General features: G+C 47.1%; 3 protein-coding genes across 5 annotated transcripts in view; 1 reads left to right on the forward strand and 2 right to left on the reverse strand.

Annotated features, from left to right (window-relative positions):
• Positions 1 to 912, reverse strand: part of ENDOD1 (endonuclease domain containing 1) — a 14762-nt gene extending 13850 nt beyond the window's left edge. Inside the window, exon 1 of the mRNA XM_083170104.1 lies at positions 374 to 912. Coding sequence (XP_083026230.1) covers positions 374 to 667 — 294 coding nt within the window. The 5' untranslated portion in view covers positions 668 to 912. The remainder of the gene's footprint in view (positions 1 to 373) is intronic.
• A 25834-nt stretch (positions 913 to 26746) lies between these two features.
• LOC146059235 (uncharacterized) lies at positions 26747 to 29005 on the forward strand. The gene is made up of 2 exons (XM_083171342.1): positions 26747 to 27355; positions 28208 to 29005. Exons 1-2 carry the CDS (start codon positions 26939 to 26941, stop codon positions 28778 to 28780), a joined length of 990 nt encoding a protein of 329 aa, XP_083027468.1. The 5' UTR covers positions 26747 to 26938; the 3' UTR covers positions 28781 to 29005.
• Positions 29006 to 44392: 15387 nt separating this feature from the next.
• On the reverse strand, positions 44393 to 110700 carry SESN3 (sestrin 3). Of its 3 annotated transcripts, none has more exons than XM_083170108.1 (10): positions 110682 to 110700; positions 67942 to 68004; positions 62001 to 62198; positions 60581 to 60763; positions 58588 to 58824; positions 56669 to 56816; positions 51477 to 51595; positions 48677 to 48867; positions 47847 to 47991; positions 44393 to 47497 (listed from the first exon to the last, which is right to left on the reverse strand). In XM_083170108.1, the coding sequence occupies exons 3-10, from the start codon at positions 62106 to 62108 to the stop codon at positions 47411 to 47413; spliced, it is 1218 nt and encodes a 405-aa protein (XP_083026234.1). In that variant the 5' UTR covers positions 62109 to 62198; positions 67942 to 68004; positions 110682 to 110700; the 3' UTR covers positions 44393 to 47410. The 3 variants fall into 3 exon arrangements, with proteins under 3 accessions (XP_083026234.1, XP_083026232.1, XP_083026233.1); XM_083170106.1 differs by lacking the exon at positions 110682 to 110700 and adding an exon at positions 103306 to 103521; XM_083170107.1 differs by lacking the exons at positions 67942 to 68004; positions 110682 to 110700 and adding an exon at positions 103306 to 103521.
• Between the last annotated feature and the right edge of the window lie 33479 nt (positions 110701 to 144179).

Consider the following 144179-nt stretch of genomic DNA (forward strand, 5'->3'; position numbering starts at 1 on the left):
TTCCACAACACTGACTGGGGCCCAAATCCCTGTGGTGCATGCAATGTGCAGGTCAATATTATTATAACAATATTACTAAATGCCGACAAAACTGACAATATATTGCCAATATTATAATGCAATTCCCTGCAATAGTACACAAGGTGCAATTGCAATATACATACACATAATAATGGGAGCATTGTATAGCTGATATAGTAATCAGACAACAATAGTGCTATGATATATATATATATATATATACACACACACACACACACACAGAGTTGCAGGCATCTGCAGAGTGCAATGATCGTTACAGCATAGTACATGAACAGCATCTGGGTCTCCCCCCATTGTTCCCCTGTATGAGCAGCATGGATGAGGCACGTACCTGCGGCTCCAGCAGCCAGTCATCCTCTCCCCCGGTTGCCCCCTCCCGGTATCTGAATGCAGAGTAGACCGGGATCCGGTGCTCGGTGCTGTACAGGGTGGCGAAGCTGGCCTCTCCCCGGTGCCTCTGGCAGAGCCTGGCATGGGCCGGGTGGCTGAAGCCCTCGGGAGGGCTGCCCTGGTAGAAGAAGTCATTGCACTCGGCATAGCCGTCCTCAGCGTCCTGCAGCAGCCGGGCGTGCAGCACACAGGGCAGCGCAGCCAGCCACAGGAGCACCGCCGCCGCCGCCGTCATCTCTGCCCCGGGTCCCCGCACTGCTGCTGCTCGCACTGACTATACACCTGGCCGGCCGGGGATGTGCGGCTGCTGCTGGGCGAGGGGCAGGAGGAATGCTGCGCTGCTGCTGGGCGGGTGCGAGTGAGGGAGGAATGTGATCCAGCTGCTGCCCGATCCCCTCCCACACTCAGCCCGGACTGTGGTGCTGCTGCAGGGGGCGGGGAGATCCCTCTCCAGCGCTCGCTCACTAGCCGGCCGTCTGCAACCTATAGCACACTGCCCATGTCATCTGCATGCTGTGCCAGGGGGCCTGCGTGTGTGCCACACTACCCACCTCTTCTGCAGCCTGGCTGTGCCACACTACCCATATTATCTGTGCCACACTACCTATATCACCTGCAGCCTGTGCCACACTACCCATGTCATCTGCAGGCTGTGCCACTGGGCACGCGTCCACACTGCCCACCTCTTTTGCAGCCTGTGCCACACTACCCATATTATCTGCACCTGTGCCACACTACCCATATCATCTACATCTGTGCCACATTATTTATATCTTCTGCAGCCTGTGCCACACTACCCATGTCACCTGCAGCCTGTGCCACACTGCCCATGTCATCTGCAGGCTGCTGTGCCATACTTCCCGTATCATGTGCAGCCTGTGCCACACTACCCATATCATGTGCAGCCTGTGCCACACTACCCATATCATGTGCAGCCTGTGCCAGGGCCTGTATGTGCCACACTACACAGAACATCTGCAGCCTGTGCCACAATACCCATATAATCTGCAGCCTGTGCCACACTACCCACATACTGTCTGTCAGGGACCTGTACTCACCACACTGCCCTGTGCTGTCTGTGTCAGAGGCCTTTAATCACCGCACTGCTCTGTGCTGCCTGTGCCAGGGGCCTGTCATCACCACCACACTTCTCTGTGCTGCCTGTGCCAGAGGCCTGTCATCACCACACTGCCCTGTGCTGTCCGTGCCAGGGGCCTGTCATCACCACCACACTGCCCTGTGCTGCCTGGGTCAGTGGCCTGTAATCACACTGCTCTGTGCTGCCTGTGCCAGGGGCCTGTTATCACCACACTGCTCTGTGCTGCCTGTGCCAGGGGCCTGTCATCACCACACTGCCCTGTGCTGTCCGTGCCAGGGGCCTGTCATCACCACCACACTACCCTGTGCTGCCTGGGTCAGGGGCCTGTAATCACACTGCCCTGTGCTGTCTGTGTCAGTGGCCTGTAATCACACTGCTCTGTGCTGCCTGTGCCAGAGGCCTGTCATCACCACACTGCCCTGTGCTGTCTGTGTCAGGGGCCTGTAATCACCACACTGCTCTGTGCTGCCTGTGCCAGGGGCCTGTCATCACCACACTGCCCTGTGCTGCCCGTGCCAGGGGCCTGTCATCACCACCACACTGCCCTGTGCTGCCTGGGTCAGGGGCCTGTAATCTCACTGCTCTGCACTGATTGTGCCAGGGGCCTGTAATCACCACACTGCTCTGTGCTGCCTGTGCCAGGGGCCTGTCATCACCACACTGCTCTGTGCTGCCTGTGGCAGGGGCCTGTCTGTCCTCACCACACTGCCCTGTGCTGCATGGGGCCTGTCATCACCACACTGCCCTGTGCTGCCTGTGCCAGGGGCCTCTCATCACCACACTGCTCTGTGCTGCCTGTGCCAGGGGCCTGTCATCACCACACTGCCCTGTGCTGCATGAGCATGGGGCCTGTCATCACCACACTGCCCTGTGCTGCCTGGGCCAGGGGTCTGTAATCACCACACTGCCCTGTGCTGTCTGTGCCAGGGGTCTGTCATCACCACACTGCCCTGTGCTGTCTGTGCCAGGGGTCTGTCATCACCACACTGCACTGTGCTGCCAGGTATGGTTCATTGGATAGACAGATATTAGGTCTACAAGCATTAGGTCGACCACTGAAGGTCGACATGTATGAGGATCGACATGACTGAAGGTCAACATGCATGTAGGTCGACAGGGTCATTAGGTAAACATGGGGAAGGTCGACAGTCAAAAGGTCGACATGGGGGTTTTCACCTTTTTTTTTGTCCCAAATGTCGACATGGATACTAAAAAAGTGCACTTTGTGTGGTGGGACAGACAAAGGGGGGAGAACAAGAGTGGCTTTCAAAAAAAAAAAGATTGTAACATAGTAACATACATAGTAACATAGTAATGAAGGCTTAAAAACGACGTTAGTCCATCGAATTCAACCTATCACCTATTGTGGTTATGTGGGCCTTGGTTGGCTGGTTTGTGGACACACCTCTCCCTACGGCCCTGATAAAAGGCTAACATCTCTTCCATTTCCCCCATCAGCTGTACCTTTACATAGGGGAGAACCAGCAACTAAGGGATACGGTCATTAGGTCTACAACTAGGTCGACAAGCATTGGGTTGACATGCAGCAGGGCCGACATTTGTTAAGGTCGACATAGGTCAAGGTCGACATGGATCTAGGTCGACGTGACATTAGGTCGACACAAGCATTAGGTCAACATGGGCTAGGTCGACAGTTAAAAGGTCGACATGGGTTTTTTCACTGTTTTTTTGAGCCGACATGTGCCAATAGGCGGTATTTCATGCCTGAAGCATCGCGAGCGAAGCAAGCGATGCGAGGGTATGCGGTGCACTTGAACCTGTGTCCGTGTCGACTGTGTTGACATTCGGGCCAAAAACAGTGAAAACCCCATGTCGACCTTTTGACTGTCGACCTAGCCCATGTCGAGTAATGCGTGTGTCGACCTAATGCCATGTCGACCTTAACCCATGTCGACCTTGCTGCATGTAAAACCTAGTGGTATCGACTCAATGCTTGTCGACCTAGTTGTTGTAGACCCAACGTTCCCAACTCGCAACTAAGTGCCTCCGTTCTGTGACTGGCCCGCGGTGGATTGCATTTCATAGCTCCCTCAGCTGTGTGTAAACAATGGGTGCAGCGTGAGTATATTTGTGTTGACCCATAAAGACGCCTTCCTCCTGCCTCACACATTCTCATTCATTAGTCACCACAATATATATCCTATTATAGAGCATTGTCCGTCATCTATAAGAGGAGCGTGACCTGTTCTTTGCTGTGTTTGGACCTGACACCACGTTGCCATCACATTTGTTGCACCAAAAAATAATATTGACTCTGACAGGAATAATGTTGACATGAGAGTGGTAGTTTATCTGTTGGGTGTTTATCTTGCATGTCTGTCATCACATAGTCAGCAGAATAACAACGTCATGCACATTATCATCCTTTCTGGAAGTGAGCGGCAAACATGGTGAGGAAGAGCTGGCCATCACACTAACTAAGACATGCACACTTCATGCTATCCAGACATCCTGCCATGTCAGGGAGTAATACACATGTCAGTGTCTGTTAGTAAATCGGTCTGCAGATAAAGGCATTAGGCTGACATGAGCAGGGGCTGAGGTATCCGCTTACTATAATAACCGGGGTCATTATATTCACTATGAATAATTCATGTGATGAAGCTGATTTCCTTTGTACAGCCCAGAAGCCGCTAACTGTACATCCATTCCATGCAAATGTCATCTTCATGTCAGGGATCATTTCATTGGTACGGATCCAGGTACAATCTGACGGTCAGGGTCACAAATGAGCTTAGCTTACATAGATAATAGATAGACATAGATAGATAGATAGATAGATAGATGGGATGCAGTCAAAATACCGACAGGGTCAAAATCCCGACAAGGACAAAATCCCGACATTTAAAATCCCGACAAGGTCAAAATACGACATATAGTATGTATAGGTGAAACAGTCAACATGACTTTCGGTTGACAGGTCGCAAGGTCGACATGGGTTTTTTCACAGTTTTTTTACCCGATATGTGCCGACAGGCGGTATTTCATGCTCTACCATCCACTAGGGCGTGGTGGGAGAATAAAATAGTGTGCCCGAAGCATTGCGAGCGAAGCGAGCGATGCGAGGGGCTGCGGTTCACTTCCAACTGTTTCCATGTCAACTGTGTCGACATTCGGGTCAAAAAAACAGTGAAAAAACCCATGTCGACCTGTCGACCGAAAGTCATGGTGACTGTTTCACCTGTACATTCTATATGTCGGTATTTTGACCTTGTCGGTATTTTGACCCATTCGGGATTTTGATCGTCGGGATTTCATACCGAATCCCTATAGATAGATAGATAGATAGATGAGACAGGTATGGATCATCAACCTAAGGACCTGTTGACCTACACCCATGTCGACCTAGACTCAGGTTGACCTAAACACATGTTGACCTAGACCTATGTCGACCTTCCTGCATGTCGACCTAGTGGTGTCAACCTAATGACTGTCGACCAATTTATGGTCGACCAAATGACCGTTTCCCATTTTGATACCGATGATTGCCAACTGTACCTAGCAGACCGTTGTCATGATGCCATAGTGACGGGCCTATTTTCATGTGGAGGCCTGGAGCTGGAGATCCTTCTTTCCCATTGTTGCAACAGCACTACTGATGCGTTTCGCCGCTACAGCAGCTTTATCAAAGGTATACCATACCTTTGATAAAGCTGCTGTAGCGGCGAAACGTGTCAGTAGTGCTGTTGCCCCTTTTCCACCATTACCACTTTGGATTGTAGTCCGGACCAGCCCAGGAAAATTATTTGCCTTTCACTATCAAATTGGGACAGTGAAGTCCGCAACTTCACCATACCACCCCACATTTCAACACCCAGGTACCTGAGGACAATACCAACTGTCCTATATCCTTCCAGTGGATTTCGGTTATTTGTGCCAACTTGGGCCGACCACGTGGACATCAGGACATTCCTATCACTGTGTGTGGAGCGGTAAATATACCATCTTCTATTTCCCCATCTGGGCCCAATAGGAACGGACTCTCCTAAACTGCTTTAGTGTGGAATCGGGCATCGAATTATTGTATATTACATGCAATTATTTTTATCATATATGTTCATGTCTATGTCATTGTTTTTACTGTAGTAAAATATTCTATGTAAAGATCATCCAATCATAATATTTTTATTTTTAGCGCTGCTACTACCCCCTTCTCTCTTTTTTTGTGTACATCCATACAGGTCTAACTAACCTGTTCTTTGAGCAGCTGCTGGGAAGTCACTCCTACCAAGCGCCCCCTAGATCCCCCCCCCACACACACATTTGGGGCGGGTTCACCCCACTTTTTATATATCAATCAGTACTGTTACTGGCTACCTAGCTGGCTGTGCAATCACCATGTGGCGCCGCTGAATGGCTGCCTGGGTGCTGTACAGCTAAGTAATTATATGTTCCCCATGTTTGTGTCCCTTATTAGAATGCGTCTAGTGCATATCTGTATGTGTGATGTACATCTGTACTGCCAGTGTTGCCTGTTCCTTGTACTGATAACCCTTTGTATTGCAGTATGTGCATTGTTATTTTTAATGTCTGTAAAGCGCCTTGAGTCCTGTTGGAGAAAGTGCGCTATATAAATAAAACTTACTTACTTACTTACTTACTAATCTGGTCCTGCTCTAAACAAAAGGCCATAAAAAGTCATTATCATCTGTACCAGCCAGTGAGCCGATAGATGTGCGATTCTTATCGGAACCATTGTGCATGCTACATATCGATACTACAGGTTTTCATCTGGTACTGATAACCGAGACTAAAGGTGCATACACACTGAGAGATTTTTGCCTGATTAAGCAATATTCCCAGGGGTAGACGATTGTCCATAGCAGGACACTATGGAAGGCCATCCATCCCATCGTTAATCTGCTAGTCATACAAGCAGATGAGTGTCAGCTGCCGGCGATGATGCAGCAGCTGATTGGGTGACCTCATGGGTTACTCAGCCAGCCGATGGTGTTACCAAGAGACTGGGACACACGCTGGCGGGCGCCAAGCAAGGGCAAGGGACGCTCCATCTGTATATATCCCTGAACCAGGTCTTGGGGAATCAGGAAATTGTGATGCATTGCAGATGAATTGGGGCCATTACATACTACTGGAGAGGAGAATCTTAGCCTCTCCCCTACTTTTCTCTACTTACCCGGTAGCCTGCTGTTCACATCTCTCACCTCGGTTGTACTCACTTATGCATGCACACTATGGCCACAGAACAACAGCTGGAGAATGCATCAGCATTAAAAATTGTCTGGGAGGCTGCAGAAAATCGGCTTCCCCTCCCGGCCCCCGGGATGGGGGCAATTCTCCCGAAATCTTCCCAGAGCCCCCGACCCCCCCTTCCCTGCATTTACAAATGCTGTAATTCCCGCTGTCCATTGGAGGGGCTAAAATTCTGTAAATTGCATAATTTCACATCATCTAAGCGCTGCCCCCTCTTCACAGCCCGGAATTACAGCGTTTTGTGGAATGAGGGCGGGGCACAGTGACAGGCTCCCGGAGAGGAAATTTAAAAGGTAGGCAACTGTGAGTACAGTGTATGTAAAGCTTTTCTGTACTTCGTTGTTCCTGAACTGTATTACATTCACTCAATCTGTTAAGCGCCTTAAGTCCTATTAAAAAAAAGAGCGCTATATAAATACAATTGTTAATATTTTTTATATAATAATAATATGATGTCTGGGACTTTTCAATTTTATGCCCTCATGATGCCCAGGCTGATAAGCAGGATATCGGATTCTACGTCTGTGCTACAGGAGTAAATAAAGTACTAGGCCACACACTGCTGTCTGGTTACACGAGGCCACGTATGGTAATATTGTTTATAATATTGGGATTATTAGCCAGTGTGTCTGTGCAATGTCAATCTAACTTACTATTAGATTATAAATCCAGCCGTAATGATCTCTTGTCTGCAATAAGCCCGCCCGAATCCGCGGAGCTCACACCACTGGGCTGATGTCATCACAGGACTCAGCATAAGGCTTTATATAATGATAACAGGTTGAGTATCCCTTATTCAAAATGCTTGGGGCCAGAAACATTTTGGATTATTGTTTATTCTGTATTTTGGAATATTTTTTCAATGCGGTATCTTGAGGACGGGACCCTGTGAACACAAATGCATTTATGTTGTATAAACACTTCTAACATCATACCCACACACTAAATTCCACATGCACTTATAAAGTCGGTGTTTAAAAGCCGCCGAACTGCTGGAGTCAGACAGCCATCTATAGTCCGTATCACTGATTTTAACCTTCATTTTATCTAGCTCCATTGATGATTGCTCTATAACCAAGACCATAAGGTCAAAGGTCATTTATTAAGTATGGCGATCCAGGGTGTACGGAAAGCTGGATTGTATCTGCATATGGTTGCAGACGCTGAAGCCTCTGGGAATTTTTTTCACTATATACCCTATTTCCCCGATAATAAGACCTACCCTGATAATAAGCCCTACCCTTATTTCTGGACAACGGTCAAAAATAAGCCCTACCCCGAAAATAAGCCCTGGCTAAATCCACCATTTTGCCGAGTCCATGTGCTAAACTTCCAGCTCCGCCCCCTCCTCTCCACCACACATGAAATAGATGCTGCTGCTACGGTAGCAGCCCTGGTACCGCTGAAACCTCTGCTCAGAGGCGGAACTACCATTGGTGCAGCAGGTGCATTGCACCGGGGCCCCTGAGGACTAAGGGGCCCATTGCTGTCTAGACCAGCAGCTTGTACCCCTGTCACCCACTGGTGTGGGGCCTAAATTGTTATTTTGCCCCTGGGCCCACCACTCACAAGTTCCGCCATTGCCTCTGCTGGCATCAGCTGTCCCAGGGATGCATTGCACATGTGACGTCACTGCGCAGCTCAAGGACCGAGTGGCGTCTGTACACAGGCGGGAGCGGAATGACTGAGCAGCGGCGGAAAGGCTGCAGTTGTGCTTAAAGCAAAACGTGATTGAGGGGCATGATGTGGATAAAAGCAGGGACTGTGGGGCTAAAATAAGCCCTACCCCGAAAATAAGCCCTATGGTGTTTTTTGGACAAAAAATAAATAAATAAGACAGTGTCTTATTATTGGGGAAACACGGTAGTAGTCACCTGATGACAAACAATTTAAGTGGAAATCGACCGCCTTTTTCTTGAAGCGCAGTAGGTCACGGTATATGACCTCACTGCTCGCAGCTTCTGCTTCATCCTCTATTCCCTTGGTGCAAATCATAGCTTCAGCCTCCGGCTCGGAGAAAGTGAAAATATCCCCTATGGGGAATTGCCTCTAACCCCATGGTTCTGTTCCTCCTTCTGCCATCGATAATGTGCAAAAATACTGCCATTTAAGGAGCAAGCTCTGCAACAACTCCACCAAGTGATAGTGCAATGTTGCTGTTGAGCAAATAAAAACAATTGGTTTGCACCGTGTTGTGTCAAAACCAATGTACAGTATACTTGTGTGCAGTTCTCTTTTGTAGATTGGGTGCCTAGGACAGTTGCAGACACTTCCCCAAAGGCTGCAAAACCATACACTTACCATACACTCCCAACAATCCTGATGCTATCCGCCCAGTGCCCTCACACAGGATTGGAGTATACACACATATATATATATATATATATATATCCCACACTACCATTTCCCCTTCCTCACTGTTTAGGTTCAGTGGTAAAGCCTTGCCTCTGTTGGTGCCAGTTACAAGCAGTAGATCCATCATCCCAATTATACCCCCCTCCCTCTAAATGTTTGCCTCATTAATGATAGCCATGCTGCAGCTGCATCATGGCTGTCGCTCCTCCCACCATCGCTCCCTTCCCCCCAGGGATTGGCTTGTGTGTATGCACTTGCCGATGCCAGCCCCCTGCCGGATCCCCGCTGCTGCCAATTGTGACCTTGGCGGGGACACGTTTAGTGTGTGCGGGGCTTTAGTTTCATTATTAACATTCAAACAGTAATGTAAACATAGTTCTGGAATATACAGTGATCCATTTGCCCTTTAATTCAGTCTGTGTATAAGAAAAGGGTGTGCTTATACTTATGCAAACTGTACTTGTCACAACACGATTCTATGTAAAAGGGAAATAAATACAGTACAAGCCAATAGACATACATACCTCCCAACTGTCACGATTTCTGCGGGAAAGTTCCGATATTCGGGGACGTTCCCGCGTCCCGCCCGGGGCCGCCATTGTCCCGCGGTGGGGGCGACAGTTGGGAGCCCCCCCAGCTTGCCGAGAATAGACGCTGTGCGCATGCGCACAGCGTCTATTCAGCGCCGACGAGCGGCGAAAACGGGGGCGTGGCCGGAGTTCGCGGCACCCCCGTGAGGCCACGCCCTTTTCTTAAGGCCACGCCCCCTTTTCGGGAGCGCGCGCGGCTTCGCCGCGCAAACGTCCCGACCTCCCAACTTTAAAAGTTGGGAGGTATGGACATACGTATGTGTTTGTGGAACTAGTGATAGTAGTACACCCCCCTTCCACACCCCTGTAAAAGATGGCTGACACACAAGAGGTGACAAAGGAGAGGCCCTTTATATTGTTCCTTCACATGGTGGGGTAGATCAGAGCCGGATTAACAATGGGCCTGATGGAGCTACAGATCCAGACCCACTCTCTAAATAGGCCTATTTTGTAGCTGAGGGTCAGGGCTTTCCAACGAGCCCAGCCCCGAGTCTCTAGCCCCCCCGGGAACCAGAAGGGGGGTTACTACTCGCACAGGACCCTCATAGTGGTTTGAGGATTATGGGTGGACCCCCAATATTATGTATACACTTGAAATTATGTAACGTATACTGTAGGGGGTGTGCTACCTCTGGACATCAAAATTGACACAAACAAGAAAGAGAAAAGTATGTCCTGATGTGGTGCACCTTCTAGGACTCAACGAATAAAATTTAACTTTTATTAAACATTTTTAAAGATAGCGAAGTATAAAAACACACAAACAAAAAACATGAACGTGTTTAAAAAACGGCGGCTCCCTAATCCCACACTTAGTTTGGGCTGTAAATAGTGTTAATACAGGAATACTGTTGCCGACACCATTCGTAATTTTGTGAATCTTAATATCTTGGTGTTTATCGGCTGTAATCCTCTGTGCATAGGCGCAGTCTCGGTGAACCCCCGGGAACCGAAGATACTGCCAGGCAAAGCTGGAACGTTTTCCCCATAGGATAACATGAGACCCACAAATTCCAACTCCCACCTGGTTCCAACGGCATCACAGAAGCTCAAGGTTGATCTCAGTCTAAACCAAATTGGGCCTTTAATCTGATACCAGGCTGGTCCATATGGGTTCATTGGTTCTAGAGATATTTCGTGCAAACCGATTTTTTTTTTTTTTTCATTTTTGAAATGTAATTTCATGGTTGTTCATGTTGTTTGAGGACAGATTTCTCTGGAACCAAATGGCCCAGTTTCACGGGACCAAAATCATTTGAAAATAATTTGAATCCCTCGTGTAAATGGCTCAGTTGGTTCCGAAGATATAGCTGGTTGTTTAAAGGCGGGAGGGTAGTTTTCTCTCCTCCTCACGCCAGAAAATGCAGGAACTAAGCTGGTGTAAAAGGGGCCAATCCGGGAATGTCCCTGCATGATCCTGGGTCAATATTCCTGGGTAAATCCCTGCATTTTCTGGTGTGAAAGGGGTATTATATCAAATAGCTGGGACCTATATTGCTCTGAATACAGCCGGGCAGCCCCCTGCTCTCTGTCCGGCAGTCAATGGCTGTCATTTCTGCCTGGCGGCGGCTGTCCCTCTGTTACCACAAGCATGTATTCCCCCTTGGCAATGAGCATGTAATCCCACATGGCAATGAGCATGGAAACTCTGGCAATGAGCATGGAACCCCTGGCAATGAGCATATAGGTAAGCAGCACTTATGTAGCATAATTTTTAATAGGCATTATGGTGTTTGGCTTAATACATAATGGACATTATGGTGTGTGGCTTAACATGTAATGGATTTTATGGTGTAATTTTTAATGCACACCTTTGGCGCGCAATGCCCGTTTATGAATCATATTGTGCATTATTGCTCAATCTGTTTGGTATAGTGTGTATTTTGGCTCAATCCATGTGGCAGAATGTGAATTTTTGCCTTAATCTGCGTGGCATAACGTGAATTTTGACTCAATCCGTGAACCATAGTGTGAATTTTGGCTCAGTCAGTGTGAATTTTTTTCTCATTACATGTGGCATAATGTGTAAGAGTATAAAGGGGTGTGTACAGTATAAAGGGGTTACTATTGTGTTGCATGATTTGTCTAAGGGATATATGGGGTCCGGTATGATATGCTGGCGGTCGAAATACCGACGCCGGACTCCCGACCGCCGCAATGCCGACAAGGGGGGGCTGTGGATCGCTCCCCCTTTCGGGTTCGCTGCACTCACCAAGCAGAGGGCACGGTGCCTTGCTACGCTTGGCACAATATTTTATTCTGACTGGAGTGCCGCCTCACCCCGCAAGTATCTTAGGACATCGGCATCCTGCGGGTGCACCTTTGGATATCTCCCTGCATTTTTCCTATGTCAGACCCCTGCTTTTTCCAGGCATATATAATTAGTAATTATTTACAAAAATAGAGACACACCCATGAGCAGACCACCCAACCAGAACACTGGTCACGCCCCCCACATTATTAGGCGCTGGCCACAACCCCTATTATTGCGCATAATAGGCCCTTGATCATTTTCAGCTCCAGGCCCATTTAGACTTCAATCTGGCTCTGGGGTAGATGTATTAATATTGCCCTAGCGTTTGAATAATAACAGGTCACCAGCATAATGAGGAGAAGCGGGCACCTATAACAGCCAAATGTATTAATCCCCCTTGCACCCATCCTGTGTGCACGGCTCTCCTTATCAGCGCCCCCAGCAGCCTTGCACAAAACCCTCTCTCCCCCAGCCAGCTGTAATGGGCACGCATGAGATCTCGCTATTACCGCGAGATTGCGAGCACAGCCCAGACCCAGCAGCCGGACCAGCTTTGTACCTGCAGTGGGAATAGGACAATACTAGCCCATGGCTGGCAAAGTAGCCAGGGCGGCTTAACGGGTGATGTATGCCTGGCAGTCATACATCTCCTGAGCCATAAATGACTGGGGGATTGAATGGGACAGCCTTGCCAAACATTAATCTGGGGGCTGTGCCTAGCACACATAAGGTGCGCTGATCACAAAAAGTTATCCCCCCAGATAACCAGCGGTAAGTGCAGCATATGCACTTACCTGTGGTTAATACATCAACCCCGCCAACAGGGGGGTGCTATGGGTACAACTGTCCTGGGCCCGGTCACTCTGACAAAGGTTAGGGCCCGGGCAGAAGCCCATCTGCACCCCCATTCACTGCAGCCACCCCTCACCCAAGGGTCATTTGTCTGCTGTACCCCACTACACAGCGGCAGGCCGCGGGTCCTCAGCAGCCCGCTGCACACACACAGCAGTCCCCAGGCCCGGCCGGATCCTCCTGCTGCCCGGGGACATACACAGGCAGTGCAGTGGGGAACAGGAATGCTGGGTGCCCGTACTGTAAGCCGGGCGTGGTGTGACATCATCGCGCGGCTTACAGTGCGGGCGCCCAGCATGCCAGATGACTTGGGAAAAGCCGCTGCAACCGCCGCAGGTATCATTTTAATACATGACAAGGGGAGGGGGATTTTGTCAGTCCCCGGCCCCACAATTTCTGATGGCAGCCCTGACCCCGGTGTCTCTATAATGAATGCAATCAGGTTCCCGGTAGTCGGTATCCTGCCGGTCAGAGTATTGACAGCAGCATCCCAACGGTCAGAATCCTGAAGGTAAATCAGGGGGGGGGGGGTGTTAGGCCGCAGGGTTGGGGGTTAGGAATAGGGCTAGGTTTCGTTTTGGAGATAGGAATATAGGGGGAATTTTACCAATATGAAAAACCTAGTTTTTCGTATTGGTATTTCCCCTACGACTGCATACGACTGTTTCAGTCGTATGCAAAGTCGTGTTCCGGAGGGGAAATTACAAAGCAGTCATATACGACTGCTTTGTAACCCTCCGATGGTGTAACCATTCGTATTAGCTGGCCATATATACGGCCGCTAATACGAATTTTTCTAGCAGTCTGCACGGATCAGTCAGATCCGTGCAGGCTGCAAGGTGTAAAAAAATATAAAAAAAAAAAACAGCGTGGGGTCCCCCCCACAGCTATAACCAGCACCAGGCTGAAGGAGCCGGGGCCGGTAATTAAAAATCAGGGAACCCGACAAATAGGGGTTCCCCGATTTTTAACAACCAGCCCCAGGCTCCTGCTCTGGGGCTGGTTCCCAAAATACGGGGGACAAAATGAGTAGGGGTCCCCCGTATTTTAAGAACCAGCCCCAGGCAAAACCAGCCAGCAGGGTAATGCCACAGCCGGGGGGAGACTTTTTATACAAGTCCCCTCGGCCAAAGCATTCATCCCTACCGACCAGTCAGCCTGGCCAGGGGCCCTGGGGGAGTGGGGACCCCCCCAATGAAGGGGTCCCCCCCCCCTCCAGGACTTACCTGACCAGGCTGAAGCCTGGTACTGTCCCCGATGCCCCTGGGCGGTGGGCATCGGGCTGATTCAAGTGTAAAAAAAAGATTAAACTATTGTTTTTTACTGTGGCACTACAAGTGCCAGCAAGCTGGGACTTGGAGAACCACAAGTCCCAGCCTGCTGGGCATTAAAGGGCCCGCTGGAACTTGTAGTTCCACAGTTAAAAAAATAGTACAATAAACACACACTGACACAATGAAAATAAAAGTTTAATACATACATTACGCACATACTGATACTTACCTTTCTTGATCCCGTAGGTAGCCCTCTGTCCTGGTGTCCGGTGTCGTCCTCCAGGTCCATGTCGGCGGTCCGTGTCGTCCTCCAGGTCCATGGCGGTGTCCGGGTCCGAAGAAATCCATGTTGGAGCTGTGGAAGGAAATCCTACTCACCTGGTCCTGTGCTGAAGAAGTCTTGTCTTGGTCCGCCGTAATCCAGGTAATCTTCATGCTGTCGCCGGTCCCCGCACTGTCCGCATCGCACTGAGGAGAGATGCTGAGATATTTCATACTCGGCGCCTCTCCTCAGTATGATTTCTATTGGCCGCCTAGCGGCCAATCAGGAGCCAAGAAAGTCGGCTCACTTCCCACCAATGATTTGACACTGGGAAGCAGCAGCCTACTAGCCCATCAGGCATAAGTCTACTCGCTGTCACGCTGACACAGCACTCCCTTTTATCTTTCAATTAGCACTGTCATCTCCACCCATCTAAATAACGGCAGGACCCTGCACTGACAAGGTCAACAGGGCACCTATTTGGTGGGGAAGAGACAGCAGATGCTATTTCTCTATACCTCTCTAGCATAACTCCATATTTTACGGTTTAAGCACACATCCTGTCTACAGTGTCGACTTAGGGCTAATTACTAGTCGGTCGACAGAGCATTATTGTTGTTTTATGTGTACCACCGTGGAGTTCTATACCCCTGCTAGACCAGAAGTAAAAATCACTCTCTTGCTGTGGCTATCACTGCGTTACCTGTCTTTACCGCTAGTATTTGGAGCTCTGTGTTTGTCATTACAAATTATTGCTGATTGAACAAATTGTCATGGTTTTTTGTTGCAATTGGAAAACATAACAGATACACACCATACAATTTGTTGGATGAAACCCATTTATTGAAATTAATCCATTTCGCTACCAGCATTTTTACTTTAAAATCAGTGTATCACTTCGATCCACATCAGTGGTGAATTATCCACCCACAGTGGTGGAATACTACCAGCGACACAACGCTGGAGGGACTCTATTGAGTCCAAATAGTGTTTTTTTCCACTCATTTATGTTGTATGTAATTTGTACTTGTGTGTCTGTCCAATAAGCCCTTTTTAAAATTGTTTATTAAAAGTTATATTTTAAACTAAATAACCAACACATAAAGATTTCTTTTGACAAGCGTGCCCCCAAACAAAGGAGAGTACTTTTTCTTGTTTTCCCCTATACCATACAAAACACATACCCTCCAACTGTACCAATTTTGCCGGTACAGTACCGTTTTTTTTTAACGGTCTGTACCGGCAAAAAAACAAAGTGTACCGATGTACCCATTTTCAGCCAGCCTCGGCCGCGGGTAGTAAACAGTAGCACCCGTTCCCAGTGGTGCTTTGCGGGCCCCGGCCAAAGTGCATCGCGCTGAAGTCACGCGGCTCCGGCGCCGGCGCGTACCCTCCCGCACTCCTCCGTCGGTGCATGCTCTGCTGAGGCACCATGGAGCAGAAGGACCACCCGCACGCCTCCGCGGGCGCATACTCTGCAGAGTATACAAGGCGCTATGGAGCAGAAGGACTGTGGAGCACCTGCGGCGGCTGGCGGGAGTTGAGACGCAGTGAGAGGGGAGCAGTGAGCGACACACAGTGAGTGGGCAATGGCATATACAGGAATTTAACTTGACATTATTCGGAAAGGGGGTGTGACCATGCCCCGTTTTCCCATGGTCACGCCCCCTTTCCGTATGTGTACCGGTTTTTGAAGTCCAAATGTTGGAGGGTATGCAAAACAGTGCTTTATACAGGTGAACCACAAGTCCCACATCCCACCCAGGGCCAGCTAAAAAGTGCCAGTGCACATGTGCACAGCGTCTGTTAACTGAAAAGAGGGAGGGGCATGTCCATGTCCAGGAGCTCTCACAGCACTGGCCATGCCCCCCAATAGCAGCAAAATGGGGGTTGTGGCCTCACGGGGGAGACCTGAGTATAAGCCACACCCCCTATGTGCATTTGTCCCGGGTCCTGGCTGCTCAGTGTTGGGAGGTATGCATTTCCCTAGATATTTTCATCAAGTGCACTTCTGATACATGCGCAGCTCATTTACAAAGTCATGGGAAGCAATGCGATTTCACGCGGTAATTCTGCATGCACAGGCCACCCACCATCAGAGTTGTACACAAACAATAAAGCATACCTCCAAACTGTCCGGCTTTTCAAGCAACCATCCCGATTTTTGGGGAGACAGTCGCGCATCCTGTGAGTGTGTGTGTGTGTGTGTGGGGGGGGGGGGGGGGCAGTTGGGAGTCCCCCCTGCTGGACAGGGGAGCATGGCCAGCAGCTCGCACAGCACTGGCCACACAGTGATGAAAATGGGGGTGTGGCTTTACCATCTCAAGCATCCCGCGAAGCCACATCCCCCTTTTGAATGAAGCCACTCCCCCTTTTTGGTCCTGTTCAAATGTAATGCTTTTCTGTTAGCATTTCTGTGCCTCCCCATTATAGGCGGTGGAAACCAGTTCCACCCCACTTTGGGATTGATAGATCTACAGTGTTTAGTCAGTAGGTGACAGCAAAATGTGAATAGGTCAACAGGGTCGTCATGGTCAAAATTTTGACAATCAATAGATCGACAGTAAAAGATCAACACTCAAAAGGTTGACGTGACTTTTTAAAAAAAAAATTGTGTCAACGTCCACACCTGTCGACATGAACCATCAAATAGTGTAATGGCTTGCTTCACTGGCCATGTTTCAGGCACAGTACCTCGCCCTGCTCGGCACACTATATTATTCTCCCTCTATGCCAACATGGATGGTGAATTATGAAAAAGTCCGGTACTCTTTACCTAGAAGGGCGCCCACGATTTTGATCTGGGGCATCGTTAGTAAAAAAAAATCGCGTCGGTCGCATCGCATGCGACCAAAAAATCGCATGCGATGCGACCGACGCGATGCCCGCGATTTCCCATAGGGAACAATGTTAAATGTCCCAATTGACCCGATTTTCCTGTTCAATGTCTCAATTGACCCGATTTTCCATAGGAAACAATGTTAAATGGCCCACAGAGGCCAAATAGGCCCCCTGAAGTGTGAAATGGCCCCCACAATTGTTAACGGCACCCCACGATCAACGTGAACCCGAAGCGTGGCGAGCCCGCGAGGGGCGGCGGTATGCGTCCTACGACCTTTTCATACCCCCACTATCCACGTCGGCGAAAGTGTGGCGAGCGCAGCAAACCACCGAGCCCAAAGCGTGGCGAGCGCAGCGTGCCCCGCGAGGGGACGCGGACAGCTGTGAAGCCCGCGAGGGGACGCGTATACCTGTAAAGGTGTCTGCGTCCGCTCGCCACGCTTCGGGCTCGGTGGCTCGCTGCGCTCGCCACACTTTTTATTCTCAACTCCACGCCGACGTGGATAGTGGTGGTATGAAAAGGTCGTAGGACGCGTACCGCCGCCGCTCGCCACGCTTCGGGTTCACGTTGATCGTGGGGTGGCGTTAACAATTGTGGGGGCCATTTCACACTTCAGGGTGCCTATTTGGCCTCTGTGGGCCATTTAACATTGTTTCCTATGGAAAAATCGGGTCAATTGGAACATTTAACATTGTTCCCTATGGGAAATCGCAGGCATCGCGTCAGTCGCATCGCATGCGATTTTTTAGTGCATGCGATGCCCGCGATGGGCGACCTTCTAGGTAAAGAGTACCAAAAGTCCAAACATTTTTAAAAATTGTGGAAAAATCATTTCAACAGTTTAATGTTGAACTTTTGACCATGTCAACCTTTTGCCGTCGACCCCAGACAGTCTATCTAGAGACTGTAGATTTATCAACTGGATGCTATGGTTTGTTAAAATCCCAGCACCTAAATAATCCCTGTAGTGTTCTTGTTAGAGTAATACTGCCACCTACTGCATAAAGTATATATTACATTAGCCAACATCTTGTGAAGCCAGTATCTATATAAAGGATAGCCTTGTTCAGACATTTAACTGTCCTTGTTTATTTCTGTGTGTATTGCTAGATATATAACTGCATGTGCTAATAGAAATAATAGATAAATATAATCTATATACTTATAAAAAAAAAATAGTCCTGTACATTTATTAAGCTCGGTGAAGTGATAGTGTCTGTTTTTTATCACCGGCCAATCACCACCTACCTGTAATTTTCCAAAGCAAGCCTGTAACTTCACAGTTAGGATCTGATTGGCTGGTGATAACAACCACACATTTTATCACTTCACTGAGCCTAATAAATCTGCCCCTTTATCTCTGCATAGTATAAAATAGACCCCAGTTGGCGTCTGACTGTCTGGATGGATCTTGATCCAGTTTTAAACAGATCTATAACACATTTATGGGGTAATTCTGGGTGTGAGCCAACTAAACGCCACCCGCGCGAACACCTGACACCCCCCCCCCACTCGCATGGCGAATATATTTGCATATACATCCTTTCACAGCCTTGGGTGCAGGCTCAAAATCATTTGATGGTCACCTGCTGTCGAATGATTTCTTAAGTGCTCGCAAATCTCGGGTGACTCAAATTTGCGGCGCCCTGCTATGTAAACAGGTGGTGTCGCTGCCCGCCCGCATGTCATGGTGCTATTTGCATGGAAACACCCATAGGTGCAACCCGTGCCCGCCACCCCCCCCCTCCGCCCGCACTGCTCCGTGCGACTATGCAAGTCCATTTGCAAATGGAGCCTGCACATGCAAACACATGGGGGGAACTAAGCAATCAGAATGACCTTAGGTGAATGAAACATTAATCTATGACAAAAGCAGGGCTGGCGCCACCACTAGGCAGCCTTAGGCATTTGCCTAGGGCGCCGGCCAATGGAGGGCGGTACTGAGCTGCAGTCAGTGCCGCCCGTCGCGTGAGGAGCAACAGCAGCAGCAGCAGAGCTCCCGCCGAGGAGAGCAGGAGAAAGCTGCAGCAGCTGCCAAGACTCCAGCTATTCAGTAGGTGAGTGTGCCGTACGCCCCCACCTTCCCCCTTCCTCGCTGGTAGTCATCTTTGGCGGGGGTATCGGCCGCAACCAACCCACCCCGGGAGCCCCCCCCAAGTAGTCTGACTCAAAGGCAATTTATTATCCGCGGCAAGCTCCTGCTGCATCCACAGTGCTGGACATCAGCAATCCGACCGTGGCAGGCACCCGCTGCCCCTTCCCCCTTGCTGGTCACTGTCAGCTGCAGAGAGGCAATTCGCAGCTGCACCCACCCCCGTGGGGCACGTTAATCCGTGGGTGGTCCCTGTTGCCCCCCCACCCCCAGCTGGTCAGTGTCATTTAAATCAGAACCCCCCCCCCCTCTTCTTTTTATTTGGTCAATGGCATTTTTTATATATTCATTTTTAAATGTGTGCCATTTTTAATATTCATTCATTCAATTGTGTATGTGAGAAGCTGGGGGGGGGGGGGGGGGTCGTGGAAACAGGTATGGCATCCTGCAGATTTGCCTAGGGCGCCTAGATGCCTTGCACCGGCCCTGGACAAAAGGGATCAGAGCATTAACAATTTATGTAATGTGAGTCAAAATAAAAATGGCCGTTGCAACACTTTATTTACACTGCCTAAACATGTCACAATGGTAACAGTATTTCCTACTGTGTAGAAACTGGTCCGTATTAAGGGGATGCGGTTAATTTCCCGGCGGTCGGGATCCCGGCGGTCGGAATCCCGACACTGGAATCCCGACCGCCGAAATCCCGAAACTTTCTCCCTCCGTGGGTGTCCACGACACCCATAGAGGGAGAATATAATAGCGTGCCGAGCGTAGCGAGGCACCGGGCCCGCAAGGGGGGGCGATCCATGTCCCCCCCTTGTCGGGATTTCGGCGGTCGGGATTCCAGTGTCGGGATTCCGACCGCCGGGATCCCGACCGCCGGGATATCATATCGGATCCGTATTAACCAGTTTCTCCAGAAAAACTGATGTAAGCTCAGTTTACTGATAGAAAGTTTCAGTTTGTTTCTGTTCCTATTTCATTTATGTGAAAAAAAAAATTGTAAGACCTTTAATAGAGTAAATTCAAAATCTCTCCTGTGAATCTGGGATGGGTGGCTACTATGAGCATTTTGGTTGCCCTTGCCCAAGCAAAGTGCGCAGTCTGGGCCCAGCGGTGGACCTACATTTTTAGGACCCTGAACTGTAACGGGGGCCCCTTCACAGGCAGCAAATATCACAGAGCTAGACTACAATTTCCGGCAGCTCCAGTGGTACTGAGCGACGCACTTCTGAGCTGTAATAGCAGGGGATGTGTTCAGCATCCTGGCGAGACCGGCCCCGAAATACGACATCAATAAGGATGCCAGCACCGGAAAAATGCTGACTGCAGTGGCGTATTTATAATTGGTGCCCCTGAGTCCCCGTGGGAGGCCCACACCACACACATTGCACCCATTTTTTAAACCCTTACCCTTCAGAGTTCAGCGAAGGCAGAAATCACAGGGAAAACCACATTGCTGCTGGTGTCAAAATCACCAGAAAAAATGTCCCGGAGATCTGTGCATCAGGGACGTGCAGTCAGGGGAGGCAGTGCTTCCCCTGTCATTTTGCTTTAAAATAATACAAAGAATATACCTATGACACATATTCTGTGTCATAAGTATTTTCTTTATATTATTTTACTAGTTTGAACTATTTAACCTAGTTTGGGAGGCACGATAAGCGTGCCTCCCAAACAGAACTGCAAGGGGATGAAGCGGGGGGCGGGGCTTGGGGCGGGGCTAAGCAGTGGGCTAAAAAAGCCCATTAAAAATAACATCAAAAGCGGCACTTCTAGAAGTGCCTAATTGACAGGGGCTGCTGTGATTGGACAGCTGATCCAGCTGCTGTCCAATCACAGCAGCCCCTGTCATTTAAGGTTCTGACAGTGCCTCGTTTGCTCCCCCCTCCCCTGTGACCTGTGCCCCGGCTCCCTTCCTGTATGCCTGGTCCCCTGCCGGTGAGTAAATATTTTTTCCGGCGGGCGGGGATGGAGGTGGAGGCGGCGGATAGTTGCGGACAGGTGCAGGAGGGTCAGCGGTTGGGGACGGAGTTGTTAGCAGGTTACGGGTGCGCTGGCTGCTGCTGGAGTGTCGGCAGCAGCCAGGTGTGTGGGGGGGCGGAGGATGGTGGGGGCTGTGAAAGTGCCTCTCCGTTCACAGCCCCCACCGCACGTCACTGCTGTGCATGTGCAGTAGGGTCTCGGACCCCACTGTGCCAAGGTACTCCCGTTAGAGAGGAGAGGCGTCCAGATGGCAGAGCCTGCAAATGGGTTAGGATTAAGTCAGGCAAGGGGCAGGGCCGGTGGGGGAGAAAACATTGAATTATACTCACCGATAATTCCTTTTCTTCCTAGAGATCCCATGGCAGCCATACTTAGGGATATTTCCCCTTTCCTCAGTTTAGACAGGGTGATTTTTTTCCACATAGGCTCCGCCCACCTAAGGTACATAAGCCTACTCCTCCCCTTCCTCTATGTCTTTTGAATGTCTCCTAACTTTGGAAATAAATCATCCAGTACATAGGGAGGGATCTTTTTTGTGGCTGCCATGGGATCTCTAGGAAGAAAAGGAATTATCGGTGAGTATAATTCGATGTTTTCTTCTACGATCCCCATGGCATCCATACTTAGGGACATACCAAAGCAAAAAAGGGAGGGAGACCATATTAATGCAATATTATTTATTTAAGGCACTTTTCAGCACATTTCCCCCAAAATGGGCGGAAGGAATGTGTAAGGCATAATGCCTAGTGAAGGTATGCACAGACGACCAGGTCGCAGCTTGGCAGATGTCGGCGAGGGAAGCTTGAGCCTTCCTAGCCCATGAGACAGCCATAGCTCTTGTCGAGTGTGCTCTTATAATCTGTGGAACAGTTCTTCCTTCTTGCTCGTAAGCAAAGATGATGAGACTTCGAATCCACCTTGCCAAGGTTTGTTTAGAAGGCACAAACCCCTTGTTTATTCCTTCCGTAACGATAAACAAATGTTTTGTTTTCCTAATTCCTTCAACTCTTAGTAGATAAAGCGAAATAGCTCGTACTAAATCTAGAGAGTGTAATTCTTCTTCCTCAGGGTTAGTAGGATCATCATAGAATGTTGGTAATATAATCTCTTGATTCAAATGGAATTTGGATACAACTTTAGGAAGAAAGTCTGGGTGTGTTCTTAACACCACCTTATTCGGAAACATACTCAGGTAAGGTTCCTCTGCCCATAAGGCTTGGATTTCACTAATCCTTCTGGCCGATGTTATCGCTACAAGGAATACGACTTTCCAGGACAGATATTTAAGCTCTGCTTGTGACAGGGGTTCAAAGGGAGCTTGCATCAGAGCATTTAGTACAATGTTGAGATCCCAAGGTACTACCATAGATTTTTTGGGAGGCCGCATTTTCTTTATGGCCCTACAGAATCTGATCACTATCTCTTCTTTTGCTAATTTGCGATCTAGCAATATACTCAAGGCTGATATCTGACACTTTAATGTAGATACTGCTAGGCCCATCTGGAACCCCTCATAGAGAAACTGAAGAATCCGAGCTGTAGAAGTCTGTGAAATAAGAGTAGAGTCATTCTTCCATAGCAGGAATCTACGCCAAACTCTATAATATGCTAAGGAAGAAACTTCCTTCCTAGCCTTCAACAGAACGTCAGCAACTTGATCAGACATGCCATTTTGCTTCAGGAATTGCCTCTCAGCTTCCAAGCCCTGAGACAGAATATCCCTGGATTGGGATGATGTAAAGGTTCCTGGTTCAAGAGATCTGAAGATATTGGGAGGATCATTGATTCCTGTATCGCTAGTTTGAGTATTGCAGGAAACCAAGGTCTTCTCGGCCAGAATGGTAATATTGCTATTACTGATACTCCGTCCTCCTGCACCTTCTTCAATACCCGACCTATCATCTGGACCGGTGGAAATACATAGCCCAGTTGACAATCCCATTTGACTGAGAATGCATCTGTAGCTGTTGCTGTTGGAAGATAGAACCTTGAGTAAAATCTCTCTACCTTGTGATTCATATGAGAGGCCATGAGGTCTATGTCTGGTTTCCCAAACCTCTTCACAACCTTCTGGAAGACTGATGTTTTCAGCGCCCATTCTCCAGGTAGAACTTCTTTTCTGCTTAGATAGTCTGCCACTATGTTCTCCTTCCCTGGCACATACAGTGCTGACAGAGATATCAAGTTCTTCCTCGCCCAAGGTACTATCTTCTGCATAATGTTCATCAAATCTCTGCTTCTCGTACCCCCTTGATGATTGAGGTGTGCTACCACCGATATGTTGTCCGAAAAGATCTTGAGATGCTTGCCTTCTATCAGGGTCTTGAAATGGCAAATAGCTCGCCATACTGCTAGGGCTTCTCTCACGTTTGATGTCAGTTCTGATTCTTCTCGAGACCATCTTCCTTGAATGTTGTGTTCTGCAATATGCGCTCCCCAACCCACAAGGCTTGCATCTGTAGTAAGATTGATGAACCGAGGTAGTTGAAGATCTGTTGACTTGAGTTCTAGATCTCGTGTCCACCACCTTAGAGAGTTCTTTACCTCCTTTCCCAGGACAATTCTTTCTTGATTGCTCTTTGACAGCCTCACATAAGGCAGGAGCTTCCACTGAAGAGAATGCATGTTCCATTGTGCCCAAGGCACTGTTCCTATTGCCGAAGTCATCATTCCCAATAGTTGGAGACCTAGGCCTAGATTGATAGATTTCTTGTGCCGAAGTTCTGCTGCCAGAGTTTGTATCTTTACACACCTTTCTTTGGACAATGAGATTTGAAATTGAACAGTATTGATTAATACTCCCAGGAACTGTATCTTCTGTGACGGCTGTAACTGACTCTTCTTGATGTTTATAACCCAGCCGTGTTTCTCCAAGTAGTGTATCACCATCGATAAACTTTGTCTTGCTTGGTTGGCAGAACTTCCTGCAATCAAGAGGTCGTCCAGATAGGGCCATATCTGTATTCCTTTTAGTCTCAATTGTGCCACTAGAACAATCAGCATCTTTGTGAACGCTCTGGGCGACGAGGTGAGGCCAAAAGGGAGGCATCTGAATTGAAAATGGTGACCCAACAGGTAGAATCTGAGAAAGCTTCGGTCTAACTGATATATGGGTACGTGGTAGTAAGCGTCTTTCAAGTCCAGGGAGACTAAGAAATCGTTCTTCTTGATCCCTGCCAGTATGGATGTTAGAGTTTCCATCTTGAATCTTGTCTTCTTCAGATACATATTTAGCTTTCTTAGATCTAGGATAGATCTGAAATCGCCTGATTGCTTTTTTACTAAAAAGAGATTTGAGTAAAACCCTTTCTTCCACTGTGCCTTTGGTACAATTTCTATTGCTCTTGATTGTATCAATTGATCCACTATCTTCCTTAGAGCTACTCTCTCCATCCTGTTTTCTGGAGGACGAGACTTCATAAACTTGTTTGCTGGTTGATAATGTTGGAATTCTAAATGATAACCTTGTTTCACGACTGTGATCACCCACTTGTCGTGGATAGATTCTTCCCATATGCTTGTGAAGTCTAGGAGTCTCGCCCCCACCTGAACCGATTGACGATAGCCATTGTCTTGGATTTCCTCTGTTCGCACCTCGAAAGGAACTACGTGACAGAGCACCTCCTCTTCTGTTATACTGGCGCCCCGGTCGGTAACTTATCCTGGGGCAGCCGAACGGATTTTCCTCCAGTTATTCTTTGGATCATAGCATCCAATTTCGCCCTGAACAAAAAATTTCCCTCAAAGGGTAGTGACGCTAATCGATTCTTTGAATTTGCATCCGCACTCCAATTCTTCAACCAGAGAGCTCTTCTCGCCACTACCCCTGCTCCTACAGATTTAGCAGAGAAAGCTACTATGTCTAGGGAAGCTTCACATATATATTGTATAGTCTTTTGCATAATCTCAAGATTTTTCAACAAGTACTGTCTTGATATTTTATCCTCTATATCTTTGTGCATTTCAGTACTCCACAACCTGAGCGCTCTAGCTGACGAAGCCACTGCTATGCCTGCTCTCATAGAAATGGCTGATGCCATGTGTGTTTTCTTCAATGAATTCTCAATTCTTTTCTCCATGGTATCCTTAAAGGAAGCACCATCCTCTAAAGGAATCGTGGTCTTAGAGGTAACTTCCGCCACCGCAGCATCTACTTTAGAAAATTCGCACCAGCTTAACAATTGATCATCTTTAAATGGATACATCTTTTCTATCCTGGGTATCTTACCCAATCTTCTATCCACTGACAACCATTCCTTAGAAATCAGCTCCTTCATCACTCGATGAAATGGAAAGAATCTGCCAGACTTAGTACGATCTTCAAACAGAATATCCTGACTATCCACAGGCTTATCAGGCTCCTTATAGTCAATAGCTTTATGTATGTATTTTAACACGCTTTGAACTAACTCCAGATTAAAAGAGCTCTCCTCTTTAATTTCTCCAGATTCTTCACCTGAAGAAACATAAACATCCTCTTGTTTATCTTCAGATCTATTATCATAATCTAGACTTGTTTGAGACCTAGATCTCTTAGAAGATTGTAACTGAGTAAGCTCCTCCTTATGCTGGGTACACACCAGGACGACTAGGGCCCGATTCTGTCAATTTAGATCCAATTCCGACCGGTTGTATGCAGATTGTATGTACTATCGTGTGTTTTTGACATTTATTTGATCCGATTCCGATCCAATGCGCGTTCACGCCGCTCGTTTGGTCGCATCTTTGGTCCTACGTGCTGCAGGTAGGATCCGTCAATCCCAGGCCGACCGACCGTCAATCGTATGCAGATCGTGAGTGTTTTTTGCCGCCTCCGTCGTCCGTCCGTCGGTGCGTCCGTCGTTTGATCCAGCCTATTTGAGTGGCATTTCCTAAACACTCCCCCGGCGCCATGTTTTTCCACATAGCAAACAGCGCTGGCGCAGCAGTTGGACTCTCCTTCTTGTCTCATCTCCCAGAACAACAACCTGGTATGTTTGCACTCCCAATGCTCTTCTATGCATGCCCACTGATGCCACCAATGTATATAGTGTGTATAAAGCACTGGTTTGGCAACCGTGCACCCGTCCATGTCACTGTTTTTTTTGGGTGGGCCCCATGTGTGTGTGTATACATATAACCAATGTCCACCATTGCAGTATTCCAAGCACTCCTCTCTGCTAGGCCCCATTCACCTGTGTGTGTGTGTGTTTGTGTATATATAGATATATATACATAAACCATTGTCCACCATTGCAGTATTCCATGCACTCCTCTCTGCTAGGCCCCATTCACCTGTGTGTGTGTGTGTTTGTGTATATATAGATATATATACATAAACCATTGTCCACCATTGCAGTATTCCATGCACTCCTCTTTGCTAGGCCCCATTCACCTGTGTGTGTGTGTGTTTGTGTATATATAGATATATATACATAAACCATTGTCCACCATTGCAGTATTCCATGCACTCCTCTCTGCTAGGCCCCATTCACCTGTGTGTGTGAATAGCAATCTGCACAATAAAATGTATAGTGGTTTTCATAAAAGTTTATTAACATTTTAAATACTTAAAACATAAGAACTAGGTAAACTGGTAACTATAACTATAAAAATTTAAATATGAAACAAAACATGGGTATAACTATAACAACTAAAATGGTTTTATCTTTTTACAGTCCCAATGTCCAACGCAAAGGAACAAGAGTTTCTTGAAGGGTTTATTGAAAAATATCGTTCACACGAATGCCTGTGGCGAACAAAATCCAAGGAGTATTCAAACAAAATGAAAAGAAACCAAGCCTTGGAGGACTTGGCACGCTACAGTCTTCCATTTCACCCAGAGGCCAATGTTGAATGGGTGAGGAAACGCATCCAGAATCTGCGCACGGTGTTCTTAAAGGAACACAAGAAGGTGGAGGCTGCAAAGAAGTCTGGTGCTGGAGTCGACGAGATGTATCAAACATCGCTCTGGTACTATGACCGGTTGACATTCACCCTCAGCCAGGAGTCGATGAGGACAGGAGTAGTCCTTATGGTAGAACATGAAAACCAAGAAGTCACGGCGCAGGAGGAGGAGGAGAATTCGCAGTCTGCATCGGTGAGTCTATTTTTTTGGCTATCTAATTGATTCCTCCTGCCAATCCACAGCGCCCTCCCCATTAAAGTAGGCCATGTACTGTTCCCTCACCTGTTTGGCTCGTGCACTCCCTGTGTAGTGTTGTGTTGGGGTTTGCAAGGAGGATATCTGCACTACCTCCTCTGGCAGTTCTTGGTCTTCTTGGAGTGCTGTGCCTGTAGCCCTTTGCTGTGTGGCTTTTCTGCGGAGCAAATTGTGCAGGACACAGCACGCCGTGACAACCCAGTCAATTTTGTCCACCCTCAGGTTAATGGCAGTGTGGAAAATGCGAAACCGGCTTGCCAGGATGCCAAAAGCATTTTCCACAACACGCCGTGCCCTGGATAGCCTGTAGTTAAAGATCCTTTTGTCATGGTTCAACCCCCTTTGCGCATATGGCTTCATGACATGCTCGTGCAGGCCAAAAGCCTCGTCAGCCACAAAAACAAAGTTAAGCCCCTGTTTAGTTTCCTGGACAGACGGCAAGTGAAGGGTGTTCGCTATGAGCCTTTCGTAGAACTTTGTGTCCTTGAAAGTGCCACCATCCGATGCACGGCCATTCCTTCCTACATCCAGGAAGATAAACTCATAGTTCGCATTAACAACAGCCATTAGTACAATGCTAAAATAGCCCTTGTAATTAAAATAGTAGGAACCACTATTGATAGGCTGGGCTATGCGGACATGTTTGCCATCAATGGCTCCACCGCAATTTGGGAAGTTCCATCGCTGTTCAAACTCCTCTGCGATGACTTTCCATTCATTCACGCTGGTAGGGAACTGAAATTAGAAGTAAATAGAATTGATTAGTAAACATGTTCAATTTTTTTACAGCTTGGTGACTACCCACCTGCAACCCCAGACCTATCTGTCCTATCTGAGAATGCATGCACATCGAACGAAGTTCCTACTCCGGCACGCACTCCGCCACCCACCCTGGAACCCACTCCACCACTCCCCCGTGCCAAAAAAATGCGTGGCAAAGGAAAAAAAGGAGAAGCAGCGGCACATGAAGAATTTATGATGCGGGCACATCAAGTCCTGCAAAGAAACCCGGACAAACATGACAACTACTTCACTTATGTGGCAGAGTGTGTTCGCAACATGGCTCCTAACCAGCAACTTACTTTTGAAAAGTTATGCATGGAGTTGGTGTATAATGGCAGTTTAGGGTATCTCAACAGTGGCACTAAAATAGTTGGCATTGGTAGTGCACCAGACACACCACTGTCATTAGAATCACCAGTGCCTACTCCGCCTGCCACCGTAGCAGGCCAGTCGAGCACAATTCCAACACATACCCAGTCAACACCTACACAGCCTTCTCAACCCCCCCAGTACCGTCAATTCTACAGTTCTTTACTGATAGAAGATCCAGAGTGTCCTGTTTTTGAGGATCTGTCTTAAAAAATAGGCTACTTTATCATTTACCATCGACATGGTCTCAGCTGCAGGTATGTGATGGCCACTGCTCACATGGCGTATGGCGCACATCAATGGGGCCGGGACCATTGCATCTGCGCCATGCGCCATGTGGGCCGCAGCCTTTACATATCTGCAGCAGACATCCTCTGCCACACAAGGGCCACAGTGTGTATTTTTGTTTATTTATATGCTGCTACCTGTACCTGCATTACCAGAGGGAGAACAGGATTCTCCTCAATCTGGATAGCAAACTCCATTTATTGCCCTTTTTTCTTTGCCAATAGTATGGGGTACTGTGCGGCAGACATGGTCTCAGCTGCAGGTATGTGATGGCCACTGCTCACATGGCGTATGGCGCACATCAATGGGGCCGGGACCATTGCATCTGCGCCATGCGCCATGTGGGCCGCAGCCTTTACATATCTGCAGCAGACATCCTCTGCCGCACAGTACCTTATCCCTACTGTTGTAAGGGCATGTTCCAGAAGTTACCAGAGTGTGTTTTTTTTGTTTATTTATATGCTGCTACCTGTACCTGCATTACCAGAGGGAGAACAGGATTCTCCTCAATCTGGATAGCAAACTCCATTTATTGCCCTTTTTTCTTTGCCAATAGTATGGGGTACTGTGCGGCAGACATGGTCTCAGCTGCAGGTATGTGATGGCCACTGCTCACATGGCGTATGGCGCACATCAATGGGGCCGGGACCATTGCATCTGCGCCATGCGCCATGTGGGCCGCAGCCTTTACTTATCTGCGGCAGACATCCTCTGCCACACAGTAGCCCGTACTTATTGGGAAAGTTTAAACTGGGTCATACATACTTAAATCTTTATATATAGTGTGTGTTTTTGTACAATATCTTTTATATATGGTATTATAATATATTTGTGTTGACACAATCTATTTACTATTTTACATGTTTTAACCATGAAAGGCCTAAAAAACCTGTTTCTGTCCTAGGCCTAAATTATAAATAAAAATATTTTGTTTGCACAATAAAGTGTACAGTGTATATTTCATCCTTACCTTGCAATACTGGTACTGCAGCACCTTCACAATGGCTTTGCAGGTCTCCGGGATGATGAGGCCCAAAGCTTGCGGGGAGATGAGGGATCCAAACTTTAGGTCAGCAAGAGACCGTCCTGTCGCCAGAAACCTCAGGGTCACCACCAGCCGTTCCTCAGCAGGGATAGCCATGCGATACTTGGTATCCTGCTTCTCGATGTGGGGAGTCACCAGACGCAGCAATTCCTGGAATGTGGCATCATCCATCCTCAAGAAGTTACGAAAATCGTCTGGGTTATTTTCCCTGATGTCCCTGAGCAGTGGCATGTGCGAACGAGTCTGACGCTGAAGTAGCCACTGCTTTGTCCAGCATGATCTTTCTCTCCTGCGCTGGGCTCTCTGACGCCTGAGCTTCAAAACTGCATAATAGAGCAGGTACTGTTGCTGGTGACTACCCATCACTGCATTCTCCATAGTGCAGGGTTAAAAGACACTTTGTAATGGCAGGCAAAACAAAGTAATGTGTAAATAGCTATGTCCAGCAGGTATAAACCAAGCCTCACTAGTAACAAAGCAGAAATACACTGGTTTAAAATGGCTGCTGCTATTCCTATTCCCCCTCTGCTAGTCCTCCCCCTCTGCTAGTCCAGCCCCTTCATTACAATTTCAAAGGCCCATCTGACGACGGTCGCATGTGTTCTTGCAAAAAAAACAAAAACCAGCGATCCGACCGTCTTAACGACCATCGCGGGCACATCGGGATCGGATCTAGATCGTTCTGCAAAAAAACCCACAATTTTTGCTAATCGTTTGCTGGGGACTGCCTGGGAGCTCCCGGGAAGTCCAAGGGAAATCGTTCCATGGTCGTCTATCGGTCGTGAACGACGGTGGTCGTCCTGGTGTGTACCCTACATTAGTCACAAAGGATTTCTTCATCCAATCCATCAGCTGGGATAACATTTCTGATTGATTGTCTTGTGTTAGAGATTTTGTACATTCTCCACATTTGCTGCCTTTATAGGAACCAGGTAACACTTTATCACATGTGACACAATTGATTGTAGTATGCTTCTTCTTGGAAGAACATTTCTTGCTTGGAGAAGAAGGCACACTGCAATATATATATATATATATATATATATATATGTCTATTACTAACTAGAAATAAAATTCTTTACTATAGGACAAAAAAACAATCTGCAGGCTCACCTCGCTAGAGCAGTATCAGGCTTATGGGGGGAAGGATCCATGATGCGCAGAAACAGCAGACACTCCAGTACACACTGAGACCGCAAACAACTGAATAAACCAGCATGGGCTGCCTGATTTTTATCCCCAGCTGTTTACCCGGAAGTACTCTCTCCCACAGGTCACTCGACCTGTTAAATTGCCCCTCATTGGGCCGCCCTCTGGGCGCAATATCCGAGACCTCACTTCCGGTACACGCGCTCCGGCGTGTAACGCTGCCGGCATTTACCGCTGTCTCCCTGTGAGCTAAGACAGAGGAGACGCGCCAGGAGCTGTATCGAGCTGGACGCTGGAACGGGGATGTGACTCGCCGCCCTGCAAACCCAGACCTTACCCTGACAGGTGACTACTCCTTATACGCCGTTCTGACGTATATCCATAAGTGCAGGGTAGAGCTGAAACAGGTCCCCCTGCATCTTCTTCTTCCCCCCTGCTTAGGTGAGCCCTGAAAATAAAATAACACCCTGCCCTGTCTAAACTAATAGGAGACAGGAAAAAAGACATAGAGGAAGGGGAGGAGTAGGCTTATGTACCTGAGGTGGGCGGAGCCTATGTGGAAAAAAATCACCCTGTCTAAGCTGAGGAAAGGGGAAATATCCCTAAGTATGGCTGCCATGGGGATCGTAGAAGAAAGAACACCGCTCACCCACTCCAAGGCGGAGTAGCGTCGCTCCACAGGAGGGGGAAACCTGCTCCCAAGTGCCGCACCCCCCCCCCCCCCCCACAGGCAAATGCCTAAAGATGCCTAGTGGTGGCGCCGGCCCTGGCAAGGGGTGGGGATTAGGTGTAGGCATAGGTGTGTGTGTGTGTGTGTGGGGGGGGGGGGGGGGGCAGTAGGGGGTAGGTTAGGGTTGTTAGGCTGTAAGGCGATTAGGTTTAGTCGGCAAAGTACAGGGTTTAGGCACTGGCAGGGAGGGTTAGTGTTAAGCTGTGGGAACAGGTCCATGTGTTTCCAGGGGTACAGTTAGGCTGGGAAACTAGGTTCCAGGGATCCCAGGGAAGTTAGGGTTAGGCTGCGGGACTAGGTTCCAGGGATCCCAGGGAAGTTAGGGTTAGGCTGCGGGACTAGGATCCAGGGATCCCAGGGAGGTTAGGGTTAGGCTGCGGGACGAGGTTACAGGGATCCCAGGGAAGTTAGGGTTAGGCTGCGGGACAAGGTTCCAGGGATCCCAGGGAGGTTAGGGTTAGGCTGTGGGACTAGGTTCCAGGGATCCCAGGGAGGTTAGGGTTAGGCTGCGGGACGAGGTTCCAGGGATCCCAGGGAGGTTAGGGTTAGGCTGTGGGACTAGGTTCCAGGGATCCCAGGGAGGTTAGGGTTAGGCTGCGGGACGAGGTTCCAGGGATCCCAGGGAAGTTAGGGTTAGGCAGGATCTAGAGTCACCCATAGACTGAGGCTGTGGATCTGTCCGACAACAATGTGTTCTCATCCCTTCTGTAATCTGTCCTGTGACTCCCCTCTATAGACATCATAATGTACTCTGTGCCCCCTACACCTAAGTGTCCGCTATACCACTAATCGTCTCCAATACTTCTCTGCTTATGCGGTCATTAGGTCAACAGTGAAAAGGCTGACATGCATTAGGTCGACATGGAAAAAGTTTGACCTGAGTTTTCCATGATTTAAAAAAAACAACAATCCGATTTGTTCCTACTTTACCATCCCAGAGGGCAGAGATTTCCCTGTATCTCGGTCCTTTATATCTGTGTCCCATGTACCTACTGTATGTCCCTTATACCTCGGTGTCTTCTGTACCGTGTCCCTTATACCTCACTGTGTCCCCTGTACCCATGTTCCTTATACCTCACTATGTGTCCCCTGTACCCGTGTCCCTTATACCTCGGTGTCTCCTGTACCCGTCTCCCTTATACCTCAGTGTCTCCTGTACCCGTGTCCCTTATACCTCAGTGTCTCCTGTACCCGTGTCCCTTATACCTCACTATGTGTCCCCTGTACCCGTGTCCCTTATACCTCACTATGTGTCCCCTGTACCCGTGTCCCTTATACCTCACTATGTGTCCCCTGTACCCGTGTCCCTTATACCTCGGTGTCACCTGTACCCGTGTCCCTTATACCTCGGTGTCTCCTGTACCCGTTTCCCTTATACCTCACTATGTGTCCCCTGTAACCATGTCCCTTATACCTCGGTGTCTCCTGTACCCGTGTCCCTTATACCTCGGTGTCTCCTGTACCCGTGTCCCTTATACCTCAGTGTCTCCTGTACCCGTGTCCCTTATACCTCAGTGTCTCCTGTACCCGTGTCCCTTATACCTCACTATGTGTCCCCTGTACCCGTGTCCCTTATACCTCACTATGTGTCCCCTGTACCCGTGTCCCTTATACCTCAGTGTCTCCTGTACCCGTGTCCCTTATACCTCACTATGTGTCCCCTGTACCCGTGTCCCTTATACCTCGGTGTCACCTGTACCCGTGTCCCTTATACCTCGGTGTCACCTGTACCCGTGTCCCTTATACCTCGGTGTCTCCTGTACCCGTGTCCCTTATACCTCGGTGTCTCCTGTATCCGTGTCCCTTATACCTCGGTGTCTCCTGTATCCGTGTCCCTTATACCTCGGTGTCTCCTGTATCCGTGTCCCTTATACCTCGGTGTCTCCTGTATCCGTGTCCCTTATACCTCGGTGTCTCCTGTATCCGTGTCCCTTATACCTCGTTGTCTCCTGTATCCGTGTCCCTTATACCTCGTTGTCTCCTGTATCCGTGTCCCTTATACCTCGGTGTCTCCTGTATCCGTGTCCCTTATACCTCGGTGTCTCCTGTATCCGTGTCCCTTATACCTCGGTGTCTCCTGTATCCGTGTCCCTTATACCTCGGTGTCTCCTGTATCCGTGTCCCTTATACCTCGGTGTCTCCCGTACCCGTGTCCCTTATACCTCGGTGTCTCCTGTACCCGTGTCCCTTATACCTCGGTGTCTCCTGTATCCGTGTCCCTTATACCTCGGTGTCTCCTGTACCCGTGTCCCTTATACCTCGGTGTCTCCTGTACCCGTGTCCCTTATGTCTTCTGTACCAGTATCCAAATAGTAGTAGTGCGTTTATTTATAAGGCGCCACAAAGTGTCCGCAGTGCCGTACATAGCAAACAAAAAACAAATGACAAGGTAACGTACAGGGTGTGTTGATAAAATACAGTATAAATAGGGGTATAGCTGGTAGAACTAAAATCAGCATCAGTTCTGAAGTAGGTGTCGAAATTGTCGAGGAGACTGAAGATGAAGTAGGGAAGAACAGGACAGGAGCGCTGGTGAGGTAAAGAGGTAGGGTGAGTACGTGAGAAAGGAGGGCCCTACTCATAAGAGTTAACAGACTAAAAGAAGGTGGGTGGACGAACGAACGAAAAACAATAGGATAAGTGGTAACGGATGGGAACGGAGGCAGGATAGGAGGATCAAAAGAGGTTAGGAGGAGGGATAGGCTAGTCGAAAAAAGTGGGTTTTGAGGGAGCTCTTGAAGGAGGTAAGGGAATTAGAAAGCCTGTGTCTCCTGTACCCGTGTCCCTTATACCTGTGTCTTCCTATACAGTGCCCCATATTCATCCTGTGTCTCCTATATATCACTGTGTATATCGTATACTATGACTATAATGCTCCTTTACTGGACGGTCACACTGCTGGTGGTCAGTTACACCCCTTCCACTGAGGAACCAAACCCTTTAGTGCAGGGGTTCCCAATCTTTTTTGATTCACGGCACCCTAGAGTATCAGAATCTTTTTCACGGCACCCCTTGGCCAAATTTTTTTTTTATTAGATTGAGTTGATATGCGATACTTAGGGTCAGTTATGTGGTTAAGGGCAGGATTTGCTTCTGTATGCACATATTTTATGATTGGCAGCCACCAGCACTGGTTCTGCTCATAAATAATTAACCATTAATAATTTGAGTTGGTCCAGGACCACCAACCCAGGGCACCCCTGCATATGTTTTGAGGCACCCCAGGGAGCCACGGCACACAGTTTGGGAACCACTGCTTTAGTGGGACCCTATGATTGCATTTCCCTGATGGGCCCTTCATGTCCTAGTATGAAAAAGGTTAAAGCTTTAACTGTTGGGTGCCCAGTCTATTTGTACAGCCTATGCCCAGCATCATCCCAGTGTCCCTGATGGATAGAGAAAGTAACTGATTGATCAGCCAATTCTTCCCAGGAGATTTAATGGTACTTGTGAGTTATCCGGGCGCCCGATTTCTAAATCGGGTCGGATCGGGACATCGCATCGCATCGCATGCGACCATCGGATGCGATGCGATGCGATGACCCGATTTTTCCATAGGAATCAATGTTAAAATGGACTGAGTCCATTTTAACATGGAATTCAATGGGAAAAAGGGGTCCTTTTCATACCCCTACTATCCAAGTGGGCATGGAGTTGGATATAAACCTGTGGCGAGCGTAGCGAGCCACCGAGCCCGAAGCGTGGCGAGCGTAGGCGAGTTCCGGGGGGGGGAATTTCCCCCTCCGACCATATTAACAATCGCACAATAGGGCATGTCAGAGCGGGTACTATCCAAGTGGGCATGGAGTTGGATATAAACCTGTGGCGAGCGTAGCGAGCCACCGAGCCCGAAGCGTGGCGAGCGTAGGCGAGTTCCGGGGGGGGGAATTTCCCCCTCCGACCATATTAACAATCGCACAATAGGGCATGTCAGAGCGGGTACTATCCAAGTGGGCATGGAGTTGGATATAAACCTGTGGCGAGCGTAGCGAGCCACCGAGCCCGTCGCGGGGCTCGCTTCGCTCGCCACGCTTCGGGCTCGGTGGCTCGCTACGCTCGCCACAGGTTTATATCCAACTCCATGCCCACTTGGATAGTAGGGGTATGAAAAGGACCCCTTTTTCCCATTGAATTCCATGTTAAAATGGACTCAGTCCATTTTAACATTGATTCCTATGGAAAAATCGGGTCATCGCATCCGATGGTCGCATGCGATGCGATGCGATATCGCATCGCATCTGATTGTATGCCTTAACTTAAGGCATACAATCAAAAAATCGGGCGCCCAGATAACTCACAAGTACCGATTTAATACTTTCCATCCTAACCTGGACCTGGTGGAATGCAGTTAGGATGTGCAGTGGTAGGGCCTGGTGGAATGCAGTTAGGAGGTGCAGTGCTAGGGCCAGGTGGAATACAGTTAGGAGGTGCAATGCTAGGGCCAGGTGGAATACAGTTAGGAGGTGCAATGCTAGGGCCTGGTGGAATGCAGTTAGGAGGTGCAGTGCGCTAGGACAGGTGGAATGCAGTTAGGAGGTGCAGTGCTAGGACCAGGTGGAATACAGTTAGGAGGTGCAGCGCTAGGACCAGGTGGAATACAGTTAGGAGGTGCAGCGCTAGGAACTGGTAGAATGCAGTTAGAAGGTGCAGTGCTAGGACCCGGTGGAATGCAGTTAGGAGGTGCAGTGCTAGGACAAGGTGGAATGCAGTTAGGAGGTGCAGTGCTAGGACAAGGTGGAATGCAGTTAGGAGGTGCAGTGCTAGGACAAGGTGGAATGCAGTTAGGAGGTGCAGTGCTAGGACCAGGTGGAATACAGTTAGGAGGTGCAGTGCTAGGACAAGGTGGAATACAGTTAGGAGGTGCAGGGCTAGGACAAGGTGGAATGCAGTTAGGAGGTGCAGTGCTAGGACAGGTGGAATACAGTTAGGAGGTGCAGTGCTAGGACAGGTGGGGTGCAGTGCTAGGACAAGGTGGAATGCAGTTAGGAGGTGCAGAGCTAGGACCAGGTGGAATGCAGTTAGGAGGTTCAGCGCTAGGACCAGGTGGAATGCCTCAACTTGCACATGCAAGTGCAGATGGCAAGTTTTGGCAGAAGAATAAGTGGTTTCGAGTGGGAAGAATGAGTCTGGTAAGCTGAACATGGAAAAGATGAGGTCCAGGGAGTGACCATAGGTGGAAGTGTGATCATCGATGTTGAGCTTCGTAAAATTTGATTCTGGGTTGGAAGGTGGAGCAAGAGTGAGGAAATGGGGGCTGCATATCACCTCTAGGGGGAGAGGTTGCCAGAAGGTGGAAGAGATGGAGGACCAGGAAAGGTGATATGTGAATGAGGGTAGTTTATTTGAAAGGTGCACAGAGGTGAGAAAGAGGGTAGTACGGTTAAGTCATGAAAAGAGAGGGCTGAGACGAGATGGAAAGAAAGTCACTGGTCCCTTGCAGCAGTACTTTGTTCCAGGTTGAATGTTCACCTCCTGGATCTCAAACAAAAATAGACTACTCTTCACTTGGACATATATCCTTGTATATTAGGGATGTCCATATTTACGGTACAACTTTCTGTGAACCGATTTTTTTCGTCAGACCAGTAATTTTCACATTACTTTCGTAATCAAAATAAATCCCCACCCAAAAAACAACACATGAATTTAATTTTTCAATTAAATTTTATTGAACCAAAAAAATTCTACTAGTAACAACAAAAGGAATTTCAGCAAGTATAAATGTGTTACAGCTTTACAAACAAACCTCCAGAACTCCGTACCTACAGTATAAATATATTCTTCAAAACCATCCAAAAAGTGCAGGTTTTTTTTTCCCATTAAAATGGCGGCCAGCATGTTACCACACGCACTGCATCTTCTGAACCTATCCCTAACAACATCATATATGCTCATTTACAATTAGCACAAAGTCTACTTCAGTGATGAGAGTAGCAAAAAGTCACAGGCATATGTGCCGTTATAATTTTTGAGCACTGAAGAGGTTCAGAAGCACCGGTTGCCTAGAGACTCACCAGCGGCAGCCATTTTGTGGTCCTAACCAGCATTCAGCAGTATGTCCATAAGATGGCTGCCATTTCTCCATATCAGCAACAAGTGCACTTAATTCAATTTTAACGATACATTGACGTCATTTAAGCAGACTGAATTTGTGTCCTAACAAAAAAGAAAGCTGCAAAAGATATGCAAATTGTCATTTACAGCTTAAATGACACAGCTGCAGCTGGATTTTGTACATTTATTCATACCTACAGTCAGCAATTTATACCCGAATGTATAATATAAGACAATAAGCCTACACAGAAAACCCTTTGGCAATATGAACAATGGAATACACTGTGCAGTAACGACTAAACAGAACCCAGCCACTTCAAACCCAATATATTTTGTGGCTAGTACACACAGAAACATGATTTACTATTGCAAATTATTTAATTCTAAAAGCTCTCACGCGTATCTGAATCGGTTACCAATCATCAGGAGATTTGGCATGTGTTATGTTAGTCACAGAGCAATGGTTTCATCGCTGAAGGCTTATATTGGGGTTAGATGTTTATGTGACCCTAGTTGAAGGCTTAACAAGATTGGTGCATCAGAAACATGTTTCCTAGATGGTCAATATAAGTCGAGAATAGGAGCCAATACATTATAATCAGAAAATGACAGTTTTATTTGCTTAGTTTATTTTGCACCAAGATTGTACTACAATGCAGTGTAGCTGTACCTTCTGCTTTATTCTGTAAATAATCAGGTTATTTACAAAAAAGATTGGAAGAATGGCGTTACTACTACCTTGTAAGGGAGTTTCAAACACCTTTATGACTCTGGCAAAGGTGTGAGATCAGTATATTATAGATTTGCGGTGAAACCATATTTTTGGGATTCAGATGAGTATTGAATCCTTTTACAAAGATCGAACGCCCCCCCCCCCCCCTTCCCCAAAAAATCCTCATTTGCATACTAGGCCTTATCTATTATTTAAGTTCTTTAAAGTGGTCCAAACAATGAAATCTCCTAATGGGGTGATTTTTTTAGTTTTTTTTTAAAGGGCTACGTCCCGCTGCAAAAATCCCCATCTGAATTTTTCCCAAAATACCGAAATAGTTTATTGAATTAAGGTTTAATCCAGTTGACTATTTCTAGGCTATTTCGACTTTTGTGGTGAAGAATTTCCACTGTATAGGAAACTACCATTTGTTCTAACATAAAATAAATGTATAGTTTACACTTTTAACAGATGTAATACAGTAGACCAAACAGAAGTGCTGTAACCCGCAGCAACAAAAAACGGATCTTATAGTACTTCAATAGTCCTACACTAGCTTACTCGAAGCCAATTCCATTTTGGTTGCTATTGGTTACAACACTAGCCATCTTTTGCATGCATATAAAATAAGACTCAATGAAAATTTAAGTGCATCAGAACAGTATAAAAAAAAAAAGTGTCTTTATAGAAAATCACTGCATTTGAATTAACACACAAATGTAAAAAGCATTTAAATATACAGAAACATGATAAGATCTATATTTTTTGCATTCCAAAATATAATTCATTATTTCGGGAAACACAACTCCTTCTCCGAGTCTGCCAAGCGATACATGGAGTGATAAGCGCACCTTTAGTCTACACACACTATGTAGTGGGCTTCAAGCAATATTCGCAATGACGTAGCCTACTGATTTACTAAGAATTTGTGACATTGAGGCAAAGAGATCAAAGTGGTTCCTCGACAACCACCTGTGCGAGGCAGTTATCAACTCCACCCATTTATTTTATTAATGTTCTGCTACGCTTACAGTCAGCCGAGAAAGGTCTTATGACGTCACTGGCTCCTTTGCGAATGAATAGGCTGTAAACAGCTCCTAATGCTTGCACTGGTAAATGCAGGACTAATTTTAGCCACGCCTCTGACCTCCAATCCCACCCACAATTCCAGTTCCCCTTTTCCAAAGCTCCACCTATTGTGGGCACTGTAAATCGGGAACGCAGACTATTAGAGCAGAATCTCTCATGAATATCTTGGATTAGGAGACAAAACGGATACTTCAGAGAGAAAATGGCTGCCCCGGAGACAAAATGGCTACCCAGGAGATGCCAAGTGCTTAACTTTAATTCACGGATAAGGAAGAGAACACACTGTCCCATGAAAGTGACTGTGTAGGAGGTAACAATGTGTTTTGTTGCAAGTCCTGCAACTTTACAGAAACCAAGAGAAGATTCCAAACGTAAGCAATTCAGTAATTGTTATCCCTTCCCTCTTGTGTGCTTCACATTACTATACATAGACCTGCGTCAGGGAAATATCTCTTAAAGTGAGGCAGGCATAGCAGGAATTTAACAATGAACCCACAGTTAATATCAGGAACTTTTTTTTTTTTTTAGCTAATACTGATTAATTAAAATAAAGCTATTAGTCGATGATATTTCACAGCATGCCACAAATCCTGCTTGCGCAAGATAAAAAAATAGAACTCTAAATTGCTGGTTAAATTTGTAATACATTCATATAAGGATTCCGTGCAGCGAAACGCCTATGTCCAGTTCTGCTAAGGACCCAATTCAGTGCTTGTTCCCTGTGTCCCTGTGACACAGTCATGTCTAGTAGCTGCCTGGCAGTACAGTGCAGTGCTTTGTAATCCTTTGTATGGCTACGGTCCACCTAGTGGAGTAGAGAGGAACTACATTCAAACGACCAACTTAAAAAAAAAAAAAGGGCATTATAGTAATTACAAATCAATTAAAATAAAATTGTAAAATTGTGAATGGGTCTATAGGCTTATCAAGTGTTACTGCATTATTAATCTGCCAGTGAATTTGGAACCTGCTCAATGCAAACACATGAGAGCATATAGTCATACAACATAATACAGCCTATTGTTAATTATAAGTCCAGTGCTTATCAAGAACCAATAAGAACCCCTGTAATGGAAGTACAGCTATTTATCAACGAGCCGCATTACAAATGATTGCGCTATTCAGAAGTTTCCTTATAGTGATTGTCACCACGACTCTCTTTTGGAGGGATTGTCACACCTTGATCAGAATAAAAGGTATTGAGCTGATAACATCACTGTAGTCATCAAAAACTTTGTATACAATCATCCTTTAATCATATTGGATAGATGCGAAAAAGTTGATAAAATAGAGTTAGTGTCCCTTTAAATAAGTACTAACTGCACCCAATCCTTGTAAAACCATCATCCATTGGTGGTTCAAATTTCAGCTCCACCCACCTCTTTACTGAACAGACAACCAATCACAGTAAGCAGCAGAGGAGCTGGGACGGCTGTGGGCGGGGACTTATTTGTAAGTAGGCAGGTGGATTTCTATTTATTGTTCCATTATTCCCTGTGGATGCTGACCATAACCCAATGCCTACATCCACTTACATCTACCAACAAGGATTAGCTCAGCACAAGGCTACACTGGATCCAGCGGGTCTCCAGTCATGGATAATGCAGCAGTCCAAGTATAAAGTGCTGTCTGCTTACAGCCTTTGTGGCTTTCCCAGCTATTTCGTGGGGCTTATGAAGTCGCTATTTTCTGATGACTCGCTTACAAATTGGTAGCACATCGCTTGCAGCACTATACACATTATGCCTTATTCATGTTTTAAAGTACAGGAAAACAGCAAGCAACTGGGCAAAACCATGCTGCGCTGCAGGGGGGCAGATGTAACATGTGCAGAGAGAGTTGAATTTTAGTGGGGCATGTTAACACTGAAAAAAAACTAAAGTGTGGGCTACATGCAAAAGCAGCCAGTATTAACCCTGCACAGGAACAATGTGATGTACTTCCCCCTGGTTTGTTCCAGATATGGTTTCTTGCCTTTTATGACTTTACTTACAAACATGAATCAGACCGAATGGCCTAACCTTTGGATTAAATCATACCCTACGGTCAGGGAAAGTGACAGACAGAAACCATACTCTTGAGAATTCATTTTATAAATACACTGGGAATAGGGACTTCACCGAGACATTAGGCCAGGCATGGCAAAACTGTGGCACCCCCAGCTGTTGTGAAACTACAAGTCCCATCATGCCTTGCCACAATTTTGCTATTAGGTATTGCTAAAACTATGGCAAAGCATGCTGGGATGTGTAGTTTCACAACAGCTATGGGTGCCACAGTTTGGCCATGCCTACATTAGGCTATAGTAAATGCTATCCATATTCGTTCAGTTCATGGATGGTTGCCTCAACTACGTAAATACCTATTTACCAAACAGGGAACCAGTGTCTGTAAACAAATGATGCATCCGGCTTATGTGGAGAGATAGGAAATCAAAAAAATATTGGCACCCTCTTCTCTGAATAATGGAAAAAGTCACATCCCCCTTACACTGTGTACAGGAGTTTCGCAATAAGGCTGGTTTCACACACTCCGGCTCTTGCCGGACGGTGAAATCCCGCACGGCCAGGGAGCCGTGCTGCACACACCAGTTTATCATGGAGGGGATGGCCACAGCCCGGCAGCCGTCCCTTCCAGTGGCGGGATCCGGCTGCAACCGTGCGGCCGGGTCGTGGCCGTCCCGTGTGAATGGACACAATAGTGTCCATTCACAACTAATGTGTGCGGCACGGCTCCCTGGCCGTGCGGGATTTCACCGTCCGGCAGGAGCCGGAGTGTGTGAAACCGGCCTTAGAGGTAAAAGGTAGGCCAGCATAGGACGCAAATACCTGGAGCTGTTGAGTGTCTACCATTACACTTTATGTAGTTTAGCGGACAACCTCTGAACAGTCGGGTAACCAATCTTACACTGCAATCTACACACTGTAAATTACCCCTCAAAGGGCCGTATGTACCAAGCGTAAAAAGTTATAAAATGGAGTGATAACGCACCAGCCAATCAGCTCCTACCTGTCATTTTTCAAACACAGACTGTGATATGGCTGGTAGGAGCTGATTGGCTGGTGGTGTATCACTCTCCATTTTATCACTTTTTCAGGCTTAGTACATCTTCCCCAGAAAGACGCTCTAAAAAACTGGCAACCAAAGATACTTTCAATACACTATTTGGATGTATTGGTTTTAATGAAGCGTTTCCATAACTTAAAGCTGGCTACATTGGGCGTCAGGATTCGTTTCCACTTCCCGCAGGTGACCAAATCAAATGTCAAATAAGGGATCGGGGCAGTGCTTTGAAACCAAACGAGGCCGGGCATCCTGGTTGACAAATACCCCACTTACGGGCTATTAGTAAGCCACCTAAATTTGGACGTTGTCTGAACACAATCTTAACGGATTTCTGTGGGATCGTTCTCTGGCAAGACGCTCACTATTGGGGGGGGGGGGGGGGGGGGGGGGGGGGGGGCTACATGCAAAAGCAGCCAGTATTTTTCTTGCACAGAAAATCAATACCCATGCAACATCATTAAATCTGCACTGCTAAATATATATAATGCTTGAGGTTTTTATATCCAGCGTCAGCAAATGAAACATGAATAATTAATAACGCTGCAGGCGTACAGAACGTTGGCAAGATTCGCTAGCTATTGCTTTGGCATTCACATTTCTTTTTTTTTGCTGAAATTGGGGGGGAAAAGAAGCTACAATATAGAAAAATCTCCCCGAAACAAAAAAATAAACCACTTCTGTATAGCCACCACCAATCTCAGATTAAGCAGAGATTTTCAAAGGACACTTCCGCTCGATAAAAAGGGGGGGGGGGGTGGGGGGGGGGGGGGTGGGGGGGGGGGGTGGGGGGGGGGGGGGTGGGGGGGGGGTGGGCGAGGGTGGTGGCTGTTAATATTGCACTCTACTTTTGTTCACGTACATCAATGCATACAAAATATCACAGCTTGGTGCCATTATTAGTACACTTATGAATGAAGGTAAAATGATTGTGGAGTAAACATTTCAAAGAAGAAAAAAAAGGCTACAAGGTACACACACACAAAAAAGATGGTACTTGTGTAGTTTCACGGTGCCCGATATATCGGATGCGATATCGGCCAATATATTGGCCGCATCCGGTATATCGGGCGCCGCGAAACTACACAAGTACCAAAAATTATATATATATATATATATATACATATACATATACATATATATACATATACACACATCTCAAGTACAAGAGGCATCCTGCTCTTCTATAGCAAGAGAACCGATGCTAAAGTTATGTGCAAAACATATTTTTGGTCAGCTGTTCCTGACCCTTTCACCAGGCGAACGCACTGCTGCTGGGCCAAGATGCTTCTGAAAGCTTTCAATGGGAGGGTATTTAAATACTTTTAAACTTCAGCTCATTAGGCCCCATTGGGGACAATATTGCAGTGTCACATAGGAAAAAAGTGAGCAGGCCGCAGACTATTACATCAGTTATGTCGAGTAGGACTTATTGCTCTGATGCTTGTTACACAGAATACTCTCCAGGCCGGGGTTGAGTAACTTCGGCATTCCTGCTATTGCTTTATCAACGCCTTCCCTGATCATCGGCAACCAGTGGCGCCCAGAGAGGAGGGGGGGTACTAATTACCAGGGCCTAGATCTGATACAGGGGCCCATAACCAGCATCTCTTTTCAACGCAGCACATACTGCTGTGGGCTGGGCTGCAGTGGGGCCAGGGCAGTGCTTAAGTACTATTTTTTCCTGTAAGGCTGCATGGCTCCATGAATAGGCCACGCCCCCTGCAAAGTACCTGGGCCTGGCCGGGCCCTCTACAGCCCTGTCGGCAATAGTGCATGCGCCTGCTTCAAATGGGAGACAAATCAGTGTGATGTCCGTTTAGTGTCTCTGTGAACTATGACAGTTACATTAGCACTGTATATGTTCATTTTATTAAATGAAGATGGTTTGCTGCGATAAAGTAATCGGCATGACAGAAGATCCCAGTGATGACCAGGATGCATCATGTAGAACAGAACTCCACCTGTACACCCAACAAGATTTAATACGACCTCCTGACTTTGCTCCTATGGTCACTGAATGCCTTGTATACAACATACGGCTTTTATGTGAGCTGACATGATTTTACATTATAAGGCAGCTGTATCATTAACGTAGACTCATCACATGCACACGGTTTAGGCAGCCATTTTGGGGAGTCGTCCAATGCCGATACGAATGTAGACAATCAAATCCGCGACACACTGCGTGTTTTAATGATGCGGCTGCTGACCTAGTGGACAGACAGGTCCCATTTTGTGTGATGCCAATGGCTCCACTCAACTGGGGCATTCCCAAGAAAGCTGGTGCTGCCCACAAAATGGCTGCCTCCATGTGAGTGCAAAACAAATTGGCATTATGAAAAGCCTAATGCGAGTGTACACACAAATATCAAGCTACAGATGATCAAACAAGTTATCTTAGCAACCCCTATCGTGTTAGTTGATACAACAAAAAAGTTCAAATAGTAATTTTCACAAAAATATGACAACAGGAAGTGCTGCCTTATTGAAGAGGAAGTCTGCTGTGCATTAGAAAATACCTTCCTCTAGGGAACACAGCCTATTTGTGAATGTTACTGTTTTCCCTTTTTTGTCTATATATTACATTTAGTTTAATTTCAATCTACACAATAGTTTTGTGGTTGCGATATGTTTGCGTTGACACCGAGGGACTAGAGATATGGCACTATTTTATAGTATCCTACATTTGCACGGCATATACTTCAAGCAGAGCAAATCTCAAATGACCTAGATCAGAGTTGGGCAACTTTATTGGTCAGGGGCCTTATTTAGCAAAAACATAACACATACCTCCCAACTTCTGTGCTGATGAAATAGGGACACTCGCGCGGCTTCGCATCTGAAAAGGGGGTGGGGCGTATGCAAATGAGGGTGCGGCTTATGCTAATTAGCCACAACCTCATTTTCATATGAGAATAGACGCTGTGCGCATGCGTCTATTCTATTAGATTGGGGGGTCTCCCAACTGCCACCCTCCGCAGAGGGACAATGCCTGCCGCGGGTGGGACAGCGGGACAGGACCCGAAAATCGGGACTGTCCCGCTGTAATCGTGACAGTTGGGAGGTATGATAACAGAATGCGTAAAGAGATAAGAGCGGGAAAATGAGAAACAAGCAGCCCAAACGGATGAGAGAACACCACGTCCAATAATGCACTAAACCGCTACACACTCTGTAAGATCAGCATCCAATCATACACTAAGCCGCTGCACAGTCTGTGTGACTGAACTGTGGGCCTAAATCAGGTTTGTAAGTAAAGCAAAAATGCAAGCAATTGGGCGAAACCATGCTGCGCCGCAGGTGGGGCAGATGTAACAGGTGCATAGAGTTTGATTCGGCTGGGGTGAAATTGAAATTGCGGTTTAAAAATACAGCGGTCTTACATTTGGAGTCTACATGCAAAAGCAGCCAGCATTTATCTTGCACAGGAAAACAATACCCCTCCCCGCCAATCTAAAAATCTCTACATGTTACATCAGCCCCACCTGCAGTGCAACATCGTTTTGCCATGTGCTAACTCCAGCCCGGTGCTCACTCTAAGATCACCATCCGATAACACCCAATGCTACACAGACTGTGTGACCGTACACTGCTCCTTCGGTAATCTCGCCTTTCAAATCAGGACTAACCTGCTATACACGCGGTGTCTGACATTACTGTGCTCACTCTTCCATTAGAATGTTACCTAGAGGCTAAAACGAAGTACTCCCATCTAGAGGGCCAGCCGTTGCCTACCGCTAACATAGGTACTCCCATAGATACGGGTTCTGCACATGTTGCTGTGTTACTAAAAATAAAAAAAATAAAAGCTCTCCAGGCTAGAGCGCAGAGGAACTCATTAAAGTGTTAAGGAGCACAAATACAAACATAGCAGTGCAGGGCACCTCAGTAGAATGCTGCAGGGCACCTCAGTAGAATGCTGCAGTAAACTGTGTGCCATGCTACAAGGGTATCATTCACATTTGGAAGCTGGCAACCACTCTCCACATAAAAAAGTATTTCTTTCTATTTTTTGGGCAGAGTTGATGAATGAAAAGCACCAAATCGGATATCCGGTAAAAACGGACGCAGAGACTGCGTCGCTATAAAGTAATATGTAAGAAGATCTTTTTATGGCACATAAGACTGCTTTTTTTTTTAAACCAATTTGCTGGCGGGAAATTGGTTAAAATGCAACTTTTTTTTTTTTTTTTTATGAATTAGACAATACAGCTTATTCTCCTGTGTTTTTTTGTTTGTTAGGTTTCTTATATAAAAGAAAGCACTACACGTAACTGGAACAAGGCAAACCAGAATTCTATACACATGTATGTACAAAAATAAAAATAAAAAAAAAGACTAAAAAGAAAAAAAAAAATCCTGTGTTAAACTAAACTCTCTGGAAAAGCAGTAGGGGTTAATTACTGCTGAAACGTAAGACAAAAATTATAATAATAATATATATATATATATATATATATATATATATATATATATATATATATATATATATATATATAGTAGTGCCAGTTTCACTAACATTAGTAAAAGGTAAAGCATTGTCGGAAACAACACAGGTCATTGCACATCACTGCCACAAGTGGGCCAGCGCAGACGTTAGAAATGCATATATATAGATATATATGTTTGATGCTACATGACAGGCGATCGCTGTTATTGAACTGAAAAGTGAAATTGCTTTGCATGTACAAGTCTGCACGCGGGACCTCAGGTCAAATGCCGGGTGATAGCCCGCAGGGCGTAGAGAAGTTCCGCCTGCATGCGAGCCTCCATCAAGAGTAAGTTGACGTGGACCTGTGAATAGACGAGACGGGGCATCAGCTGCTGGGTGGCACAATGACATTGATACACAAGAGAAAGGCTGTTGTATGAGTTGATATCCAGTGGCTGAGTGTCATGAGCAAGCGGTGTACCGTGTAACCCCAAGGAGTGTCCTCCACCAATCATATCCCTTCATGGCAGTAGCTATCTGGACAGCAACAGAGGGGCTAACCAATGTACCCACCCCTGGGTTCTCTTTATCCCAGTAATGCCCGTCGGCTCTCGCTATGTTGCAATGTTTAAATGACACACTCCCCATTTGGATTATTTTTGTACCGGCAGACCCAGGGCCAAGTTCTTCTCCTGGTTCCGCCAAACTCACCTTTTCAGAGTGCTTGAACTGACGCCAGTAGCCGTCATACATGCGCCGTGTGGCTCGTTCAGGATAGCAGGTCACAGTTTTAATGTAAACCTTGAGGCTCCGCTCAAGTAACTGATTAACTTCACCGTAGTCGTAATCGTCGTACCTGGGGAAAATCAGGTCAGACAGTGAGAATTACCGACTCAGCTAACTACACCTCGCGTGCATGTACTGTAGACACCTTATTAATCATTACACCACATTTATCTGCACAGAAGACACCTGCTATCACGTATCCAGGAAACCGCATGGATCTGTTAAATAAGAAAACGCCTATACTGCGGTAATCCACAGAAGGCTGATGTGTATGATCATCTGCATTTTGCACCTTGGAAGAAAACTCCAACTTCTGGGAATAACGCCATGGAGCGGGATTCCCAGGAGGAGGCACATGTGAGGAAGACCCGTTGTAAGCACTGGCCCAACCCACCGATGCACTTCCTGCCTGGTGCCGGCAATCAGGTCCCCCCTCCCAAGGAGGAGGGACCTGATTGCTGGTACCAGGTTAAGTATGCTCTGGGTGGAGGGCCACTGGACAACAGGGCTTGAACACACTGGTGTGGGATGGGAGATTCACTGGTTGCAGAGAGGAGGAGAAGCGAAGCTCCTCATCTGTAAGGGCTTACATTTTTAAGTGTAGCGACTTACAATGAAGGCTGCTACAATGAAGAGGGGACTCCTAGGGGTCAGTTTTATGCTGTGGATTCTTGCATAGAGTCTGATAGGGAGAAGCAGTGTGTTATAGAGCAGCGAGTTCTAGAGTACATATACATACATACATACATACATACCTGATTCCAAACATACAGTGAACGTAATTAAACAAGGCTCTTCTCAGCATGGTGGTATCTACATCTTCGTGCATGGCCATGGTGTTGTAGGTGAGATTATAGACCATCCGGAATTTGTCATCTAGAAGGTGGCCGATGTCGGAGTAGAGGCGGTTTACCAGCGAGAAACCATGATCTTCCCAAGAGTAATCCTGTGCGGGAAAGAAGCAAGAAGTCGCGTCTAAGATGATTTACGTTCACAGACTTGGTCACACTGCGTATGAAGGCAATGGTCTTCTATCAAGTGAGATGTTGTTACAGTTTAAAGCAGGCATGTCCAAACTATGGCCCTCCAGCTGTTGTGAAACTACAAGTCCCATCATGCCTTGCCACAGTTAGCTAAAAGGGAATGCTAAAACTATGGCAAGGCATGCTGGGATGTGTAGTTTCACAACAGCTGGAGGGCCACAGTTTGGACATGCCTGGTATAATGTGTCTTTCTAGGGCAGGACATTAGGGTACACCTTCAGTTATTGCATTGCTTTACTGGGTATGGGTCATTGGCTTCACCACTGAAGGTTGACATGGGTAAGGTCGACGGGGTCAGAAGGAAAACAGAAGCATGAGGGTGACAATGGATAGTAGAATCTGTCGGATTGACTGTGACATCATTAAGCCCCGCCCCCCATTACGGGAAATAGGAAATGACTAATCTCCATGGAGGGGGCGGGGCTAAAATGACACGATTGTGCCATTTTAGCTCCGCCCCCTCCTCTGAGACCCGCGGATTGCGGCATTTACGTGCCGCGATCCGGGGGGCTCAGGGGGTCCCCCAGATTCCGGGAGGGTTGCCCACCCTTCCGGGGGGTCGGGAGGGGGACCCGATTTTCGGGAGACTCCAGGGAATTCCGGGAGGGTCGGCAACCCTGGACAATCTACAGAATAATTCTAAAGATTGGAATGATTGTCTCAGTAGAGGCTGGGCTGGCGTCAGTAGGTGTGTGGAGTAAAATGTTGGCCATACATCTACAGATCAATTGTCAGATCTGTCTGGTTGGAACAAAATCCTGGTAATATCTGAGTGACGGTTTTTTGGCAGTTTTCCAGCATTTCAAAGCAAATGGTCAACTCTCATTTGTTCTCATCCATTACCAGGATTTTGTTCCAAACAGCCAGATCTGACAATAAATCTGTAGATGTATGGACACCTGAAGATGTTAGCTCTTTAGAGTAAATTAAGGGGGTGGGGTGTCGTCAGACTTTTCTAATGCTTTCAGACTGCACTGACGGTAAAACGGAATGCACTGTTTATATTACACAGGCACAGAAAGGGTTAATGCTCACTAGAAGTTAATATTAGTATATGAGACTCGGACATGATCTTTATTCTTGGCCTAACGCACTGTAGGATTCGTCTACAGTGCGTGACTGTATCTTTTACCTTTAGCCGCGCAGGAAAGGATAAATACTGTATTGTCCAACACTGGGACAGAACAGCAAGATCTGGCGGAGTGATGAGGGTGTCCCGAAACGCTTAAAAAAAACTATTGCTTTGATAGCACCCATGTGACATCACCACCTGGTCTGGAATACATCCGCAAAGCCAGTAGACACTGCCCATAATCATAATTCTACAAAGACCCATCACTTTCTTTAAAATTAGACATTTAAATGGATGATAAGGACTTGTGATTTCATGGACCTTAATCTATTCTACCTTATACAGTATACTGTATATATGGCTTTAGGGCAGTGGTTCCCAACCTCAGTCCTCAAGTACCCCTCCCAGTTCAGGTTTTCCAAGTCACGCAGCCGGTGCACCGTGTATCACCAACTGTCACAGTTTAAAAATGCACAGGTGACCTGGAAAATGTGAACTGCTGGGGGTACTTGAGGAGCAGGGATGGGAACCACTGCCTTAGGGTGACTACAGTAGCTTCTTACCACCAGTTGCTTTTTGTACAGATATACAAGTGCTCTATGTATCCAGGTGTTACTGTGTGATGTACGGACATGCTTTGTGTGCTTCACATGAACAATACCGCTATTGTATGGGCTATCATCCATGGGCAGAGCTGCGGAACAAGCTGGGTGCCTGGACTTTGTCTCCTAATAATATTGTATTGCTATTGTTTTGCCGATGTTGCAATGCACTGGTTAGTACTAGCCGTCCAGCTCTGCTCTGTTTAGGGACCGGATTTCTTAAAAGTTTGTGTTCTGGAGTTTTAAATGCTACGGCTGATTATCACCCAGTCTTCTCGTATTACTTTACAGCACAACAGAATATGCTGGAGCTATATCTGATAGAATCGAAGACTAATGCTGCTTCCTGAAGGGGAATTCACGTGTTTTGCACACTGGTGGCCACTCAAATATACCAGCCAGAAGTATCCAAGTGCTGACATTAGGGGTATGTTGTTCCGTCACAGTGACCGGCTGGGAGTAATATTGCATTGATTGGATACAGACTTCAGTAGCCCCGTCCCCTATGACTGTACTAATGCTAGTTCTAGTGTTTATGTTCAAGAGCTCAGAAAACATTATTCCAGACTCAAGGTCTTGCCTGCCAATCGACGACAAGGGGGCGTGTCCGCATAAACGGCCGCGGATTGTCAAGATCCGGCTGTGATCGTGACAATTCACAGCCGTTCTCAGCAAAATGGGTAATGTCAGCACCCAAACGGAGCAACATTTGATTTGCTCCAGTGCCAAGACACGCACCACTTGAATTCCCCCCAAAGAGGTGAGGATTAAGAGATAGATCCGCATAAGATATCTTTCCCCAAGTCTGTGCAAAATGCTTTGTGCATAGTATACATACGTGTGCTCGGAATGTAGGCAGATGTTCCTCTCCCCGCCTTGCAAAATCTTTATATCCAAATCCGGGGTCTTCTATATAACGGGAAGTGTTTGACATTGAAACCACGTCGTCATCAAACGCTGAGGAGAGAAAGGGAAGAGTGTAAAACATTTCTCATGTCCCCTACATCGCCAATCCTAGCTTTAAAACTTGTTGCAGATTTCAGCACCATCAGATTTAACAGTCAAAGCCGCGCAAGACACAAAAAGCAACTGCCACAATTAAACCCCTATTTTACAGGTTTAGGACTTATATCTGGGTTGCAATGGACCATATAGACCCCAGACATAGGTGGGACGGGTCAATGCCTTTTGTTTATTGGATTCATTTTTTAATTCATCCAGGGTTAGCTTCTAACTTGGGTCATATTTGGAGATTGGATCTTTAACAGTAAAGTTCATTGATATTTTATTCCCATATCCAATAAAGGATGTATTCAGGTGTATGGGTCCCATACACCTGAATACATCGTTTTTTGCATGTAACCAGTCTCCTGAGTGCCGTTATTGTTCCCTGTGGAACATTGGAAGTTATACATTATTTTGTTCTGGCACCGAGAGCAAGTTGTCCCTGTAATCATTTGAGTGCCGGCAGCTATTGGATCTGCATATCCAATAAAGAGAATATTTTTCATCTTTGAAAGTCTCCAAATCAATGGGACTGCTTTGTGCTCATCGGCCCTTTAAATAACGAAGTGGAGATGTCAGTTGTACAGATTAGTCCCTAGGTAGGTAAGGAGGGATGGCAGCGGATGTGAGGCTGGTGTTTGCAGTAGCCAAGCGATGCTCGAGAGCGCTAACAACGTGTTACTAAGCAAATAACGCGGCTTTTATTCATGCAGAGGAAGGTGCCCACGTCGTGTAAGTAACAGCGATGGTGCTGATCACCGGCTGGCTGACTGCATCTGACCTTGGTGCCGACTCAGGCTGCTCTGTTGAGCTGTACCATATGGCCTTCACTAGCTGCGAACAATAATTTGTTAATACAATCACAAGACAGTATACCCAAAAGATAGCTCAGGACATGCTGGTACTTGTAATTCTGTAACAGCTGCGGCTCACCTTTGCTATGGATAAGGCAATACAGCTATTCCCATACCCCACCCTACCCCTGCACTACAGCTATCCCATACACCTCCATACCCCTGCACCACAGCTATCCCATACCCCTCCCTACCCCTGCGCTACAGCTATCCTGTACCCCTCCCTACCCCTGCACTACAGCTATCCCATACCCCTCCCTACCCCTGCACTACAGCTATCCCGTACCCCTCCATACCCCTGGACCACAGCTATCCCGTACCCCTGCACTACAGCTATCCGTTTCCCCACCGTACACCTGCACTACATTTATCCCGTACCCCTCCATACCCCTGCACCACAGCTGTCCCATACCCCTCCCTACCCCTGCGCTACAGCTATCCCGTACCCCTCCATACCTCTGCACCACAGCTATCCCGTACCCCTCCCTAACTCTGCATTATAACTAACCCGCTCCCCACCGTACCCCTGCACTACATCTATCCCGTACCACTCCCTACCCCTGCACTACAGCTATCCCGTACCCCTCCATACCCCTGCACCACAGCTATTCGGTACCACTCCCTACCCCTGCAGTATAGCTATCCCGTACCCCTCCCTATCCCCTGCACTACAGCTATCACATACCCCTCCCTATCGCCTGCACTACAGCTATCCCTTACCCCTCCCTACCCCTGGACTACAACTATCCCGTACCCCTCCCTACCTCTGCATTATAAATAACCCGTTCCCCACCATACCCCTGCACTACATCTATCCCGTACCACTCCCTACCCCTGCACTACAGCTATCCCCTACCCCGCCCTATCCCCTGCACTACAGTTTTCCCATACCCCTCCCTATTCCCTGCACTACAGCTATCCATTACCCCTCCCTACCCCTGGACTACAACTATCCCGTACCCCTCCCTACCTCTGCATTATAACTAACCCGTTCCCCACCGTACCCCTGCACTACATCTATCCCGTACCACTCGTTACCCCTGCACTACAGCTATCCCCTACCCCGCCCTATCCCCTGCACTACAGCTATCCCCTACCCCACCCTACAGCTATCACGTACCCCTCCCTTCCCTACACTACAGCTATCCCGTACCCCTCCCTACCCCTGAACTACAACTATCCCCTACCCCTCCCTACCCCGGCACTTCACCTATCCCATACTCATCCCTACCCCTGCTCTATAACTACCCTGTACCCCTCCCTACCCCTGCACTACAACTATTCCGTACCCATAACTACAGCAATCCCGTACTCCTCCCTACCCCTGCGCTATAACTATCCTTTATCCCTCCTCTGCACTACAGCTATCCCCTAACCCTCCCTACTCCTGCGGTATAACTACCCCTCACCCCTCCACTATAACTATGCTGTACCCCTCCCTACCCCCTGCACTACAGCTATCCCATACTCCTCCCCACACCAGCGCTATAACTATCCCGTACTACTCCCTACTCCTGCACTACAGCTATCCCATACTCCTCCCCACACCTGCGCTGTAACTATCCCATACTCCTCCTCTATAACTATCCCGTACCCCTTCCCCTGCACTATAGCTATCCCGTACCCCTCCCTACCCCTGCACTATAACTATCAGGTACGCCTCCCTATCCCTGCACTACAACTTCCCCGTACCCCCCACTACAACTACCCTGTACCCCACACTACATCTACCGAGCACTCCTCTCTACTCTTTAAATACAGCCCCTATTCCCAAACCACATAATTTCCTTTATACCAGTCTATTTACTATACTACTCTACACCTGCACTGCATCTATCCCGTACTCCTCTACACCTGCACTGCACCTATCACATACTCCTCCCTAAACTTGCACTGCACCTATCCCGTACTCCTCTCTACACCTGCACTGCACCTATCCCGTACTCCTCTCTACACCTGCACATCACCTATCCCGTACTCCTCTCTACACCTGCACTGCATCTATCCCGTACTCCTCTCTACACCTGCACTGCACCTATCCTGTACTCCTCTCTACACCTGCACTGCACCTATCCCATACTCCTCCCTAAACCTGCACTGCACCTATCCCGTACTCCTCTCTACACCTGCACTGCACCTATCCCATACTCCTCCCTAAACCTGCACTGCACCTATCCCGTACTCCTCTCTACACCTGCACTGCACCTATCCCATACTCCTCCCTAAACCTGCACCGCACCTATCCCATACTCCTCCCTAAACCTGCACCGCACCTATCCCATACTCCTCCCTAAACCTGCACCGCACCTATCCCATACTCCTCCCTAAACCTGCACCGCACCTATCCCATACTTCTCTCTACACCTGCACTGCACCTATCCTGTACTACGCTCTACACCTGCACTGTACTTATCCCATACTCCTCTCTACACATGCACTTATCCCATACTCCTATCTACACCTGAACTGCACCTGTACAACCTATCCCATACTCCTCTTTTTCTTTACACAGTCTAGTCCTGCACAAGTCCATAATCCGTCAAATTTTAAAACGAGAAGAAAAAAAAAATAGAAATCTACCACGAGTCACATCTAATTTGTCATCTAGATTTTTCTCTACGAAACATTGACCAAGTTGCTGAATTAAAGGCTCAACGTTAATACGTTCTTTATGCTTCTCTAATGTTTAATATAATTCCAATTAAGTACATTTGGAAAATCCATGACTGGTCTAAACTGGTATCAGTCAGAATGGTTAATTTCTCATTGAATTAATAATAATTAGTTGGAAAACTCTGCATCGCTGTCCTTGGAAACTGCAGTCTGTATTCTCTGAAATATTGATGTCTCGTGTATGTAAACGCATATCAGTAATGTCATCAGTAAACAGTGCTCCGAGTTAGGGTGTTAGCAAGAACCAGTTCAGTCTCGACAAGACGGTGAAACTCAGTCATGATCTCGAACTCCAGATAAAATACAGGCACGGAACTGCCAGCTAGCATGAAGCGCGCCAAGGGGGTAAAAGAAAGCGAAGAGACCGCACAACTATGTCCCAAAAGTGCCCTGTAACCCATAGTAAGAAACGACTTTCTTACCGATGTTCAAAATAAAAATATATTTTGAGTGGGTGTCATGGTAACTACTTCCTGCGCACCAGCATTCACAAACAACAGTGTGCAATAGCTCTTCACACTGTGCCAGAACCTCCACTTACTACAAGTGAGTGAACACTGCTGATCTGACACTAGCTCCTGGAGCGCATATGCTGTACACGGAGAGCATTATTACATTTTGGAGATGTCAATACCCAAGGCCCGAAAATCCCCTGCAGCTGACTTCATTGCAGTAATTATATAAACTACAAAGCTGGTACAGAAGAGCGTGAAAAACAGGTTTTCAATAGTAAATAAAAAGCTAAAAAAACAGTAATTTAACCAAATAGGTAAAGGACATACCAATAATCACATTTAAATATAGGACTTGTATTATATATCACATCAGCTCTGCAGGAATGGTGTATTTGCCTTACAGTGACAGATCTGCACTTTGTAACATCCCCCTGGGGTGCTGCTGGTTAGAAATGTAGGGGCCGCAACTGCGGTTGTAGGAGGGGCAGTGCTCCGGTTACGGCAGAGAAAGGTCAGGGACAGTCATTCTAGTTCTATATATGCAGTGAAATGATGAAGGTCCCCAGGTCAGATCAGCACAGACTAATGCTCAGCAATCTCATTTTCAATGTCAAACACAAGGAGCCGTTTACTCAATCAAGGTCAGGAAAAACAGACCCCTTGGGTTCCAGTGAGATTCCACAGAACGTATGCTTTAACTTAATATGCTTTATCCGCCTCCCTCCTCTGACTCGGAGTGCACAAAGGATCAGGTCTCTTATTACATAACGAGATTTATTGTCACTTTTACATAACTTAATGTATAACTAGCTGAAGGTCAGTAACAAGAGCTGGAGAATGCACGTTCCACCTGTCAGATTTTTATCTTAACGTGCTCCCATATACACGGTGGCGTCAGTCGCTACATGGTCTCAGCCGACGTCCATGGAAATTCCGGGCCGCAGGTTACGTAGAGCCGCTGCCACCTCTGGTCTGGCGACACTAGACCACCCCCTCCCTGATGTCTGGCAATCAATGAAGCTCACTCAGCGCGTATCAATTACCTGCAGAGACAACCAGAAGACTTTCCTTCTTTTCCTTCTCAAAACGTGTGGCCATCTCTTCCTGCGATGCCTCCTCTTCCTCACGTTCCTCTTGGAGTTTCTTCATTCTTTCTATCAAAGCTTCTAATTCACTTTCATAGTCCGAGTTCTGTGAAACCAGGTTATGTGATCAGTTCAGAAAATCGTACCGGCACCTACTGTTCTGCTAAACGGTCACACCTCTTATAGGGCCAAATGTATTATGGGGCCTACACATCAGGGCATTTTGTAAGTGATCTCTCGCTTCGGAAATGCCCATACATTGCTCCCTGTGTAGGGCTATAGTGATGCACGGTCGCGTGTGCGGCTATTGCCTGGCAATTAATATTCAGCATGCTGGATAGATCTACTTTAACCCTTCACTGGCACTCCAGAGAATTTTCCGGGCTATGCGAAAGTGCCTCGTTTGGCAAACCCAGGAAATTCTCGGGGTTGCCAGTGTCTGTCTCTTAGTGTTGGGCAGCGCGGTGAACTCAGTTCCAGCCGCTGCCTGGCTCTGGCTGCCCGGCCCCGCCTCCTTCCCCCCCGGCTGTGTGCGACATGGCTTGCTAACGTCACGCTGCGCGCAGCCAGGTTTCAGGGGGCGGGCAGCGGCTGATGTAGTGCTCAGCGGGGCTGCCCGGCCCGGGAGAGACAGTGGTGGGGTTGTTTTTTAGGGAGCGCTCTCGAAAAAAATCCCACCACTGAAGAGGGTTAATCGCCGTCTCAGCCAGTGTCCTCACCAGAGAACACTGGCGCTGACAGATCGCCCAGCACACAGCACTGACACATGACTCAGAACTCTCAGCAAATATCCCCAAGCCTTAACAGGTGATTAAGTGGAGAGTGATAAAAGACCAGCCAATCTACTCCTAACTGTCATTTCTTGATCCCCAGACGTCAAAGGGGTATAAGTTACAAGGGTGTCAAATCTATTCACGCTGATGGCACGGCAGTTAGGACCAGGCCGCATATGGAGCCTGTATATGGGGTTTAGGTGTAAGCAGAAAATAACATCAAATCCGGTACTTATGTATTATCTGGGCTCCCATGTTAAATGCACCCCATTTTTTCATACCCCTACTATCCAAGTACGCATGGAGTCGATTTTATATAGTGTGGCGAGCGCAGCGAGCCACCGTGCCCGAAGCGTGGCGAGCGCAGCGAGCCCCGCGAGGGGAGGCGGTCTCATAAGAAAAACGGGAGCCCAGATATTACATAAGTACCTAAAATCCTACTGAGAGTACAGGTCAGTGATGGCTAACACCAGCTACAGTTTTACTATTTGGCCATGCTAAAACTGATGCAGGACATGCTGGTATGTGTAGTTCAACAACAGCTGGAGTGTCAAGGTTAGCCATCACTGGAATAGGTAATCAAATACAGCAGCTGGGAAGTGGGGGAGATGTTTAAAAATAAAAAAAGTACTAACCAATCAGCTCCTGACATGTGTGGGGCAGATGTATTAAGCCAGAAAAAAAAAAGATAAATGCAAGGGTGACAAAGATTGATAAATGTCCAGACAATCAGCTACTAAATGCCATGTGTCAAACACAGCCTATAACAGGACAGTTGGAAGCTGATTGGCTGGACGTTTATCACCCTTGCATGTATCTTTTTAAGGCTCTATACATCTGGCCCATTGTCTGTAAAAGGGTATTTTGAAGCTAACTTGTGGGGCAGATGTATTAAGCCTGGAGAAATAATAAACTGGTTGCTGATAATGCCAATCAGCTCCTAACTGCCAAGTTACAGGGTAGGCTTGGAAAACAAGAGAGGAGCTGATTGGCTGCTGCGTTATCACCTTCCACTTCATCACTTAAAGTACCGGCTAATCCGGGAGAATGGGCGATTAGGCTAAAGTACAAGCCAAGCGCTCCCCCGCCCATCCCTTCACTGACCTCTGTGCCGTTACCCATGAGGCTCGTGTTCTCTATGCTGTTGTCATTGGCTAGATCACAAACGCAGAACTTGACTTTCTCCACTAGGTGGTGTCCGTTGGAAGGTTCCGCGTCTCTTTCAGGATTGATGCCGCTGCCAAACACGAAGCTTGCCAGCGCGTGGTAGTGAGCCAGCAGTACCACGGCGTGCACCAGCTCAGCCAGCGACCAGTTGTTCTCTCCGGTCTTCACCAGTTTCTGGGAAACACAATAGAATTGGGGAATATGGTCACAGAACAATTACTTTGAGGTAGCCGAGCAGTAGCCTAATCCTATCACCATCACAATATCTAGCTCTTTTGCCTCCACACTTCTGGAACATATAACGATAATATCAAACCATCTATAATACTTTAAACCCTAAATAATTTTTTTTAAATCATCATTAATAGAATGGTCAGTAAGAGTCCGTGGTATTATCCAACTTTTTTTGTTGCTTTCAACTTCATCTCCTGGGTTCAGCCTCCAATAGGAAACCTCCGACTATACAGCACAGCTGTCAGAGGACTTCCCTTTATTGGTGGGTTCTGACAGATGCAGCCAATCACAATAAAGATAGGAAGAAGGTGTGCTGACAACACTGAGGTTGTCTAGAAGTCCTAACGACAACTGAGGCAGATGATGTGGAACAACTGTCTGCACAGGTAATTTTAGCATTCTGGATTCCATAAATATTTTTGAAACTTATCCTTATCCATTTTCTTTAGGGATGAATGTAGAAGCGACCAATTGGCCTGGTTCAGTGTTGCAAGCAAAGCAAAAAAAATAATCAAACAACTGGGCAAAACCATGCTGCACTGAAGGTGGGGCAGATGTAACATGTACAAAGAGACTTAAGGCCCCCATACACTGTGATTTTGGGCCGATTTCACCCGATTTTGGCACGATAATTGGGTGAAATCAGCCCAAAATCGCATGTGTGTGACATATGATCCGATCCGATGCGCAGTTCCGTGTGTATCGGACCGGATCAGGAAGTCGGACGTTCAGCACATAAGATCGCATCCGACCTCCCTGTAGCCTGACCGGGAAGCAGTGGGGCGAGCAGCGGGTGCTGAGCACTGCACTAGCGGGCCAGACGCCTGGCGGTGATCATATCATCAGCGGGATGCCGGGACGGGCAGTGGCGGGATTAGATTTGTAAAATAACCTGTCAAATGACTGGCCATTCTATGATTGGCTGAGAGCTCTCTCAGGCAATCAGTGGCCGCCCAGAAGGGAGGCAGCTGATTAGCTGAGAGTGCTCTCTATCAGCTAATCAGAGAGCGGCCAGTAATTTGAAAAATCTAATATTCGCCACTGCCCGTCCCGCTGATGACATCACCGCTCGGCCCGCTAGTGCAGCACTCAGCAACCGCCGGCCCACCGCTCCTCACCGCCCACATTTTAGATTTCAGTTTGAACACACCACACCCGTAATCTAACCCTAGCGCTCTCTCTGCATGTTACATCTGCCCCACCTGCAGTGCAGTATGGTTTTGACCATCTGCGTGCATTTTTGCTTAGCTTACGACATCAGGCCCAATGTCCAGAGATCATGTGAAATGACACAAGTATACAGCAGACTTGCAGAAGCAGATAATTAAGCAGGGACAAGATAGAGTAAAGCGTGGATTATTGCCTCTTAGGTAAAGCAGGTCTTATTTTCCTCTGTTTTGGCATCAGCTAGGAGAGAGACGGAGCATGACAGGACAGCACACTGCTTAGGAAGCGAGCACCCACCAGCGGACTAGTTTTCCCCATAGTTCTAGCAGACTGGTACCTCACATGCGCTGTAGAGGTTCGGCGCAAACATCGGTACTTTGCAGCATCTGCCATAACTCTGATTGGATAAGCCCTGTAGCACCCTGGTGTATTCTGAGCTCATCACTACCTGTAACACCGTTTTCACTCCCCCTTAATCCGGTTCGTTAAGAGGAGATAAAAGCTTGACTCCCCAGGTGCGGCGGCTTACCTGTATGTGCTCTTTCGTTATTAACCAAGGCCTGTGTGCAAGCAGCTTGTTGATTTCATTGAGATTTTTTAGCCTCTGGGGAACGTACTCTAACCCGTTCAGCCACTCCGAGGAACCGCCGGTGTTCAGAAACTCATCCACGTGCATGTTTATCAAGTAGACACACTGGTGCCGTGCCGCAGCCTGAAAGGGCAAAACAACGTTATAATAAACCTACATAAAGAACTTTTGGGTGATATCAGATGCCGAGCGATGTGGACGGAGTGTCTGTGGAACGGTTGGGTGGAGTCATTCGAAGACCAATTTCTTCTCTCATCGGTCCGCACACCCCACAGAGGCGAACGGGGAAATGAGCCAAGACCTTTGGAGCAACAGCCTGCAACAACTCGGTATAGGGTATATGGCACAAAGCGATATGTGCCTATGTGGCCACGCCCCCCTTTCTGAATTTGTACCGGTTTTTGCTCTTCAGATGTTGGAGGGTATGCACCTGGTTTCAGGCACTTAGGCGGTGTTTTATTAAAAATGTGGAGGTGTTGCCCTAAACAGCCAATCACAGTCCAGCTGTCGGACAAGATTAATAGTATCAATAATCCGATTGGCTCTTTTCAGTTGTCATCTTTACAATTTTTGAATACATCTCCTGTTTACATGACTGCACTAGATAACATTGCGAACAGTTATGTGTGCACACGGATTATGAATCAACCGGTAAGATAAATGCATCTGGTCCATCACCGAGCTTACTTCTGGTTGGTCAGACTGTTGGTTGTCCCCCCCCCCCCCCCCCCCAAAAAAAATAAATGGGGAGAAAATCATGAAAAACCTATGTTGACCTTTCAAATGTTGGCATTTTGTTTGTGTCGGCCCTATGTCGATTTTTTGATGTCTACCTTTAATCCGGATCTTCCTTCCATAGCGCACTGATATTTTCATGCACTTCACAAATAATATTTGCCCATTCCCATCAGTCCCTGCCCAGGTGGGACTTTGAATTTATATTCCATACCAAGTGTACGTATTTTGGGCTTGTGGAGAAAATGAGAGTACCCAGAGGAAACCCACTCAAGCACGGTGAGAATATACAAACTCCACACAGTGGTGGGAATTGAACCCACAATCTCAGTGATGTTAGGCAGTCATGCTTACTACTACACGAACCATGTTGCCCTTATTCCTTGAACCCCAGGAATATCAAATTTGTCCACTAAAACTTACGTTATCCCAGCAAAACCATTGGTCAAGGTCATGTCGTGCTCCGAATAACAAACCGGGCCAGCAATTATCAACAAAAGCTAAAATGAGCATTATACATGCTTCCAACGCAAGACCGACTCCATTTTGAAAATGTTCTACCACTAGACAATATTGATATCAGGAATTTTTTGACCAATGTAAAATTGACAGTATGGACACTTACCATGATGGCGATGTAGTGTCTGTAATGGTAAGGCAAGGGTCCGTCCATACGGAGCATATAAAACTGGGTGCGCAGGAAGGACTCCAGGTATTGCGGGTGGAGGCTCATGACTCTCGTGATGTTGTCCAGGCGGCCGGACGTGCTGTATTCCTCCACCAGTCGGTTAATGAGCGTAACCACATCATTGGTTTGGCCAAACTAGTTGAGAGAGAGAGAGAGAACAATACTCAGGAGACTGCAAACCAGACATCCCCTTACACAAACAGCGCTCCCAACTTCAAAATTTGTATTCAGGCAAAAACCAGATCCACATTCAACAGATTCCTGAAATATCTGCCGGTCGCTGGCAGCATCCACCCAAATAATGTACAGAGAGGAACAAAGGCTACTTATTATAATATTAGCATAATCTTCAGTTCAGTGGATTTTAATCACTGATTTCGTATACAGAAAAACATTTATATATATATATAATATAAATGGGCCTAATTCCTTTCGCGCAGGGGTGCGCAGGAAAATCTGCATTATTGGGTGCCATAATTTTGGGCACACATTGTAGGGAACTTTTTATAAGAAACTTTTCTGCATTGAAGAAAAAAAAATAAAGTGATGTGCAATGTTTATGCTACTAATGACATGTACATTCCAAAGTCAGCATAACAGAGCATAAAATATTTCACATTGTAGCGGACAACAGGATTTGAGCTATTGCTATCTGTGATCAACTATTTATTAGTAGTAGCACAGTGGTGCGTTGTGCACCCAGCAATTTAACAGCCGCAGAGTGGCTGTTGTCTGTTACAGCCAGCAAATAAGCTGTTGCTGGAAATATATTACACACACAGGGCCAGATTCTCTAAGCTTCAAAAGTGATAAAATAAAGAGTGATAAACAGTCAGCCAATCAGCTCCTGTCTGACATTTTTCAAACCCAGTCTGTGACATGGCAGGTAGGAGCTGATTGGCTAGCTGTTTATTACTCTCCATTTTATCACTTTTGAAGCTTAGAGAATCTGGCCCACAATCTGCACACTGGAAACCCGGCATTAAGGTCCAATGCCAAAAGCGAACCCAGCATTGTGCAAACTTAAGTTCTACATTACACAAAACTTAAGAATGTTCAGATGGGATCCCAATATACAACACAGTCCCTGCAAAGTCAGTATTGCAGTTCCATATAGAGGGAACAGCGATAAGGACAACAGCAACGGGTATGGGATATGTTTTCCTATACAAAAAATAGATACTGGGAAAATTAGACTAAAAAATACCCCAAACGACTGAATTTTACCATTGCTCATTAATATTCTGCAGAGGAATGTTCAGATGTATAACAATATTGTGGGCTTGACCGGTTGGACCAGGGGGCTATTTCTCCTAAAAATACTATTAACTTCTCAGGTGGAGTTGGGTTACGTATACACCGGGTATGTTAAAAAGCTCCAAAAAAAAAAAAGGGTGAAAAACCCATGTCCACCGAGACACTGTCAACCTAATGCTTGTGTCAACCTACCATCCATGTTGACCCAAGCTATGTCCACCTTTTTGTGTTGACCCAATGCATGTCAAGCTTTGGTGTGTCAACCCAATAACCATATACCCTTGGTACAATCTATTATAGTGATTGCCATAGATTAACGCCTTCTTACGTGCACTTGTTAACGGAACATGTTGTAATGCCAGTCGGTTGGTAAATTCGGCATGCCGAATGCAGAGAAAGACCAGAAAACATGGCAGCCAGTAAGAACTACTACTGGGATATTAAATATTCGTAAACGAGCAGGGCAGGGGGTGGGGTATCACTTTCCGGATTTGTTGTAAGGCAGGAGATTTTCACATTAATTGTAATGTGCTTTTTCTCTTTTCAGGTCAGCTGGGAGTATTTTAGGAAGAGTGCAAACACAAAGCCCATTTTCTCCACACGACTGGAGCTGCAAACTCAGCAACTCTCTCATTTTACCAGACAAACCCAGTGACCCTCATCGCAGAGGAACTCCAAAACATGAAGAAGATGGATCGGAAGAGAGGGAACTCGCACAGAGGCCCCGTACCACAACAAAGACAAGAAACACATACAGACCGCTGGGATTTAAATCTGGGGACTGGTTTCTTTACTGCATCATAAAAATAGAAAAACCAGTTACATTACACATGAGTCAATTATTGCAAGAGAAAGAACTGAAATCCCTCCAGTTTCGCTATTCATACGGACTATACAGAAAAAAAAGCCATAGACTATAAGGAAATTCCTGCCCTCTATTACAGGGATGACTTGGCAACTCCAATACTTTTTTTCATGACAATATGACCACTAGATTTATATATATATGCACAGTTGTGCTCATAAGTTTACATACCCTAGCAGAATTTGTGATTTTCTGGCCATTTGTCAGAGAATAATGACAATTCTTTTGCTTTCCCCATGACTCAGAATCCAGACACATCAGTGCAGCGCTGGATGAAAGGTGCAAGGGTCTTTCAGGAGAGCAGAAACTCACTGACCTTTTATATACACACACACTTATTGCAAGCAAACAGATCACAGGTGAGGATGGTTACCTTTAGTAGCCATTCAAACCCGTTTATGTCAAATTGTGTGGCCTTATGAGGCCAAAATCTCCAGGGTATGTAAACTTTTGATCAGGGTCATTTGGGTAGTTTCTGTTGTCGTCATATTATGATTTAAAAAAAGTAAACACAGTTGTTTCAGTTATCATTCATATTCTCTGACAAATGGCCCGAAAATCACAAATTTTGCTAGGATATGTAAACTGTGTATTATATATACATATATATATATATACATACATACACACACACACACACACACACACACTTGCACATCACTCCTCTCCTGATATACTCTGTGCTGCTGTGGACCCTGCTCCTCCACTTTACAACTCTCAGCCTGTGGCTTCCTGCTGGCTCCATTCCCCACCTCAGGTCACTGCCCCTGTCGCATGCCTCCCTGTCCTCATGTAAACATCACTCTTCCCCCTGAAATACTCTGTGCTGCCGCGTGACCCTACTCATTCCGGAACACAGAGTTTGCGATTTCCCCCTAGCCTCCTTTCTTTCCATTAATAACACTGCCTCCGTCACATGCAGACCTGGTTACAGTCACTGGGGGGTGGATAACTGCCTTTCAAAAGGTATCAGATCACTCATTTCTTGAAATACTCTGTGCTGCTGTTAACATTTTAGCAACCAGGTCAGCTGCAAAAGATAAAAATAACAGCAGCCTCAAAAGCGAATGCAACCTCTGGGACAAGAAAATGCACTCACGGTCTTTGGTACAGAAACTTCCTACCCTGGCCAGAGCCTCATACTAAAATACATGAATGAATGTTAAACAGATAAGAGCCTAAAAAAAAAAAAAGTCGGTAACCAGAGATTAGCGTATAACCTCACCAGTTGTAAACATCCAACTGCCCACAACATTCACCTCATAGGTCAATGAGTCAAAAGTGTGCAAATAGGTTTGGCCTCTGAACATTCACGTTATACTGAGATTTTTCCGAGACCCTTGACTGCATTGCACCTTGAAAGAATTTGCAGTGCACATTTCATGCATATCTCTGTGGTAATGCCAACTGCATAATGACACATGGAAAAGTGGATTTTTCCTCAGAACTTCAAATATTAGTTAAGTAAGCCAAGACCGCTCACTTACATAACAACCAGCAGCCAATACTGGTGCTCTAGAACCAACCCGTAAAAATGTAGATGGACTTAGGCCAATATATACAATGTATATCGGGGTTGGACTAATTCCCCCAAATATTAGCAGTCAGAGAACATTCTGCAGTGTGTAGACAAGGCATGTCCAACGTTGGCCCTCCAGATGTTTTGAAACTAAACATCCCATCATGCTTTGCAATAGTTTTAGCATTCTCTAATAGCAAAACTGTGGCAAAGCATGCTGGGATGTGTAGTTTCAAAACATCTGGAGGGCCAACGTTGGACATGCCACTGTAGACAATGCCAGCAGCAAAACAGGAACACTGTATACCACACTTGCTGACTTTTTGGCTGCCCTCTCAGCCAGCTCAGTGAGCCAGAGGGGCGGGCCATCTCCAGGAGCGAAAAGGGCCGGTTCGGGTGTGGAGCCACGGAGGGGCTGACATGTTTGGGGCGTGTGCTGCATTTTAGCCACGCCCCCTGTCGTGCAATGCCGGTATTTCAGGCATTGCACTGCGGGGCAAAAATGCAGCGATCACGTCATATGACCCACGGACGCCCCCGCCAAGGGGTGGTTCATGGGAGATGGAGGGCTATGTAGGAGGGTTGCCCCCTTTCCAGGGGGCCCGGAGGGGGACCCGATTTCCGGGACCCTCCTTGCCATTCCGGGAGGGTAGGCAACCCGGCGGTATACCAGCCACCTATTCTCCCCACAGCTGGTATATGTTCTATGAATGTCCAGATCTACCCCAGGGTTGCCGACTTTAAAAAAATCCTCTCCGGGAGAAGCCTGGAGAGGAATCTTGCATTACGAGTTTTGGGGGCGGGGCTTAACTGTGACGTCATTAAGCCACGCCCCCATTACATTAAATAGCAGAAATAACTGCTATCCATGGAGGGGGCGGGGCTAAAACGTCACGATTGTGCCGTTTTAGCTCCGCCCCCTCCCCTGAGACCCGCGGATTGCGGCATATAAATGCCGCGATCGGGGGGCTCAGTGGGGGTCCCCCTGATTCCGGGAGGGTTGCCCACCCTTCCGGGGGCCGGGAGGAAGGACCTGATGTTCGGGAGACTCCCGCAAATTCCGGGAGGGTCGGCAACCCTGATCTACCCACTTCACCAAAGACCAATGTTCCCTCTAATTTTACGAAGGCTGTGTGCGGCTAAAGATTTTGGCTGTGCAACTTTGGAATGAAATTTAAATTTTTGTGCGTCACTTATATATAACTGGAAAATGACATCCAGCATTTGTGTTAACTTTACTTCAAAATGATATTAAACATTTAAACATTCAAAACACAGCACACAATGTAGTTAATGGGTGAAACACATTAATTGAGTCCACAACTGCAAAAAGGGACCACTGCTGCTTTGTGCGCTCAGTTGTAATGTCTGTGCGCACGCTCGTCAAGATGTGTGCGCGCGCACGTGCGCACAGCTTAGAGGGAACACTGCCAAAGACCCCTGGGCCTCACTGGCAAAATCTATCCCGAATCATCATAGAGCAATGCCCCGCTACAAAATGTGGTGAACGCATGGACAAGCACAAAAACCTAACTGCCATGTTACAGGCTGGTTTGAAAAAAAAAAAAGCACAGGTAGGAGCAGATTGGCTGGTTGTTTATTACTCTCCACTTTATCACTTTTTGGAGATATTGGGGCATCTGGCCCAATACCTTGCTTGGCGCGGCTGACTGGGGCCACATGGCATATTGAATATATATATATATATATATTTATATATATATATGTGTGTCTGATTACTATTACTATCCATGAAGCAGTGAAAACAATGGAGAAGTGAGCCAGTGGAGAAGTTGCCCACGGCAACCAATCAGCTGTGCTGTATAATTTTATAGAAGAATTTGGTAAATGTTACTTCAAAGAAGATTGGCTGCCATTGGAAACTTCCCCACACTCTTCTCTGCTTCATGAATACCTATTACATGAGGAGTTTTCATACTAACTTGGATTTAAGTTTTGCAGTACGCTTAAGTGGAATACAGGAGGTCAAGCAGTGTGTATGTAAATAAGATGTCTTAGGGATAGATGTACTAAGCTTGAAAAGTGATAAAATGGAGAGTGATTTACAGCCAGCCAATCAGCTCCTGTCTGCCATGTCACAGGCTGTGTTTAAAAAATAACAGGAAGGAGATGATTGGCTGGCTGTTTATCACTCTCCATTTTATCACTTTTCAAGCTTAGAACATCTCGCTCTTAGTTCTTATTCAGTTTTATAGTATTTATATATATATATTTACCTCTTTTTCAGGTATAAAGGCACTTGGTCCTCTTGATGGTTGAGAGATTAGGATTTTCTTATCCTAAAATAAAATGGATAAAAGGGCTTATAATAATATACTGTATAAAGTAAAATATCCAATTTGACCTAAGATTTGGGTAAAATTTGATTTCATTTGATTGGTTTTGTGAATGGTATTGGGAAGTGTATTGTTTGTATTATTGATGTACTGACAATCACATGGGGGGATATTGTACAGCTAAATACTTAACAAAACGACTAAAAAATAAGTAAAACTATTGCACTGACACTGCATGAGGCAGCAAATGCTAATTTTATTTAGGTGTATAACACGCAAAATAATGACAATATATGAATTATCTACCGAGACGTGAATACTGAGGTCAACACTTCATTACGATTATGGGTATTTTATAAAGGAATAACATCATCAGAATCAACAAAACAAGAAAAAAGTGACTTACAGTACAGAACATTGCAGACCATGAACTTTATTATTATTATTATTATATTCCCTACTATATATACACACACACACACACACACACACACACACACACACACACACACACACACACACACACACAAATACAAGTTATTTTGCTGGGAACCCATGACCTCATTCTGAGGTGCAGTAATGCTAACCATTACACCACGGGTAGCCAACTCCAGTCCTCGACAGCTACCAAACAGTTAACGTTTTCCAGATCTCCTCACAGAATCACAAGTGAAGTAATTAGCCCCACCTGTGGCTCTTTTAAAATGCGTCAGTCAGTAATGAGTGCACCTGTGTCCCTGCGAGGTGAGCTGGAAAACGTGAACTGTTGGTAGCTCTCGAGGACTGAAGTTGGCTACCCCTGCGTTACACCATCCGTGCTGCCATGGTTTATAAACATTGTCACTTTAGTAGTCACAAAACCCATTTAAGCAGCTGGGATGCAGGAATCAAAGCATAAGAGCCATTTTAGGCCGCAGGGAGAGGATAATAGTATAAGTCAGGGAAAGAAAGGGAGGAGGGCCCTGCTCATGAGAGCTTACTGTCTCTAAAGGGGACTGTGCTGAAAAGACTTGTGAAACTGTTTTAGGGCGAGATGTATTAAGCTGAAAATGCAGTAAAACCCCTGTTTTACCGCATTTTCATATGTACTAAAACCCGGTCACACCGATACCGCCGGGCAGGGTATCGCCACCTTTGGGTTGCGGGGGCATATAAAAATCATGAACAAAAATCCAGCACATTTAAAAGCTTGTAATTTCTGTAACACTTCCCTTAAAGCAAAATATGGGGTAACCACAAAAAAAATGGAAATCTTCTAACACAGGTTTAAAATGGCCATAGCATATTCTGTTCTCTACAACCCCATAATAACCCCCAGTAATTGTAATTCAATACAAATCCTCTTAAAGTGCATTCTCTGCCTATCTAGAGTGAGGGCAGCCATTTTGAAAATGGAGACCACATTTAAGGGAAGTCAGTGCATCAAGTTGCACTTACACTTTATTGTGCTAGGTACTTGCAACACAAAGACTTCAACATTAGGGTTTGGAAATAAGCTCCAAGTGCATGCTGGTTAACCAGCGTAACCGTAACACTACCACTGACACATGCGATTGGGCAATACAGAATCACCCCTCTGATGCGACCTGGAATAACCTATTGCAAGCGACAGGGAATCTGCAGTTGACAATGACAAGTCTTGAAGATAACATCTTTGTTCGGTTTGTGGTATGTGTGCACCTGTCATACAGCGGCTATAAAAACACCACTGACACTCACCGCAATGACTTGCCGGGTCCGCTGTAAGGTACGGCAGGCACAGAGCCACAGCAGTGAAGCTCTAGATTTGCATCTTTTCATATGATATCAGCATTACTCCCCTGACTCATTTCCATCCGTCACACAACAAGACTACTTCATTAAACAAAAAAACTGGAGCGTGGTAGTGTTCATTCTAGCCCCCCCTGGCTGAGAAGCCAGGCACAGGCCGGCCATGTTCCCGGTCGCAGTGGCTGCGTGCGACATTATGCAGCAGCAGCCGTGGGCATGCCCAGGATTAGCACGGACATGTCTGCGTTTTTTCTGCCCGTTCCCAGAAAATGCTAAGGCCCGCCGCACCAACAGCCCTTCACGTCATCGCCACCCATGTCTAAACTGAAACTGCGATCGTGAGGCGATCAATGCTTACGTGTTTACACACGCACCAGTGCGAATGTGCACATATCTGTGAAAATCGCTGAATAGTGATTTTCACGGATCTGCGAACTGAATCTGAATCCGGCCCGGCAGGTGACGATGCATCTTTTTTTGCAAAAAGTTGCACGGCATGGTGAACCAAAGGGGACTATTTGGTGCAATTTAAGGACAGGTGTAATAATGTGGACACATCTGTAAATAAATGAAACAGTGTCCAGTGTCACCTCTTTAGGCTAAGGGGGAGGGGGGGGGGGGGGGGGGAATTGCATGAAATAATATGATACTATGTACACTGTTCCTATATACTGACTTTGATTTAACATAAATAACTTTATAAATACGTTTTACCCATCTGTTATGAAAATGACAATTTGTTTTACTAAAAACGTATTTAAAAAAATTAATTTCTAGTACTTAATTTTCCCCTTATTTATTAAATTGTATAATTAACAATATCAAATTTAAAAGAGGTGTGCTTGAAGGCCAAAGAGAAGCACATGAGTACGCCATTGCCTGTACAGGGTCACAAAGGATTCTGGGAGTGGAAAAGTACAAGATTGCATAGTCAGTGACAAGACCGAACTCTTTATCTACAAAGAGTTGCATTTTTCTCTGATTTGTGTGGGTCCCAGCAACAGGGAACGTACATAATAAAACTATACAAGCAGTGATTTGTTCATATAACTATTCAACATGCTATCAATGCAAAAAAAAACAGGAGGCTGGATTGCATGCGGTCCGTAACCTTGGCCTTGTCAGAGTGTACAGATAAAACCTACAGCTTCTGAGAGCCATAAATCTACAGTACGACAATAGTTTAACTCTTACGGTGGAATACAGTAAGAGAATACATATATATACACATATATATTTCCCTCCCTCTCCTAGTGTAATAGTTGCCCATACTATTCCAACCAAGCAGCTTCTGTCATTTTCCAGGCCGATGTATTCCTCCTTTAAGAATTTGATAAATCGCCGCCTGAGAATCTGGTTGAACTCGGGTTATGCTTTAATCGGCCTTGTAGAAATACAACCATATATTTGGACGCACCTGTATAAGGGGGCCTTCTTCAACCACATTATTTTTTTTTTTACATTCAATGTTTGGATTGATAAACATCAAATGTGATTTATCAATACAAACATCGACTGAAAAAAAAAAAGGTGTCACGCAAGTCGGTGAAAAACGCAAGGCGGATTCTGGATTCTTACTAGATTCTTTCCCTGAAGAGATCATTAGTTTAATGCTATTTATAAACAAAATATATCTGTAAACCTCATTAGGACTGTAAACACCTCATATCCTGACCGCCAAATTCTATATTAGCAAGGCCAAAGTACTGTAGTACAGTCTCCATTTCAGCTGCAACTCCAATTAAAACAGAGCTAGGTAAAGTGCACAGTACTGGTGCTAGTATCCAGAGGCAGCCATTTTGTATGAGGAACCAAAATCCATTATGAAACAAGTCAAACAAGAGCGTACCTTACTGGAAGTTCGACGGAGCAGTGTTTAGTCGCTCGATAAGCAGTGAAAGGACGCTGCTTTGCCCTATGTCTGTATATACACACATATTGTAAATCCTACATATCTATTATTCTCTAAATTCCATCTGGCTGTCCAACTTCTTTATTTATACCACATCTCCTTTTGAGAACAGTGTTTCTGCTTTTATTTTTTCCCAGCATTCTGCAGACTCTATATAGAAATATATAATACATGAAGAAATGATCAGAACATACAAAATACAAACAAAACACAGTCCAGGGTTGCCTTACCCTGCCGCATAGCCCTCCATCTCCTGTGAACCGCCCCTCGGCAGGGGGGTCCGTGGGTCAAATGACGCAATGGCTTCATTTTAGCCCCACCCCCCGCTGTGCAATTATACCGGCATTGCATGACAGGGGTGTGGCTAAAATGCCACAATCATTCTAGCCATTCCTACAAACTGGTCAGCCTGTCAGTGGCTCTGCCTCCGAGCCGCCCCTTTTCGCTCCCGGTGATGGCCCCGCCCCCCTGCCTCACCGAGCTGAGGGCATCAACAGCTTACTACTGAGTAAGCAAAAATCTCGATCTAAAACACTAAAAAGTATGAAAACACTAAATATATGTTAGTAATGAAGTATATCAATTGTATCTACAAGGCAGCGTAAATAAGGCTTTTGGCTTATGGTATCAAAGCATCATGGTTATTCATAACACTGCACCCGATTGGCTGGGGGGCTGCACAACAGGTTTAAATGATCCTCTCACACTTAGGGGAACATTTACTGAAGCTTTTAAAAATGAAAAAGATGTGATGTTGCCCATATAGCAACCAATCAGATTCTGTCTATAAATTTCTAGGATGCAAAGGAAAAATGATAGACACAATCTGATTGGTTACTATGGGCAAATTAAACTCTTTTCTATTTTAGAAGCTTTAATAAATGTACACTTCAGCCATATCTCCCAACATTGGTGGCAATGGTGGAGAGGGTGTGGCCTCCCAAGCCTCTCCCGTGAGGCCACGCCCTGTTATCACAGCTGTTGGGAGCATGGCCAGTGCTGTGAGATGCCCCATACCCTTTCTGCAGTGAATAGATACTGTGCGCATGTGGGTAGCAGCCAGCCTCTGGCAGGAAGCAAGACCATCCCCCCAAAAAATCGAGACAGTTAGGAGGTATGCTTTAGCTTCTTATAATAAAGGGGGATAGGGCAGCACGGAAGGTGTAATCATTAGCATTACTGCCCCACAGCAATGAGGTCATGGGATGGATTCCCACCATGGCTCTAACTGTGCAGATTTTGTATATTCTCCCCGTGCATGCGTGGGTTTCCTCCGGGTACTCCTGTTTCCTCCCACAATCCAAAAATATACTGGTAGGCTAACTGAATCCCAGCAAATTAACCCTATAATGTCTGTGTGTGCGTGTACATGTGGTAGGGAATATAGATTGGAAGCTCTACTGGGGCAGGAACGTTCAAATATTCTCTGTACAGCGCTGCGGAAGATGTGTGCGCTATATAAGAAACTGGTAATAAATAATAATAATAAATTAGAAAGTGGACATATAACACTAATAATCTATTCATGAAATAAAACTGCAAGAATGGGACAAGCGGAACTGTGGGGTAAGGCGGTAAAAACCCATACACGCTGCAGATGGTGACATCCACAAAAGACAAATCCGGTTGTACAAAATGTTCTATTACAAAGCTAAATTCACTTTGTGATGTGGTTTAGCTATAGAAGATGAATCAACTCAATGCCCTGTATTATCGAAAACGCTCATCAAAAAGTCTACCGTAAGAAGGCGAGCAGACGGCGTCACAGGACACAAATAGAAATGTCACTTCACTTGAGAACATTAGGTTTTGTTGTTTATACAAGAACAACTAGTTGCAAGTATGGAGCCATTTTGTTTATCATAACCTGGCAGAACTCATATATACGGTTCCTCTAGGACTGTAAAGGATTTTGCCATTAAACTCTTGACCTCTACACCTTACAGCACTCGAAAGTATCCTACACCCTCCCCTCTCCCTTCTTTAGGGAGAAGCCAGCACCTATTATTAGAACAGACTAGATTAAGACCTTGAGGAAAAGACAGATGTGGTCTTTCAAATTTGGGAGAGTTACATTGCGTAATGTCACCAAATATTAAACTTACAAGAGTCTACAACATCCCTCATTGGGCGGAAGACATCAACACCAAAAAAACGGGGACAAATCTCCAAAAACATCATTGCTAGAAGCCAAGCTTTACAAAGTGAAACATGTGGACCGTGTAGGTGCTTCTTTATGTGTCGTTCCTGACTGGCATTGTTGATACCAAGGCATAGCTGTATAATTATAGACTTAATGCCTTCATTTCAGTACAGAAGACGATGACTAGCGACCACACAGGAGGGAGAGATTTACACTAATCTGGGAGCGACTGCCAGGCTGCTTTATAGATCAGCCTTTCCATGTGACATCTGCACATATATTGGAGGATAAGAACACCTTCTGCACACTGTATTGCTCTGGAGGGCTGGTACTTGTTACCGACATGATTTGGAGCTTCACTAATCAATTAAAAGCAAGCGTGATGTAATACATAATGCTGAAGAAAATGTGTAGCCTGAAGACAAAGACTATCAACTTAACCTGAGCAAACTATATACAAAAGGAAAGAAGAACCAGTAACACGTTCAGTACGGATTTATTACTTCTGCGGAGGTGTGCGGCAATGGGGATGGCAACGCCTTCAATTGTTTTAGCGCTATAGGATTTAAATGTCTGGCACCCAAACTGACTGATCCCTGGTACTAGACTCTAATAATGCAAAAACCCCAACAAACCACATCAACTGCATAATGAAAGCCCAATAAGAAATAGATCACCTCTCAGACTCGCCACCGTCAAACAATCTTCCCGATGCTGGAAATACAGGTTGAAATGGTTCTGGCTCCATTTCTGTTCCCTTTTTGAATATCAAATAAATTACGTCTGTTTTCCACCGAACTTGTGTCTCGTACAATCAAGTCCAGAACCACGAACTTCGTACCTTTGGCATAATCTGGGCCAGGTATTCCATCTTTCTTAATCTTGTTCACTTGTTCTAAGCAAGGTGGACCTCGCTTAGAACAAGTAACATTTAATGGTGCACCCAGAGTGTTTCAATGTTTACCGTTCTGTTTTTTTACAAACAATTTAAAAAAGTTTCAAACATATACCATTTTTGGTCATGACTTTATATCAGATTAATATTTAGGTTTGCAAACTTGGGAAATGTTTTGGTTTTAATTGTCCTTGGTTGGGGCCAATCTAACAATGGGGTAGATGGATCTACAGTTTCGGGACTCCAAATAAAAAAATAGGCTCATCATCATCATCATCATCATCATAACAGCAGGATGATTACAGGGTTCCAGACGGGGTCCCGACAGTCATTTACCCAACTGTTAAAACACCGACAGACGGGTTCCCAACGGCCACCGGCTATTCTGCCTCGTGGGGGTCCATGACCCCCATAGAGGAGAGTACACCGTGCCTGCAAGGGGATTTGTTTTGCGCTCGTCATGCTGTCTGAGTCTGGCCAGTCGAGATCCCGACATCGGGATAATGACTGTCAAGATCCCGACTGTTGGAATCCTATACCACACCCATGATTACCATCCTGCCTAGCTGGCCCAATTCGCCCATATTTCATAAGTATTCAAATACTTTTTCTAGCTCTAAAATAAAAAAAATTACCATGCTGTTTTTTCTTCTTTTACTGTATTTAGCGCACAGGTTCTCAAACTCGGTCCCCAGGACCCCACAAAGTGCACGTTTTGCCGGTCCCATCACAGAATCACAAGTTAAATAATCATTTCTACCTGTGGATCTTTAAAAATGTGTCAATTAGTAATGATTGCACCTGTTGGGTGACCTGGAAAACATGAACTGTTTGGGGTCCTGAGGACCAAGATTGCGAACCCCTGATTTAAGGAGATCATGGGGATGAGGTGAATGGGTTGTACAGTCTCCTTTAGGTATGCCCACACCCATTACCCTTCTCAGCAAAGGCCAGTGGTTAGCAAACATGGCCCTCAAGATACCCCCACAGTCCAAGTTCAGGACAGGTGAAATGTATGATTAATTCACCTGTGGCCATGCATGGATACACTTAAACATTGACCACTGTGGTGCCATGACAACCGCAGCACTGGTATAGGCCCTCGAACATTTTCAGGGCAAATGTGGCCTTTAATCTGGTCCTGTCCTTGTTGCATACTCTGTGTCCAGGATCAGCAAACTTTGTGCACCGGCTAAAATCTAGTTCAGATCAGTTGGTGGCAGCCAGTAAGACCAAGGTACCATCGGAGCTTATATAGAATCTGCGTCTCTCATCCACACTCATTACTCGCTCCCTCTTACACTTGCAGGATTTTTTTCGGGCAGCACCCACCCTATGGAATGCCCTCCCATGCACATTAAGACTCTCCTCTAGCCTCCAAACTTTCAAGCGTTCCCTGAAAACTCACCTCTTCAGGCAAGCCTATCATATTCAGGACCCCCACACAACCACCAGTAGCATTTATGTCTATTTGCATCCCATCAGGACTGTCTTGTAATCTGCTGGGACTGCCATGCTATGGAATTCTATCCTTATGTATCCCTCCTATTATCCCTATAGATTGTAAGCTTGCAAGCAGGGCCCTCCTACCTCCATGTCGGTTTGTATCTACCCAGTTTGTTTAATCACTGTTGTTTCCAATTGTAAAGCGCAACGGAATATGCTGCGCTATACAAGAAACTGTAAATAATAATAACAATATAGATAAATCTGGTCTGTTTCGGTTTATTTGTTATTGTTGGCTATTTGTAACTGAAGAAACAAAATGTCTCCTAGACTACTATAATACCGACACCTAAATTTATGTCTGGAACTTACATTTTGGTTCTAGCTGCGTGGCACTGAAACTACTCCACCTGTCTCATCTGGCACACGTGAGGGAGGATGCGGACCCTCTGATCTATACACTACCAATGTTCACCATGTACAATAGGAGTCATCTACGGCTGACAAAAAGCTCCAGATCTCCTCACGGGTGCAGATTCCTCATATCTTCTGTAAATATTAATTCTGCAGCTTTTGGACTCAATGCCTCACTTTGCATAAACCGCTGACTAATGAAATGTTCAAATTCAACCGAACGTTTCAATTAGTAGATTGAATTAGATCGTCCCAACGTCTTTCTTTTCGGCAGTTCCGCATTTGCAGACTTCATACAAAATAGATTACTCGGGAAACCTTTCTACCGTCAGCCAGAAAACGTAACGTGGTCGTCTCCTAGGGCCCCATTAAATAACGATCCTAATTAACAGCAGCATATGTGGTTCAATATTGCAGTGACAGGAACAATTATGCCATTGGTATCCTACTTAATAAAAGCATGAGGCTGCTCCTCACCTCCATGGGGGAATCAAAGTTTTTTGCATGTGGGGGGGCCGCTAGATGACGGATCAATTTATTGTTGCTCCATTCAGGCGGACACTGCTGCCAGTGCTGACATTACTGTTACGTTTTTTTGATGGAGGAACGTGCCCTCCCTCAAGTATTTAAAAAGACACCCATCCCCTCCACCTACAGTATGTCTTCGAATCCAGCTAAATTTGACCATTTAGCCAGCAATTGCATGTCCAGTAACGTCACTAAACGATACATTTAATGATATCGTTCAGTGTTTTAGCACTATATCGTTCGTCCCGCAGCAACGCCGTTATCACTAACTATATTGGTGATGCCGCAAGTCACCTAGTGTGCACACACCTCTGCGTCAGGCTTGCCTACCCTCCTGGAATGGCCGGGAGCCTCCCGGAAATCGGGTCCTTCTCCCGGCCCCCCCAGGAAGGTGGGCAAGTCTCCTGCATTCTTCTAATTGCCCCCAAACCCCCCTTGCCCGCTGGTGTAATTACCTGAAATCGCGGGTCCGCGGAGAGGGGGCGGGGCTAAAATGCCGCGATCACGACATTTTTACAACATTTAAGCCCCGCCCCCTCTCCGCGGCCCGCAAATCACGGAGGTTTCCTGCATGGGGGGCGGGGCCAAGTGATGTCAGACTTGCTCTCGCCCCCCTGACGTGTTGCCTCTCCGAGCTTCTCCCGGAGAGGTGAAATTAAAAGTAGGCAAGTATGCTCTACGTTCTAGTAGGAGGTCGTACAGAAGGGCATTATTTAACTTAAATGTAACTTTTGGAACTTATCGAGTAATGATGGTTATTACAAAAGATGAGGGAATAGTCATTCACTAATTGGGTTAACCAGTATTACATAAACAATATGTGGCCAATCAGATAAAAGAGAAATTAGATTTTAAATGTACTAAGGGCCTAATTTAGACTTGATTGCAAAGCTTGTTTTTTTCTTTGGACAAACCCATTCTGCACTGCAGGAAGGGCAGATGTAACATGTGCAGAGAGTGTTAGGGGCATACACACAGGGAGATTTCTGCCCCTTTTCTAAGCAATCTGACTAGATAACTTAGAAAAGGAGCACAGAATGTGCCGTGTGTATGCCCTGCAGCGATGCCGATTCGCGGTCCCGCACGTCGGTATCGCCGTAGGGAAAGCCACCTAGATTGCGTGCTTTGTCTATTATAAATTTAGGCAAAAAGTGTGCTGAGTGGGTGTCCCGCTATGTGCTGAGCGTTCATGCTGCAGCACGTCGCTCAGTTAAAGAAGCCGGGTCACCCCGTGTGTACGGGGCTTTAGATTTGGGTGCGTTATTTTGTTTATGTCCAGGGTAAATACTGGCTGCAGTCTTTTTCACTGCAATTTACATTTCAATTTGAACACACCCCACCCAAATCTAACTCTCTGCACAGGTTACATCTGCCCCACCTGCAGTGCAACATTGTTTTGCCCATTTGAGAAAAAATGAGCTTGCGATCCAATCTAAATTAGGCCGTAAATCCACTATATTGTATTTATTAGACTGTAATCCATATAATTTCATAGTGCTAAGTTATCAGGCACAATCAACTCTGGCAAGCAGGCCAATATCCCTGTAAATCAGTGCATTTAGCACTGAACGTCTGCTAATTAGAAGTCATTACTTACTTTGTTTTTGCAATGGAAAATCAAATTGCTGACAGCCCGCAGTCAGGAACACAATTACAGTACAATCGCAACCATAATATGGAAGTGGTTAATACTGAAACCAGAGCCGGGGGCAGGTTTTGTGTCACCCCAGAACACAATTCCCCTGCTTGCAGACAGTTACATTTCCTAGCGAAGTCTCTTTATCTTGCCAGTGCTGACTGCAGCAGAGATCACAATCTCTGAGCTGGGATTCCATCAGCTGTGCTGAGCCTGCCCTGGATTCCCAAACAAATAAGAACCACAGGACTTGTCACAAGTCATCCATCAACCCGGCCTTCTTGTTTAGTTCTGACTACAGCTGCGAAAAAGGCTCCCACTTTAAATACAGCATGGTGGACCTCATTTACAACGCTCAACACATATCTATAATACTAATAATAATAATAATAATAATAAACACTATAACAATATTTATATAGTGTTCTTTCTTCAATAGGACTCAAGGCGCTTAACAGACAGCATGAATGTAGTACAGTACAGGAACAATGAAGTACAGAAAAGCTTTTAATAAACAATACTTAAGAGAACTACGGAAATGCTTTAGTTAACAGAAAAGTCTTGTGTGTTTTTGAAGTATTCTAGAGTTGGGGTCTCTCAAATTGTGCGGGAGAATAAGTTCCATAGAGTCAGAGCCGCATGGATAAAAGCTCAACCCGCAATATGAATTACGGGAGATTCTACGTACTGCTAAAAGTCCTTCATCTGTAGATTGCAGTAATCGGCTGGGACAGTATGGAATAAGAAGCGGCTTCAGATAGTTTGGTCATGTAGGGCTTTGAAACTCTACAGGGCGTAGAGAATGGGAGTTATGTGGCAGGAGCGGGGCTAGTTAGTTAATAGTCTGGCGGCTGCATTTTGTACCAGCTGCAAGCGGTGCAATTCTTTTGCTGGGAGACCCAGGTAGAGGGCATTGCAATAATCTAATCAAGATGATACAAATGCATGTATGACTTTTGGCAGATCTTCAGAGGGGATTAAGAGCCAACTAAGAACAGTTACCATCCTGATATCTCCATCACTGTTGACAACTCGACAATCTACCCTACCCCACAAGCTCGTTGCTTAGGGGTCACCCTCGACTGTGACCTGTCCTTTGTTCCCCACATTCAATCTGTCTCCAAATCATGTTACATGCATCTAAAAAACATATCCAAAATACGACCGTATCTCACACAAGACACTACTAAATATCTTATCCATGCACTTTATATCCCGCATTGTTTATTGCAATAGTCTTCTAACTGGTCTTCCCAAGAACAGACTCTCGCCACTACAATCCATTTTAAATGCTGCTGCTAGGCTGATCTTCCTTGCAAGACGCTCATCGTCTGCTAATCCGCTCTGCCAGTCCCTCCATTGGTTGCCTGTATATTACCGTATTTAATATAAAACACTTCTACTTGCATATAAAGCTATTAACCATACTGTACCAGCATATATCTCTGCACTTATCACAAAATATCTCCCATCTCGACCACTCCGCTCTGCGCAAGATCTGCGTCTCTCTTCTGCACGGATCACTAGCTCCCATTCACTATTACAGGACTTTCATCGGGCTGCTCCCATCCTATGGAATGCCCTTCCACACACAATAAGACTCTCCGCTAGCCTCCAAACTTTCAAGCGTTCCCTGAAAACTCACCTCTTCAGGCAAGCCTATCATATTTAAGTTCTACACGCATAACCCTCTGAGGCACTTATGTATTATATAGCTTCCCTTCTGGACTTGTAACTTGGTGGGACTGCTATGCTATTACTGATGCCTGTCCTTGTGTTTCCCTCCTATATACCTAATAGATTGTAAGCTTGCAGCAGGGCCCTCTAACCTCCAAGTCTGTCTGTTACCCAGTTTGTTTTATCACTGTCTACTATTGTAAAGCGCAACGGAATCTGCTGCGCTATATAAGAAACTGCAAATAAATAAATAATAAATAAGTGTTTGATTCTGGCTATGTTCCGCAGATGAAATAATGAGGATTTGACTGTGGCTGATATCTGATGTTTAAGTGTCAAGCCACCTTGTGGCACACCGCATGGCAGCGGCACAAATGAAGAGGAGTATACTCCAGATAACATTCTCGGTGACCTGCCAGTGAGAAATGATTTGAACCAGCTCAGTACCATCCAGTCCAGAGACATTTTTCAGGAGCTCAATCAAAAGCCCATGGGTCCACAGTATTGAATGCTGCAGAGAGATCCAGAAGGATTAAAGGTGCCCACACACTAGAAAGATCTGCGATCATAAGATGTGCGCATAAATTAGCCTTCAAATCTTTTGTCCGATCTGGACAAAAGATTTCAGGCAAGCGCACATCTTTACCAAAGATTTTTCTTAAGATCCCGTGTGCGTTCCTATGTATCTTTTGTTAAATCTTCTGATCTTTTGTGCAGCACGTAAGATCAGAAGATTTAGCAAAAGATCCACGGGAGCGAGCATCGGACGATTTTCGACCGATTATCGGTAAATATCGGCCGATATATCGGCCGATTTATCGAAAATCGGCCAATCGGCCCAAAAATCGTTCTAGTGTGTGGGCACCTTAAGATTGAGCAGTCACCTCTGTCTCTTGCCATCAGAAGATCGTTAAGCACATATACCAGGGCCTTTTCAGTGCAGTGTCTTCTCCTGAATCCTGATTGGAATGGATCGTACATTTGTCAGGCGGGTTTTAAATTGATTTGAAACCACTTTCTCAATAACCTTTCCCAGAACAGGAAGGTTAGATACCGGTCTGTAGTTGGTCATGCAGTCGGGATCTAAATGAGTTTTTTAAGAAAAGGTCTGACAATAGCTTCCATGAGGGGTTATTCTTCAAAGAGCATTGAACAATTTTTGCAGCTCGGTTGTGGCAGGGTCCAGATCGTACGTAGTGGGACGCAAAATCCGGGCAATTGCAGCAATGTCCTTTGGGTCAATGATGGTCCATGAGGATATATATAGAATATAATGGAGAATGTGCATAAAAGCAGTTCTTCCCAAATTCAGACATTGGGGACACATTGACCGTGCATGTTTTCCAGAATTCCTCAAGTAAGGGAAGATGTAGCAAGCCTCATTACGTGCTAAATGCATCAACCAACCAGCTTCTAAATGGCACCATACGGAATACCCGGCGGCAGTCAGAATACAGATGCCGCTATCCCCATGGAGGGAATCCCAACAGGGGTCCTCTAAGTATATTTACCCTCCACCTGTCCCATCCTGCTTACACTTCCTTTCTGCAGCCTTATCCTAAACCCCCCCCCCCCCCAACCTAACCCTTCCCACTAGTGCCTGACCCTAACCCCGCTGCCTAACCTTAGCCCTCCTGCCAGGCAGGCTAAAGGCCCCCATACACCTAGCCAAGGTATCTCCAGGCGCCTCGCATGTGTTACCTCAGCAACTGCCAGCCGGCTGCTAGGTACACATACAATATTGTGTATGCGCTCCTTTCACATACGATGTATCGTATGTATGCCATTCACTGCCCCAGGACAGGACCAATCCTTGAGGTAGCCATGGTGATCTCCGTATCCGATGCACAGGACGGTGCATCTGATTGGACTCTGAAGCAAACGACATACAGAATGACACTTTTCATACGATACATTGGCCTGATGGATTAAAATCGTGTGAGAAAAAACACCATATCTTACTAGTGTATGGGTACCTTAATCCTATTTTACAAGTGCCTAACCCCAGAGAGTTGGTGATCTCGGGACAAAGGACACAATTTGCAGCAAAATGCATTATCACAGCAGTCACCGCAACGTCCATTATCACAGCAGTCACCGCAACGTCCACAGATAGCGCCATTACCCGGCCCGATCTAAGCCCTGATGGTGCGGGTTTGCGGTACCACAACCCCCTCCCCCGCCCCCAATGCAAAATCTCAAGCAGGGCTGCTTTTCAGGCTTACATTTTAGCGAATACATGTAACTTACCATTGATTCTGGTATGCTGGGGGGCTGGGCTTCAGCGGTCCTCAGACCATATCATTATATCAAATCAGACTTAAACAGATCAGTTCACACTGCTGATATTGTCCAGTTAATGCGGTGGTGGGGGACGCTACAAACAGGCCCTTGTACATGGACAATCTGCTGGAAATACTACATTCGAGCACTCGCCTGAAAACGCTCTCACCAACTAGTACATATAGGACCATCGTTCATTCAAAAAAAAAAAAAAAAAGTCCTCAAACCCTTTCCTTTAAATGACCAATAATGATTCATTAACTGACGAGTGAGTTTTAAGGGTGTAATAAAAGAAAGTCTATCTATGAGTTTTCCGCTGGTGCAGCATTTTGTTAAATGAGAACAGATTATCAAAGGGGAGAGGATTTGCTATCTGTCCGTTTCACACTTATAGACACATACACTGCGTGATAAACACCACGAGCCTAGTGAAACCCTACCCTGAGCGTGCATATAAACACACGTACACAACAACACCACAGGCCGAGGGAGAAATCTCCTCACAACATCTGCTGCCTGCGCTACACAACGTTTCACCTCAGTAGAACGTAAAACAAGATCGTTTTGCAAACGGATTTGTTTCTTGTGTCACGCAGAGCTGAGGGATTGGGGTAACCTGGACTCCCCCCAAACCCACCCCCCCCCCCCAACGGTCCTGGCGATACAGCTCCGGAGGGCCATATGGGTAGCAAAATATAAAATAAATGGATATTGTGTTGAGTTTCTTTGTCGCTCAAAATGTGCGTCATACTCGAATAAGTGAGCGACAGAACTACATTTCTAGACTGCACAGCAGCGGTGTAGCTAGGTGCCATGGTGCCCGGAGCAAGGGCATATTTCGCGCCCCACCCCCCCCCCTACCCCGGCAATGAATTGGGGGCGTGGCTAACATGTGTTTGCATGTTACATTTGAAAAGAAAAAAACTTAAAAAATAAGACACTATATAAGACGCTGTAACGGAATCTGCTGCTCTATATAAGACGCTGTAACGGAATCTGCTGCTCTATATAAGATGCTGTAACGGAATCTGCTGCGCTATATAAGATGCTGTAACGGAATCTGCTGCGCTATATAAGATGTTGTAACGGAATCTGCTGCGCTATATAACATGCTGACAGCTGTAAATAAATAAATATATATACAGCACAGCAGGGCAGCAGCAGATGTCAGAGAGATTCACTCTCCCCCCCCCCCCCCCCCCCCACCCCCCCCCCCCCCCCACGGCTTTTTCTCACGCCAAGTTCCGCTGTGTTTCATCAGTTAAAGTTTCGATGGGGGGGCGGAGACAGGCCCATTTGGGAGGTTTGGATAACGCAGGCCTGTATGGCCGCTCGGGGGGAAACCGGTGGAGACTGCGTGGCGTGGCTACTGTGCCTCGGAACATGGCTGATTTGCTTCTGGCTTTGCAGCCAGTGGGCTGCCGGTCATGTGCTCACACCTCAGCGATGCGACCGCTCCTCTGCATATCAGTGCTGAAATTCATACCACACTGTGGGTGCCGGACGACTCACCGACAGTCGGGATTCAGACAGTCATTACCCCGACGTCGGAATCCCAACTGCTCCCTCGTGGGGGTCCACGACCCCCATAGAGGGAGAATAAAATAGGCGTGGCGAGCGCAAGGGGCTTCGTTGCACTTCCCCTGCTGTGCAGTCGGGATTCCGACATCGGGCTAATGACTGTTGGAATCCCGACTCCGTGTGTTATACCACACCCCACTGTGTTAGAAGCACCACAGCAGAGAGCGACTCCCCAGACAGGGAAGAGGAACTACACAGGTTTTAAAAGGTGTAAGGTGCTCAAATGAACACTCATTAATTTGTAACAGCACAATAAGCAAATATAGGTTAAAATATATAAACAGAATCAGGCACACCTTAATCTGGGATGATAGTCATATTGAACTCATTTTACTGTAGGTCATTGATGTGTTATAGTCTAGAACCCCCTTTCCAAACTCAACTCCCCAACATCAAAGCTACGATGTCCTGGAGGCAAACGGTTTGGGCAATTAAGACTACCACCACCACCAGCTTCCATATGTAATGTCAGCAAATCCAGTGCAGAGGTGGCAGACGTGGAGTAGGTGAGCCCTTGACCCTACTACAGTGATGGCTAACCTTGACACTGCAGCTGTTCTAGAACTACACATCCCAGCATGGCATTCTGGGATGTGTAGCTCACCAACAGCTGGAGTGTCAAGGTTAGCCATCACTGCCCTACTAGGTCGGAAATAACATCTTAGTATTTTTGCTTTACCGTAACCGGTACTTGTTTCCTAGCACGGCCACACCGATTTACACCGATAAAGTGTGGCGAGCTACCGAGCCCGAAGCGTGGCGAGCGCAGCGAGCCCCGCGTATAACTTCACAGGTATACGCGTGCGCTCGCCACGCTTCGGGCTCGGTGGCTCGCTGTGCTCGCCACACTTTATATTCTCAACTCCACGCCGACGTGGATAGTAGGGGTATGAAAAGGTCGGAGGACGCGCACCGCCGCCGCCCGCCACGCTTCGGGTTGGCGTCAATCGTGGGGTGACGCTCACAATGGGGTTGCGTAACCCATGACGGGGCCATATACAATGTGAAATGGGTCATATTGGCCCATTTCACATTGTTTCCTATGTGAGATGGACTTAATCAAGTCCATCTCATCTTGTGGCATTATAATGGCACAAGACCGACGCGATGCTCCCGATTTCAATGTTAAAAATATTTTAACATTGAAGCCTATGGCAAAATCGCGGCGACCGACGCGATGCCGCCGATTTTGCCTTTGCCAGAAAAATGGACCTGATTTCAAAGGAAATCTTAACATTAAGGTACATCGTGTATCTTAACATTAAGGTACACGATGCCCGCGATTGTGGCCGTGCTAGGAAACAAGTACCCAGTAACCTACTATTGCACTGGAGCATAATGCAGCTCGGTAAAAACAGGTTAATATATGCATAGGACGAGAACAACATGAAATGATCTGCAATTGGCAACATATACCAAAATTAAAAATCACATCAAGCCAATAAATCTTCTCTAGGCTCTTCGGAAAACTTGTGACAACCAACAACAGCAGCGAAACACTCATGCCAAGAGCGCAGTAATATGTTTTTCATGTGTACAACACACCCTACGTAATCCTACGGCTCTGAGCAGTCAGAAAACATGTTCTTATACACCGAGTACAGAGTTCTAACACAGATTGTAGGGTACTAACTCCTGAGGGCAGGGTTCTAATGCAGGGAAACACATTGACATCAGGCTGTATGGACTGGAGCTTTCAAGTCAAACACCGGGGCAAGAACGGGCCTTAAATATAAAAATTTCCAGAAAATAGCAGCTTTTGGGGCCTCTCCATGGTTTGTGTGTAAGCTAGGCATGTCCAAACTATGGCCCTCCAGCTGTTGTAAAACTACAAGTCCCATCATGCCTTGTCACAGTTTTGCGAATAGGGAATGCTAAAACGGTGGCAAGGCATGCTGGGATGTATAGTTTCACAACAGCTGGAGGGCCACAGATTGGACATGCCTGGTGTAAGCGATGCCTGGCATAATTTCGATATCCATAGTCACATGTGACTTGGAACATATCGATGCACTACAGATCAGTAGACTCACTGGCGTATCTATAATGGGTGCAAGGTCACACGGACCCCTGGGTCCAGGGAGATCCACACACTGCACCCATGTAATTATACTCACTGCTCTGCTGACCAGGTGCTGGATGCAGAGCTGCAAATGTCACTGGGAAAATGGCCCCGCTGCCATTTTCCGGTGACGCACATATGCGCAATAGCGGTGTCCCCAGGAATGTGGTGAGGGGCACTATGTTCTGGAGACCTGTGCATATGCAGTAAACGGTCACAATTTCACTGTCTGCAAATTTTTTATATCACTATTTTACTGTATGTATACTTTTGAAAATTCAGTAAAGATTTAACATAAAAAAAAACTCCTCTAATTACACTGATCATCAGATTGGTGCATCGGTAATGGCTAGTCACAGAGATGGCGGGTAGCTCCCGCCAGTCCTAATATATTCTGCAGCTACAGTTACCATAATTTACGAAGGTTTGGCGCTCTCTGTACAGAGAGTGATTAACATCATAATTATAACAATTTATTTACATTCCGAGAATTCCTCTGGCCCAAGGCAGAATATATATATATATGTGTTATTGTGAATTCTCATTAAGATAATGTACATTAATGATCGCCGATCCAAATCCCTGCTTCAATATTAGTGTATTTGCATTACACTGGTGCGGTGCAGAGCAAAGCTTAAAATGTAGCAAACTTAAAAATGAAAGCTTGTTATACAATGGCGCCATGTTGTTTTACGAACTATGCATGGAGAAGAAGAACAAAAGGCCGGAGTCTGCCATGGCGAGATTTAACCACGAGGGAGTGGACTGAATTGTGTGGAGATTGTGTGGAGCCAGTTGGATTTAGTGGGTAGGCTTACTTTGTGGCGTATATAAGGTTTGGGGTCATATGGTGACCTCGCATGCAATACCTTTGCAACTGTACACGGGCTCTGTAGTGACTGGTGCAATTGATCTTTTTGGGGCCAGATGTATCAAGCGTCAAAAAGTGATAAAGTGTACAGTGATAAACAACCAGCCAATCAGCTCCTACCTGTTATTTTTCAAATCCAGCCTGTGACATGGCAGGTATGAGCTGATTGGCTGGCTGGTTATCACTCTCCATTTTATCACTTTTGAAGCTTGATACATCTGGCCCCTTGACTGTAAGACTAACTAGGCGGTGCGATGGCCCTGGGGAGTTTGGGGTCACTGCTGACGTCAGCAGAACTCCCTCCAAATAGCCGAGCCGTTTTTCGGTGACGCTCCCAGAAAGCGTTTAATTGGTATTTTCTTGTTTCTTTGTTATGATTCTATTTGATGTTATTTAGGTTATGTCACTTAAGGTGTGTACACACGGTCGACATGCTGCCGTGCGATGCGAGTCTCAATGCAATCTGATGGCATCGGGACTCGCATCGCACGGCATGAAGGAGAGCAGAGGAGAGGACAGTACCTGTCACCAGGGTGCCGGGCAGGGGCACATGTCAGCGTGCTGCGACACCCGGGGCCGCGGCACAGCAACAGCTTCCCCCTGCCGTGCAGACATCAGGCCACACCCCCCGCCCTCCTCTTTAGGCGGACTTCTTCTGGGTCATCAGCCCTGCAGTGCAGCCCCAGGAGAAGCCCCTCTCCCTCTGGCCACCGGAGCTATAGTGAGTATGGCACAAAGACTATATATTGCAGATCTGCACTATATAGTCTTGCCTGCCCTCACTATGTCGCTGCCGATTTGCGCTCACTCGGGAGTGCGCATTGGCAGCGCATCGGGCTCGCAAGCCCTGAAAAGTACACAATCGGTATGCGATATGGCTTCCGATGTGCACTAACTCGGCAACATCGGAAGCCATATCGCACCCGTGTGTACACACCATTACACACAAGACACACATTACCTATGAGGAGATTTAAGAAGACAATAAAGACACAGGAGTCTTGGGCCCTGGTGCTTTCTCGTGTATTTTAAAACTATTTATGGATGTATAGACCTTTGTGACATGTTGATCAGTATTAATTACATTAAATATAATTGCACTTTTACTTGACGGTTTATTATTGCATCATGCATCTGGAATCGGACACCTGGTAATATAAATCTAAACTAGAGACCTAGAAGAAATTTTCTGAATGATTTGAGAAACAAAGCCAGCGCTAGTTCTTCATTTATTTACCCTGTTTACTTTTTGGGGATTGACTATCCCTTTACCAGCTGCTGATAGCAAGCGCACCTTATCACCACATATTTCTTCTTACATATAGGTACGCCATGCTGGTTTGTGCAGCTATATACAGCTCTATAAGGATTGCTAATATCTGATCATCTTATTGATCGCTGTACATAATGGATGAAGTTTGCAAATAACAAAGGTAACAAGGAGAAAACAAAGGAGAAAGGTATTACAGATGGGGATAAGAGTTCCCTTCCCTACTGGATAACCTTTGGTATTCTCGCCCAGCCTGGAGTGCAAGTCATGCTATCAGCTTCCTGCTATCCGAGTGTGGCTAGAAAAACATAATAAACGTCCTTATCTCTTTGTCATTTTTAAGCATGATCACTCTGAGGAGAGGATTTTCTTCCTGTCAGTGAATGTGACCCCACGACCTGCTGAGGTGATCATCTCAAGGCCAATTAAAAGGTTCTGGGAGACGGAGGAGAGATCTGAGCAAGCCAGCGGTTCCAGGAGGAGGCGGACAATGACAACAATAACCCAGAGGTTCTTAAACTCGGTCCTCACACAGTTTATGTTTTCCTGGTCACCCAACAGATGCACTCATTACTGACTGACACATTTTGAAAAAAATCCACAGGCGGAGCTAATTATTTCACTGGATTCTGTGAGGAGACCTGCAAAACATGCGCCGTGTGGGGTCCTGAGGACCGACTTTGAGAACCTGTGCAATAACCTCTACCAGGTTCACATTACATCACTGAATGTAGGATCTCTACACGAGTCAGCTGAATGCATCAATAACCCCATGACCTTTATGACCACGTGGTAATGGAAGTAATGCAGAAACCTGGGGACTTTGTGACGTCATGCCATGCTAATGGGCACACTAGAGCCATGTCAATACATACTGTAGCTGCTGTCATTTAATTACATATAGCAGCCGTGGAACTGGATGGAGTGAAAGTCGAAATGGTCCAGAGTCCAGAACACTGAACTGGCTTCCTACAGCGACCTGTGCTGCTATTTGTGCCTGACTCACGTATGACACCGCTAATAGTGCAGGGAGGGGGAACCGCCACCCCCTGATCCACAGCTGCTGCCCTCAGGCAGAGACAATACAGGCAGTATTGCTGGATCAGTTCTGACTTCAAACCGAACCCCTTTGCGGAGTTTCAGACTGGAAGAGACATTCGCTGACTGGGGGGGGGGGGGGGGGGGAATGCAGGAGACCACCCAGCATTGTATGGGGTGCCCCAATTAAATGGTGGCCGTACCGATAAAAATGCTGGGCGGACACCTGTGAACTGGCAGGCGGCTGGCATCACGTGACATCAGTGCCCGGCGACTCTCACCGCAAAGGACAGCTCTCAGGGCCGGCGCCACCACTAGGCAGCCTTAGGCATTTGCCTAGGGCGCCGGCCACTGGAGGGCGGTACTGAGCTGCAGTCAGTGCCGCCCGTCGCGTGAGGAGCAACAGCAGCAGCAGAGCTCCCGCCGAGGAGAGCAAGAGAAAGCTGCAGCAGCTGCCAAGACTCCAGCTATTCAGTAGGTGAGTACGCCCCCACCTTCCCCCTTCCTCGCTGGTAGTCATCTTTGGCGGGGGTATCGGCCGCAACCAACCCACCCCGGGAGCCCCCCCCCCCAAGTAGTCTGACTCAAAGGCAATTTATTATCCACGGCAGGCTCCTGCTGCATCCACAGTGCTGGACATCAGCAATCCGACCGCAGCAGGCACCCGCTGCTCCTTCCCTCTTGCTGGTCACTGTCAGCTGCAGAGAGGCAATTTGCAGCTGCACCCACCCCCGTGGGGCACGGTAATCCATGGGTGGTACCTGTTGCCCCCCCCCCCCCCAAGCTGGTCAGTGTCATTTAAATCAGAAACCCCCCCCATCTCTTTATTTGGTCAATGGCATTTTTTATATATTCATTTTTAAATGTGTGCCATTTTTAATATTCATTCATTCAATTGTGTATGTGAAAGCTGGGGGGGGGGGGGGTCGTGGAAACAGATATGGCATCCTGCAGGTTTGCCTAGGGCGCCTAGATGCCTTGCATCGGCCCTGACAGCTCTTACCGCAAGAGCTGTCCTTTGCCTTAATTATCGCATATGTTACAACATATGCGATAATTAAATATGCGATGGGCGGCGGAGATTCTTAGAGAATCTCCCCCAGAGTCTGTAACATGGCAGGTAGGGCCTAAATGGCTGGCTGTTTATCACTCTCCATTTTGTCACTTTTGAAGCTTAGTGCATCTTCCCCATTGCCTGGTTAATTGATGATTTATCCAAAGAGGAATTGACATTAAATGGGGACAGGACTTTCAGCTTCATCCCTACCTAAACCTGATGTTAGGGCAAAGCTCAGGATACCCCACACATACAAAATCCATCTGCAACAAAAGGTAATGGGCCAGATTCTCTAAGCTTCAAAAGTGATAAAATAGAGAGTGATAAACAGTCAGCCAATCAGCTCCTGTCTGACATTTTTCAAACACAGCCTGTGACATGGCAGGTAGGAGCTGATTGGCTGGCTGTTTATCACTCTCCATTTTATCACTTTTGAAGCTTAGAGAATCTGCCCCACTGTCTCCTTGTCCATGCCAACCTGCAGCGTCTGGGTTCTTGCAATCAATAAGTCGTTTATTAACTTACAGTAACATTTATCACATTCTGCAATGGTTTCGTCATAACATCAGATGGGACGAGCTGGCTGCAGACCAGGTCATCAGTGCATCTCAATGAGTCAACCGCTATTTATACGTTTTTACTGTGTCAGCATTATAATACCATTCATTTCTACCACGAAAATGAAAATAAATGCAATTCTGTGGAGGAGGAAAAAAATGGGCAATAGGCATCGTAAGACGGACTAGTCACTAGGAACTGGGGCACGCAGTTACCTCTAACACTAATCATGCCCACAAGTTACCGCATTTTATTTGCAAAAGGTACTTTGCAGCTGAAAAGACCAAGGGCAGCCAGGGTGCATTCTGGGTAATCTGGCTATGAAAATTTGTGATTTTACAGCACACAGGTGTTCATAGGATACAATATCAGGGCAGCAGCTCTTTTTATCAACACAGGCGCAAACATATACACACACACACACACACACACACACACACACACACAGTTTAAAATTAGCATCAGGAAATGTTTTCCAATATAGGATTCTTACTTCATTTACTAATAATCTGTGAACTGCGTTTATCCTTTGACATATTTACCACTTATAGCAGAATATTTAGTCAGCGGAAAGCAAACAATTACTTTGATTTCAACACAATCTGATTTAACATGTAACTGTCCTAATTAAAGGCATCTCTAGGATTACCCAAAATACAGGAACACCAAAAGGGCATAATTCAGACCCAAACCCATCATCTCCACGATTTAAAATCTGCACTTTTGCAAATCTACCCCATATTACTCCCCTGGTATACCAGGATAGGATTACAGCAGATGTCTCCAGTGGTCTCTCCATTTTGGATTGCAGCCACAACACCCATACGGTTTTTATGGGGGCTCCAAAGCTTTACCAAGGTCTGGAACACAAACTGTACCTATGGGATATATTTAGCAAAAATGACAGGAACACTCCTTGCCAATCGCGGCTGGAGGTGCGTGACCAGTAGACCGTACACAGTCGGTCCCAAGAGAGAGAAGACGCCGCTGAAAATGCTCAAAATAAGGAGAAGACTTATTAAGCCTGGTGAAGTGATAAAGTGGGCAGTGATAACGCACCAGCCAATTGTCATTTTTTTAATCCCAGCCTGTAACTTGTTAGTTAGGAGCTGATTGGCTGTAACAATATCACTGTCCACTTTATCACTTCACCAGGCTTAATAAATCTGCCCCTAAATACTCTATTCCTCACAGCTGTGACAACCATTAGAAAATTTGAATAAAGTTTTTGAAAAAAAATATCAATAAAGTTTTTGGAAAAAAAAAAAAAAGTGAACATGATGCTCAAGATAAGTACATTAACCAATGCACACGCACTGAGAGGACCGGACAAATCCTAGCCAGCTTCCAGATGGAGTAGTATTCGCAGTCTGAATGGTGTAAACATGGGACCAGACGGGGTGGGGGATGGGTGTCAAGGAACGTGGGGCCGCAGAACAGCTGAAGGTGGGGCTGGCAGAGCATATGGCAGGGGGAGGGGAGACTGAGGTGACCCAGATATATTATATATAATCCACAACACAAACATATATGCTGCAGTTGTAGCCATCTTGGCTGCATGACTTGGGTCCCCACCCACAACAACTTAGGAGAAAGGGGTGGGGGGTAACCACGAAGCCTGGTGCCTTCAGCTATAGTTTAGGAACGAAAAGAAAAAAATATTAAAAGTGGAAAATATGTAAAAAATAAATAAAAAAAACACTGAAAACTAGAAAAATAATTATATATTTAAAGATAAAAATAGTATTTTCAGTGACTGACTTCTGTTCTGGCCATGTATATTTGCACTACTGTATGTGATAACTATGGATGTCAGCACAGTGCTGCTGTTCCTGCTACTACTCTGCAGAAGCCCTTATTACCTAGATAAAGTATCCTCTTGGCAGCAATCAATGCTACAAGCGGACGGCGTTACTGGCTATATCTGTTTATGGATCACGCTTCTTAGAAATCAAATCGTTCAGAGATGGGACTGTCACGCAGTATAAACAACTCTGCCTGCATGTAAAGTGTGTGGACGATTGCTTACAAAGGGCATGATTCAGACCCATTCGCTAGCCTGCATGTAATCGCAGCCTAGCGAACAGGTAAACACCGCCTACCCAAACCCCTGAATTGGCCCCAAAGTGCTTATAAAAATATATAGCAATTGCTCGTCGAAACCACTGGGGGCAGGCGGTTCGGTTAAATCAGGTGTCATGATATAGGAAAGGACAACTTCCCTTGAACATCCAGTCGGCTAACTCGCCCATACACATGTAGCGATGCGTGTGCGATTGATCTGTGCTAACCATTGTCCTTAGCACAGGCAGGGGATATGACTAGATGTTGATTACATGTAGTCATGTTACGGCGATGCATGGTCCCACTGCTTGGGGACATACACAATCAGCAACCCGTTTAGAATTTGTAAGCTATCTAGCCAGATCGCTTAAGGTGCCCATACATTAGGCCGACTTGTCCTAAGGACAAGTCAGCCCCGACTTCCCTTGAGCTTCCCCGGCAGCTCCCGGGGAGAGCTTGATAAGATTTGACAATTGCTATTTTGTACATGTGATAAATCAGATGCAATTTATCACATGTACACCCCCCGGACCTTGCTCCCTGCCGCACTGACATCTTGCAGACCGTCCACCTCCGTATCCGATCTGATCTGCACGGGACCGTCAGATGTCATACACTGCGCAATTTGGGCCTATTTCACCCGATTTCTCATCCCGATCCTCCACAATCGGGTGAATTCGGGCCCAAATTGCATAGTGTATTAGAAAATGTCAAAACTCGCCCCGTGTGTTTGCCTATCTTAAGAGTAATATGTAGCCCTTTTTAAGAGTTCACGGTGTGCCCATAACTCCATGTAGATAACGACAGCTGAAAATCTGATTGGTTGCTAAGGATAAAGGACCCCATGCGATATACCGAGGTATCACATACAGCTGCGCCTGCGATAAATCGGCAACTCCCCAGCGGCTAGATCACATGGTCATCTTGAATACGATGTAGCACATGTAATACTTTTACATACGTTTCGCTTTTGGTCTCATTCCCTGCCCACTATACCATGTATGCTTGGTGCAGTGGTGGCAATCTGTTGATCCGATCTGATGTGCGCATCGGATGGGAAGTAAATTACACAATTTTTACACCATTTATAAGTCCGATGCGTCTAAATCATATAGAAAAGGGTCGAAAATCGCACTAGTGCAGTGATGGCTAATCTTGCCATCAGCTGTTGTTGAACTACACATCCCAGCATGCCCAGCGGTTTCACTGGGCGCCCATAATACGCTGGACATTCCCATGCTCCGGCCTTGTCTGCCCCACTCCCTCCTATAACCGTGTAAACGCATACCTCCCAACTTCTTCACTGTATGAAGCGGGACCCTTGTGCGGCGGAAAGGGGACGTTCCTATGCAAATGAGGTTTGGTCATATGCAAATTATGTCTCTTGCCGGGCCACGCCCCTTTGCGGACTCTGCATCGCAGAATAGAAGCTGTGCGCATATGCACAGCGTCTATTTGTTCATTCAGGGGTCCGTCCCCCCCCCCCTCCCTCTCTGTGGGACACTGCCAGCCCCAAAAAAGGGGACAGTCCCACCAAAAACGGGACTGTTGGGAGGTATGTAAACGCCTGGCAAGTGTGATTCTCGCCGAAGGCGTTCGCACAGGGTGGGGGTCTGCACATGAGGAAACCCCCAACATCCGCTCATTAAGGTTAACACCCCCAAAGTGTAGAAGTACTGTCATTTTTCTAGCACACAGTGTACAAGGACAGAAGCGGATTGGTTGGCACAGGCAACAACTCCACTTTATCTCTCTCCAATATTTGATAAATCTCCCTCTTGTTCCCCCGAAGATGGAAAGTTCCTGGACCCAGATAGTTAAGGAGGTATTAATCCCCCCCCCCTACCCAAGTATAAGGGTTAGCAGACCCCATTCTACAGCTCTTAGAGACGTTTACGCTCAAACCCCACCTACTGCTGATTGTTGATCTCGCCAATCGGACGCCTTCAGTCTTTTTGAAAAACAACTTTAAAGTGACCCATTTACAATTTCACAGGGTATAAACACGTTCCTAGTTTCGTGTCCTTTTTTAGTTCCCCTTTCAGCGCTTTCCTCTCAGGAACAGACGTCGGCCCTTATACAAGTTGCCCGTTACCCTACGGTCTGCGTGCAATGTAGCAATAACCCGCTGTGCCAAATCCTGTGCCTGGAGCTGCAGAGAGTCTCGCCTCCTACAGTGTACATACAAAGCATTCCTGGAACGAAAAACAAGTCAGAAAAAAAAAATTGCTGTGTAAGAGTGTCTACATCTGGGGCCGGGAAGCCATGGGTTAACAAGGGCAGCAATGTGCACAATCCCACCCCCCCCCACCCCCCTTTGCTTTTTTTGCTCAGTCCAATAGGGTGGTTGAAAGCATTATATGTAATCTGATGCCGCGAGCCCAGGCAAAAAAAAATAAAAAAATAACTGCACACACTATCCTTTCATAAGTAGATAAAAACATTATTATTAGGTGTTTGTTTTTGTTTTTTTTCCCCCCTGAATGTCCGCTCCGCTGCTTTGGGAGAAACGGTCGGTCGTCAATTTGATAAATCCTCCTATCTGCAACTGTTCCATTCAACAACAAGATCCTTTTACATAGGATCCAGCTGCCAAAGGCAGGGGAAGGTTTGACAAACAACTGGTGTTGGATCCCGGCCAGGCCTATAGAAGAAAAACATCCCCCCCCCCCTAACCCTTAACAAAGAACTCAAAAGTAAGATATGGATAGGAAACATCAGCTGTAACACCCCAGTCTGGGATGCCAGAAAATGGGGGGATATCATTCGGAACGTAGACTTACGCTCATACACATTGCCCCCTGACTTTGAAAATGTTGCATACGTTTCTCGTGATGATCGCGGCGTATAGAGCTGGTTCCTGACACTATAATTCTAAAGCTGTACGCTAATGCAGCCCCCATGCGCCTGCGGTCCCACGCGCCGACATTTACATTTATTTCCTAAGGGGAGAAAACTTATTTGAGGGTTGTCGAATTCTTCTCCGTTGGTCAGGTTTGTGCATTTGCGAACCCTGGAACTAAAAGGCTTTGGGGAGGTCACATGACGTCAGCGCTCGCCCTGATAATGGCAATCTGCGGCCATAACTAGCAGGCTCGAATCAGGCACATTTTATTGAGACTCGCACTGGGCCCTTTGCAAATCGCATGCAGACGCAGCGTCGCTCATAGAGCAGTCGATTATAGGAATGCAAGTAGATCTACGGTCGTCAAAATGGCCTCATGCACCAAGACGCCGGAGACATTTTTATATTGAGTGCTGGATCACAGGCGCCGTTGGCCGATAATTGTTCACCGGTTTGGCTAAGCGCGACCCTGAGAACTGTAGTAGCCCAACATCGGTCACTGCGCAATTTGCTCAGGGCAAAGGAAAACTGCCAATGCTGGTGTCTGCAAGGTACGTTGCGGATAACGCCAAGATCTGAATTTTCACAGATTAGAGAACATAACGGCGGCTAATGGGCCCTGCAGTATTAAAATGACTTTTTAGATGGTTAGTTGTATGAAGCCTTTGCATTAAACAGATTACGCAGCTGGCCCTTCCAACACGGAGAGGGATAATCTGTCTTTCATTTTTTTTCCTTCCCCAATAAGATTATGAACAAGGCTGGAATGTAGAGACCATTGGTGAATTCACCTTTTTCGGGACCTCCAAGGTCACCAGTTACATTCTTTTTGAGAAGTAGAGCACAGACCCAGCAATACACTGTATTCCCCCATACCCCCCACCTGTCACTGCCCCCACCATGGAGCAGTATCTGATCTGGCCTGGCTACGTGACACAGAAAGGTCTATACAAGTGCCACATTGACAAGGACTAGAAGCACAGCGGAATGTCAGAGACCCAGACCAGTCTTCAGATCAACTCCTATTACAATCTACAATCGGGTCTATTAAATGGCAGTTTGACCAATAGCAGTTTCTTGATGGCTGGTGAGCTCTGTAACCCATGGAAACAGATCTTTATTTTAATACTAACCGTGGTTATAGATGTAGTCAATATATTATGTTTCGCTTACCACTATTGGCGAACATATATTCGGGAAGATTGCCACCAAGGGCATAACTACCATAGGTGCAGGGAGTGCAGCTGCTATGGGACCCAGACCTGAGAGGGGCCACCTTCCCTGTCACAGGTACATGTGTTATATACAGGGTGTAGCTACCATAGGTGCAGGGGGTGCAGTTGCTATGGGGCCAGAGCTGAGAGGGGCCACCTTCTCTGTCACAGTTACATGTGTTATATACAGGGTGTAGCTACCATAGGTGCAGGGAGTACAGCTGCTATGGGCCCAGAGCTGAGAGGGGCCACCTTCCCTGTCACAGGTACATGTGTTATATACAGGGTGTAGCTACCATAGGTGCAGGGGGTGCAGCTGCTATGGGGCCAGAGCTGAGAGGGGCCACCTTCCCTGTCACAGGTACACGTGTTATATACAGGGTGTAGCTGCTATGGGGCCCAGAGCTGAGAGGGACCATTTCCCCTGTCGCAGTTACATGTGTTATATACAGTGGTGTAGCTACCATAGGTGCAGGGGGTGCAGCTGCTACGGGGCCCAGAGCTGAGAGGGGCCACCTTCCCTGTCACAGTTACATGTGTTATATACAGGGGTGTAGCTACCACAGGTGCAGGGAGTGCAGCTGCTATGGGGCCCAGAGCTGAGAGGGGCCACCTTCCCTGTCACAGGTACACGTGTTATATACAGGGTTGTAGCCACCATAGGTGCAGGGAGTGCAGCTGCTATGGGCCCAGAGCTGAGAGGGGCCACCTTCCCTGTCACAGTTACATGTGTTATATACAGGGTGTAGCTACCATAGGTGCAGGGAGTGCAGCTGCTATGGGGCCCAGAGCTGAAAGGGGCCACCTTCCCTGTCACAGTTACATGTGTTATATACAGGGGTGTAACTACCACCGTTGTAGGGGTGCAGCTGCTATGGGGCCCATTTACTAAGCCGTGGGTGTTGGACGGTGATAAAGTACCAGCTAATCAACTCCCAACTGTCATGTTACAAGGTGTGTTTAAAAAATGACAGTTAGCAACTGGTTGGTACTTAATCTCCAACCAAAGCTTAGTAAATAGATCCATCTATGATAAAGTGCCACTGCTGATGCCATATTTAGCCCACCTTCCAGAAATGTAGTTTGTAGACCATCAGAGGTCTAGTACTGTCCAGCCCAGGCATGTCCAAACTGCGGCCCTCCAGCTGTTGTTAAACTACACATCCCAGCATGCCTTGCCATAGTTTTAGCATTCCCTAATAGCAAAACTGTGGCAAGGCATGATGGGACTTGTAGTTTCACAACAGCTGGAGGGCCATAGTTTGGACATCTGATAGGTTGCTACGGGCAACATCAGATCTTTCCATTTTTAGAAGCTTTATTAAATGTACCCTGCAATGTGGTGCTGAACGCCAACAAGGCCAGCTTAAGGCTCTCAGGCATTTCATACAGCAGAAATGCAGCGCAGACTCCGTCAGGCTCAGATTACAGAGATGCTTCTGTAATAGAAGATACGGTAATTCGCTCTTGAAAAGGGGCTTTTCTGGGCTGTAAATACTGGTTTTATGCCCAGGGTGCAGAGGATTAATGGGATCTATTGTTACCATACCAAAACAGCTTAAAGAAGCATCGGTATGCTCCAAATTGCACCCTATTAAATGTCGGTTTAAGACTTGGCTCAGGGACTGCCCAACCTGTGACCTTCCAGCTATTCTCACCGGTAAAGCATGCTGGGGATTGTAGTTTTACTACACCTGTATGTAGAGCCACAGTTTGCCCACAGCTGCTCTACTCTAACCAGAGATACCAAGATGCATACCGACCAGCTGTACCTTTTTGGCGGGTACAGTACCGTATTCTTGGGTCGCCAACTGCCCACATGGCCATGCCCCCTTTCCAACTTTGTACCGGTTGTTGCTCTTCAGATCTTGGAGAGTATTATCAATGAAATGGGGCGGGTACAGCTGACCAGGGCCATGGCCTGTCTAAAGCTGTCAGAGGTGGCGCCACACTGTGCTAGACGCACCACAGCAGAGAGCGACAACCCTGGCAGGGAGGAGGAACTGCAGAAGTTTTGAAAGATGCAGGGTGCTAAAATGTTATATGTTTATTCTGTGTGAAAATGACATCTTTTTTTCTATGGCATAGTATTTTTATTATATATGATAATCTCATGCACAAAAATTCCAGACATGTTTTGTATTTATTTTTATAGGGCAGACAATCATCTCCTTTTAGTAGCACATAAGAATAATTATTGTTAATCTATAGACATGGTATAGAGAAAATATATCAGATGAGAAAGAAATAGATGTGGGTTTGAGGCACTGGAAGATGGGGTGTGGCTAATGGTGGAGGGTGGTACTGGAAGATAGAGTTGGGCAGTAGAGCAGGATGGGGATAGGCAGTACTGGAATATGGGTGTGGCTAATGGTGGAGAGTGGTACTGGAAGATAGAGTTGGGTAACAGCGCAAGATGGGGATAGACAGTGGAATATGGGTTGTGGCCAGGGGTTAAAGTGAGGGCGAACGGGGTGGAACCGAGTTCCACCAACTCTAATGGTGAGGTGAAACATTTGATGGTAAGGTGGAACCTCCACATTGGCCCTGCACAGTAATTCTCACAGAAAAGCATTCTAGTTTGCAGGAGGATGCCAAAAACCTACCACTGGCCCTGTCTCTGCCTAATGGGGGGAGGGGGTGTAATTAGATGGCATAGAGAAATTAGTTCCCCCACATCTGCATGACCACTTTTTGCCCTGTTGAGGCTAATGGTGGAGGGTGGTACTGGAAGATAGGGTTGGGCAGCAGAGCAAGATGGGGATAGGAAGTGGTGGAAAACGGGAGTGGCACCTAAAGATGTTGGGTGGGTGATGGTGGTACTGGCTAGTATGGGTGGGCAGTAGTGGAAGATGGAGTGTGAATGATGGTAACGTGACACTGGCAGATAGGGTTGGTCAGCAGAGCAAGATAGGGATGGCAGTGGTGGAAAACGGGGGTAGGTGGCACCTGACTACAGTGGACAGATGATGGTGGTTGGTTGTACTGGAATATAGGGGTGGGGAGTAGTGGAAATATGGAAAGGCAGTAGTAGAAGTTGTGGGTAAGCAGCACAGGAAGAATGGGTAGGTGGTACTGGGATTAGAAAGCGATGAGGGAGCTGCCATTTTTTTCAGTGATTCGGGGTGACCATCATTCCATGTGATGTCACATGTGTGACACACAGTATCCTTGACTTTTATGCAATGATTTGGGAAGGAATAAAGGAGGCTTTATTTTTAACAAATGCCTTGTTTTCATTTTTTTTGTTTCATTGTAACCTTTCAGTATTCTAAGCATGAGCCTTGGCTTCACGGAAAACCCAACGACATGGACTTTGAGATGCTAATGGTTAACCCAATGCTGTAAAGGTCTTTTAGTAAATCTAGTCTATACAGTCAATACAAACATTTCAGTTCTGAGAATACTTTCTAGCTGGGACGCTCATCTTTCCTGTATGTCACCTACATATCTGAGTATTAGAGCAAAGGTTCATTCAGTGTTTGTGATAGCGACTGCAGTGAAAAAATGATATCCTTTTATTTTGATTTTACATCATTTTCATATCTTCTCCTTGAAACAAAGTGTTTGCAAAGTACAGTATTGACAGTATGTAAGGTTCCTGATCGTATATACAGTAAACTAGACTTTATTTTATTTTTTAACATATGTAAAGGATCAGGAATACATACCAGTTTGCATTACATTTCTGTGCATCTGCTGCTTTTCTAAAAATACAATCGTCTCTAGTGCTGTGTACACACGGGGGCGATAATCGCTGGGAATATGGTCGCAGGCGACCATATCGCCGGGTGCGCGCTCCCGTTTTCTGCCCCATTGTAATCGCTGGTCGCAGGAGCTTGCTCCTGCGACCAGCTAATTACCTCTGCGGCTCCCCCAGCAGAGGTTCCTTTTCATCAGCGACCATCTCTGGTCGCTGATGAAAAGGAGACACTGAGCAATATATTGCAAGCAATATATCCCCCCCCCCCCCGTGTGTACGCACCTTAAAACACTAGTAAATATAATTGCATGCAATTTTCTCTTAATCACTAGTAAATAAACCTGCACACAATTGCCCCTAAAACACTATACACAAATATTCATCCATTTATCTTAAAACACCAAAAAAATACAAATTTGCATACAATCGTCTGTAAAAGACTAGTTAGTCTTTTACAGATGATTGTATGCAAATTTGTATTTTCTACAAATGTAACTTGAAAGTGAACATTTTGTTTTTCTTTTTGGGTATAATCAAACAAAAATGCAACTGAGGTGCCAAGGGATACATAAGAAGCAATAAACTCTAAATAAGAAATCAGTGCCATCAGAAATGTAAACATTATTAGGATGTAACCAAGCAAGTGCTACATATAAAACCAAAAATGACACACGAGTCCTTCGTATGCAGGAATTTTCTGCAATCCTGCATTGGTTTTCAAAAACCATTGGCCTCAAAAAAAGGGTTAACAAATGTTTGAGAATGGGATTTCATTAGCAATCTTTTGACTGCTTAACAAACGTGATTAGTGAAAGGGGATAATGTTCGCACACTGATTTTTCAGACGCTACCCTGCCAAAAACCTGGCAAAGAAGGGAAGAGGACAGCGGTGTTCAGGAAGACCTCCTACAAATAAGACACACTGGAGACCTCTGCAAATTGTATTCTTGTTTCTGAGCATTAAACAAGCTACAATTGTGGTACAACCATCAAATCCCAAAAATAAAAACAAACAAATTACTAAAAGACGTTAACATCTCAATTCAAAAGATCTTTTAGCATAAAAACGCATATAAAAAAGTATATATATATATATATATATATATATTTTATCTGGCGAGACTTTGCGTTAATGACAAGACAGGTAGACGGGTGCCAACGAATCAAGGTGGCGTGCAAATTTTCGAAAAGGATGCTTTTAAATGTAACAATAAACTAAATATGCAGTATGACATGATCTGGATAACTACTAGTGTGCAACAATGGAAATGCAGTTCCAGTAAACAAGAGAAGTGACAAGAATCTGTCAGACACTTGGGAAACTCAGCAATTTAGCAGCAGTTCAGATGAGGGTTGCAGCAAGGAACGCACTGGGCAATGAGCGAGTATGGTTAGCAAACAAAAGAGCAATATTGGCGTTAAAGAACAATCAAGTGTATTTAAACGCCAGTCATTTGCACATAAATTAGGGCAAGGTAATGAGCAATCTGGGGAGAGTGGCATGAGGAGAAACACAATCCAACCTTGGTTGCTGATCCGCTCATCAAGGAATAACTGCACATTTCAATGTAGGCGGCTGCCAGTAGGCTAAATTAACGAAAAGGATTGTGCCTTGCACACAAGTGAAAGGATTGTTATTTCCCCAAGTCATACAGTGCTGCATTATCATGACATAATGCTAAATCAAGGAGACACAGAAAACATGCCCTGTTGCCAAACGGCTGGTAGATTTCATAGTACAATCACATGCCAATACTGCTGCCAGCTTCGCAGAGGGCATAGGTTCACCCCATAGTAAGTTTATCACCCCCCCCCCCCCCCCCCAAAAAAAAAAAAAACAAGCCGTAAAAAAAAATAGATTGCTAGCTCCATGCCCCAGTGTTTAGAATGGTGCATTGCTCCAATACAGAAGCAATCAAATAAAGTGGTTGCAATTGTGTCATTGATACATATGCTGGAGCCATGCAGTGTACAGTAACTGAGCCCCCTACATACCCCAGCCCCCCTCCTCTTTGACTCAAGTAGGAAAAATACAGCTGGGAAACACAAGTCAATGCACAGTAAGAAGGCAATTAAAAGGTATGAGATTCATTTAAGCCATTTAATGCCTGATTGGTCCTTACAGCAACATGATATATTAATCACTGTGCAATTATATCTTTAACTCTGCAATATTACACCAGTAAGTTGGGGTTAAAGGTGGGTACAGAGCAGCAGAGGGACCCTTAGGGAACCTATGGGGCCACTCAGCTGTTGTAGGACTACAAGTGCCAGCATGCCCTGACAGCAGGGGGCATGCTGAGACTTGTACTTTGTGTCTGAGTGCTGGGGGCTCACCTTCCTCAGCACTTTATGGCAGTTGCTGCAGATCAAGTAGTCGGTGCTGTGTCCCAGGTTGTCGGTGCTGTTCATGTTGTCAGCTCCCTGCCCCAGTTCCCCGGTGCTCCAGCTCAGGCTGATCGGGAGCTGTGCACTGTCTGCGGGCCGACCGGAGAGCGCACAGACCGGGCAGGGGAGGAGGGGGGGAAGCTGAGTGACAGAGGACGAGGTGGGAGGACCAGCACGCCGGCTCTCCGGCAACCTGACTCCCCGGACACGCCCACACAGCGCTGCTATTTGTATGAAACAGGACTACCACGCCCACTTCCCGCCCTTACCACGCCTGCTCGCCGCATAGCCCCGCCTTTAAATGGGATGGCCACGCCTATGTCTATGTTCGCTATGACAGATATACGCCTCTCGGCTTCACGTTTCTTGGGGCCAATGGCATACGAGCCGCTATTCGCGTCACGCCCCCCGGTAACTGCGCGCGGTGGCCAATCGCAGGCCAGAGAAATAGAAAGGCACCTCAGCCAATAGGGAAAGATCAAAAACAGGCTTAGCCACGCCCTCTAGAGCTTAGAGAGGTTCATTGCTGGACAAAGGGAAAAAAAGTGAAGAAAAACAACAAGGCAATGTACACATAACTGCAGGGGCAATAATAGGGGAGCTGTGCATAACTGCAGCGGCAGTAATAAGGTAGCTCTGCATAACTGCAGGGGCAATAACAGGGGAGCTGTGCAAAACTGCAGAGGCAATAATGAGGGAGCTGTGCATAACTACAAGGGCAATAATAGGGGAGCTGTGCAAAACTGCACGGGCAATAACGGCAGCTGTGCATAACTGCAGGGGCAATAACGGGAGCTGTGCATAACTGCAGCTGCAATAATGGGAGCTGTGCACAACTGCAGGGTTAATAACAGGCAAGCTCTGCATAACTGCAGGGGCAATAACAGGGGAGCTGTGCAAAACTGCAGGGGCAATAACGGCAGCTGTGCATAACTGCAGGGGCAATAACGGCAGCTGTGCATAGCTGCAGGGGCAATAACGGGAGCTGAGCATAACTGCAGGGGCAAAAATGAGGGCACTGTGCATAACTACAAGGGCAATAATAGGGGAGCTGTGCATAACTGCAGGGTCAATAATAGGGGAGCTGTGCAAAAGTGCAGGGCAAGAATAAGGTAGCTCTGCATAACTGCAGGGGCAATAACAGGGGAGCTGTGCAAAAGTGCAGGGGCAATAACGGCAGCTGTGCATAACTGCAGAGGCAATAACGGGAGTTGTGCATAACTACAAGGGCAATAATAGCGGAGCTGTGCAAAACTGCACGGGCAATAACAGGGCAGCTGTGCATAACTGCAGTGTCAATAATAAGGGAGCTGTGCAAAACTGCAGGGGCAAGAACAGGGCAGCTGTGCATAACTGCAAAGGCAATAATGGAAGCTGTGCATAACTGCGGGGCAATAATAAGGGAGCTGTGCATAACTGCAGAGGCAATAATGAGGGAGCTGTGCATAACTACAAGGGCAATAATAGGGGAGCTGTGCAAAACTGCAGGGGCAATAATAGGGGAGTTGTGTATAACTGCAGGGCCAATAACAGGGTAGCCGTGCATACCAGCAGGGACAATAACATGGCAGCTGTGCATAACTGCAGGGCCAACCTGCATACCAGCAGGGACAATAACATGGCAGCTGTGCATAACTGCAGGGGCAATAACGGCAGCTGTGCATAGCTGCAGGGGCAATAACGGGAGCTGAGCATAACTGCAGGGGCAAAAATGAGGGCACTGTGCATAACTACAAGGGCAATAATAGGGGAGCTGTGCATAACTGCAGGGTCAATAATAGGGGAGCTGTGCAAAAGTGCAGGGCAAGAATAAGGTAGCTCTGCATAACTGCAGGGGCAATAACAGGGGAGCTGTGCAAAAGTGCAGGGGCAATAACGGCAGCTGTGCATAACTGCAGAGGCAATAACGGGAGTTGTGCATAACTATAAGGGCAATAATAGCGGAGCTGTGCAAAACTGCACGGGCAATAACAGGGCAGCTGTGCATAACTGCAGTGTCAATAATAAGGGAGCTGTGCAAAACTGCAGGGGCAAGAACAGGGCAGCTGTGCATAACTGCAAAGGCAATAATGGAAGCTGTGCATAACTGCAGGGGCAATAATAAGGGAGCTGTGCATAACTGCAGAGGCAATAATGAGGGAGCTGTGCATAACTACAAGGGCAATAATAGGGGAGCTGTGCAAAACTGCAGGGGCAATAATAGGGGAGTTGTGTATAACTGCAGGGCCAATAACAGGGTAGCCGTGCATACCAGCAGGGACAATAACATGGCAGCTGTGCATAACTGCAGGGCCAATAACAACAGAGGAGCTGTGCATAACTGCAGAGGTAATAACAATAGGGGAGCTGTGCATAACTGCAGGGGCAATAACAGGGCAGCTTTGGATAACTGCAGGGCCAACAACAGGGGAGTTGTGCATACCTGTCGGTTCAATAACAGGGGAGCTGTGCATAACTGCAGGGGCAATAATGGGAGCTGTGCATAACTGCAGGGGCAATAATAGGCAAGCTTTGCATACCTGCAAGGGCAATAACAGGGAGCCATGCATGACTGCAAGGTAAATGACAGGGGAGCTGTGCATAACTGCAGGGGCATTAAGGGGAGCTGTGCATAACTGCAGGGGCAATAACAGGGCAGCTGTGGATAACTGCAGGGCCAATAACAGGGGAGTTGTGCATACCTGCCGGGTCAATAACAGGGGAGCTGTGCATAACTGCAGGGCCAATAACAAGGGGAGCTGTGCATAACTGCAGGGGCAATAATAGGCAAGCTTTGCATACCTGCAAGGGCAATAACAGGGAGCCATGCATGACTGCAAGGTAAATGACAGGGGAGGTGTGCATAACTGCAGGGGCATTAAGGGGAGCTGTGCATAACTACAGGAGCAATAATGGGAGCTGTGCACAACTGCAGGGTTAATAACAGGCAAGCTGTGCATACCTGCAGGGGCAATAACAGGGAGCCATGCATGACTGCAGCTGCAGGGCCAATAAAAGGGGATCTTTGCATAACATAGTGTTAGTTCTAGCACCCGCTATCTTTGAAAAAACCCATGCAGTTCCTGTTCCCTGCCTGGGGTGTCAGTGTCTGCTGTTGTGTTTCTAGAACAGGTCTGGTTTGCATATCAGTGCTGATATACAGACCACACTGTACTAGAAGCACTACAGCAGACAGTGACACCCCAACAAGTTACCAGGAACGGCATGGGTTTTCAAAGATAGCGAGTGCTAGAATGAACACTATAACAGCAGAGGTAGTAATAGGGCAGCTGTGCCAGTGGCGTAAGTTCGTCCCAGTTGCCCGGAGGCAAGATAAATATTGGTGCCCCCCAACACACACACCATCTTATATAAATATATGTATGCATGTGTGTATGTTCTGGATATTATGTTTAGAATAAAGAGAGTGGGACATCTATGGTCCTGCTAGGAGGAGGAGTCAGCCACAGAAGCGATATCAACGGCTTTCAATAAACTGATTTAAACTCACATGGGAAGAGAGGTGCCCCCTTGGGAGCAGGAGCCCGGCGGCAGATGACTCCATTGCCTCCCAGAGTTCTGCCTCTGAGCTGTGCGTAACTGCAGGGCCAAAAATGGGAGTTGTGCATATCTGCAAGGCCAATAAAAGAGAAGCTGTGCATAACAGGTGAGCTGAATAACTGCATAAGCATTAATAAGGGAACTGTATAACTGCAGAAGCAATAACAAGGGAGCTGTATAACTGCAGGGGACAATAACATGGGAGCTGTGCATAACTGCAGGGGCAATAAAAGGGCAACTGTGCATACATAGCTGCAGGAGCAACAACAAGGGAGCTGTGCATCATTGCAGGCGCAATAACAGGAGATGTGCATTACTGCAGGGGGCAACAAAAGGGCAGCTGTGCATAACTACAGTAGCAATAATAGGGCAGCTGTGTATAACTGCAGGGGCTATAACAGGGGAGCTGTGTATAACTGCAGGGGCAATAATAGGGTAGCTGTGTATAACTGGAGGGGGCAATAACAGAGGAGCTGTGTATAATTGCAGGGGCAATAACGGGAGCTGTGCATCACTGCAGGGGCAATAAAAGGGCAGCTGTGCATAACTGCAGTAGCAATAACAGGGGAGCTGTGTATAACAGCAGGACCAATAACAGGGGAGCTGTATAACTGAAGGGGCAATAACGGGAGTTGTACATAATTGCAAGGGCAATAACAAGGGAGCTATATAACGGCAAGAGCAATAACATGGTGCTGTACATAACTGCAGGGCAAATAACGGAAAAGCTATGCACAACTGCAGGGCCAATAAAGTAGGAGTGTATAACTGCATGGGCAAAAACAGGGGAGCTGTATAAATGCAGGGGCAATAACGGAAGCTGTATAACTGCAGGAGTAATTAAAAGGGAGCTGTGAAACGGCAGGGGCAATAACACGGGAGCTGTACATAACTGCAGAGGCAATAGCAGGGGAGCTGTGTAACTGCAGGGACAATAACAAGGGAGCTGTGCATAACTGCAGGGGCAATAACGGGGGATCTGTATAACTGCATGGGGCAATAACAGGGGAGCTGTATAACTTTTCCCTTGAAGAAGGCCGACACCAGGCCGAAACGCGTTGGGGGAAGAACAGCAAACCACCCCTAACCCAATCAACCTTTGAACTGAACGGAAGAAGCAGGGAAACTATTGACGCAAGAAAAACCCAAGCGGGACACGGAGCGGTGACGACATCTAAGAGACCACAGCGTCGAAGCCTAACAGCCAGCACGCGCAGACGGAAGCAAGGGAAACACGCCGGGACCGGGAGTAGGTGAGTTGGTAGGGCCGTAGGCAGGACACCGGGGCGGGAAGGAGCGATCAAAAGCTCCACCTGCCCACGGCCCCCGTCAGACGCTCCACGCCCCCCCACCCTCAGCGTCGGACAGCAAAGGAATACGGTGCACAACCGGACACCTGCGCTGTCGGCTGAACGGGTTAAGGACACAAGGAGCGCCCAGACCTACCTGCATAGACCCCCATCCCAGCGGCGTATACCATCACTCCCCACAGAGACGGAGAACGGTCCCCTCACCCTCTACAGATTCCAGCAACCGCCGGCATCTGTTTAACAACAGTGCAGCATCTGGGACACGGCACAGCGGGACGCCGCTGCCGTACAACTTCCACCAACCAGAACTGCGTCTTCCCTGGACCCATTCCTATCGGACAGTCACCCAACCCCAGGCCCCCACACAACCCCCCTACCCATAGTAGTCCAGGCTCAAAGAAGCCAGGCTGACCCCATTTCTAGTTTAATTTAGCAGTACCCGCATTTCTATCTCAGCACTGCAATGATTATGTAATACCTGTGAATGTATTTATTCTTGCACAATTTATGTATGTTCTTTTTGCACTTTGAAGTAAAACGCCTTTACGCAAGTAAAACGTCATAACAATAACACTTGCCTATTCAGTCATTTGTCAAGTCATAAACCTCGCCAACACAGTCCAACACAAAAAGGGGCGGAGCACTGCACTTAACCCCAAACACACCTGTTCAACCCCAAACCGGACCGGTCACCCGGCTAGTGAAGCAGCGCAGGGACCACAAGAAACAGTATAACTGCAGGAGCAATAACAATGGAGCTGCAGAACATAATAAAGGGGGTGGATAAGTAACAAGGAGGAGCTGTGTGTATTGTTTATGGAAATGTAAGCAGCTCAGCCCCTCCCACAAATGGGTGCAGCATGTCAACCATTCTGTACTTTGGGGCAGCACTGCTTGCACAGTGCAACATCTGCATATTATACACAGAACTCTACGGAAATCTCTGAACTAGGCAGGGGGTGGAGGCACTAACTATTGTGTCAGCCTATTGGAGATTAATCCAATTAAAAACGTTTCTATTGCTCTCGATCTACCACCTTGTAGATTATACTCTCCTATGTAAATGCACCATTGTCCATAATTTTATCCTTTTTATTATTGATATTTGTTATGGGTATTTTTACAATGTTTTTATAATGTTAAATTTAAAATTCATTAAGTTTATTCTGGTTGTTCCTTAAATCCATAAGCAATTGTAAGTATTCTGTGTCTGCATTACCCTTTGAATACTAGGGTGTGATCTGTTTACTACCCCACAATGTAGGAGGTGATTCAGACACGCTTGTTGCGGGCCGAATTCGGTCCCCCGGCCAATGGTGCGGGTTTGCGCATGTGCAAACCCGCTGAGCGAACGCTTTGGTTGAGTTTCACACTCGCCGGGCCTTTTCCTCCAGTATGGGAGGGCAGGGAGCGGGAGCAGCGGAACAGCCAGCATTTTATAGGAGTGATCATAGGAGCGCTGGGCGTACCCCTGTGAATGCAGGTGTGTCGATGCATGCTTGGGATGGGTGGCTGACATCACGTGACATCAGGGCCCACCCCGAATTTTGGCCATCTCCGACCAAGATAAAAGTCAGTTTAGAAAATCATTCAGTGGTGAGCGATCATCACCTTACCCTTCGCAATTATGTCGCCGGTGTTGTCTGCAGTCCCGTCCCGGCTCTCCTGGCTCCTGCTGCTAATGAAAAGTGACACTCACAAAATGGCTGCCCCCATGCAGCAGACCGCTTTTAAGGATGCTAGAGGATGCTGTATGGGGGCAGCCATTTTGTGTGTGTCACTTTTCATTCGCAGCAGGACTCGGAGCCAGGAGAGCCGGGACGGGAACACAGACAGATGCGGCAGTTCCTGGTAGGCGGCAGTGGCAGGTCCCGGCATGCAGCAGCGGGTAATAATAGCCCTGCAGACCCACCAGCGCCCACACTTTCTCAGCGCCTCCCCCCCACCGCGGGGTCTGCAGGGCTATTGTTACGCCACTGATGCTATTCACAGGCTGGACTGGAAATCGCAGGGGTTGAAAACATTAGAGCTGTCCACAGGTGCGTATCAGGAGTGCGCGCCTGATTGCAGATGCCATGAGGACCCCCTCCTCTCTAGCGGGGATCACAAGTGAGTAGACTCTGGAGCCCATGGCACATGCGCAATTCTCCAGGAGAAGGACACATAGGCCGCTTACCCAAATTCATAATTGAAGAGTGGAGTGGCACAGAATGATGAAGCAAAGGCCATCTCGTTGGGGGTTATTCAGACCTGAGTGCATAGCCGCGAAATCGCAACAGCCAAAGTTCAGGTAGACGTCACCCCATCATCAGAGTGAAATCCCATCTTGCGATATAATGATCGCTGTGTGAATAGATTTGTACGGCTACAAATCTTTTTGTGTTTTTGTCTTTTTTCTTGTTGAATATGTTTAAAACCATTCGTAAGCCGAATGATTTTTCCTCCGTCCCTAAAGAAAAGTAAGCCAGGACTTACCTCTCATTCTTTCTTCTCCAAATACAGGGCGGGCACCGACGTCATGAGACCTGAATGGCAAAAAGCAAACACCATCATTGGAAAGGCACTTAAGCGGGAACGCAATAATTTCCTTTTGCAGAAACTAGATAATATAACGATAGAGGCAGCGCCTACATTGCCATAGGCTATCAAACAAACATGTTTGGTCTAGTGAAAAACAAATATAATAACTTTTGGTTTATTGAAATAATACAGTCTTCAGTTGTCTTTTAAATCCTAAAAGTCACGAGTATTGCTAAACTTTGGGCAGATGCGTTGCTGAAAATAAAATCAGAAACCACAAACCTAAAAATAGGAGTAAGGTTATACAAGAGCCAGTAGTGACACTCACAATTCTATATTTAAGAGTTTCAGGAACTCATTAGAACTCAGCAAGTTTCAGATACTGTTATAGAGAAGATACACCACATGGCCATAATGATGTGGACAGCCCTTGTAATTAGGCCCTTTTTGCCCAAACCCCGGCCGGTGTATGCCCAGCGATCCGGTGATGTCAGCTGCCCGCCCCAAATTTTATCGTTTCCGACTGTTATAAGAGGGATTTGGGGAATGAAGATTTTTACACGTCTGTAATATTTCCGAACCGGCAAGTTCATGGAACTGTACAGCTGGGTTCTTGATTGCAACAATCACTAACAAATTCCTCAGATCACTGTGCAAAGAGCCACACATTGGCTGCAGTTGTGTAAAGCACATAGACATCTGGAGCAGTGACATCGGTACTCTGATGATTAGATGAATTTGGGATTGGCAGATTCCAGTAGAACGATTCTACCAAATGTGTAGTGCCAACCGTAAAGTTTTTTTTACACCTGGTGAAGGGAAATTGTAAAGAGTGTACAGAATATTTATGGCAACAACTTGGAGAACGCCCTTTACTGATTCAGTACAACAATACCCCAGTTAAAAAGCGAGGACTGTCAAAAAGGGTTTGCCAAAATGTAATGCTGAAGAGAATTACTGTCCTGTACAGAACCCTGACCTCATCCCCAATGAACACTTTTGAACTGGAACACAGGGGCGTAACTATAGCCCCGCAGCCCCCGCCATGGCGGGGAGGCGCTGAGTAACTGTGGGCGCCGGTCTCCGCTGCGGGGCTATGTTACGCTGTGTAAGGCAGGCCGGGACATGTGGGCAGACAGCGCGGCCCCCACCCCTCCCCCTCGCCCCCCCATCCGCCCGCCCTCGGACAGTTAATCACCCCCCTTACCCCTCCTCGTGCCACCGCCGCCACATTCTCGCTGCGCAGATCTCCAGTCCTTCAGGCTCCGGAAAGTCTCCTCCTGACGTACAGTGCTATTGAAAACTGCCCCTCAGAATATGGCTGCCCCCTAACAGCAGACAGTTTTTGTAGGGATGCTAGAGGAGGCGGCAGCCTCCTCTAGCATCCTTAAAATCTGTCTGCTATTAGGGGGCAGCCATTTTGTGATGGTATTATTTCATTAGCACTGTACATCAGGAGGAGACGGTCCGGAGCCTGGAGGAGATCTGCGCTGCGGGAATGCGGCGGCGGCGGCGGCAGAGGGGTAAGGGGGGGGTGTGTTTAACTCTTGGAAGACCTAGGGGGGGCGGCGCCTCCTGTAATGGCGGGGGGTGCAAAAATCCTAGCTACGCCGCTGCTGGAACACCAACTGAGCACAAGGCCTTGTCGCCCAATATCTGTGCCTGACATAAGCTAATGCTCAGTGGCTGAATGTAAGCAAATCCCCTTCCATTGCTGCCTGTGGGAGCTTTTTCAGATGGGTGGAGACTTTGATATTAACCAAGGTGATGTCAAGTTAGATGCTGGTTCTCCAGAGAATGGCATACCTCCCAACTGTCACGATTACAGCGGGACAGTCCCGATTTTCGGGTCCTGTCCCGCTGTCCCACCCGCGGCAGGCATTGTCCCGCTGCAGGGGTGGCAGTTGGGAGACCCCCCAATCTAATAGAATAGACGCTGTGCACATGCGCACAGCGTCTATTCTCGTATGAAAATGAGGTTGCGGCTAATTAGCATAAGCCGCACCCTCGTTTGCATACGCCCCGCCCCCTTTTCGGACGCTCGTTCGCTCAGCACAGAAGTTGGGAGGTATGGAATGGGGGGGGGGGGGGCAGGGGGTCTGGGTGGGTCACTACCCCTGGACCCCCCTCTATCTAGGGCCCCCCTGTGGTTGGCATGTATTTTTTAAAATTAATATTATCTGTAGTGCTGCAGCTTCACCTATTTGCCAATGTGACCCCAAGTCTGTCTGTTACCCAGTTTGTTTTATCACTGTCTACTATTGTAAAGTGCAACGGAATCTGCGGCGCTATATAAGAAACTGTGAATAAATAAATAAATAAATGTGACAACGATTAATGGTGCTGAGCATCAGGAGCCAAGGTACACTGACTGCACAAGTGTGCAGTGTATTACTGGGAGTTAACTAAGTCCCTTGAGATTTTGCACAAGAGAACAGAGGGTGAGAAGCTTGTTCTGAACTCTGATTGGTGGAGCTCATCACATGCTTCTCAGGTCCATGGAGGACAGCAGCCGCAGTGGCCTCGTCATGGGACGGTTTTTAATCAAAGGCAGCACTGAGCCTGTCAGGGCTTCTACAGAGTAAGGTACAGAGGGAGAAACATAGGCTTTTCATGTGGTATTTTATATATATATATATATATATATATATATATATATATATATATATAAAGTTCACAAGAGCTTGGTGAATCCCCCTGGTAGACCCATCATCTCTGCCAGGGGGTCCATTTTCCAACCAGTATCAGCTTATTTGGATGTGTATTTACAATCGGTTGTGCAGCACTCTCAATACTATTTACAGGATACCACAGCGCTATTACTTGCACTTAAGGAGGTGGGTAGTATCCCCCACGGTTGCTTGTTGTGCAGTATAGATGTTACCTCACTGTACACCAGCATTCCCCATCCTGAGGGTATAGCTGCCACACGCCACCTGATTTCCAACAGCTCCTGGTATTGTGGTCCTGATGTGAATTTTTTTATTGATTTATTGGAGATGGTGCTTAAGAAAAATTACTTTTATTTTAACGGCCAATTTTTTTTGCAACTGACCGGCTGTGCGATGGGGTCCTCGGTGGCCCCGTCGTACGCCAATGCTTATATGATGATGGTGGAAAATGATATCTTTTTTTTCTGATCTAGAGGTTACCAATAATGTTCTATATTACGCCAGGTATATAGACGATATGATACTGCTGTGGAATGGCTCATTAGCCTCCCTGAATGCTGTCATTGACCGCCAAAATAACAGCAACAGTCCCATTAAATTAACTTGTACATCGTCTGTTAGTCAAATTGACTTCCTAGATGTACGTATTAGTGTCAATAATGGTGTACTCAAAACATCTTTATTCGTTAAACCCACTGACAGAAATATGTTATTATCACCTAGTAGTTTTCATCCATCATCGGTTGTCAAAGGTCTTCCTTATTCGCAGATGCTGCGAGTCCGCAGAATCTGTAGTGACATCGAAGACTTGCACATCCAGTTGGACCAAATGGTCCATAAATTCTTGGAACGCGGTTATAATTATGAGCAACTTATTCTCACCAAGAAAAAGGTTCTTGCTACCCCTAGGTCTAAAGCCCTTAAAAGAAAAACTAAGAATGCCGCCACCAATAGAATCTTTTGGCCGAATAGATTTAATACTGCCAGCAGCAAAGCCAATACAGCTGTGAAAACCTATTGGCCTATTGTGACCTCGGATAGCAATTTGCCTGGTCTTCGCAACAAGAAATTGGTCACTAGTTACTCTAGGGGGCGCAATTTGCGTGACCTCCTAGTTCATAGTGACATCACTAACTTCGAGAAAACTGTCCCCGCTTCTTTTTTCAGTGCTCCTAAGCTTGGATGTGTGAAGTGCACCGGGTGTGTCACATGTAGTTATATGTGGACCGGTGACACTATCAAGCATCCTTTTAACAACACAACATTTCCTATTAAGTTCAGAGGCACTTGCTCCACACAATACGTTATATATGTTTTAGTGTGCCCTTGTGGCAAGTATTATGTGGGAAAGACCGATTGTAAATTTAAAACGCGCATGGCGCAACATCGCATGGCAATTAGGACTGCGGTTCTGAAAGGTTCAAGTGAACAACCTGTTGCCCGGCATTATGCCATGATGGGCCATTCTCCCACTGCCCTAAAACACAGGATAATAGATCATGTGCCCCCTCTGGCTAGAGGAGGTAACAGATCAAAAATCTTGTTACAGCGTGAAGCTGAATGGATTTTTAGGTTAGATTCACTTAGCCCGCATGGTCTCAATGAGACCTTAGGCTTAAACTGTTTTCTATAAAAGTTGTTGCTCTTTATTGTATGATTACAATGTTGCTTATCCATTTGTATATTTGTTTTTACTTGTAGCTTTGAAAATGTTCCCTTTTTAATTGGTGATTGTTACACGTGGTGATGTCATCATGACGGGACAACTCAGGAGGCGTGCTGTGCGCCGGGTCCCTGCGTGATTCAGATGGTGATGGTGTGCACATAAATAGGGTGAGTGTTTTTGTATTTCTTTGTCCTGACGAAAATAAGTAAAGCTTATTGAAACGTTGACGATATACAGGCTGTTGTCGTGAGTTTCTTATTCCTGAGTGCCGCCGGACTGTGCTGCTGTGTGGGAGTCATATGCTTCCTAATTTGCGGAAGGCAACAGGGACAGTTACTATCTTTAGTGAGTGCCAGAGCCCACTTCTGCTATATATATATACAGTATATATATATATATATATATATATATATAACAACAGTGGTAAGATGGCACCTTTGCACCTTGATGTATTAAATCGGTCCAGTATTTGCTCACTTACAAAGTCTCTGAGTGCTTTTGTATTCTTCTGCCTATATATATATATATATATATATATATATATATATATATATATATATATCCCCCTCTGGAGTTACCCATTGGCCAATTTATACTGCCTTTACTCTGTGTTTTGACAGTGTAAAATTCTCCCGTGCAGTTTGTGGCCAGTAATGACAAGTGGGAGGGGGCCCCCCTGTCTAAACTGACCCAGGCCCCTCCGGCCCTGATGCCGTGTGCTGTAATTCCTCACTGCAGGTCATTGGAGATGAGTAGAGGATGAGGGCAGTGTTGTACTGGGGCAAGATCCCACCGTCAAATTCAGTGGTAGGGGCCTAAGCTGAAGGGGTGTGGTCAACCACCATAGAAGGACTTGTCCATCCATTAAATTGGGCATGCACAGAATAGGGTCCTTTTTTAAAGGAGAGGACAAGGGGGTGTCAGAACCACCCACTTTCAATGGCAAAATGGCTAAGCTTTGTGTAGTTTCAACAGATACAAACTCATCCATGATCCTGCTCCACCAAGTTACTAACCCATAGAAGAGGGAGTGGGGCCCACTAGGATTTTCCATGTACACCTATGGGTCAGTCCAACTCTGAAGGGTAGTAGTGCATTGGGGATCCTGTCCAGAAGTGGGTCAATCCACCCAGTACAATGTAAGGACTACCACCAAGCATTCTTAGTTTTATGCGATTAATGCCTCTAGTTTGACATACTTTAGTTTCACCTAGCTCTGCTGTCTGATTATTATATATATTTGTTAGCAGAAACACTATGTAGGAGCAGGGCTGCCATCAGAAATTGTGGGTCCAGGACTGGCTAATAGGCGGGCCTTCCGGGAGGAAAAGGTGGAGCATAATGTGGATGGAGCTACAATGAGGGTGGGGCATGTACAGTATATGGTTCTGTTACAATATGCTAGACCATTGTGTACAGGAGTTCTCTTTTAGCTCTCTGAAGTGCCCACATTCACCCTCTCTGTCCGAGCTCAGGGCTCCAGTGCTGACAGCCCCCCTCCCCCATCCTATCCCCTGATTCCAAGGTCACTAGCACTGCACTCTACATACTTTACCGTTCCAAGACATATTCCATGTAATACATGTTGACCAATAGTGGTTGGCATCTACATTATCAAAGATGAGTTTATGTAGACCATGAGAAGGGTCATATGAGGGTAAATAGATCTCTCCCAATACTGTATAAGGCTAAGCCAAGGTCACCAAATGTGCTGCGCATACAAACACAGGGCACGATTATGGCTACAACACTTGTTGTTTTTGGTGTTCTCGTTTTATTGCTTTTATTTCCTATGACACGTTTCATTTTAATTCCACACAACATTGGCATCATCAATCTCTTGCATGCTGTTTTGGTTTGCTTAAAATTGGTGCAACGCCCTCTCAGATCACGTGTGTGGCCACATGCTCGGGCGTCCTGGCAGACCTGAGTCACCAAGGGGCGTGGTCACACAGTGCTTCCTTACTACACACACACAAAAAAAACCGGACGCTTTGTCAACTATTGGGACACTATATACCCTAAAGCAGGACGTTGTGAGTATGGTCCAACTTCTCAAATAGTTGGAAACGATTTATCCGTTTAATATCTGTGGAAATCTATACAGCTAAAATACAGCTGAAAATCAGTCCCGGACCCCAAAATTGCTGGCGGCAGCCCTGCTTATGATTGGCGTGGATGTAGAAGCACATGCCTATAGATTGTAAGCTTGCGAGCAGGGCCCTCCTACCTCCATGTCAGTTTGTTTCTACCCAGTTTTTTTAATCATTGCTGTTTCCAATTGTAAAGCGCAACGGAATATGCTGCGCCATATAAGAAACTGTAAATAAATAAATAAATTACACCGCCTTTGGACTTTTCTGGAGAGTTAGGGGCAGATTTATAAAGCTTGGAGAAGAGATAAACTGGAGATAAAGCGGAGAAAAGGTAAAAGGAGATAAAGCACCAGCCAATCAGCTCCCAACTGTCTTTTTCAAACACAGTTGATTGGCTGGTGCTTTATCTCCTTTTACCTTTTCTCCGCTTTATCTCCAGTTTATCTCTTCTCCAAGCTTAATAAATCTGCCCCTTAGTTCCTTAGTGGGATCAGCCTGGAAGAGACCAAGCCTGGCAGATACCGAGGGGAAAGCAATGTTGTCATCCAGCCATGGCTCTGTGACCCCACGGTGGTGGGGAGGCGCTGAGTAAATGTGGGCGCTGCGGGGGGGGGGGTGTCTGAGGGGCTATCGCCACACCGCTGCTGCCTATTCGCCTGCAGTCCTGACTGTCGGCACTCCTCCTGCTGCTGCTAATGAAAAATGTCCGCCCCTAACAGCAGACAGGTTTTGAGGATTCTAGTGGAGGCGACCGCGCATGTGTAAGAGACACGTACACGTGCCGCGATTTCTGACACAACCATCGATTAATCATAATTACGGATGGTTTATGGTATGTAGAATAGTTTTGCCATCGTTGGGGGCGAACCACATGGTCCCATCCCCCCATAGATGGTACAGCATAACCAAATAATATTTTTTTTAATTCTCCTGAAGGTGCAGGGACACGGAAGCAAAGCTCCGCCCCTGACACCCATGAAACCACGCATCTATGTTCTGATTGGCCCATGGGCCAGTCAGTCAAGGACAATAGATGACCATCGATAGTCAAAAACATTGATGGTCATCCATTAGATATTATGTTGCCATTGATGAATTTTGTACTATCGCCATCGATGGCGACCACAGCGATGCCATCCCTAGTATGTATTTCTGTATAAACAGGATGACTGAGACAACACATGCCGCAAACTGTAATGTTCTGCTTTCAGCAGTGAAGGAAAGGAGAGAAGGAAGCACCTTCCATAGCAGTCTGGATAAACTCACCCCCTGGGTGGTTTCTGTCTTTATCAGCAAATGATCACTGACACATACAGCACTTACCGACTCTCTCTGATTGTCAGAGAAACTCCCTGAAATAACAGCAATCTCCCTGACTCCCTGAAGAGATTAGAAGCGTCCCCGATTGCACCTTACCCCATTATGTTGCTGTTTTATTAATACGCCAGCGATTTGGGCCTTCTCTACACAATTGTGACGCATCAGGCTGATGAATCATGCGAAAAGTGTCAAGTCGTATTTTATATAGTTACGATTCCGATTCCGATGTGTGGCCCCGTGTGGCGGACATCGCATCCACAAATTGCTACAGCTGCAATAAGGATTTATCTTTTAATTTGGGTCATCAGTGTAATTTCCCTGTATTGGTTATCTATATATTAAGTTGAAGAGTGTGTGTGCGTGTCTGTCGCATTGCGGACACACCGAGGCACCCAGAGCCACCAAATTTGGCAACAAGGTACCTCTGGTGGTGTGCACCTCGAAGCCATTTTTTTTGGGAAATTTCGCTTAGAGTTTTAAAAAACACCAAGGGCAGTATTCAATGAGGCTGATTCAACATGTTCTACGGCGAATGTGTGCTATTTTCATGCTCTAAGGTGAATCTTTTTACTGAAAAAGTGAATCACCTTATTCAACGTGCAATATTCGCCGACACTGAACAGTGAATGACGGACAATTCGCCGCAATTCGCTGTGGTTTTTCAATGGGTTTTTCAATGTGATTCGTCGTGAGTGTATTCAATGATCAGATGGCGAATTGCTTTCTAAGTGATTTTCGCCATGTGTCACCGTGTAGCAATCGCCATCTTTTTATGGTGAACTGGAATGTGAAATTTTAAAATAAAGGTTTTTTTTTTTTTTACATTTTGTGTGCATTAATATATATTTAATTTTTAAAATTATTATTTTTTTTACACATAACAGCCAGCAGGGGGCCGAGAGCTGCTCATTAGATTTTCATATATTCACTGCTCCCGATCATTACGTATGCACGATCGGGAGCAGTGCAAGCGGCTCCCTACTCCCTACTTGCGTCCCCTGCTAGCTCTCCGGGGGGGCAGCTTGTGCTGCCTGGGTCCCGGGGAGCCCTCCTCACCCCCACATACATTCTGGGGCAGACAGGGAGACTTCCATCTCCCTGCCGCCGTCCCCTGGCTCCCTGCGGTATCCACCGCAGGGGTTAAGAATCGCCGTCAGGGGCAGCGAGCCCCTGCGGCATTGAATACTGTGACAGCGAGGGCTGGCAGCGAAGGCACCAGCCCTCCGGAACACAGCGACTGTGCAGCGAATCCTAAACAGGATTCGCTGCACATGCCGAGTATTCACATTGGATACTGCCCTAAGGTTCAATTTGCCTTGATTGATGATCTGGAGAAAAGATTGACGATCTGGGAAACCGATTACAAAGGAACAACACCACACCTGATTTCATTGCTGTCATTGAGTATGAATTGAGTATGAATGCAAACACATTCTAACATTATGGTGGAGGCTTTCAACAATTAGGAATAATTGGGGATATACATAGACCACACATCACAGACATGTACACATTGTATACACACACACATCACACACACAGTACACCACATACGCACACAGAGCACACCACACACACACATTTATTTGCATACTTGCCTACCTGACTCTCTCCATGATGGAGAAATTGCTCTGTTCCTGGACTTCCTTGGTAATGTATGATTGCCATAACCTGTAGGGAAACACCTGTCTCATCAATTACCTAGCTCAACACAGGTGATGACAATCATACATTACCAAGGAAGTCCAGGAACAGAGCATTTTATCCCTCATGGAGAGGGTCAGGTAGGCAGGGCCGTCTTAAGAATATAATGGGCCCCATGGCAAAATAATTTGAGGGCCCCCCTCCCCTCATAACCCCCCTCCTTTCATAACCCCCCTCCCCTCACAAACCCCCTCCCCTCACCTATGTGCAGCAGCAGCGGGTGGTGGGGATCCGGGCAGCGGTGGGTGGAAAGGTCCGTCCAGGAAGCGGCAACTTAGACCTTGATGTAGTGCTTTTTGCCGCCGTGCGGGAAGCGCTGCAGATTTTGGAAATTATGGCTGGGCGCTGATTGGCTGAGCGTCCGGCCAATCACCATATGGCCAGTCTTTTCAAAATCAGCACAGCAGCGCTTCCTGCCCGGCGGCAGACAGCACTACATCAAGGTCATGAGAACTACATGAGAATGAATATGAAAACATAAAAAAAAAAAGAAAAATAAATCTTCAAAAACTCATGTCAACCTTTTTCATTGTCGGCCATAGCCATGTCAGTGTTTTGCATGTGCCATTTAATCCTGGGGTTGCCGTGAATCGCGCGCGGGTGGGGGGGAGGGAGGAGGTGAGGAGTGTCCGCGAATCACGGGAGGAGGGGTCGTGGGTGGATGCCGTGAATTGCGGGAGGGGGGGGGTCACGGGGGGTGTGGGTGCCGCGAATCGGGGGAGGGGGGGCGGGGGGTTGCAGTGAATCGTGGGAGGGTGGGTCGCGGGGTCGGGGGTTGCCGCAATGACTGGAGGGGGGTCAGGGGGGATCGTGGTAGGGGGGGTACCGCGAACCGCGGGAGGGGGGGCCTGTGGGGTTGGCGCGAATCGTGGGAGGGGGGGTCGCGGGGTGCCGCGAATCGCAGGAGAGGGGTGTCACGGGGTGGGGCCGCGAATCGCGGGGGTGTGCTGCGAATCGCGGGAGGGGAGTGGGCGGGGGGGTGCCGGGAATCGCCACAAGAAAAAATCAATAAAAATAGAAAAAAGAGCGCTATTTCAGTGATTATGTTGAAATATTATTATGGGGTGCTGATTGATGTTAAGGGGTGCTGGGTATATCTAAAGAGTGGTACCTGTAAGGAAAAAGGTTAAAAGCAATGTTTACACCCTTTTGGGGAATTTTTGCGTTTTAAGATTAAATAGCTCCGTGCGGCACTGTCCCTAACTCGCCCCTCACAAGAAAAAATCAACACAGAAAGGTCAACACATGTAAATGTTGACATAAGTGTGGCACTTCATTGGTGTCCATGTCGACACATGAGAATGAATATGAAAACATTCAAAAAGTGAAAAATAAATCTTCAAAAACTCATGTCAACCTTTTTCATTGTCGACCATAGCCATGACAGTGTTTTGCATGTGCCATTTAATCGTGGGGTTGCCGTGAATGGGGGGGGGGGAGGGAGGTGGGGGGTGTCTGCGAATTGCGAGGGGGGGGTCACGGGGGGTGCCGTGAATTGCGGGAGGTGGGGTCGTGGGGGGTGGGTGACGCGAATCGTGTGCGGGGGGAGGTACCTCGAATTGCGGGAGGGGGTCGCTGGGATGCCGCAAATCACCACAAGAAAAAATCAACACAGAAAGGTCAACACATTAAATGTTGACATAAGTGTGGCACTTCATTGGTGACCATGTCGACACATGAGAATGAATATGAAAACAATCTTAAAATGAAAAATAAATCTTCAAAAACTCATGTCAACCTTTTTCATCGTCGGAGGGTGACGTGAATCGCGGAAGGGGGGGTGCGCAGGGGGTCCGCGAATCGTGGGAGGGGGGGCACGGGGCGCGATGAATCACCTAGTTGGTTATATATTCTTGTAGAAGGATGGTAGGATGTTGCTGTCATTCAGAATGCATTTACATAAACAGTAATAGTAGCAGTAAAAGATCTGACTTAAAACACCTACAGTAAAACAGAACAGGTGTTATATATTATACAAAGAATTGGTTGATGATGTCTAGGTTGACGTGCACATAGTTGTCACTGGAAAAAAATTGCCACAAGAAAAAATCAACACAGAAAGGTCAACACATGTAAATGTTGACATGTGTGGCACTTCATTGGTGTCCATGTCGACACATGAGAATGAATATGAAAACATTCAAAAAGTGAAAAATAAATCTTCAAAAACTCATGTCAACCTTTTTCATCGTCGGAGGGTGACGTGAATCGCGGAAGGGGGGGTGCGCAGGGGGTCCGCGAATCGTGGGAGGGGGGGCACGGGGCGCGATGAATCACCTAGTTGGTTATATATTCTTGTAGAAGGATGGTAGGATGTTGCTGTCATTCAGAATGCATTTACATAAACAGTAATAGTAGCAGTAAAAGATCTGACTTAAAACACCTACAGTAAAACAGAACAGGTGTTATATATTATACAAAGAATTGGTTGATGATGTCTAGGTTGACGTGCACATAGTTGTCACTGGAAAAAAATTGCCACAAGAAAAAATCAACACAGAAAGGTCAACACATGTAAATGTTGACATGTGTGGCACTTCATTGGTGTCCATGTCGACACATGAGAATGAATATGAAAACATTCAAAAAGTGAAAAATAAATCTTCAAAAACTCATGTCAACCTTTTTCATTGTCGACCATAGCCATGACAGTGTTTTGCATGTGCCATTTAATCGTGGGGTTGCCGTGAATGGGGGGGGGGGGGAGGTGGGGGGTGTCTGCGAATTGCGAGGGGGGGGTCACGGGGGGTGCCGCGAATTGCGGGAGGTGGGGTCGCGTGGGGGGTGGGTGACGCGAATCGCGTGCAGGGGGAGGTACCTCGAATTGTGGGAGGGGGTCGCTGGGATGCCGCAAATCACCACAAGAAAAAATCAACACAGAAAGGTCAACACATTAAATGTTGATATAAGTGTAGCACTTCATTGGTGACCATGTCGACACATGAGAATGAATATGAAAACAATCTTAAAATGAAAAATAAATCTTCAAAAACTCATGTCAACCTTTTTCATCGTCGACCATAGCCGTGTCAGTGTTTTGCATGTGCCATTTGATCCTGGGGTTGCTGTAAATCGCGGCGGCTGGGGGGGGGGTGTCCGCGGGATGGGGGGTTGCGTGCCATGAATTGCGGGAGGGGGGGTCACAGGGGTGGGTGCTGCGAATTCGGGAGGGGGGGGTCAGGGGGGGTGCCGGGAATCGCGGGAGTTTCGCGGGGGGTGCAGGGGGGATGGGCGCGGGGGTTGCAGTGAATCGCGGAAGGGAGGGGCGGGGGAGGGCGTCTCACTGGACTGGTTCTCTGTCATGTGAGTCAGAGACTCCACCCAGCGTTAGAGAGTCAGACACACTTTGAGTGACAGATGTAGCCAAATATATAAAAGATGTAGCACACCTCACACATTTACACATTGGACAGATACACACAACACACACACACATACATAACACACCACATGCAGTACAACACACACCCACATACACTACAACACACAAAAAAAAACAGAACACACACTTAAACATTGCACAGATACACACAGCACACTACACACACACACACACACATGTAGCGCACCTCAGATACTTACACATTGTACAGACATAACACACCACTCGAAGTACAACATACACCCACATTCACTACAACACACACCCAAAAACAGCAACAACACACACACTTAAACATTGCACAGATACACATAGCACGCTACACACAGTGCTCTTCTGTTGCCCCACTTTTGCAGCCACTTCTGCTGGCCTCTTTCAAAGTGCAGCTTCCATCCAACCCCTGCCTTACCCCAGCTGTCTCCTGCAATGGTATCCTCTCACATGTGCTCATTATAATATATATTGTTCCTGCATCAATGTTCTCAACATCTGCCCTGTAATTGCTGCCCTCACCCTACAGCATGACCAGTAGCAGGTGGGAGGAATGTGACATGTAGTGTGACATAGGGGTGCATGTCCCTGTGTCACCCCAATATCTCTGTCCCTGCATCACCCCACCATCTCTGTCCCTGTGTCACCCCACCGTCTCTATCCCTGCGTCACCCCTGCCTAGGGTTACCACCTAGTCCCTTTAATTCCGGACACATGTTAATTACACAGGTTCTGTGGCAGTTTAAAATCAGATGAAGTGGAGTCTTGAAGTCAGCCAGCCACAGAACCTGTGTAATTAATATGTGTCCGGAATTAAAGGGACTAGGTGGTAACCCTACCCCTGCCATGTGGCATTATGTGAATTTTGGCGCAATGCGTGTGGCATTATGTGAATTTTTGCTCAATCCGTGTGGCATAAAGTGAATTTTGGCTCTTTCAGTGTGGCATAATGTGAATTTTGGCTCAATCCCGGGAGTCATGATGTGAATTTGGACTTATTCCAGGTGGCATGATGTGAATTTTGGCTCAATCCGTGTGGCATAAAGTGAATTTTGGCTCTTTCAGTGAGGCATGATGTGAATTTGGGCTTATTCCAGGTAGCATAATGTGAATTTGGGCTCAATCTGGGTGGCATTATGTGAATTTTGCCTCAATCCATGTTGCATAACGTGAATTTTGGCTCTTTCAGTTTTATATAACATGAATTTTGGCTCAATGCGGGTGGCATAATGTGAATTTTTGCTCAATCCGTAAGGCATAAAGTGAATGTTGGCTCTTTTAGTGTGTCATCATAATGTGAATTTTTGGCTGGAGGCATGATTTGAATTTGTGTTTATTCCAGGTGGCATGATGTGAATTTTGCCTCAATCTATGTGCCATAACGTGAATTTTGACTCTTTCCGTTTGGCATAACATTAATTTTGGCTCAATCCGGGTGGTATAATGTGAATTTTGGCTCATTCCATGGTAATTTTTTTGCTCATTCTGTGTCATATCAGGGGAATTTTGGCTTTTCCGCGTTGGATAATGTTTAAGGGGCAAATATAAGGGGGTCAACTACTGTGTTGCATAATGTGTATAAGGGGCATATGGCATGGTACACTACATACAAGGACATGCCCCCTTTTGAGTGGCCGCACCCTCTTTTTCAATATCCCATACCCCCCACTTCAAAATTTCCACTTTGACCACTGCACACACATATCTCTTATATATTTGGCTACATCTGTCACTCAAAGTGTGTCTGACTCTCTAACGCTGGGTGGAGTCTCTGACTCACATGACTGACTCACATGACAGAGAACCAGTCCAGTGAGACACCCTCTGTCTCCCCATTTTACCCAGCAAAGACACAGCTACTCACCAGACACACCAGGTGAGCGCCCCCCGCCGCCCCCCTCCCGCGATTTGCGGCACCCCCCCTCTCGTGATTCGCGGCACCTCCCCGCGACCCCCACTCCCGTGATTCGCGGCAGCCCACCCCCCGCGACCCCCCCGCAATTCGCGGCACCGCCCCCCGCGATTCGCGGGCCCCCCCCGAGACCCCCCTCCCGCGATTCGCGTTAAAAACCTCCCCCCCGCCCCCCGCGATTCGCTGCCCCCGCCCCCCCCCGCGACCACCCCTCCTGCAATTCGCTGGGCCCCTCCCACCATTCGCGCGCTCCCCCACCCCCGTGAAAACCCCCCCTACCGCAATTCGCGGCAACCCCCCCACGATTTGCGGCAACCCAGCCCCCACGACCCCCCCCCTCCGGCGATTCGGGGCACCCCCCCCCCCCCCCCGCGACCCCCCTCCTCCCGCAATTCCTACAGCATGACCAGTAGCAGGTGGGAGGAATGTGACATGTAGTGTGACATAGGGGTGCATGTCCCTGTGTCACCCCAATATCTCTGTCCCTGCATCACCCCACCATCTCTGTCCCTGTGTCACCCCACCGTCTCTATCCCTGCGTCACCCCTGCCTAGGGTTACCACCTAGTCCCTTTAATTCCGGACACATGTTAATTACACAGGTTCTGTGGCAGTTTAAAATCAGATGAAGTGGAGTCTTGAAGTCAGCCAGCCACAGAACCTGTGTAATTAATATGTGTCCGGAATTAAAGGGACTAGGTGGTAACCCTACCCCTGCCATGTGGCATTATGTGAATTTTGGCGCAATGCGTGTGGCATTATGTGAATTTTGCTCAATCCGTGTGGCATAAAGTGAATTTTGGCTCTTTCAGTGTGGCATAATGTGAATTTGGCTCAATCCGGGAGTCATGATGTGAATTTGGACTTATTCCAGGTGGCATGATGTGAATTTTGGCTCAATCCGTGTGGCATAAAGTGAATTTTGGCTCTTTCAGTGAGGCATGATGTGGAATTTGGGCTTATTCCAGGTAGCATAATGTGAATTTGGGCTCAATCTGGGTGGCATTATGTGAATTTTGCCTCAATCCATGTTGCATAACGTGAATTTTGGCTCTTTCAGTTTTATATAACATGAATTTTGGCTCAATGCGGGTGGCATAATGTGAATTTTTGCTCAATCCGTAAGGCATAAAGTGAATGTTGGCTCTTTTAGTGTGTCATCATAACGTGAATTTTTTGGCTGGAGGCATGATTTGAATTTGTGTTTATTCCAGGTGGCATGATGTGAATTTGACTTATTCCAGGTGGCATGATGTGAATTTTGGCTCAATCCGTGTGGCATAAAGTGAATTTTGGCTCTTTCAGTGTGTCATCATAACGTGAATTTTAACATAGATATGTGCCATAACGTGAATTTTGACTCTTTCCGTTTGGCATAACATTAATTTTGGCTCAATCCGGGTGGTATAATGTGAATTTTGGCTCATTCCATGGTAATTTTTTTGCTCATTCTGTGTCATATCAGGGGAATTTTGGCTTTTCCGCGTTGGATAATGTTTAAGGGGCAAATATAAGGGGGTCAACTACTGTGTTGCATAATGTGTATAAGGGGCATATGGCATGGTACACTACATACAAGGACATGCCCCCTTTTGAGTGGCCGCACCCTCTTTTTCAATATCCCATACCCCCACTTCAAAATTTCCACTTTGACCACTGCACACACATATCTCTTATATATTTGGCTACATCTGTCACTCAAAGTGTGTCTGACTCTCTAACGCTGGGTGGAGTCTCTGACTCACATGACTGACTCACATGACAGAGAACCAGTCCAGTGAGACACCCTCTGTCTCCCCATTTTACCCAGCAAAGACACAGCTACTCACCAGACACACCAGGTGAGCGCCCCCCCGCCGCCCCCTCCCGCGATTTGCGGCACCCCCCCTCTCGTGATTCGCGGCACCTCCCCGCGACCCCCACTCCCGTGATTCGCGGCAGCCCACCCCCCGCGACCCCCCCCGCAATTCGCGGCACCGCCCCCCGCGATTCGCGGGCCCCCCCGAGACCCCCCCTCCCGCGATTCGCGTTAAAAACCTCCCCCCCGCCCCCCGCGATTCGCTGCCCCCCGCCCCCCCCCCCCGCGACCACCCCTCCTGCAATTCGCTGGGCCCCTCCCACCATTCGCGCGCTCCCCCACCCCCGTGAACCCCCCCCTACCGCAATTCGCGGCAACCCCCCCACGATTTGCGGCAACCCCAGCCCCCACGACCCCCTCCCCTCCGGCGATTCGGGGCACCCCCCCCCCCGCGACCCCCCTCCTCCCGCAATTCCCGGCAGCCCGCCCCCGCGTCCCCCCCTTCCGCGATTCGTTGCAACCCCCGCGACCCTCCCGCGATTCCCGGCACCCCCCCTGACCCACCCTCCCGTGATTCGCGGCAAACCCCCAAGCCCCGCGACCCCCCTCCCGCGATTCGCTGGAACCCCCGCGTCCCCCCTCCCGAAATTCGCAGGACCCACTCCTGTGACCCCCCCTCCCGCAATTCATGGCACACAAACCCCCCCCCCCCCGCAACCCCCCATCCCGCGGACACCCCCCATCCCAGGCCGCCGCGATTCACAGCAACCCCAGGATGAAATGGCACATGCAAAACACTGACATGGCTATGGTCGACAATGAAAAAGGTTGACATGAGTTTTTGAAGATTTATTTTCACTTTTTGAATGTTTTCATATTCATTCTCATGTGTCGACATGGACACCTATGAAGTGCCACACTTATGTCAACATTTACATGTGTTGACCTTTCTGTGTTGATTTTTTCTTGTGGAGATTCCCGGCACCCCCCCCCCCCCCGCGACCCCCCTCCCGCGATTCGCAGCACACCCCCCGCAATTCGCGGCACCCCCCACAACTCCCGCGATTTGCGGCCCCACCCCGTGACAGCCCCCTCCTGCGATTTGCGGCACCCCGCGACCCCCCCTCCCGCGATTCGCGCCAACCCCACGGACCCCCCCTCCCGCGGTTCGCGGTACCCCCCACCCCCCCACGACCCCCCTACCACGATCCCCCCTGACCCCCCCTCCAGTCATTGTGGCAACCCCCGACCCCGCGACCCACCCCTCCCACGATTCACTGCAACCCCCGCCCCCCTCCCACGATTTGCGGCACCCACACCCCCCGTGACCCCCCCCTCCCGCAATTCACGGCATCCACCCACGACCCCTCCTCCCGTGATTCGCGGACACTCCTCACCTCCCCCCCCCCCCCCCCCGCGCGATTCACGGCAACCCCAGGATTAAATGGCACATGCAAAACACTGACACGGGCTATGGTCGACAATGAAAAAGGTTGACATGAGTTTTTGAAGATTTATTTTTCTTTTTTTTAATGTTTTCATATTCATTCTCATGTGTCGACATGGACACCAATGAAGTGCCACACATGTCAACATTTACATGTGTTGACCTTTTTGTGTTGATTTTTTCTTGTGGCAATTTTTTTCCAGTGACAACTATGTGCATGTCAACCTAGACATCATCAACAAGACGTTGTATAATATACACACCTGTTCTGTTTAACTGTAGGTGTTTTAAGTCAGATCTTTTACTGCTACTATTACTGTTTATGTAAATGCATTCTGAATGACAGCAACATCCTACCATCCTTCTACAAAAATAATATAACCAACTAGGTGATTCATCGCGCCCCGTGCCCCCCCTCCCGCAATTCGCGGACCCCCCCGCGCACCCCCTTCCGCGATTCACGTCACCCCCGCGCAACCCCCCTCCCGCAATTCGCAACCCCCCCTCGCACGCACCCTCCCACGCTTTGCGGACCCCCGCCCTCTCCCGCGATTCGCGGACACCTGCGCCCCCCTCCCTCCCTTTATTCACGGCACCCCCCCCGCTCCCCTCCCGCAATTCATGGCACCCCTAGCCCCTCTTTAGTCCCCCGTGTAATCACACACCCTTATCACTACCCAGCTTCCTGCTCTCCTGAACCGTAACTTCCACCACTGGGGAGTCGCTGACGCTGTTTTGCCCACATGCCCCTATCATGCCTCATAGCCTCCTGCTCTCATGCACCCTAACTTCCACCCAGTAGGAGGAGACACTGACTCAGGGCCACCGTCCTGTACTCCTGTGCTGCCACGCTGGACCCTCACCCACTGGCAGAAGCTGCACAGTATCTCCCATCCTCCTCTTTAGTCCCCCTTATGCCCACACACCCCTATCACTACCCAGCATCCTGTTTTCCTGTGTCGTGACCTCCGCCAGTGGGGAGCCGCTGACTTAAAAACACCCTACTATACTATTGCACACACACACCTAAACAACATGCACACACAGCACCCCCCCCACCCACAAATGTCACTGTACCATCCAAACTATCAATGTACATCTTACTCTGTAACCGCTTTTTAATTAAACAAAACAATACACACCCCCTTCCACATCATATGCTCTCTATTTAACACATTTCACCTATAACTCAAGTTGCAATACAGGCCATCTTTTATACAATTCTAACCATCTTTCTCATATAAAAATGTTCACAAATTAAGGGGGCGCAGCCCCTTACGACGGTGTGAAGAGCGCCCGTAGGGCGCGATGATCACCTAGTATATATATACGTAGCTCACCTCACACACTTACACATTGGACAGATACACACAACACACCACACACAGTACACACACCCACATACACTACAACACACACACAAAAACAGTACAACAAACACACAGAAAACACAAAAAATAAATGCATCATAGGTGCTACATCTCAGGAGTGGATGTGGAATTCATCAACACATACACAAGCTATGAAGTCAGGAGCAGTGCGTTTTTAAACAACAACTCCACACCTGATTTCATTGCCGTCATTGAGTATCAATGCAAACACATTCTAACATTATGGTGGAGGTTTTAACAAATGACAATATTGGGCCTTTGGCACAGCATAAGACAACATTTTACAGCAATTTTGGAAATTAAAAAAAAAAACAAGGTTTTCCCGGGCAACGCCGGGCGGGTCAGCTAGTATTAAATAAATGAATCACATTAATTAGAATAAATAATGACAATAATAGCAATGAATCAAGTTTCAACATAACAACATTAATGAATAAAAATCATGAACAAAAAGAACATAAAACAGTCAATCTGCGTTTGGAAGGAGCGTAAGTGCTTGAAGGATGCGCTCAAATGGATTCTCAGCACCCAAAGTCTTACGCCACATGAACTCCTGCAAGTATGATTGCAAATGGTGACGTGCTGTGCCTCTTTGGCGCTTATTGCGCCATTTGCATGAGCCCCAAAGTCGCTCTATATTTTGTGTACTAGCTGACCCGCCCGGCGTTGCCCGGGAAAACTTTTTTTTTTTTTTTTTTCAAAAATTTGCTGTAAAATGTTGTCTTATGCTGTGCCAAAGACCCAAGATTATAGTTTGTTAAAACCTCCACCATAATGTTAGAATGTGTTTGCATTGATACTCAATGACGGCAATTAAATCAGGTGTGGCGTTGTTTGAAACGCACCGCTCCTGACTTGATAGCTTGTGTGTGTTGATGAATATCCACTCCTGAGATGTAGCACCTATGATGCATTTATTTTTTGTGCTTTCTGTGTGTTTGTTGTATTGTTTTTGTGTGTGTTGTAGTGTATGTGGGCAGGGCCGGTGCAAGCCCACCGTCCACCCCAGGCAAAACCCCCCGCGCCGCCCGCCGGGGTGGGGGGAGGGTGAGGACGATACTGCGGCGCAGGGGGGGGGGCAATACTGCGATGCGGGACGGGGGTGTGTGTGCGGGCGATACTGCGGCGGGCGGTACAGCGAGCGGGTGGTGGGCGGCGCGGGGGGCAGCGTTGTTTTAACGGGCGGGATGGGGGTCGGGGAGGGGAGAGGGAGGATTACAGACTCACCTGCTCCCCGCTCCCTGCTTTCTGGTACCTCTCTATGGTACCTTGGCGGCTCAGTACCACCCTCCAGTGACCGGCGCCCTAGGCAATTGCCTAGTCCTGCCTAGTGGTGGCGCCGGCCCTGTATGTGGGTGTGTGTACTGTGTGTGGTGTGTTGTGTATCTGTCCAATGTGTAAGTGTGGTGATGGTGCGCTACGTATATATGTTTGTGTGCAGTGGTCAAAGTGGAAATTTTGAAGTGGGGGTATGGGAAATTCAAGGCTCAAGTTATGTGCACACTCCAGAAAAAGAGGGTGCGGCCACTCAAAAGGGGGCATGTCCTTGTATAAGCATATTTGTCGACTCCACCCACAAGTGCCGGGAGATTCCCAATTTTCCATCCCATGCCCACACTCACGGAAGAGAGGGTAGATCTCACTGTCAGTATGGGGATAATTAACCCCTGGCGCAGTTTCTTCAAAGGGGCAGCTGGAGAATCAGAAGATTCCTGGTAACTTGCTGTCTGTTGATGCTGATGTCCCGCCAGTTGTGGAATTGACAGGTACTGAGGTTCAGCTAAGAGATCCCAGCGGCTACCAAATGTTTTGTGATACTTTGGGGGTAAATACCCAGAAGTCCCTTGTTCCCTCCTCAGGTGTTTTGGTAATGAGATGTATCTGTTGGGTTTAGGTGACATGATCGGTATTTTATTGCTATATAATTCTTCCCCGTGGTCGCAGATGGCACTGCTGGGTAGCCCCGTCCCTGGCAAGTGCCATCCTTCTTGGGTGCACGGATCAATCTTTAGTTTTTTTGCATACTGTTACAGCACTAGTATTATTATGGCTTCTGGATTTCTGTGCCCTTTTACCAATGTAGTGTATTTATATACAAAGTAGAATGATGGTACCGTGTGCATTGGGTCGAACCCTACAGATTGAACCTGCTGCATGTTCACTCTATCGGATCGGACCCACCAGCGGCACATCAGGGTTGCTTTTTAGCACCCCCAATGTGTTGTTGTGGTCCGTAGGTGTGCACCACTAGCTCACACCTATGTGCAGGGGCGGGCAGCAGCAGGGTCCAGTCTACTTCCAGCCTGCTTAGCTGTCCCCGGCGTGAAGGCAGCAGGAGGCGGCAGGGAGGAGACGGGAGACCCCCTGCAAACCACAGCACAGGTATCGCGGGGGTAGGGGGTCTTCATTACCGCACCGCGATGCCAGCCGCATATGTTAGTACATATGCGCTGGCATCGCGGCGAAGGGCGGCAAAGGGCGGCAATGTATTTTAATGCATCCTGCCCTAGAGAGATGAGAAAGCATGATCTGTGCGGTTGTGGTATAGGGTTCCGACAGTCAGGATCCCGACAGTCATTAGCCCGATGTCGGGATCCCGACTGATCGGACTCAGACAGCATGGCAAGCGCAACAAAGCCCCTTGTGGGCTCGCTATGCTCGCCACTATTGGGGTCGTGGACCCCCATGAGGGAGAATAGCCGGTGGCCGTCGGGAACCCGTCTGTCGGTGTTTTAACAGTCGGGATCCCGACGTCCGGTAAATGACTGTCGGGATCCCGACTGTCGGGACCCCGTCCGGCACCCGATCTGTGCTCCGTTCTCCTCCCATCTCTGTCGTAGCAGCTTCAGCAACCGTGTGTGCACAAGGGGGGCTTGGTGTACCAATTACCTGGTCTCGGACTTGATGGGGGGCCCTGGTCAGCTACTAAGCCCTTGCAGCTACTCCTCATTGGCCGTTCTTTGCAGCTCTGAAGGGGCGTGTTGACTGGCAGCTGTCTGTAGTTCCTATCTGAACATTCCAGTTTTTGGGTGTAGTGTCCCTTTAACTATGCAACTGCTGCAAATCAGAAGTAAAAAGAAGGCTTATTGTCTCCATTAACACCAGAGCTATTAACTAGAGTTCTTGTACTTTTAGCGTTTGAAGAAATAATTAGGGAGTGTTATATGTACATTAAAGTGACATGAATCCCAACATGGACTATTACAGCAATCGCATGTCTTTGATGCTGATCGTACTCGACATTGACATTAAAGAGCATTATAAGCCCCTGTGTGTATGACATGTTCTGCCTAAAGGGGACTGACGTGACAGATGTTCATAAATGACATGTTTTTGAAATATTTGTCATAACTCAGGATTATCCACAATGTTAATTATTCCCTTCCTGGTGCGGATCTGTTTGGTTATTACAGTTGGGTATAATAGGGTTATAAGGAGATGTCTGTGACATAAGTAAATGAAAGGTCGCCCCACAAATGCCAATACTGTATGTTAATTAATTATATCTGATTGTCTATCCCATCTATTATCTCCCAGAGTTGGATCATACAGATCAACTGACTGTGCGACAGTGTGATCAACAGAGCAATTTGTCATATCATAATCCTACACACTCACTGATCACTGTGGTTCAGCTGAATTGCTGGTTTTCTGTAATGTCATTCTATCAGGGGCCTCGGCCAATTAAGGGGGAGTGGGATACCATACTTGCCTACCTGACCCTCTATAGGCGGGAGAAAATGCTCTGTTTCTGGGCTTCCCTGGTAATGTATGTTTGCCATCACCAGGGCAGGTGCAAGGCACCGGAGCGCCCCAGGCAAGTCGGGGTGGGGGCGCCCCGGTGCCGGGGGGATGGGGGAGGGAAGGTTGGTACCTGTGTAAAAAAGCTTCCGTCCCCGGCGTCCCTGCTGAGTGCTGGTGCGTGCAGGGGTGTCCGTGCCGCCGGGGGAGCCTGCGGCGCTGTTATTGTGTATACGCTTGTCGCGCCCGGCGGGGTCCCTACAGTGAATAGAAAATAACTAGCGCTATGCGCGCGGCGTTATTTTCTATTCACTGTAGGGACCCTGCCGGGCGCGACAAGCTTATACACAATAACAGCGCCGCAGGCTCCCCCGGCGGCACGGACACCCCTGCACGCACCAGCACTCAGCAGGGACGCCGGGGACGGAAGGTTTTTTTTACACAGGTACCACAGTGCTGGGGGGTGAGGGGCGAATTGCCGCCCTCCAGGTGCCGGCGCCCTAGGCAAATGCCTAGAGCTGCCTAGTGGTAGCGCGGCCCTGGCCATCACCTGTGGTGAAACACCTTTACCTAGCTCCCCACAGGTGATGGCAATCATACATTACCAGGGTAGTCCAGAAAACAGAGCATTTTCTCCTCATGGAGAGGGTCAGGTAGACAAGTATGGTGGGACTAGGTGATTCATCGCGCCCTACGGGCGCTCTTCACACCGTCGTAAGGGGCTGCGCCCCCTTAATTTGTGAACATTTGTATATGAGATGGTTAGAATTGTATGAAAGATGGCCTGTATTGCAACTTGAGTTATAGGTGAAATGTGTTAAATAGAGAGCATATGATTTGGAAGGGGGTGTGTATTGTTTTGTTTAATTAAAAAGCAGTTACAGAGTAAGATGTACATTGATATTGTGGATGGTACAGTGACATTTGTGGGTGTGTGGGGGGCTGTGTGTGCACGTTGTTTAGGTGTGTGTGTGTGCAATAGTATAGTAGGGTGTTTTTGAGTCAGCGGCTCCCCACTGGCGGAGGTCACGACACAGGAAAACAGGAGGCTGGGTAGTAATAGGGGTATGTGGACATAAGGGGGACTAAAGAGGAGGGTGGAAGATACTGTGCAGCTTTTGCCAGTGGGTGAGGGTCCAGTGTGGCAGTACAGGAGTACAGGATGGTGGCCCTGAGTCAGTGTCTCCTCCTACTGGGTGGGAGTTAGGGTACATGAGAGCAGGAGGCTGGGCTATGAGGCATGATAGGGGCATGTGGGCAAAACAAAGTCAGCGACTCCCCAGTGGATGCGTGAGGGGGGGGGTTGCGAATTGCGGGAGGGGGGTGTGTGCGGGGGGTGACGTGAATCGTGGGAGGGGGCGTGAATCGTGGGGGGGGTGCGCGGGGGGTCCGTGAATTGCGGGAGGGGGGGGGGCACGGGGCGCGATAAATATAAATCACCTAGTTGGTTATATATTCTTGTAGAAGGATGGTAGGATGTTGCTGTCATTCAGAATGCATTTACATAAACAGTAATAGTAGCAGTAAAAGATCTGACTTAAAACACCTACAGTAAAACAGAACAGGTGTTATATATTATACAAAGAATTGGTTGATGATGTGTAGGTTGACGTGCACATAATTGTCACTGTAAAAAAATTGCTACAAGAAAAAATCAACACAGAAAGGTCAACACATGTAAACGTTGACATAAGTGTGGCACTTCATTGGTGTCCATGTCGACACATGAGAATGAATATGAAAACATTCAAAAAAGAAAAATAAATCTTCAAAAACTCATGTCAACCTTTTCATTGTCGACCATAGCCGTGTCAGTGTTTTGCATGTGCCATTTAATCCTGGGGTTGCCGTGAATCGCGAGCGGGGGTGGGGGGGGGAGGAGGTGAGGTGTGTCCGCGAATCACGGGAGGAGGGGTCGTGGGTGGATGCCGTGAATTGCGGGAGGGGGGGTCGTGGGGGGGTGTGGGTGCCGCGAATCGTGGGAGGGGCGGACGCGGGGGGTTGCAGTGAATCGTGGGAGGGTGGGTCGCAGGGGCGGGGGGTTGCCGCAATGACAGGGGGGGGGGAATCGCGGTAGGGGGGGTCGCGGGGGGTGGGGGGTACCGCGAGAAAGGGGGGGCCTAGGGGGTTGGCACAAATCGTGGGAGGGGGGGTCGCGGTGTGCCACGAATCGCAGGAGGGGGTGTGTCACGGGGTGGGGCCGCAAATCGCGGGAGTCGCCGCGAATTGGGGGGGTGTGCTGTGAATCGCGGGAGGGGGGTCGCCGGGGGGTGCCGCGAATCGCCACAAGAAAAAATCAACACAGAAAGGTCAACACATGTAAATGTTGACATAAGTGTGGCACTTCATTGGTGTCCATGTCGACACATGAGAATGAATATGAAAACATTGAAAAAGTGAAAAATAAATCTTCAAAAACTCATGTCAACCTTTTTCATTGTCGACCATAGCCATGTCAGTGTTTTGCATGTGCCATTTAATCGTGGGGTTGCCGTAAATGGGGGGGGGGGGGGGGGGGGGGAGGGACACATTGCTCTGTTTCTGGACTTTCTTCTTAATTTATGGATTACCATCACCTGTGCTTAAACACCTTTCTTATCAATTACCCTGTTTAAAACAGGTGATGACAATCATAAATTAAGATGGAAGTCCACAAACAGAGCATTCTGTCCCTCCTGGAGAGGGTCATGTTGGGAGGTATGGAGGTGTGGGGCGCTCACCTGGTGTGTCTGGTGAGTAGCTGTGTCTTTGCTGTGTAACATGGAGAGGCAGACCCTGGCAGTCTGGCACTGTGGGCTCACTGGGCTGGTTCTCTGTCGTGTGAGTCAGTCATGTGAGTCAGAGGCTCCACCCAGCGTTACAGCTTCAGGCACACTTTGAGTGACAGATGTAGCCAAATATATAAGAGATACTGCTCTCTAACCTCTGAGCCACAGGTTCTCAAACTCCTCAGGACCCCACACACAGTCCATATTTTGCAGGTCTCCTCACAGAATCACCTGTGGATCTTTTCAAATGTGTCAGTGAGTAATAAATGTGCACCTGCCGGGTTACCTGGAAAAGGTGTGAATCGTGTGGGCCCTTGGGACTGAGTTTGAGAACCACTGCAGTCTAAGCAGTGCCAGATTTTGGTGCCCATGTGCAGGTCTCCATGGAAATGGCGTCATGGGATCTGTGCGGGATGGCCAACACACCTTGCACCATATTTTCCTGCCATCCCGCATCTTGTAGGGGGATCACGTTTTGCCATATTTGTCTTGCTGTCCAGAGCTGTCACTAAGGAGTTTCTTTTTGCCAGGATAGTGATTTTCTGTAATCACTGTGATTTGCTGTCGCTGCTCCGGAGTCCCTGCTAATGACTCTTTTTATCCCCCCCTTGTTGGAACCCCATGACAGGAGAGAGACAAGAGCACATGATCACATAGGCCCTGATTCTAGTTCACTCGGTACATAGTGTTTTTGCACGGGGGACCGATGTTTTCTTTCTGCTCATGTGCATATTTTAATATGCGCTTGTGCAGGGCCGCCATACTTGCCCTCTTTTGAAAACTAGTTTCAGGGAGATTATAGTTGGTAATAGAATTGAGAGGGCGTGCCAAGCTCCACCCAAAGGGCGTGTCTAGTTCCATGGAGAGATTGTAAAAAGAGATTGTGAACGTGGCACCTAGAAGCGTGGCTGTGTGCTGCTATATCTGAGAGGAATCTTTTTAAAATGACTTCTATCCAAATGTAGATGAGCCCCAAAGCAGTTAGTAAGAGCTAATATACTTGGTAAAGTGCTGGGAAATGGTGCTGATGATTGAATGTAAATGTATCTATCTCTCATTCCTATTTTCCCCCAAAAATGTAACAGTGTAATGTGGGCTAGGTGATATGAGGAGATTGCTAGACTAATGAGGGAGAGAGGGAGATAGCTGCTATTTCAGGGAGTCTCCTGCAGAATGCAGGGGAGGAGGTAACTATGATGTAATAGTGTTATGTGGGCTAGGTGACATGGGGGAGATTGCTAGACTAATGAGGAAGAGAGGGAGATTGCTGCTATGTCAGGGAGTCTCCTGCAGAATGCAGGGGAGGAGTTAACTATGACGTAACAGTGTAATGTGGGCTAGGTGACATGAGGGAGATTGCTGATATGTCAGGGAGTCTCCTGCAGAATGCAGAAGGGGAGGTAACTATGATGTGGGTGCGCCCGGTAAATTGCTGGGCATCCCCATGTGAAGGCAGGCAGGCACCTGCCTTCAGGGGGCAGGCAGCTGAAGTCACAGGATGTCAGCCGCCCGCCAAGTTCTATATAGTCAAAATCTCATTGGTTTTTAACCCTTGCGAACCTGATGCACGCTCACGTAACGCAAGCAGAAAGTCTGCAGATCTGCACTATATAGTCGAAGTTGTATGCACTTTGCGTGCATGCCAAGTGATCCCGATGCGATCAGATCACATCGGGATCACATTGCACGGTACTCGCACCGTGTGTACACAGCATACATCAGCCCAGACTGACTTAGATTTGCAAGCAGAGTAGAAGTCATTGACCATCAAATGATTTCGGCCTTGCATGTTACCCTGCTAATGGATGTTTATGCAAAACATCCATCCACAAAGCAGCAGGGATATTCACATGGCTGGTGGGCGGCCAATCAGAATGACCCCCATAGGGTCTTCTTATCTGTGCTGGTGTACACTCATCCATTGTGTGCTGCTGCTGCTGCTGCAAGCAGTGGGAGACTAATGGGGTCTACAAATGGGGTGATTTCAGGGCATTTTCTAAGCAATCTGATCATTTTTGACTAGATCACTTACAAAATGCCCCTACAAATCTCTGTGTGTAGGGATCATAGCGGCAGCGATGCGCGGCCCCGTGCCCGGCAATTAAGATCCAGCATGCTTGATAAATCTAGTTAGAACACTGGCCCTGACAGATCGCTCAGCGCACATCCCTGAACATCGCTGTGCAGCCATATGTGCTGAGCGATCTTGCATCGCTCAGATCGCTCAGATCGCTCAGCAAAATCTCTACATGTGTAGGCCCCATTAGGGTACATGTTTTTCTTTGTTAGTCATTTTTCTTTAGTTAAACACATTTGTTGAGTTTCTGGTGTCTGCAATGATTTGGCTAATGCTATAACAGGGTTGCCGACCCTCCCGGAATTTGCGGGAGTCTCCCGAAAATCGGGTCCTTCCTCCCGGCCCCCGGAAGGGTGGGCAACCCTCCCGGAATCAGGGGGGCCCCCACTGAGCCCCCCGATCGCGGCATTTATATGCCGCAATCCGCGGGTCTCAGGGGAGGGGGCGGAGCTAAAACGGCACAATCGTGACGTTTTAGCCCCGCCCCCTCCATGGATAGCTGTTATTTCGGCTATTTGCTGTAATGGGGGCGGGGCTTAATGACGTCACTGTTAAGCCCCGCCCCCAACACGTGTATTGCAAGAATCCTCTCCGGGCTTCTCCCGGAGAGGATTTTTTGAAAGTCGGCAACCCTGTGCTATAATGGTATGGAAAGCAACATATTCAATATATATATATATATATATATATATATATATACAGTAGGTAAGGCCTACAAGATGCAAACAGTCAGTGTTAGCAATAAAATAACATTTTATACACTGAAAACATGCTTATGCTTAGGAATTAATTCACACAAGGTCAAACTTCATTTGGAATTTATTGCGTAGACATCACATTAATCCAGGGTTGCCGACTTCAGAGAGTTCCTCTCCGGGAGAAGCCCGGAGAGGAGACTTTCAGCAGGCGTTCGGGGGGCGGGGCTTAAAAGTGACATCATCAAGCCCCGCCCCCATGAAGAAATGTGCCTCAATTTGACGATCTCCGTGGAGGGGGCGGGGCTAAAAGACGCAATCATGATACTTTGGCCCCGCCCCCCCCCACCGGAGATCGTCAGAAAAGGCAAATTAAACGCTGAAGCTGGGGTGGGGGAAGCCGCAATCGGGGGGGGGGTCCCCCAGAATCCGGGAGGGTTGTCCACCTTTCCGGGGGGCTGGGAGGGTGACCCGATTTTCGGGACCCTCCCGGACATTCCGGGAGGGTAGGCAACCCTGCATTAATCATGTATATTGTACTGAGTGAGAAGAAAAGGACTACCAGAAAAATTGGGAGTCCCCTGCAGGTTTCGGTAGATTAGGTATTTATATAATGTAATCCCCCATTTGCGATCACAAAATCATCACCCAAAGGTTTCTTTGGTACTCTTTACTTAGAAGGGCGCCCACGATTTTGATCGTGGGCATCGTTAGTAAAAAATCTCGGGCATCTCGGGCATTGAATGCACTAAAAAATCGGGTGCGATCAACCGACGAGATGCCCGAGATTTCCCATAGGGAACAATGTTAAATGTCTCAATTGACCCAATTTTCCTGTTCAATGCCTCAATTGACCCGATTTTTCCATAGGAAACAATGTTAAATGGGCCACAGAGGCCAAATAGGCACCCTGAAGTGTATAATGGCCACCCGAATTGTTAACGCCACCCCACGATCAACGTGAACCCGATGCGTGGCGAGCGAAGCGAGCCCGTGAGGGGCGGCGGTACGCGTCCTACGACCTTTTCATACCCCCACTATCCACGTCGGCGTGGAGTTGAGAATAGAAAGTGTGGCGAGCGCAGCGAGCCACCGAGCCCGAAGCGTGGCGAGCGCAGCGAGCCCCGCGAGGGTACGCGGACAGCTGTGAAGCCCGCGAGGGGACGTGGATACCTGTGAAGGTATCCGCGTCCCCTCGCGGGGCTCGCTGCGCTCGCCACGCTTCGGGCTCGGTGGCTCGCTGCGCTCGCCACACTTTCTATTCTCAACTCCACGCCGACGTGGATAGTGGGGGTATGAAAAGGTGGTAGGACGCGTACCGCCGCCCCTCGCGGGCTCGCTGCGCTCGCCACGCTTCGGGTTGACGTTGATCGTGGGGTGGCGTTAACAATTCGGGTGGCCATTATTCACTTCAGGGTGCCTATTTGGCCTCTGTGGCCCATTTAACATTGTTTCCTATGGAAAAATTGGGTCAATTGAGGCATTGAACAGGAAAATCGGGTCAATTGAGACATTTAACATTGTTCCCTATGGGAAATCTCGGGCATCTCGTCTGTCGCATCGCACCTGATTTTTTAGTGCATTCAATGCCCGAGATGGCCGAGATGGGCGCCCTTCTAAGTAAAGAGTACCGTTTCTTTAGATGCATTAGCCATGTAGCGCATGTGTCCTGTATTTCAGAACATCCCGATGGTGCATAATTTCTTATTGTGGCGATAAGCAGGGCCATCTTAACGCATGGGCAGCTGCCCTGGACCCCCACAATTCTAGGGGCCTTCGGGCAGGGGCTTGCTGGAGCCACCAGAGTTTCTTGTGAGGCTAGTAGAGATTGCTCCCTGGCTGCTGTGGTTGTGAATTACACGTAATCAGAGCTGCTGGGAAACGTTCTCTACCGGCCAGCAGCCAATCAGTTACTGGCTGTAAGCTGCTAATCGCTGGGTGGCAGATAGTAGGTGGAGAAGTTGTGATTTTTTTTTACTTAAGTAGGGGCCCCCGTGCATTGCTTACCCAGGGCCCACAATGCTGTTAAGACGGCCCTGGTGATAAGAATTTTTAATTATCGGGTCTAACAGCAGATAATTAATAAATGGACCCATATATCCTTCTGAATAGAGAACCACTTAATCTCTTGGCAGTGGAACATGTTTCTCATACCCCTTTTCCACTGCCTTGTAAAACCCTGTTTTTTTTGCACATAACTGTGCATCAACCCAGGTTTTTCCTCAATGGAAAAGGGTACAACCCAGGGTTTAAGGGGTAGTGTAAACAGGTTTCCCGAATCATCCAATCAAACACCTGTTTTCAGCATGCTGAGAGCCCATACCTCCTGGGAACATGACACATACTGTCAGAGCTGCTGTCTGCCCTGCTATGCTGGATAATAGGGTGTGCCAGAGGCTGAGGGTAGCCCAGCATCTTACAGAGTGGTGGATCTGCCCCACAATGTGAAGTGGGCAACCTACCTTAGGGTGAATGGCCTAATTGTTCCGAAGCCAATCTGCCCATGTGCCTGGCTCTTGGAGATGACAGAGAATCTTAGGACTACCCGGCCAGTGCTCTACTACTACCCAGAGGCAGCGACACCGCCCCCTAGGTGTAATTTTATGACATCACAGGTTTAGGGGGCTCGGGTGGTATAGAGCCCTGCTCCAGACCTTCCAGCTAGGGATGGCCATTATTGCGAGCACCATCAATGGTTGCCATCGATGGCGATAGTAGAACCAGTCATCAATGGTAGCATACTATGCAATGGATGACCATCGATTTTTATTTTTTTTCCCCTATCAATGGTCATTAAATTTCTTCGACTAAATGGCCCGCGGGCCAATCAGACGGGGCTTCACAAGTGTCGGAACATAGCTATGCTCTCTGTCCCGGGCCCCGGCCCGTTGGTAGCAAAAAAAAAACTGTTATGCTGTGCCATCGAGAAAGAGAAACCATCTGGTTCTCCCCATCGATGGCAAAACTAATCATCGGCCAAAAACCATCGATTATGCATCAGCGATGGTCGATGGCGATCCCTACTTCCAGCAATAACCTTATTTTGCAGTTGGAGCTTTGCAAATTTGGCAAGTACCTATATAGGGGGTTATTGAATCTGTGCTGATATTTAGCGACAGGGGAAATAACGGCACTCACCTATTCAATGCTGCCGTTAACGACAATTTGTGGACTTTCCGAAACTTGACAGTCGGCACATTGAATACTGACTGTGGATGTACTGTCGGATCAGACGAAAAACGGCCGGGCTTCCGACAGTCGGAATCCCGGATTGCTTACATACCAATAGTGTTTCGCAGCTAAAAATTTAGAGCAAAATGAATTCATTTAGGTTTAGCTTTGTGACCAACACTTATTGGAGCTCAGGGCCCAGTCTTCCAAAAAACTGTTTCTGCAAGTAAGGGGTGGAAAGGTGGTCAGCATCGAACAGTTTAACCATTTCAGGTTCCACTTTTAGTCAGGCTCAACAGCCCTAGCGCTAGTGGCAGATCCAGCGGTAAGCCATTTTAAAATAAGAACATCAACATCGTTCAACATTCAATGTAGACCATTTTTTGAATAAAAAAATTTAAATAAAATGAATTTAAACATTTAAAGCAGACTGTCTGAATTTGGACTGCTAAAGGTTAAACAAAATTATTATAACTTATAGCGAATAAGTCTACAAAATGAGGCAGATGAGGAAGTTTGCCTAGACGTGTCTGTATAACGATTGTTCTTTGTAATCTATACTTTATAATGTACCAACAAGTTTCCTGCCATTTTCTTATGTTAAAAAATGTCAGGACCTGTCTGTGAGCGCTTTTAGATAGTTACAAAGCAGGTACAGTATATTTACTTCCCATTACAAGTGTTTAAGTGCTAGCACTGCTATGGTATAGAAATCTAGTTTCTATCAACACAGAACATAATTCCCTATTTTTGAAAAAGCATGTCAGGGAGATTGTGATGGTGGCACCTAGAAGCACAGAGAGGTACTGCTGCTACATCTGAGAGGTGCATCATAATATTACATATCCAAATGTAGATGATCCCCAAAGCCATACCTCCCAACATTGAAAGGTGAGGAAGAGGGCCGAAATTTGGGGGCATGGCCTTGTGGCCTTACGGCCCGTTTTCCACTACTGCCTATTCACTGCAGCCCAGTCCCCCCGTCCCCCCCCGCCATGGGACACTGAGGGCCGCCCCAAAACAATGGGATGTTCCCGCCAGGGCCATCTTTTCATATGGGCTTAATGGGCACTTGCCCAGGGGCCCCAGGTGTATAAGGGACCTATGCAGATAGCTGAGGATCCCCTTTTTACAGGGATACCAGAATTGTGAAAATCGGCCTTGGGGAACTGGAGATATCCAACTTCAAAGCAGCAGTCCACATCCGACCTGTTAATTGCAATTCCCAGTCATATTTCTCAGGTTTTCTCTGACATAGGGCAGTATTCAATGAGAAGAATTTGCCGTGTTTTATGGAGAGTTTGTGCTATTTTCAAGTTGGAAGGAGCATTTTGCTCTCCAAAAGTGAACCACCCTATTCAATGTGATATTTTCGCCGTCTTTTTAAGTGATTTTCGCCGTGTCTCTCCGTGTAGCAATCCTCCATCTTTTCATGGAGAACTGGAATGTGAACTTTTAAACTAAAAGGTTTTTTTTTTGTTTTTTTTTTTGGTGTCAAAAAATCAGGATTTTTTTTTTCTGTGAAGGGGCATGTTATTTTTATTCATGTGCTTATAGCACATGAATATATATTTAATTAAAAAAAAAAAATTTTAATTTTTTTTTTTATTTTTTTTTTACACA

The sequence above is a fragment of the Crinia signifera genome, chromosome 2 (genome assembly GCF_055691185.1).
Source record: "Crinia signifera chromosome 2, ASM5569118v1, whole genome shotgun sequence".
Classification (NCBI taxonomy): Eukaryota; Metazoa; Chordata; class Amphibia; order Anura; family Myobatrachidae; genus Crinia; species Crinia signifera.

Coding starts and splice junctions, on each gene's coding strand:
- LOC146059235 (XM_083171342.1), top strand. CDS start 26,939: ATGTCCAACGCAAAGGAACAAGAGTTTCTTGAAGGGTTTATTGAAAAA. Junction 27,356..28,207: donor AGAATTCGCAGTCTGCATCG/GTGAGTCTATTT, acceptor ATTTTTTTACAG/CTTGGTGACTACCCACCTGC.
- SESN3 (XM_083170106.1), bottom strand. CDS start 103,380: ATGAACAGCACCGACAACCTGGGACACAGCACCGACTACTTGATCTGC. Junction 60,764..62,000: donor GACACTACATCGCCATCATG/GTAAGTGTCCAT, acceptor TTGCCCTTTCAG/GCTGCGGCACGGCACCAGTG. Junction 51,596..56,668: donor TCTTCTGGTTGTCTCTGCAG/GTAATTGATACG, acceptor TTCTCTCCTCAG/CGTTTGATGACGACGTGGTT.